The sequence below is a fragment of the Poromitra crassiceps genome (genome assembly GCF_964638095.1).
Source record: "Poromitra crassiceps genome assembly, chromosome: 8".
Taxonomy (NCBI): Eukaryota; Metazoa; Chordata; class Actinopteri; order Beryciformes; family Melamphaidae; genus Poromitra; species Poromitra crassiceps.
In genome coordinates this window covers 2,204,692-2,323,508 of record NC_139629.1, presented here as the reverse complement: position 1 = coordinate 2,323,508, position 118,817 = coordinate 2,204,692, and the positions used below count along the sequence as shown (strand labels likewise).

At 45.8% G+C, this 118,817-nt stretch overlaps 3 protein-coding genes across 3 annotated transcripts in view; 1 reads left to right on the top strand and 2 right to left on the bottom strand.

Moving 5' to 3' along the window:
• Window positions 1-11,032, bottom strand: part of LOC310781037 (E3 ubiquitin-protein ligase MARCHF4-like) — a gene marked incomplete at both ends in the record, with an annotated part of 19,045 nt that extends 8,013 nt beyond the window's left edge. The window contains one exon of the mRNA XM_083641572.1: window positions 10,616-11,032. Within this exon, the coding sequence (XP_083497698.1) occupies window positions 10,616-11,032 (417 nt within the window). The remainder of the gene's footprint in view (window positions 1-10,615) is intronic.
• Window positions 11,033-17,005: 5,973 nt separating this feature from the next.
• smarcal1 (SWI/SNF related, matrix associated, actin dependent regulator of chromatin, subfamily a-like 1) lies at window positions 17,006-52,258 on the top strand (the record flags this gene model as incomplete). The annotated part of the gene is made up of 18 exons (XM_083642235.1): window positions 17,006-17,092; window positions 17,577-17,969; window positions 18,055-18,382; window positions 18,571-18,621; window positions 19,061-19,321; window positions 19,478-19,528; window positions 19,972-20,155; window positions 21,197-21,347; window positions 23,022-23,171; window positions 23,382-23,447; window positions 23,955-24,095; window positions 29,528-29,746; window positions 36,250-36,320; window positions 37,261-37,363; window positions 39,340-39,522; window positions 50,670-50,770; window positions 51,546-51,642; window positions 52,040-52,258. The coding sequence occupies exons 2-18, from the start codon at window positions 17,649-17,651 to the stop codon at window positions 52,256-52,258; spliced, it is 2,697 nt and encodes an 898-aa protein (XP_083498361.1). The 5' UTR covers window positions 17,006-17,092; window positions 17,577-17,648.
• A 1,874-nt stretch (window positions 52,259-54,132) lies between these two features.
• nme9 (NME/NM23 family member 9) lies at window positions 54,133-65,391 on the bottom strand (the record flags this gene model as incomplete). The annotated part of the gene is made up of 14 exons (XM_083642233.1): window positions 65,352-65,391; window positions 64,530-64,633; window positions 64,202-64,273; window positions 63,432-63,548; window positions 63,182-63,260; window positions 62,879-62,961; window positions 62,676-62,768; window positions 59,177-59,331; window positions 58,602-58,801; window positions 56,868-57,009; window positions 56,669-56,776; window positions 55,353-55,504; window positions 54,713-54,857; window positions 54,133-54,517 (listed from the first exon to the last, which is right to left on the bottom strand). The coding sequence occupies exons 1-14, from the start codon at window positions 65,374-65,376 to the stop codon at window positions 54,133-54,135; spliced, it is 1,860 nt and encodes a 619-aa protein (XP_083498359.1). The 5' UTR covers window positions 65,377-65,391.
• Window positions 65,392-118,817: the final 53,426 nt, after the last annotated feature.

Sequence of the window (118,817 nt, the reverse complement as noted above, 5' to 3'; positions counted from 1 at the left end):
GCAGGCAGGCAGTGAGTAGGAAAGCCGGCACAATCTTGTTCAGTAGAATGCCAGTTCAGAAGTGACATGAAAGCCTTGTGTTGTCATAGCGATTACACCTAGTTGTGTTGTCATAGCGATTACACCTAGTTGACAGCCTTGTGTTGTCATAGCGATTACACCTAGTTGACAGCCTTGTGTTGTCATCGCGATTACACCTAGTTGACAGCCTTGTGTTGTCATAGCGATTACACCTAGTTGACAGCCTTGTGTTGTCATAGCGATTACACCTAGTTGACAGCCTTGTGTTGTCATAGCGATTACACCTAGTTGACAGCCTTGTGTTGTCATAGCGATTACACCTAGTTGACAGCCTTGTGTTGTCATAGCGGTTACACCTAGTTGACAGCCTTGTGTTGTCATCGCGATTACACCTAGTTGACAGCCTTGTGTTGTCATAGCGATTACACCTAGTTGACAGCCTACTTGACAGTCCACATGCTGGATTACTGGCACAGCTGAGAGATGAGGGATTAGCTACAGGCGCTTCTGTCAAAGAACAAAGCCCAAGAGAAGATGCCAAACCCTGAACAACGCAGCCCTTCAAGTCAATGCACTGTGATGGAACAGTCGTGTTTACAGCAATGTTTTTTCATCGTTACAAAACAAGCGGTGTGTTCAGATTCATCGTTAATGTTATAGGATGCACATAGCCTACATGTTGAGAGATGAAGAAATAGCCCCAAAATGAAGAAATTCTTCGTCTCCCCGTACGTCTCCCCTTCCTCTTTCCCCTGAATCATGTCCTCTCCTTGCGTTCCCTCTCTACTTGCAACAGAAATGATCAAACCAAACCTCTTCTGTCTGCTTCATACACCTTCATTTAGATGTTCTGTGTGAAATTTGAACAGGATCCAATGATCTTGTTGATGTTCTTGTCTGAGTGCTGCTGCACTCTTCAGTAAACGCTGCTCATCGAGGAATAGAAGCTCATTCCACTCCTGCACTCATCCTGGATGGGAGCACGAGCTAAAAGCCTAAAATTATAAAAATATAACTGTTCATATAAATAACGGTCTCCACTCTCTGCCTGACTGGGCGACTGTGATTGATTTGAGTGAATAACAAGCAGAATTAATTACAATTGTTGCTAGTGCTGTTTGAGCTGGAGCCCTAGGGGGGGCCGGCAGTCTTGATGTCAGAGAGGCAGATTTGTGACCAGATGGAGGGGCCGGCTCAAAATCGACACCTGCTGGGAAGATGTGGGCGGGGAGGGCGAAAGAGAGGCACGTTGTTGCAACATGTTGTTGCTGCCGTTCGAAAAACCTGAAAAATCTGAAAAATGTCAACTCTTTTTTATTAAAGATATATAGTATTTATAGCATTTATATATTTATATATAAATACATTTATAAATATACATTTATGTATTTATATATAGCATTTATATAGTATCCGCCTTAAACCACTCAACCACTATCCTGGTAACCAGCCATTAGGAATGATTCATTGGGGCTGGTTACCAGGATACTCCCACCAGCAGGACACCCCAAAATGTTTTTTGTTTGTTTTTTTTACTCGTCAGCTCATCTTATGGGGTTTGAAGGGGTTTCTCCAACGATGATAGAATTCAACCCATAAACGGCTGTGCCATCCTCCAATTTAAGTCAAAACGACAAAAATCACCACATTTTCTGGTGTGACGACCCTCCCACTCTCCTGGCTCCTCCCACTCTCCTGGCTCCTCCCACTCTCCTGGCTCTGTGTCAGTCTGTGTGACGACCCTCCCACTCTCCTGGCTCTGTGTCAGTCTGTGTGACTGATGACCCTCCCACTCTCCTGGCTCCTCCCACTCTCCTGGCTCTGTGTCAGTCTGTGTGACTGACAACCCTCCCACTCTCCTGGCTCCTCCCACTCTCCTGGCTGTGTGTCAGTCTGTGTGACTGACGACCCTCCCACTCTCCTGGCTGTGTGTCAGTCTGTGTGACTGACGACCCTCCCACTCTCCTGGCTCCTCCCACTCTCCTGGCTCTGTGTCAGTCTGTGTGACTGACGACCCTCCCACTCTCCTGGCTCCTCCCACTCTCCTGGCTGTGTGTCAGTCTGTGTGACTGACGACCCTCCCACTCTCCTGGCTGTGTGTCAGTCTGTGTGACTGACGACCCTCCCACTCTCCTGGCTCCTCCCACTCTCCTGGCTCTGTGTCAGTCTGTGTGACTGACGACCCTCCCACTCTCCTGGCTCCTCCCACTCTCCTGGCTGTGTGTCAGTCTGTGTGACTGACGACCCTCCCACTCTCCTGGCTGTGTGTCAGTCTGTGTGACTGACGACCCTCCCACTCTCCTGGCTGTGTGTCAGTCTGTGTGACTGACGACCCTCCCACTCTCCTGGCTGTGTGTCAGTCTGTGTGACTGACGACCCTCCCACTCTCCTGGCTGTGTGTCAGTCTGTGTGACTGACGACCCTCCCACTCTCCTGGCTGTGTGTCAGTCTGTGTGACTGACGACCCTCCCACTCTCCTGGCTGTGTGTCAGTCTGTGTGACTGACGACCCTCCCACTCTCCTGGCTGTGTGTCAGTCTGTGTGACTGACGACCCTCCCACTCTCCTGGCTCCTCCCACTCTCCTGGCTCTGTGTCAGTCTGGATAAATACAAGGTCAAAATTAAAACACTGAAGAAGAAAGAAAAGGGCTTGTAGCGCTAACGTGTTAGCCACCAGTGAGCCCTGCAGTGTGCCAGCCTTTCTGTCTTTTTCAGTTTCGTTCACTTTTAGCTCTGCACCTGCCCAATTCTGCTCTGGATGTGCGTGTTTTTACCCCTTTTCAAAAATTAAAAAACGATCATGGCATAGTACACAAAAGACTTTGCGATTAACATCATCACCATCCAGGATTCTGAAAGCATTTTCACCCTGAGATACAAATGAGAAATGTACAATTTTTCCTATTGTTAATTCCGTATTCACACTCCCTGTCCACGCAGCATAGCATTGCAGAGATTGTGGGGAGCAGCACAAAGCAGTGCTCCCAGTGACGGCTCCTCGTCATCATTGTCCTCCTCACATCTCTGACAGACGGAGCAACACCCTGGTCACGGAGCAGGGAGGCCCATCTACAGATGGCCGTGGTGGGAGTGTATTGGCAGGCGCACCAGAACAGTTGTGCCGGGTCCAGTGGGAATCGGACCGCTCACTGTGACGGGCCTGATCACAGCCAAGAGCTGAAGCCTACATCCACTTTCCTGCAACAGAGGCCCGCACAGCGAGCAAAACAGTCTGCTAACAAACGTGGCATCACAGCCCACACACACTACAGCTTCATGTCCTATTGCTGCTCAAACAGCAACGTTAGTACAGTATTTGAAGAATAACATTATTTAAAAAAGATACTCTATTAATAACTGGAGTTTGGTATTTTTGGCCATACTATTATTACATTTCTCTGTGCTACATTTATTTCTATCTCAAAAACAACTCGGCACACTTAATATTGTCCTAAGTTAGGCTGGCTAATGACATGAAACTGAATTACTGAAGTTCACAGTTTTGAAGGGTGTGAAATCAGGGCGAGTGAACCCCATTAAATCTAGGCAAGGAGACAGCGTGAGATCATCACTCACCCAGAAACAAAACACGATTTTTACATCGGCCCATAAAAGACGTTAGGGCCAAAAGCATTTATTTTTCCAGGAACCTGCAAGTCATTTAAAATATAGATTAATTGTGTATATTATAATAACCCAATTTTTTATATATATTTTTTATTTTTCTCCCATATTCTCCCCAATTATACTTGGCCAACTCCCTCTCCAGTCATTGCGCCAGCCCCTCTGCCGATCTGGGGAGAGCCATTATAGACTTAGCACAGGCTTCCTCCGATACCTGTGCGGTCGCCAGCCGCTTCTTTTCACCTGACAGTGAGGAGTTTCACCAGCAGGATGTAGCGTGTGGGAGGATCACGCTATTCCCGCCAGTTCCCCTTCCCTCCGAACAATACAATACTACAATACCCAGACGCCCCTCTAATAACCCTATTGAAGAAATGAAGGGCCCAAGTCAGAGCATCAAAGTTTAGATTGATTTATAATCAGCCTTCATAAAACGTATGCCAGCGGACTCTCCACTCATCAGCTATTCTGCAGGAACATTACGGTGGTAGTTATTAATGGCAGCGATTAACAGCAAATGAATAGAGGAGCAATAACGAGGGTTTGTGATTAAATGTTTATGACTTCATAGCTGCTGGCCTCCTGCCAATAGACCTTAACAAGGGCCCACATCTTTCATTTGCTTATGCAACTTGTTTATATCTCATTCCCAAGAAGCAGCTGAGGAGCCATCTTCGATGTGATGGAATGCAGAAAGCGATGTGCTCCAGCACAGAGACAATGATGCTAACTCCACCCCTCAAGGCCTCTCATAGCGCCTCCGACAAATCTGGTGCAAGTGCCTCTTTTCTAAACACTCCCATTCTTAACATGCAGCTGAAGTGAGGAGGACAGGATAGTGTAGGTCAGAGGTGGCCAAACGTTTTTGGTTGTGGGCCGCATACAGAAAAATATAAGGAGTCGCGGGCCAAACAGTATTAAGCGTGGCAAAAAAATTGGACCAGAAAACCCTTGTGCCATCAAAAATTTAATTTCTACCTAAATAAATATGACACATACTGTAGTTTATTGATGTGCTCACCTATTACAATGGGTATTTCTGTATGTTTTCAAATGTTCTTTTCCTGTGCCAACAGGTTAAGACAGAGATAATTTAACATAACATTAGTATTAAACATTCATTCAGTATTAAAATTTTTAAAAATAAATAGACCAGGTCAGGGTACTCAAGTATAACCCATTTTCAATGGTTTTAAATTGAAAAAACAAAAATGGGGGGAATAAGTTTTTTTTCTTTATTTTTTTGTTTTTCCGTTTTTTCCCCTGTTTTCGTTTTTTCGTTTTCGTTTTCCGAAAAACGTTTTTAGCAAAAAAATAAATAAAAAAAATAAATAAATTGATAAATTCATGGCGGGCCACTTAAAAACGGGCAGCGGGCCGCAGTTGGCCCGCGGGCCGTAGTTTGGCCACCCCTGGTGTAGGTGTATAGGAGCGTCTGCCCCCAAAGGCCACTTCATTAATAGTGCACGACACTTCAAGAGAGGATCCCTCAAACAGGGACATATTCCACAGCTTTCCTTTCATATGATTCCACTTCAAGGACAGTGATACAGAGTTACTTCCTGCTGATCTGTAGATCTGAAGAAGACTTCAAACAGACGCATTTTCAAATGCTTCCGCCTGCCCGTCTGTACGTCCTGCAGGGGAAAGGTGGTCAAAGCAGAAAGGGAAACTCAGGGAAAATGAGAGCGATGATAGAGGGGGATGTCCCGGATGTCCTGCCTAAAGGTGATTGGAGAAACACGAGCGCATGTCCTGCCTTCCGCTCGTATTTCTCCAATCACCTGTATCGGTTTGTTTACATGTGTCATGATTAGTTGAATACCATCGAACTTCCGCCGGTCTGAAGAGTTCCCCCCGCCCCCCCAACTTCCTTCGACCAGTCTCTGTGGGCGGGATCTATTTTTTCATACCTTCATCAGAGCTGCCTGACATTAAACCCTGGGATACGGTATATGACGGGATTAGTTGAAACAGCAGGGGGGGCTCTGCTGGCTCTTGTTCTCTTGGCTGTTGTATAAATTCATGTCCATCAATAAAAAAAAAGTTGCTTCTATTCTATTCTACTTCTATGTTTCAGAAAACTTTATTTACACGAACAAATGTCCTCAATGGACAATGACAATTAAACGGAATGGATACTGTTATGGGTAAGCCTGTAACATGTTCAGTTGAGTTTAAAGTGGTCTTCAACAATAGTGTTGCTTGTAACACGTATGATGTTGCCTATAATTAAGGTTAAAAAAGTAGCCTACAAATGGCGAATAAAAATAAATCAACAAAAATAATTTTGGATAAGCCCAACACAGGCAAGGACACTTGCGCCTATTTTGGCTGACCAAAAAAGATAGAAAACGGTTTTGACGGTATTGAAAATCATACCGTCGGTATTTCTAAATACCCCGGTATACCGTAATACCTTAATACCGCCCAAACATGGCGTAGGGTGAAGTACAGACTGTATGGTGCATTGGAAGAATGTAGAAGAGACAGTCTGGCTTGAGAGACAGTCTGGTTTGAGAGACAGTCTGGTTTGAGAGACAGTCTGGTTTGAGAGACAGTCTGGCTTGAGAGACAGTCTGGTTTGAGAGACAGTCTGGTTTGAGAGACAGTCTGGTTTGAGAGACAGTCTGGCTTGAGAGACAGTCTGGTTTGAGAGACAGTCTGGTTTGAGAGACAGTCTGGTTTGAGAGACAGTCTGGTTTGAGAGACAGTCTGGCTTGAGAGACAGTCTGGTTTGAGAGACAGTCTGGCTTGAGAGACAGTCTGGTTTGAGAGACAGTCTGGTTTGAGAGACAGTCTGGCTTGAGAGACAGTCTGGTTTGAGAGACAGTCTGGTTTGAGAGACAGTCTGGTTTGAGAGACAGTCTGGTTTGAGAGACAGTCTGGCTTGAGAGACAGTCTGGTTTGAGAGACAGTCTGGTTTGAGAGACAGTCTGGCTTGAGAGACAGTCTGGTTTGAGAGACAGTCTGGTTTGAGAGACAGTCTGGTTTGAGAGACAGTCTGGTTTGAGAGACAGTCTGGTTTGAGAGACAGTCTGGCTTGAGAGACAGTCTGGTTTGAGAGACAGGCTGGCTTGAGAGACAGTCTGGCTTGAGAGACAGTCTGGTTTGAGAGACAGTCTGGCTTGAGAGACAGTCTGGTTTGAGAGACAGTCTGGTTTGAGAGACAGTCTGGTTTGAGAGACAGTCTGGTTTGAGAGACAGTCTGGCTTGAGAGACAGTCTGGTTTGAGAGACAGTCTGGTTTGAGAGACAGTCTGGCTTGAGAGACTAGAGGTTCACAGTAGATCTGTGCGGATAAGTGATGTGGTCTGGGGGCGCACACATTTGAATAAAGCAAGCTCTTTGCTAAGCTTCTTGTTTTGCTTTTTCTAAGTAGAACTGATGGAAAATGAAAACGTCTCGAGGTAGCTGCTGTATGTGAATGAAAACTAGATGAATAACTCGAGGTATTTAAGTACGACACATTCATTTATTATCCAGGTCTTACTTCATCTGATATTCTTCACAATTCTAACAACATCAAGATCGATTTGACTCAACAAAAATTACATAGACTATTTAGGAGAGCTTAGTCCTGGTGGCGGATTATTTATTCAGAATACAATCATTTTTCAGTGGCTGCCTCTGTCAAACAGACAGCCAAAGGCCCTTTTCTAGCAGATGTACTTAAAAACTATACGTCCCTCACTGCCTTCCTCACACGGAGTATCACAGCTCGGGAGATGGAAGTGTTTTGGAGGTGGATTGTCAAATCAGATACTGGCTGCCTTGGTCTACAGGACATCCTGGAGGCTATGGGACAAGAGAGGATAACTAATATCTCCCCAGCCCCACTGCCTGTTATCACACAGTGACACACAGACACTCATCTCCCCTTTCCAATGGAGGCGCCTGCTCCTGTAGCACCTTCACACCTCAGCAGATCTATATCTGGACTTCACCCAAACCCACAGCAGAGAAGATAGGAGAGGGAAGGATGGTCATAGATAAGAACTCGCATAATGAAAAGATGGCAGAAAATCAAGTGCTATTGAGCAGCTGCAATGTCTCAAGGAAGCGTATAGGCGGAGCTGCTGGAGGAGGGCCTGCCCTGCAATACCTTTCCAAGGCTGTATTTTGTCTGCACCGCGCCGCCTATCTGTGGAGCTTTTGAAAGAACAAGGATCCCAGGCCTCATCTGCCAATCTCATAACGAGATCCCATCATGGCAGTCGTGATTTTGAAAGTGCAAAGCTCCGAGGCGGGATGATACGTGATTTTGTTGTTGGAGTAATTATAGTTGTTGAAACATAAAGCGATGAAGCTACACAAAGTGGATTGGTATGATCATAAAAAATATGCTTGTTACATCTTAGTTGGTCTTCTTTCATATTTTTCTGCATATTTTTCTGCAGACCCCCCCCCCCCCCCCCGCTCATTCTCCAGACAAACAGCCTGCTCTTCTTTTATCATTTAGTCTTATTTATTGTGGCACACCTGGACCATCTCCTCCAGGTTTTCCTCTTCTCTTATCACTTAGTCTTATTTATTGTGGCACACCTGGACCATCTCCTCCAGGCTTCCCTCTTCTCTTATCACTTAGTCTTATTTATTGTGGCACACCTGGACCATCTCCTCCAGGCTTCCCTCTTCTCTTATCACTTAGTCTTATTTATTGTGGCACACCTGGACCATCTCCTCCAGGTTTTCCTCTTCTTTTATCATTTAGTCTTATTTATTGTGACACACCTGGACCATCTCCTCCAGGCTTCCCTCTTCTCTTATCACTTAGTCTTATTTATTGTGGCACACCTGGACCATCTCCTCCAGGTTTTCCTCTTCTCTTATCATTTAGTCTTATTTATTGTGGCACACCTGGACCATCTCCTCCAGGTTTTCCTCTTCTCTTATCATTTAGTCTTATTTATTGTGGCACACCTGGACCATCTCCTCCAGGCTTTCCTCTTCTCTTATCATTTAGTCTTATTTATTGTGGCACACCTGGACCATCTCCTCCAGGCTTTCCTCTTCTCTTATCATTTAGTCTTATTTACTGTGGCACACCTGGACCATCTCCTCCAGGTTTTCCTCTTCTCTTATCATTTAGTCTTATTTATTGTGACACACCTGGACCATCTCCTCCAGGTTTTCCTCTTCTCTTATCACTTAGTCTTATTTATTGTGGCACACCTGGACCATCTCCTCCAGGTTTTCCTCTTCTCTTATCATTTAGTCTTATTTATTGTGGCACACCTGGACCATCTCCTCCAGGTTTTCCTCTTCTCTTATCACTTAGTCTTATTTATTGTGGCACACCTGGACCATCTCCTCCAGGTTTTCCCTCTGCTGATTGATGCAGTGTGACATATTCGTCAATATAGCCTCAAAGCCCGAGACGAGAGTGTGACTAATGCGCCTGACGTTCTCTCTTGTACCATGTCTCTAACTGTTTCAGGTGGGATGTGTGCAACAGAGTGAGACGCAGTATTTGATTTTTCACACACATAATGTTTCGGTATGAATTCACAGTATAAGCGTTTGCCTCTAATGAGTTGTTATGGCATCTCTGTGTCTCCTCCACACTTGTCAACCAGGGCGACAAGGTCTTTCATTATCCTCCCACTGCTAGCTGTCTTTTCACGCCTCACAAACTGATGAGGGCAGGCTGCAGACTGAGAGAGCTCTCCGGCAGGCAGCGCTGTGTCATTATCCTAACAAGACACCGGGAGTGAGTGAGCCTAACTCAGAGGAAAAGAAAACTTGACCAGTATCTTCTCGTAAAAGAATGTCTGATAGCAGCGCTCCAAAAAGCACTGACTGATATCTGGGCTTGCAATGTGCAACGTTCTGCCAACATGAATCAGTTCATCTCTAGTGGTCTCCAGTCAAGTTTCCTGGAGGGAAACGAGTGTGCAGGTTTTCATCATCCTAACCATACATTATACTACACCAACAGATTTCACTCATATGCATACCTTGAGAGAGAGAGAGAGAGAGAGAGAGAGAGAGAGAGAGAGAGAGAGAGAGAGAGAGAGAGAGAGAGAGAGAGAGAGAGAGAGAGATGAATACTGCTCTTAGCCCTATGGAATAAGATCTTTAGACTAATGACATAGACGATAACAGGCTGACATTAATCTCTCATCTTAGCAAAGACACATTTGAGGGTTAATTAATGTAATACTCCTGTCAGTGCCCCTGACCAAAGGCACTGGCAAAAAAACAACCGGACTTGAGTTGGTCCCCGGGCAATGTATTGCGGCTGCTCCTAGGTTATATAGGCTAGTACACTGGTTCCCAAACTGTGGTCCGCGGACCGCCTGGTGGTCCACCAGAGAATTGCAAAAAAAGAAAAAGAAAAAAAAAAGTTTTTACATACACATTAACCCTGAGGAGTAGCCGGATTGGGCTGATTGTCAGAAATATCGTGATATTTGGGAAATATCACAATTTTGAACATTTACTTTCAGAGGCTGCAGCAGGCTCAGTTTTAAAGCCAGAGTGAAGTTTCTGGTATCATATGAAACTAGAAGACCTAAGGAATCGATTTGTACCAACCATGTCATGCTAGTTTGTTAGGAAGGTAGCTAAATAACACTCCAAATTTAAGCTAAATTTTGGCGAGGGGAAAAAAAACATTTTCAAATGGGTCCTCCTTTTCTCAGCCTAATGTTGGCAGGTGTGTGTGTCCGTTTTGAACCAGCTAGTAGCCTTATATTGTCATTTAGCCTTTCTGCTGCTATTGCATGGTTCAATCAGCTAATTGTATTTTATTGGAAATGGTCCCTGGGGAATTTGGTTTGGTACATAGTGGTACTTGGACGGAAAGGTTTGGGAACCCCTGGGCTAGTATATGGGTCAAATGCAGAGGATACATTTCGCCTGGGGGATAATAAAGTAGACAAATGAGACAAATACAAAAAATACAAAATAGCAAATCAAAAGAACCCCCCCCCCTCTTACAGCTCAGCAGCAAACAGAGGACTTACATGCTCTGGTCCCTGGAAACAGATCCTGCACACAGGCGTCCTGAAGCCGCTCTCAGAGTAGCTGGTGAGGGAGAACCTCTCCTCCAGCTTGCCCTTTGAGCAGTCATCAGAGGAGCTGCTGCAGACGCGCAGGGCCGCCGACAGCTCTGCCGCATCAACCCAGCCCGCCACTTGTCGCTCTGTCCCCGGCGGCCCGGCGGCTCCTCCCGCAGGAGCGGCGGTCCAGTCCCCCCCCGCATGTTGCTGCTGGTGTTCCCGCACTAACGTGTTGTTGTTGTCGGGGGCAGGTGCGCCCGTCGTCTCATCATCATCACGGCTCTCCGCGTCTTGTCGTCCGCTCATGGGGGTCGCCGCCGGTGGCCCGAGCAGGAGCACTCTCAGGTCACCGAGCAGCACGCAGCAGCGGCTCTTCAGCATGCCCCTGGCCGCGCAGCACCAGCCTGTCTCCGGCGACTAATTCACAGCAGCACCACCATGCAATGATGCTGGAAGCGAAACAGCATGTGCGCCCGGCATGCAGGCACTTCTATGTCGTGGGAATGGGATGGGATGGGATGGGGTGGTGCGGGCGGGGGGCGTCTTCCAGTGGTCTTTGTAGGGATTTTGGTCTCGTTTTTAGTTGTCCTATGTAGACATAAGTAGCCTCTCTATTTCAGGCTTTCACTTCTTCCCCCACGAGAGAGTAAATCCAAGAAGAAAATAAATTCCATCGGTGCAAACAAGTGTCTGAAGCCATTAAGTTCACTAAATGGAATCGCTAAAAGGGGGGAAAGTATACGACGTTAGAGATTGATAGGAATGTGCAGTCAAATAATAATGCTATGCCCCGCTCACTCAAATAGCCTAAAATGTCCACGGTCATTTCGTGGTATCATTAGGTTATAGTCCGCATGGTCTCTAGCTACTACACAGTCACAGCAAGTAGACAGGATTTTCCCTCCAGATTGACATGACAATAATACGAAAGCACAATTTTAAGTGCTCGGGTTTAGGCTACTGTCGACATCCTGTCCATTTAAAAGCAAAACAAAAGCAATTGATGGCGTGCCATGTTTAGGAAGCAAGTCTCTTACCTGGCGACTGGCGAGCTACACCGACTTCCATAGACTCACAAGTCAGGCTTTTTGACAGATTCCAACAAGCCAGACTGCAGGTCGTGCACAAGCCTATTCACCAAAGCTTTGAAAGCCAAATATCGATTTCCATATTCGATGAACAAGTCGGTGCGTTTAAATCCATCCATTAAATTCCTGCACGATTTTCGGACCGTCCTGTTAAGTGAAATGCATCCATCCCCGGAATGATCAGTGATGATCATTGGCTGCTGAATTGGTGCTGCAGCTTCAGCACCATGATTCCTGGGACAGCTCCCAGGCGCCGCACGTCACCACCGTACAGAGAGGCAAGCAGCCAACCCATTACATGGGAAACTGTGGATTCAGGAGAGTTCAAGAGAATACGATGATCATCATAATCAGTTATAAGCAGTGTTGGGGGGTAACCCATTACAAAAGTAACATATTACATGTAATATATTACTTTGAGCAGTAACTCAGTAATATAACTTATTACTTATAGGATTTCAGTAATATTATACCAGTTACTTTGTCAAGTAACTCAAGTTACAAATTGAGTTACATTTGATTACATCAAAAGCACAAAGCACATATTTGAAAAAGACACAATAATTTCCTAATCGTGTGTTTGGGGCAATGTTTGGGGCAATTGGGGTGGCTCAGTGGTAGAGCTGTCGCCTCGCAGTCAGAAGGTCCTGAGTTCGATTCTCGCCCTTTTCTCGTCTTTTTCGCTCTAAATATGGCTAAAAAAGGGGGAAAAAAACCCTCAACCCCCTTGCTGGACCTCCCCTATTTTGGAACTTTGGTTACGGCCCTGCCATGGCCGTAACTAGCTATGAGCACGGGGAGGTCCGGACCTCCCCTAATATTTCAGAGGGAAAAAAATAAATAAAATAAATAAAATAAAACAATCTGCATGGAAAAGCATGAAAAACACGGGATCGCTGCCTGGCGAGATAATTGAAGGTGAGCGAGCTGCGAGACAGTGAGCGAGTGAACGACAGACAGTGAGTGACACTGACAGATTTTTTAGCAACAACCAAGAAAGTAAGTGTCTAGTCTGTCTCTTAAGTAATGTTACCTGTGTGACACGTTGGGATGCTACTGGCTAATCATGCATGATGCCAATTGCCAAGCTCCCGAAGTCAGGTATGCAGGTGGCTATATGCATGGTTTCAGTTTCATGACCCAATAAGTAACAAAAAGAGGTGGTGTAAAGTTAAAAACAACATAATATATTTTATTTTATTTTTCAATCGTTCCTATCAGGAATAAATAAATGTCCCTCTGTATGTTTTTTTTTATTATCGATGATGACTTTGTGTGTTGTGTACGGCTTGGGTTGTGTACCTGTGTTTGTAGGTGTCATTTTGATATGAATTTGGCTAAAACAGTTTGTGTTTGTTAGTTACAATTATGTTGACAGGAGAGCTGAGCAGGTGGTGACATGAAAGAGAATATACTGAATAATGACATCACAACAGTATAATCCTAATGTTGATTTAAAATGATATATTACTCTAAATATGGCTAAAAAAGGGGGAAAAAAACCCTCAACCCCCTTGCTGGACCTCCCCTATTTTGGAACCCTGGTTACGGCCCTGCATCCGACCAGTGACGACAACATCCGAAGTTGGTCCCCAGGCGCTGTACGAGAAAAGCGACCACTGCTCCTGGCCTGCCCCCCGGAGGAAAGGACAAGCCAGGATGGGTTAAATGCAGAGGACAAATTTCACCGGCCACCGTCAGCATGTGTGTGTTTGTGGCCGTCCGTGCATGTGTTGATGTGTAATCGTGTGACAATAAAGACGGGCTTGTCCGTCTGAAATCGTGTCATGTTTTTATGCAAATAACCACTATAGATGACAATAACAAAGGAAAAGAATAACATTTAGAATCTAGGATTGTTTAAGGCGGTTGACATTATTTTTCGGGATGGTTCCGGGGCAGCGATGTCATTCTGCTGCTGCTGTTGTTTTGGTAAAAGTAATGCAAAAGTAGTGTAATAAGTAACGAGTTACTCTACACAGAAAGTAATATTGGAAAGTAACTTATTACTTTCAAATTAAAGTAACTAGTAATATGTAGTATATTACATTTTGAAAGTAACTTGCCCAACACTGGTTATAAGGCACCCGGGATTGGGGCTGGAGCATCCGGATACATTCATAATACGAGCTACATGATAGACGGAGAGCAAGGTGTGTATTCAGCAGTCAGTCTCCCCTGTTTGAGTGGTGTTTTCTAAAAGTATACAAACAGAAAGCCCATTACATCAACAGCAAATTTAGTATTGGCTCCTTGATCAATAATTCACATAACACAAATAATTCATTTTAATCTCAATTTGTAATGATAAAATGATCAAATGATCAAATGATCTTGCAACAAAGAGTTTTGTGTCCTAGCAGGTAGTTAATTGTAGGATAATTGAAATCACCTGGTGTAAAATAGTCCCTGATTAGATTATTAGATTCAAAATCACGGAATTAAACAATGCTCAACACAGTATGTTTCAAATACAGTTAAGTTTCAAATAGTCGACAATTTGACGATTCAGGAGCCTGAGTCGACTGTCAATCTCACAGTCGATAGTCGCAAAATTTGGTTATGAAACAAGGATTATTCCATTCTGGCTATATGGGGTGCTGAATGTCTGATTTTACATAGAATTGCTTGGTTTCCATCATAGTCTTTTTTTGTATAGTATAGTACTATTTTGGTATGGATCAGCCTATTAATACCATAAAACCAAGTCTCAATTAAACAAACAAATCAAACAAGCTATAGTCTTATAAAAGTCTTATAAATAATAGTCTTATTCAAAAAAGAAGAAAAGAAAAGTAGTCGAAAATAGTCGAATATTTGTATTGAACAGCCAAATCCGATTGGACTGACAGAATTCTGAGTCGGGGACAGCCCTACATTTCAAGCAATGATTATAGAGTATAACGCTTTGACAAAAGTCTAACAGTTTACATCAACATTACAATTACAGAGTAACATGTCAAATAGCCTAGAAAATAAAAACAAATAGGCTACACTAATGTTATATTAATAACAAATAGAAATAATACATCACAATAGAGGATAGGGCTTTGATACAATTTATATTACATTGTAGCTATACTGAATGTTGTGCATTGTCTTGTGCATTGTGCATTGTCTTGTGTTTTGATGAGCTTTAATAAAAATTAAATAAAAAATAAAAAATTACAGGCCCCCAGGACAGAAATATTGATAAAAAGGTGGCATTCTAAATGGGAACGTTCTGCTGGGGCTGCTGCTAGACTATCTCCGTTTCGTGCTGTACCAGCGCAGGAGAGCTCCTTACTCTCACTCTGGAGTTCACCTTGTATAGAAGAGCTTGAGAGACTAACCTTCCATTTGCAGCATGTAGGTTGCCAGCTTGCTAGCTAGCATTGTTGTTGTTTCACACCGGTGGAGGCATTTGATTAGCTCTGACTGAAATGGTCGGAGCCAATGGGAGAGCTTAGCCTGCTTCCAGTGAGTCAGGGTGCTTTCTCACTGGAAACGATGAGAAAGCACCCTCAGAATAGCATCAACTGTGACATCACAAGAGAGAGTTCCATTTCAGGAACAGTGCCCCCTGCAGTTCACAAAAAATAGTCTAGATGCAGCTATGTGTCCCCCCCCCCCCCCCCCCCAAAAAAAACCCCCATTGCTATATACGCCTTCCACATATTAATGCAACAATGTGGTCTCCAACCTGCCCTGTGCTTTGCACCACAGTTGTGAAAGGGGCTATTTATTGTCACTAGAAATCTCGCGCACTACACGCGCTCGATTCCTATAGGCTCGGCTGCTGCGTGGCCTCGCTAGCTCCTCTGCTGCGCGGCCTCGCCCGCCCTGCAGCTCGCCTGCTGCACGGGCTCGCATACGTAGCTCCGCCGCTGTGCGGCCTCATCCGCAGCCCGGCTGCTGCGTGGCCTCGCCTGCTCTATTGCATGTGCAGCGCACAATTGCTTAACTTCGCATCACTGATGACATCACAATTGCTTGAGTGACCATCACTGATCACATCATGGAGTGCTTGAGTGACGTCACTCAGCGCACAATTGCTCAACTTTGGCTTCGCCCGCAGCTCGGCTGCTGCCCTCACAATGCCTATGACATCATCAGTGACGTCACTCGCAACATGATTCTGGTCAATAATGATGTCACTGATGATGTCACAATGCCTATGACATCATCAGTGATGTCACTCGCTGATGCCATCATCCAATGTGGGACAAAAAAGGTGACCTGTCCCCGGCTGGAGCTGTCCCCGAAAATGTCCCAGATTTTCTACTGGCGTCTGCGGCCAATATGACTCTAGCTCTATTAGGCTCATTCTTAAATCTAGAGTGAAGATACTTATAGGCTATGAAACTAAGACCTACAGCATCCATTGGAAACAACAATGCCATGATACCTTGTTGGGAAGGAAGGAAGGCTAAATAATGAATTTTGAAAAACCGGCATTGTCAATTTCAAAGATATCTGAATGAGAATGGATTCTATGAGTAGCCTACCCATGAGTCTCTCCTTTACAGACGTGCCCACTGGCAAACCGCAGGAAGGTTGCAGGAGGCTTACGGGCAGGTTAAAAGCATATCAAAGCATCTCATGTCTATGTCGCCGGCTGATCCAGACATCCAACAAGTGTTTACATGTTTTGCTGCTTCCTGCTCTTCCAGGAAGACATTGAAAAAGCACTTAGGACTCCACCGAAAATACATTTTTAGATCTGAGGCTATTAATAAAAAACGGACGGCCAGGCCTCATGCTGCTGGAGAACACATTGACATTTTGTAAAGGGCCACAGTGAATTAAGTGTGTGTGTGTGTGTGTGTGTGTGTGTGTGTGTGTGTGTGTGTGTGTGTGTGTGTGTGTGTGTGTGTGTGTGTGTGTGCGGGGGTGGGGGGGGGGGGGGGGGGGGGAGGGGGGGGGTCATCAGGGGCCTCTTCGGTACAACAGCCATGGGCAAAACAAATGAAACCGGAATCATCCCCCATTTTTATTTCATAGGTAATAACATTGGATATTTTAATGATATATTGGTTGCTGGACTGGAAATGTCCCCGATTTTCATTTGAGAAATCTGGTCACCTTAATCTAGGCAATGTAAACTTAGGTTGCAAAATAAAGTGTTCCTACCTTACGCTGGTCATTCTAAATTCAATGTAAATGTTTATCAACGTGTCAACATAGATCCTGGAGATTACTGTTTATGAAAAGTTGGCCGCTCCCACCAAACCACTGGGTGGCCTTACACGTGTCTTCTTGTTGTCCTACGTCACTTCCTGCGCCGCAGACGTAGCTCCTCTGACCAGCCAGCAAGTTTACGACAACTTCAGCCCGTTAGAAAATCCCTCCGTACTCCGCACACACAATACGGGTAATCTGTTGTTCCGCGAATGCCCATGCTTGGCTATAATTGAGATGCTGTTAGTCTGCCCAGTCAGTACAGTTTTGTTTGAGAAGATAAGCATAGCTAACGTTAGCAGCTGTCATCATTAGCAGAGGAGCCTGCAGTGCTAGGAGTGCATGCATGCCAACTTTGCTAACGACTAGCTAAGTAACGTTAATAATTATACTACTAGTTAACTGTCCAAATGTCCTCAGTTGGCTCACAAGCTTGATTCAGTTAATTTACGTTAAATGTAACATTATTGGTAAGCTCTGTCTGAGCTTGATTGCTAACTGAAGACGCGTTGCTAGCATTAGCTACTAAAGCTGCAGTGAGGCAGTTTTAAACAACACATCAATGTAATGTTAACCAACATACAGTATATCAGAGATAATGGCCCTTGTTTGTGTGCTGTGATGATTGACTATTATGTTCTAGCTAACCCTGATTGGTTGTTTTTTGTTTTTGTCAGATCTACAAGCAAATTGATAGTGAAATAATATAATGCCCACTGCAGCTTTAAACAGCAGCGAAGATAATCAACATGTCCAATCAGCTGACTGTGGAGCAGCAACGAAAGATTGAAGAAAACAGACAGAGGGCTTTAGAGAGAAGAGCCCAGAGACTCGGTCAGACTGTCGGCACCAATCAGAAAACCTCACCAGGCTACAACTCCACTTCAGTTAACTCCCAACAGAAAGTTGCTCAGGATCCTGCTACCCTCCCTCATCAAAGAGGAGCGCCTACTAGACCGGGCTGGTTTGCTCAACCCTTTCAAAAGCAAAACACAAAGCCTCAGCAGTTATCTGGCTCTGGGAAGCAGATTGGTCACAGTATTCCCCATAACTCTGCCCCTTCCAGACAGGTGAGTTCTGAGCTTGAACGTGTTTCAATTTCCCTCTTATAAAACATGAACAGTTTCTCGATGCTCTCTTTGTCTTTCCTCATAGATACAAGTTATAGACCCGCTTCCTCTGTCAAGGGGTCACCGGGGGAGCGGCCCTGCTGTGTCTGCTGGAGGGAGCTTGGCTGTGAAACCACCTGAGCCTAGTGTTGCCTCCACTAGCTCATCATTCTACAAACAAAGCAGTAAACATGCAAGTCCTGTGGCACAGGCTTCCACAAAACCACCATCTTTGAACAGTGTACCCCCAAAAAAGCCTGCCATCTCCGTGCGAGGGAAATGTGTGCAACACACAGAGGACCGCTTCAGAGTAGAAGCGGGCTACCACGCAGAGCTCGTTGCTGTTTTCAAAACCATTCCCTCCAAGAACTATGGTAAGCACCTGCTGTACAGCTCTACCTATTGAGTTTGGTCATTAAAATGAATTATTCAAACAGAATCCCTCTTGTAAAAAAAAACAAAAAATTGTAAAAAAAAAAAAAAAAAAAAATGCCGCAGACCAGTGGTTCAAGTTGAACTCTACAGTACATGCACTTATGCAACTCTTGTCCCTTTACCTTAGACCCTGCAACAAAGACATGGAACTTCAGTCTTGAGGACTATCGACAGCTAAGTATGTAGCTACAATATAAGATATTAACATCTCCTGTTGAGGACTGTCATGAAATTGTTGTCTATTCAAGATAGGTTTAAGCATGCATTCACTTTGCACAGAGGTAGACACATTTTGAAGCTATGAGATAATGAGGGAGTAGGGCAGGGTGATCACAATGATCGATATCGAAATATATCAAGATATGGCTCACATATGCAAAATCACGTTAAATAATCAATAATTTTGTCTGTTTTTTTTATATAAAAGTTGCTTGTTATCAACAGTTTAGACAGCAAAAGTGTGTTATCATGACATCTCAAAACCACCATATCATGACCATATATGATTCCACAGGAAGACGATGAATCATAATATTGAATAATCGCTCGACCCTATGAGGAAGTGTTTGTCATCCTGATGCTGTTGGCCCGTGTCTCTCGACCCCGCTGTGTTTCAGGGGAGGAGGTGGCAGCCATCTCCTCTGTGTCGTTGCAGCCTCTGGAGGGCATGGAGGTAATAGATGTGACTGCAGCCAGCGGTCGAGCTCATGACTCTGCAGGACTGGCCGCGATGCTGAAGCTGTGCAAGGGCTGGCAGAAACCTGCAGCCACTCTGCAGGGCCAGTGCATCCTGGTGTCTCGATCCAAGTTCGAGGTTGACGTCGGTTACCATGTGGATGTTATAGCTGCGTTCAAGCAAATGCCAACAAAGAATTACGGTAGGAGTTACTTAATTGAAAGCAATACAAATATGATCAATGCTCTTTTTCTTTCTTCCCATCTGTTACGCATCTTGTTGTACTTGCAGTTTATAACTTTGGCAATTGCCGCTGTTCTGATACTTACCTTTTTTCTTTTTTGGGGGTGGGGCATAGACACGAAAACAAGGAAGTGGAGTTTCTCGCTGGAGGATTATAAAAGACTTAGTGAGTAATGTTCTTTCTGTTGTGCAAATATATTATCTGTGTTGGTGTTCAAACGATTAATCAATTAGTCAATCGTCAGAAAATTAATAGATACTAAAAGTTAATCGTTTTAGTCTTAATATCAAGTAAAATACCAAACATTTGCTGGTTACAGATTTATAAACACTAAGATGTGCTGCCTATCTTGGTTTCATATCACTATAAAATGTATACTTTTATTTATTTATTTATTTATTTATTGCGGCTGGTCAGACTATTAAGCACTTTTAAGACATCATTCGTTATTATTTTTGACATTTTATAGACTACATGATTAATTGATATTAATCAAAAAACATAATGAACCGATGAGTTGATAATGAATATAATCGTTAGTTGCATGTTCCTGTTTGTGTCTGTTTACATTGACCATATTGTCTAACCACACTGTGTTCCACACCCAGTGGACGCCCTCAGCGGGATAGCAGCAGTAGAGGTGGAGCCTCTGCCCAGGGCAATAATCCAGGTTTTCTGTGCCAGGTTGGACGGGCCTGAGGCCAGGTCTTTAGACGTCCCTGAAGCAGACCTCTCCACCATCGACCCCTCGCTCACCCGCAGCCTTATGCCCTTCCAGAGGGTGGGAGTCAAGTAGGTGCCTTTGGACAGCCATTAGTGCCTGTGCTCTCTGTCTGTCTGCTCTCTGTCTGTGTGCTCTCTGTCTGTGTGCTGCAGCCAGCAACTCTGTCAATACTTGGCAGCAGCTGTTCTCTGGAATTTGCTCATTATCTTGAGCATAATAGAGAGCCGCAGGGATGACGTATTTTTGTAGTCAGAACGCGGAAGTCCCGGTTCTTCCTGGTTCTTCACTGTTTCTGTCTTTACAATGGGATTTTTGAATGGGTTTTTTGCCACGATGCTTCAAATAAGGTCTCTGGGCAACGCTGGCTTAATCAAACGCGAACCAGAGTTCAGTCGGATAATCTTCACACATGAGGACCACTTTCATGAGTTTTGGAGCGTAAATGCGAGCCCTAGAAGTAAAAAGCTCGAGCTAAGCTAATCCAGAACTACACACTGTCGCATAGGCTTCCACGTCACGTCACCACTCAACCTGGAGTGTTGTTGATGTGTGCGCTGCTGTGCACTGATTACCCCGGGCTGAACCAGGTGAGGGAAAGAGAATTTCCGTGTTCGTCCTTTGAAGTGATGACGTTATTGACGTATAATATCCCCGTCGACTCAACAGTGTAGTCTCATTTAGCCGTTTGCTAGCTAGCCGCCCTTTTAACGGCACGTAAAAGCTTCAAAACTCATAAAAGTGGTCCTCGTGTGTGAAGATGATATTACTAAACCCTGGTTCGCGTTTGATTAAGCTTGCTTTGCCCAGAGACCTTATTAGAAAAAACCCATTCAAAAATCCCATAGGCGAAAACAGTGAAGAACCAGGAGTGTTAGCATCGATGATTTCCGGACTCGTTCCTGCGGCTCTCTATGAGAGCCATGTAGCAGTTGCTCCTCCTCATATGTAGGCGGCGATCTTACGCTAATCAGACCTTTTGTGTGCCTACAGTACAGTTGGCATTCCTCTGTGACTTGAAGTTGATGCATTAAAAAGGTGGGGTTCAGTGTGACCTCCCACTGTGCTGCTGCTATAGTTTGCTGTATCAGTATCTGTGACTGTCTCCGTAGTTTTGCGGTGTCTAAAGAAGGCCGCCTCCTCCTGGCTGATGACATGGGTCTGGGGAAGACGGTGCAGGCCATCTGCATCGCAGCCTACTACAGAAACGAGTGGCCCCTGCTGGTGGTGGCTCCCTCCTCTGTACGCTTCACCTGGGCCGAGGTAAAAACACTCCGCAGACTACAGACGGTTTTAACTTGACAACAATAACAACCATCACAACCCACCTGAATATCCGGTTTACTTCCTGTATAGATAGCTGAGCGCAGGCTGATATTCGGCTCATATTAAATGTTAACGTTATTTATGCCAACCACCATAAAACACAGAAGAAGAAGCTGAGAAAAAGGAAGTGCTGTGGGGTTGCAGCTGGTGAAAACCGTCTATACGCCTGTTTCACATGCAGCCAAAGCAGCCATTTTGTGTCAAAAATGCAGGAAGTAACATGATATAAAGGTTAAAGGGCATGCTGCTGATATAAGTTGTATATCCAATTTATATCAGCAGCATGCCCTTTAACTTTCATATCTTGTTCCTGCATTTTTGACACAAAATGGCTGCTTTGCGTGTCATGTGCGTATTCATTAGACTCGATCACTTTCTTTCCATTTAGGAGAAAGTGTACTAAAGTCATTATTGGTCTGCATGAAGTCAGCCGACGCCTTCTTAACGATATCTTTACAATCTGGATCTCTAGTTTCGTTTGACAAAAACTCTTCCCTTACACATTATAATTCTGCTTTCTGCTTAAACCTCTTCTTCTGTGATGAATGCTAATCCTGTCCCCTAAGGGCTGCTGGCACTCTGCTCGCTCATTTATCTTCAAGAGAGAAGATGGCAGGATTGAATTTAATGCGTCTATTTCTTTGTCCCACGGGTGCAGTTGATAATCTGAACGATGCATCATTGTTTTGGCCTGAAAATGCTGCTGACGCTTTAGTTATTTATTGGGCTACTTTGTTGATCACTAAGATTGGCCTGACCCGACATGAAAGCTCGAAAGTCCTGAATTGATTGTAATGCGTCATGGAAATGTTGTGTGCCTCAATGTTGTGTGCCTCAATGTTGTGTGCCTCAATGTTGTGTGCCTCAATGTTAAGTCCATTTTTCTCCTCGTACATTTAGTTTCCATGCTGGCTCATTTGAGAGTTCATCTCAGATTTCTCATTTCTCGGATTGTATCCCTCGTCTTCCATTTACTCTCCACTGAACTAGCAGGCTACACTAGTCGTACATTTTCAAACAACCCTTCCTTGGCCTTCTGTCCATTGATGAGACAAGACAGTCTGTCCTCGAGATGGATATCCCGCATCAAATACAATTCCCCAGTCAGGAGTTAAAACCGCTGAGGAGAGTTTAGTCGGAGGACGTTGTCCCATTAAAGCACATTAACTTCTCTCTGGCTCAGCTCTTATGAACTGTTAGGAGTCTTCTCTGTATTTATCCAGATCTGCTCCAAAGCATGGGAGCTGTAGCTTAGTGACTTAAAGCCAGGTTGACAGGCGGATGGGAGAGTAGGTCGTGGAGTAAATTGTCAGAAACGTTTGGGCCACTGTTGATATGATCCCACACCACATTGTGGAAATGCTGTAGCGTTAGGTTGGCAAAATTATTAGCGATTACTAATGTTTGGATCAACTACAACTCAGATTTATTTTTTATTTAATGCATTTCTATCAAATTCTCACACATTCCACTGACTGATTGTCATACTTCCAGTATTTGGGACACCTTTGGAAAAGTAAGACCTGCAAGCCAATACTGGCCATTTTCTTTGATGAAATGTGGTGTTTTGACTCCATGTTTCTGCGTTGTAATTATGATCTCTGTCTGCAGGCCTTCAGGCGCTGGCTTCCCTCAGTCGCTCCTGACACCATCAATGTGGTGGTGAAGGGCAAAGACAGCCTGTGCTCCGGTTTGGTCAACATCATCAGCTACGACCTCCTGAGTCGGATGGACAAGCAGCACTTCAATGTTCTCATCATGGTTGGTTGAACTAACTGGTATTTTAGACATGGCTGCTTTCCAAATTGGATTTGTGTTTTAGGTTTTAGTGCCCAGATCCTTTGAATTATTTGTTACATGGTGTATTTAAGTAAATGAATGTAGTAATTGGTATTAGAAATGATTGTCCTTAAATGCAATAATGTTATCGAATAATCGAATGGTTTTGAATGTTTCTGCCACTGTGTGCAGGATGAGTGCCACTTTCTGAAGAACATGAAGACCGCACGTTGTAAAGCAGCTCTTCCTCTGCTGAAGGTACTTTTTTCTTTCCCTTTTCTCCACAATCTAACTTGACTTTGATTGATTAAAAGTTGTATTACCTGCGCCCAGGAGGGTTCAAACAGTCCATAAAAGAGCATCGTAAATCAATGGTTGCACTTCCCTGGATTTAATTGAAATCAGGGACAAGGAGACATTTCCTGAAATATCTAATGACCATTTTCCTACCTAGCAGGCCAATTAAAAAAAAAAAAAAAAAAATTGTGTGCACGTACCACAGTCGCTGAATTAATTTGTTTTATTTGTTTACGTGACATGTGTCATGGTGGAATAGATCAACACAGTACGTGACATGTGTCATGGTGGAATAGATCAACACAGTACGTGACATGTGTCATGGTGGAATAGATCAACACAGTACGTGACATGTGTCATGGTGGAATAGATCAACACAGCATTAGGCTCATGGATGGGATGAAGTCCTTGCTCCGTCACCTCGGCTCGCTCAACAGCGTTCTGATCAGGGTTGTTTTCTGTCCTCAGGCGGCGAAGAGAGTGATCCTCCTGTCTGGGACCCCCGCCATGTCCAGACCCTCTGAGCTCTACACACAGATCCTGGCTGTCAAACCAACCCTCTTCCCACAGTACCATGAGTTTGGGAGACGCTACTGCGACGCCAAACAGGTCTTTTTTTTTTAATCATGTTTTTTCAAAGTGTTTCTCCCATTTTCTCCCCAGTTGTACTCGGCCAATTCTCCCTGCTGTCCTGACCGTTGCTCCACGCCCTCTCTACCGATCTGGGGAGAGTTGTGGCACACGCTCCCTCCGACACGTGTGCAGTCGCCAGTCGCTTCTTCTCACCTGACAGCGAGGGGTTCCACCGGCGGGATCAGACGAGCTGACCAAGCTGGAAGTAGTTGAAGTCTTCAGAGAGTGATACTTAACACTCATTGAGTGCCAGCCACTTTTGGAGAACGGACGCTTCCCGTGCCAGAGTTTCAGAGCGTTTTCAGTGATTTCTCGAGGCCCACAGAATATTGTGTGATATTACAATATCACACCGAACACGCACAAAGAACGATGAGACTCTATTGTATCAGCAGCAAAAAAAAGTTTATTGATATCATTTTCCGTTCTTTAGTTATCAGCCGGAGAAGATAGGTCAAAAACAGCAAAAACAGGCGTTTCCATCTAGAAGCTGAGATATTGAGCCTTTTGTGAAATTAAGCATTTCAAGCAAATCACTGACTCTGAAACTAATATTTTCTGACCTGAAACATCTGAACAGTAATTTCCTTCAATATAACAGCACCCCCACCCCCCTCAACTCCAAACTCCTCCTCCATGGGTGTGTCTCTGGTGGCTTTGCTCGCTCTGCTGCTTGTCAGGCGAGTCTCTGCTGCTTGCGGATCCACGTTCGGATGGCCGCCGCTCGTCGGGGGAGTCTGGATCGGGCTCGCTCGTTTCTGGGGTTTCGGTTGTGAGCTGGGATGAAGCTGCGTCCGATTCTGGGCTTTCTGGGCTTTCTGCTGCGCGTTTCAAAGTGTGCTGCACCCAGAGTCTATTTTCGGAGCCCCCCACCGTTGTGCGCCGGCTCCCAGCGCGACAGCGAAAAGCCAAACCATTCAATGGTTTCATCACGGCTTTTTCTGCTGTTTTTACTCAACTTTCTCTAATCTGGAGAGCACTGTCGCCACCTAATGGGTCGGTAAAATAGGTTTTACACATTCAACATGCCCCAAAATTTTACAGGAGATGTATTAGGCATTGATCCACGTCCCACCGTCAAAAAACGCAATTGACGAACATACTCGTCCTTGGCACTCTACGTTACTAAACGAATTGACGAACATACTCGTCCTTGGCACTCTACGTTACTAAACGAATTGACGAACATACTCGTCCTTGGCACTCAATGAGTTAACAACACTTAACCTCCAGCAGCATCATGAGCGATAATTGTTTTATATTCCAGGAGGCCTGGAGAGTGCTGAAGACATTCACTGTCAGATTATCTCTGATTTCTTTATCAGTCTCACTTACAGTGTCTAGTCTGCAGTGTCTTGGAGAGGAATGTATAGTCTGCATTGTGTAGTCTGCAGTGTCTTGTATAGTGAGTCTGCAGTGTCTTGTATAGTCTGCAGTGTCTTGTATAGTGAGTCTGCAGTGTCTTGTATAGTCTGCAGTGTCTTGTGAGTCTGCAGTGTCTTGTATAGTCTGCAGTGTCTTGTATAGTCTGCAGTGTCTTGTATAGTCTGCAGTGTCTTGTATAGTCTGCAGTGTCTTGTATAGTCTGCAGTGTCTTAATAGTCTGCAGTGTCTTGTATAGTCTGCCGTGTCTTGTATAGTCTGCAGTGTCTTGTATAGTCTGCAGTGTCTTGTATAGTCTGCCGTGTCTTGTATAGTCTGCAGTGTCTTGTATAGTCTGCAGTGTCTTGTATAGTCTGCAGTGTCTTGTATAGTCTGCCGTGTCTTGTATAGTCTGCCGTGTCTTGTATAGTCTGCAGTGTCTTGTAAGTCTGCAGTGTCTTGTATAGTCTGCAGTGTCTTGTATAGTCTGCAGTGTCTTGTATAGTCTGCAGTGTCTTGTATAGTCTGCAGTGTCTTGTCTAGTCTGCAGTGTCTTGTATAGTCTGCAGTGTCTTGTATAGTCTGCAGTGTCTTGTCTAGTCTGCAGTGTCTTGTATAGTCTGCAGTGTCTTGTCTAGTCTGCAGTGTCTTGTATAGTCTGCAGTGTCTTGTATAGTCTGCAGTGTCTTGTATAGTCTGCAGTGTCTTGTCTAGTCTGCCGTGTCTTGTATAGTCTGCAGTGTCTTGTATTGTCTGCAGTGTCTTGTATAGTCTGCAGTGTCTTGTATAGTCTGCAGTGTCTTGTCTAGTCTGCAGTGTCTTGTATAGTCTGCAGTGTCTTGTATAGTCTGCAGTGTCTTGTCTAGTCTGCAGTGTCTTGTCTAGTCTGCAGTGTCTTGTCTAGTCTGCAGTGTCTTGTCTAGTCTGCAGTGTCTTGTATAGTCTGCAGTGTCTTGTATAGTCTGCAGTGTCTTGTATAGTCTGCAGTGTCTTGTATAGTCTGCAGTGTCTTGTATAGTCTGCAGCGTCTTGTATAGTCTGCAGTGTCTTGTATAGTCTGCATTGTATAGTCTGCAGTGTCTTGTATAGTCTGCCGTGTCTTGTATAGTCTGCAGCGTCTTGTATAGTCTGCAGTGTCTTGTATAGTCTGCAGTGTCTTGTATAGTCTGCATTGTATAGTCTGCAGTGTCTTGTATAGTCTGCCGTGTCTTGTATAGTCTGCATTGTATAGTCTGCAGTGTCTTGTATAGTCTGCCGTGTCTTGTATAGTCTGCAGCGTCTTGTATAGTCTGCAGTGTCTTGTATAGTCTGCAGTGTCTTGTATAGTCTGCAGTGTCTTTTCTAGTCTGCAGTGTCTTGTATAGTCTGTAGGGATGCACCGATATGAAAATTTTGGCCGATGCCGATAACCGATATTAACATTGCTGTTATGGCCGATAACCGATATTTACCGATGTCGATATGATCTGTATAAAACCACATTTTTATGATCATCACATTTTGTACATACTGAAAAACACATGTTAACACTGAATTTGAAAAAGTTATGCATTTCTTTATTTGCAAAGCCTTTGGAAAAGCCCATAAATCATAGATTGACTGCATTATTTCATATCAATGTGAAGAATTTGGGTGATAATGATAACCGATATTAACATTGCAACATCTGACCGATACCGATATGACCGATATGTTAAAAAATGACTAACATCGGCCGATACCGATATGATTGCCGATATATCGTGCATCCCTAATAGTCTGCAGTGTCTTGTATAGTCTGCAGTGTCTTGTATAGTCTGCAGCGTCTTGTATAGTCTGCAGTGTCTTGTATAGTCTGCATTGTATAGTCTGCAGTGTCTTGTATAGTCTGCCGTGTCTTGTATAGTCTGCAGCGTCTTGTATAGTCTGCAGTGTCTTGTATAGTCTGCAGTGTCTTGTCTAGTCTGCAGTGTCTTGTATAGTCTGCAGTGTCTTGTATAGTCTGCAGTGTCTTGTCTAGTCTGCAGTGTCTTGTCTAGTCTGCCGTGTCTTGTATAGTCTGCAGTGTCTTGTATAGTCTGCAGTGTCTTGTCTAGTCTGCCGTCTCTTGTATAGTCTGCAGTGTCTTGTCTAGTCTGCAGTGTCTTGTATAGTCTGCAGTGTCTTGTCTAGTCTGCAGTGTCTTGTCTAGTCTGCAGTGTCTTGTCTAGTCTGCAGTGTCTTGTCTAGTCTGCAGTGTCTTGTCTAGTCTGCAGTGTCTTGTCTAGTCTGCAGTGTCTTGTATAGTCTGCAGTGTCTTGTCTAGTCTGCCGTGTCTTGTATAGTCTGCAGTGTCTTGTATAGTCTGCAGTGTCTTGTCTAGTCTGCCGTGTCTTGTATAGTCTGCAGTGTCTTGTCTAGTCTGCAGTGTCTTGTATAGTCTGCAGTGTCTTGTCTAGTCTGCAGTGTCTTGTCTAGTCTGCAGTGTCTTGTCTAGTCTGCAGTGTCTTGTCTAGTCTGCAGTGTCTTGTCTAGTCTGCAGTGTCTTGTCTAGTCTGCAGTGTCTTGTCTAGTCTGCAGTGTCTTGTATAGTCTGCAGTGTCTTGTCTAGTCTGCCGTGTCTTGTATAGTCTGCAGTGTCTTGTATAGTCTGCAGTGTCTTGTCTAGTCTGCCGTGTCTTGTATAGTCTGCAGTGTCTTGTCTAGTCTGCAGTGTCTTGTATAGTCTGCAGTGTCTTGTCTAGTCTGCAGTGTCTTGTCTAGTCTGCAGTGTCTTGTCTAGTCTGCAGTGTCTTGTCTAGTCTGCAGTGTCTTGTCTAGTCTGCAGTGTCTTGTCTAGTCTGCAGTGTCTTGTATAGTCTGCAGTGTCTTGTCTAGTCTGCAGTGTGTTGGAGGGGAGTGTATAGGCACCAAAGGGAACATTAGGCAGGATTGCTCACGGGCACAACACAATGCAGGAATATCAAGGCTGTTATTGTTAGGATTAGTGCACTATCACACTATCAGGCTACTATCACACTGGTGTCCATGGAAACATGCATACATTGATTGTTTTTGTGTCCCTTTTTTGAGGTGTAGAATTATATTCTCAATACAGTACATAGATACATCTGATAGATGCACCTGGCAAGGGGGAGGCCAGACTTCACTGTGCAATATGCCCTAACCTGACATATTACACACTACATCTTCTAAATGCAACTGGGATACATCATCAGTGATGTAACCTGGCCTGGGGTCTTTGGGTGTTTGGGGTCTCACAACATCATACACACTCGCCCAGGTGACCCAGCTGAGGCTAATTACACCTCGGCTTGTATCCCAGCAGCAGCCACTCATGGATCTGACCACTTCCTCTGCAATGTTGCTAGCAGACGGGTCCAAGAAACCCAAATCCGCTGCTGTGGAACTACTCTGCAGGGACCAGAACATCAGTGCATGGAGAGTCGAGGCACTGTGGTTCTCCCCAGGTCTGCATCCTCCAGGCGGCAGGGGGCACGCCTAGAGACACAGGCCTGAATACAAAAGATGCCTCTACAGTCATTTTCTTTCAATTTATTTCACATACTTTGTTGCAACTGCTCTTGTCATTTTACATCTATTACTTTTAACCGCTTACTTCTACTTCGACGTGTTCATGTTTTGGTTCGAGGGAACTTCAAAGCAGCCATGAGGAACTTTTAATTTGGTTAAGTCTAAATGTAATTTAATACTAATCCCTCACATCTTACCTACATCAGCAAGGGAGACAGGCAGTGATGACTATATAGTTCTTCCTGTGCGCAGGCCGGGGACACAGCGTTCTGTCACGGGTCAAACTGGCTGTCATTTGTGTTCAGGAAATGCAGTTTTCGTTCCGGCCGAACAGTACCGCTTTTGTCCACAGGCGCCGCTACAATCAACACAAAATGAAAGTTTCTCATAGCGGGTTTAAAGTTTTTATTCAGCAGATCATTTCAAAATGAAGTGCTGCAGTGCAGCACCCTGTCTTTCTGTCTGCCTCTCGCTAACCTTTACCTCCCGTCTTCCCTTTTCCACTATCCTCCAATCCTTTCTCAATCTCTCTCTCCTGCCTCCATCCACTGCAGCTGCAGTGGGGCTGGGACTATTCTGGCTCGTCTAACCTCGGGGAGCTGAAGCTGCTGCTGGAGGAGTCTCTGATGCTGCGCCGCCTCAAGTGTGACGTCCTCTCCCAGCTGCCCGCCAAGCAGCGCAAAGTGGTGACGGTGACCGTGGACGGCAGCAGCACGCGCATCAAGGCCGCGCTCTCCGCCGCAGCCAAGGAGCTGGCCAAGGGACATCACAATGTAAGTTATACGTTAGAAAGGAGCTGGCCAAGGGACATCACAATGTAAGATATACGTTAGAAAGGAGCTGGCCAAGGGACATCACAATGTAAGATATACGTTAGAAAGGAGCTGGCCAAGGGACATCACAATGTAAGATATACGTTAGAAAGGAGCTGGCCAAGGGACATCACAATGTAAGTTATACGTTAGAAAGGAGCTGGCCAAGGGACATCACAATGTAAGATATACGTTAGAAAGGAGCTGGCCAAGGGACATCATAATGTAAGATATACGTTAGAAAGGAGCTGGCCAAGGGACATCACAATGTAAGTTATACGTTAGAAAGGAGCTGGCCAAGGGACATCACAATGTAAGTTATACGTTAGAAAGGAGCTGGCCAAGAGACATCACAATGTAAGTTATACGTTAGAAAGGAGCTGGCCAAGGGACATCACAATGTAAGTTATACGTTAGAAAGGAGCTGGCCAAGGGACATCACAATGTAAGTTATACGTTAGAAAGGAGCTGGCCAAGGGACATCACAATGTAAGATATACGTTAGAAAGGAGCTGGCCAAGAGACATCACAATGTAAGATATACGTTAGAAAGGAGCTGGCCAAGGGACATCACAATGTAAGATATACGTTAGAAAGGAGCTGGCCAAGGGACATCACAATGTAAGATATACGTTAGAAAGGAGCTGGCCAAGGGACATCACAATGTAAGATATACGTTAGAAAGGAGCTGGCCAAGAGACATCACAATGTAAGATATACGTTAGAAAGGAGCTGGCCAAGGGACATCACAATGTAAGTTATACGTTAGAAAGGAGCTGGCCAAGAGACATCACAATGTAAGATATACGTTAGAAAGGAGCTGGCCAAGGGACATCACAATGTAAGTTATACGTTAGAAAGGAGCTGGCCAAGGGACATCACAATGTAAGTTATACGTTAGAAAGGAGCTGGCCAAGAGACATCACAATGTAAGATATACGTTAGAAAGGAGCTGGCCAAGGGACATCACAATGTAAGATATACGTTAGAAAGGAGCTGGCCAAGGGACATCACAATGTAAGATATACGTTAGAAAGGAGCTGGCTAAGAGACATCACAATGTAAGTTATACGTTAGAAAGGAGCTGGCCAAGAGACATCACAATGTAAGTTATACGTTAGAAAAGAGCTGGCCAAGGGACATCACAATGTAAGATATACGTTAGAAAGGAGCTGGCCAAGGGACATCACAATGTAAGTTATACGTTAGAAAGGAGCTGGCCAAGAGACATCACAATGTAAGATATACGTTAGAAAGGAGCTGGCCAAGAGACATCACAATGTAAGTTATACGTTAGAAAGGAGCTGGCCAAGGGACATCACAATGTAAGATATACGTTAGAAAGGAGCTGGCCAAGGGACATCACAATGTAAGTTATACGTTAGAAAGGAGCTGGCCAAGGGACATCACAATGTAAGATATATGTTAGAAAGGAGCTGGCCAAGGGACATCACAATGTAAGTTATACGTTAGAAAGGAGCTGGCCAAGAGACATCACAATGTAAGATATACGTTAGAAAGGAGCTGGCCAAGGGACATCACAATGTAAGATATACGTTAGAAAGGAGCTGGCCGAGGGACATCACAATGTAAGATATACGTTAGAAAGGAGCTGGCCAAGGGACATCACAATGTAAGTTATACGTTAGAAAGGAGCTGGCCAAGGGACATCACAATGTAAGTTATACGTTAGAAAGGAGCTGGCCAAGAGACATCACAATGTAAGTTATACGTTAGAAAGGAGCTGGCCAAGGGACATCACAATGTAAGATATACGTTAGAAAGGAGCTGGCCAAGGGACATCACAATGTAAGTTATACGTTAGAAAGGAGCTGGCCAAGAGACATCACAATGTAAGTTATACGTTAGAAAGGAGCTGGCCAAGAGACATCACAATGTAAGTTATACGTTAGAAAGGAGCTGGCCAAGAGACATCACAATGTAAGATATACGTTAGAAAGGAGCTGGCCAAGGGACATCACAATGTAAGTTATACGTTAGAAAGGAGCTGGCCAAGAGACATCACAATGTAAGTTATATGTTAGAAAGGAGCTGGCCAAGAGACATCACAATGTAAGATATACGTTAGAAAGGAGCTGGCCAAGGGACATCACAATGTAAGTTATATGTTAGAAAGGAGCTGGCCAAGAGACATCACAATGTAAGTTATACGTTAGAAAGGAGCTGGCCAAGAGACATCACAATGTAAGATATACGTTAGAAAGGAGCTGGCCAAGGGACATCACAATGTAAGATATACGTTAGAAAGGAGCTGGCCAAGGGACATCACAATGTAAGTTATACGTTAGAAAGGAGCTGGCCAAGAGACATCACAATGTAAGTTATACGTTAGAAAGGAGCTGGCCAAGAGACATCACAATGTAAGATATACGTTAGAAAGGAGCTGGCCAAGGGACATCACAATGTAAGTTATACGTTAGAAAGGAGCTGGCCAAGGGACATCACAATGTAAGATATACGTTAGAAAGGAGCTGGCCAAGGGACATCACAATGTAAGATATACGTTAGAAAGGAGCTGGCCAAGGGACATCACAATGTAAGATATACGTTAGAAAGGAGCTGGCCAAGGGACATCACAATGTAAGATATACGTTAGAAAGGAGCTGGCCAAGGGACATCACAATGTAAGATATACGTTAGAAAGGAGCTGGCCAAGGGACATCACAATGTAAGTTATACGTTAGAAAGGAGCTGGCCAAGGGACATCACAATGTAAGTTATACGTTAGAAAGGAGCTGGCCAAGAGACATCACAATGTAAGTTATACGTTAGAAAGGAGCTGGCCAAGGGACATCACAATGTAAGTTATACGTTAGAAAGGAGCTGGCCAAGGGACATCACAATGTAAGTTATACGTTAGAAAAGAGCTGGCCAAGGGACATCACAATGTAAGATATACGTTAGAAAGGAGCTGGCCAAGAGACATCACAATGTAAGATATACGTTAGAAAGGAGCTGGCCAAGGGACATCACAATGTAAGATATACGTTAGAAAGGAGCTGGCCAAGGGACATCACAATGTAAGTTATATGTTAGAAAGGAGCTGGCCAAGGGACATCACAATGTAAGATATACGTTAGAAAGGAGCTGGCCAAGGGACATCACAATGTAAGTTATATGTTAGAAAGGAGCTGGCCAAGGGACATCACAATGTAAGTTATACGTTAGAAAGGAGCTGGCCAAGGGACATCACAATGTAAGATATACGTTAGAAAGGAGCTGGCCAAGGGACATCACAATGTAAGATATACGTTAGAAAGGAGCTGGCCAAGGGACATCACAATGTAAGATATACGTTAGAAAGGAGCTGGCCAAGAGACATCACAATGTAAGTTATACGTTAGAAAGGAGCTGGCCAAGGGACATCACAATGTAAGTTATACGTTAGAAAGGAGCTGGCCAAGAGACATCACAATGTAAGATATACGTTAGAAAGGAGCTGGCCAAGGGACATCACAATGTAAGTTATATGTTAGAAAGGAGCTGGCCAAGAGACATCACAATGTAAGATATATGTTAGAAAGGAGCTGGCCAAGGGACATCACAATGTAAGTTATACGTTAGAAAGGAGCTGGCCAAGGGACATCACAATGTAAGTTATATGTTAGAAAGGAGCTGGCCAAGAGACATCACAATGTAAGATATATGTTAGAAAGGAGCTGGCCAAGAGACATCACAATGTAAGATATACGTTAGAAAGGAGCTGGCCAAGGGACATCACAATGTAAGATATACGTTAGAAAGGAGCTGGCCAAGGGACATCACAATGTAAGTTATACGTTAGAAAGGAGCTGGCCAAGAGACATCACAATGTAAGTTATATGTTAGAAAGGAGCTGGCCAAGAGACATCACAATGTAAGATATACGTTAGAAAGGAGCTGGCCAAGGGACATCACAATGTAAGATATATGTTAGAAAGGAGCTGGCCAAGGGACATCATAATGTAAGATATACGTTAGAAAGGAGCTGGCCAAGGGACATCACAATGTAAGATATATGTTAGAAAGGAGCTGGCCAAGGGACATCACAATGTAAGATATACGTTAGAAAGGAGCTGGCCAAGAGACATCACAATGTAAGTTATACGTTAGAAAGGAGCTGGCCAAGGGACATCACAATGTAAGATATACGTTAGAAAGGAGCTGGCCAAGGGACATCACAATGTAAGATATACGTTAGAAAGGAGCTGGCCAAGGGACATCACAATGTAAGATATACGTTAGAAAGGAGCTGGCCAAGGGACATCACAATGTAAGATATACGTTAGAAAGGAGCTGGCCAAGGGACATCACAATGTAAGATATACGTTAGAAAGGAGCTGGCCAAGAGACATCACAATGTAAGATATACGTTAGAAAGGAGCTGGCTAAGAGACATCACAATGTAAGATATACGTTAGAAAGGAGCTGGCCAAGGGACATCACAATGTAAGATATACGTTAGAAAGGAGCTGGCTAAGAGACATCACAATGTAAGTTATACGTTAGAAACGTATACGTTAGATATCGTGTTTTCCACGCCTGGAGAAAGTTATAGTATCCAAAATCCTAGAAAGGTCATCGTGGAGTGGAAGGTTGTTTATAATTTGTTTCTCTAGCCAGGCAGTAATGTCAAGCTTGGCTGAAACTGGTATATTTATTCCTTTTGAATGAATAATTCCCCCAAAGAGCAAACATCCTCATGAAATATGTCAAAAGGATAATTGTAGCCAGCAGGGACATTCAAATCAGATGTAAAGCAGAAAAGAAGAGAAGAAAAAACAACGGCACATTTGAGCACATGCATTCAAACGAGTTCCCTAATGAAGCAGGTACCTTCTTAGGTAGCTAGATCAGTGATACTCAACTTGCGGCCCGCGGGCCGCATGTTGAGTACCGATATTGCGGGCCGCATGTTGAGTACCGATATTGCAAATATATATATATATATATATATATATATATATATATATATATATATATATATTTTTTTTACAGTGCACCTGAACGCAACATGCAAGATACCCGCTGAATAAGTGTCCAACTGTTCATGTCATTCTGACCAATACTCCACTTCTGTTATAGCATTTCAGTCTGGAATATGGAATATCTTTCAATAATCTATGATTTAGCTGCTAAATTGTCAAATACCGCCGTCTGCTCGCTACCCAGGCACTTATGTATGTACTTAACCTAACTAACTTAACCTAAGTAGCTATCCGGTGTGCACAACATTGTCAGACTAAACTCCGGCTGACACCCCAAAAACCTACAATCCACTACAGAAAAATGTATATTGATTGTTTATTAACTGGCCCCTGGCCTTCTATCATTTCACAAAAGTGGCCCCCGGGCAAAGCAAGTTGAGTATCCCTGAGCTAGATGATAGGCAGCTTCCTGACGTTTCAGACACAGCCAGTATGTTTGAGTTACCTTGTAAAAGGGTTGAGATCATTGCTTCCCAAACTGCGGTATGTGTACCCCTAGTGGAGGTACTACACAAGGGAGACCTTGGGACCTCTAGACGCATCATGTCAAACACAGCGACTGCTTTCAAAGCCACACAGTACTTTTCAGAGAGCATTACTTGATCATTGTTTATACACTCCAGGCGGGAGTGAGGAGTTGACCTTGGTTGTGCTCATTATCATACGGCTGCTCACTGTAACGGCAATCTGATGCTGCTCTGTATCTCTCTTTCATGTCCTGTCTGTTCTTATCTGATGCTGCTCTGTATCTCTCTTTCATGTCCTGTCTGTTCTTATCTGATGCTGCTCTGTATCTCTCTTTCATCTCCTGTCTGTTCTTATCTAGACTCAGCTCTCAGTCTTAATCCGTTTCACTACTGTAAGACTGAGAATATTACTATTTAAATCTTTTCATAACGTTAGGTGGTGCTGTTGGAAGCCTTGCATCGGAGAACCAATCAGTGCAGAACCGGTGTCTCGCAAAACATCGCCACGTTTGCGGAGAAACATATTAATCACTTAGAAACAAACATAACCTGTTAATAGGACGTGTTTCATCCGGCCCCGGCGGCTAGAGGTCTTTCCCCCAGCGATAAGCCCGACTCCCGAGGCTAACGTTACAGAGCCTGCTGATGACTCACAGTAGCAAGCGGACCACTTGCGGGTGGGACAAATTATTGTAAAATAATCAACAGGTATAAACTCTCTTTGCAGCACATCAGTGTCTTGCTCTATATTGGAACTATGAAACATCGCATTGCCGCTACCAAATAAAATTCTAATAATAAATGTAGGCGTGTCTGCTGCCGGCCGTTCTCGCCGGGCTCTGAACCAGATTTGGAACAGTAAATTCCCAGACGTTTGGTGGTTAGGTGGCGCTGTTGGCGCCGCTCACCAAACGTCTGGAAACCGAGAATAGTTCTTATCTAATGCTGCTCTGTATCTCTGTCATCTCTTGTCTGTTCTTATCTGATGCTGCTCTGTATCTCTCTTCAGAAGACGAAGGAGAAGGAAGCCCTCCTCATCTTCTACAACCACACGGCTGATGCCAAGATGCAAGCCATTACGTACGTGCTTTATGCGTAGCACATCTGATACACTGTACGTGCTTTATGTCTAGCACATTTTATACACTGGGGCAATTTCAACTTTACAGAGTCATCAAAACACAGTAAAGGTCAAAGGTTTACAATTTAAAAAAAAGTGCTAAAATACAGAGAAAAGATAAAAGACTTAAAAAGTAAACTAGTGAAGTTCAAATCAAGTGGAAAAAAAGATAAAAAACAACAACAAATACTCCCACGTTAGTCGCTTCCTGCCTTTTAGACACAAAAAGGCTCATGCACACTGAGTGTCAGAACCCATATGTTTTTACCTGAAACATACACACCCATACAAACGTACACACCCTCTAATCAGCACACATGGGCAAAATGCGGCCCCTGGACCGGACCTGGCCCCAGGGCCGGACCAGGCCCCTGGACCGGACCTGGCCCCTGGACCGGACCTGGCCCCTGGACCATCTCAATCTGGCCCCCAAGGTCCTCAAAGAAAAACAAAACAATGCGGAAAAACTCAATAAAAGGCAGAATTATGTTAATACATCTCATGTGCTACAGCCATTGGATTTGCATCAATATTATTCTGGAGATGAATGAGAAATTACCAATAACGGCGGGAGAGAGGGTTAAAAATAGGGAGACTACCACGAAAATCAGGAGTGTTGGCAGGTGTAATCTCCAATGTGTGGCCCTTCGCTTACTTGATGTAAGTCAGTATGGCCCTCAGGGGAAAAAAATGTTGCCCACCCCCTGCAAATGGGCGAGCACTAAGTCATATCCGCTTAGATTTGAGAAGTACTTCAAATAAGCCATGTAGTGATGCTTAGGCAGAGGCTTTGTCAGACCTCTTTGATTAAGACGGGCTTTGTAGATCATTGAAAGTCTTGGGAATCTAAGAATGACGACTGTATCTTAATGTGCTTCATGTTGTTTCTATCATCTCCAGGGAATATATCATGGACATGCTGGAAGGTGGAAGGGAGAAGTTTCTGGTTTTCGCTCATCATAAGGTGGTTCTGGATCACATTACCAATGAACTGGGGAAGAAGGTGACTAAGATTATTCATCCCGTAATTGTTGAGGCGCTGTTTCTCTCTGTTACAGTGTAGCTGTTAAGCTGTTACAGTGTAGCTGTTACACTGTTACAGTGTAGCTGTTACAGTGTAGCTGTTAAGCTGCGTTCACACCGACCTATTAAAGGTTTTCGCTGGCATCGAGTTTACATACAAAGTCAATGCAAACGAGCGATTGAGCGTATATTCGCCCGGGAGAAAAATCGCCGGGCGACAGAGACAGAGCGATAGGGAGAAAATTTGCTCGTCACCCGAGATGAAATATCCCAACTTGAGCGAAATTACGCTGGCATCAGTCGCTCGCTGTTCAACGCTGATTGGCTGCCGTGTGAGAGCGGGTCAAGGATCACACTGGCTTGGAACAAACCACTGGTTTATTGTGTGGCAACAAACCGCATTGACAGCTGATTGACAGGCTGACAGCTGAGCTGACATGAAGTGAAGTCTGTACTACCGGTATAGAGCTCACGTTAGGAGCACGATGATCGGCTTAGCTTGTAAACAACTATGGTGGCTCGTAGTGGACAAATATCATGACATTGCGTAACGTTATAGCCCCCAGATGTCCGTCAATTATTGTGCCTGTTGACGAGCGATTTAAACAGAGCGACAGAGCGATTCCAAAGAGTTGAATCGAGCGACAGAGAAAAAAATAAATATCTCTGTGTGAACACAGCTTTACAGTGTAGGTAGCTGTTACAGTGTAGCAGGTCTGTTCTAATGTCGGCTGCTGGTGCATAACTGGGATCTCTGAAGGACTTCTGCAAAGTGGTCGAATGTAATCGTCTAATTGTTGTTGTGATATGTAGCATTTGCAAACAATTATTTTTTATACAGTATAAAAGCTAGTTTTACATTGAAATACAGTTGTGTTGAGCTCAACAATAATAATATGGTAAGAGCAAAGCAATGTGATACTTTATTATTATCATTGTTCTTATTGTTTTTATGGCTGGTGGGGATTCCGTGTCTGGCTCAAGCACACTTCAGCAGGGCAGGTTTTGAACCCAGGTCCTCTAGTTGAAGGACGGTGCTCCTCTTCACTCGTGACCCTTCTGCCTCATTTTAAATCTTTTACCTGTATTTATACAGGGGGAGTCTCACTGAGAGCAATGGCCTCCTTTTTCAGGAGTGCCCTGTTCACATTCACACACATTCATACCTGGAAGCTGCCCAGTACAACCACAGTCTGACCCCCTCGGTCCCAGAGACTGAACCAGAGACTGAACCAGGGACTGAACCAGGGACTGAACCAGAGACTGAACCAGGGACTGAACCAGGGACTGAACCAGAGACTGAACCAGAGACTGAACCGACGACCTTCCGGTCACAAGCTTCCTTCTACCTAGGGATGGGGCCGATCCAATATCGGTATCGGGTGCCGATATTGGCACTAATTCACGGATCGGATCGGAATCGGGGGGTGGGGGGGTGGGGGGGGATGGAAATGTGTTGCAAGGGCGCTGGCCATAATTTGCCCATGTATAAAGTATCCTTCTTTGCCTTGTATATTTTCTTAATTTTGTCTGCTTTTTGCAAGGTATATTTAAAAAAAAATCATTAATTGGCCAAATCTTTGCCTATACTGTATATTCAAGAAAAATATTGGTATCGGCATAATATCGGTATCGGCAGATATCCAAATTCAGGTATCGGAATCGGATCGGAAGTGAAAAGATGTGGATCGGTGCATCCCTACTTCTACCCCTGCCCGTTTCCATTCACAAACAGCGGCTTTAGTTCACTCTGAATTTGAACAACACTGTGTTTCTCATCATGCCTGCTCTGCTTGGTGTTTGGCTGTTATGTTGGTTTGCTGGCTTGTCTGCTTTCTCTTTGAAGAGCCTCTCATTATTTTTGTACCCTTCATGTTTGCTGGTGATTCTTGTCAGTTCCCCTTGTTCTGTAGGAAACGGAATAGAAATGAAAATGCTCTCACATTTTCTCTACAGGATATCCGTTACATCCGTATCGACGGTGCCACTCCGTCAGCTGAGCGGCAGCAGCTGTGTGAGAAGTTCCAGCACACGAGCGACAGCTGCGTGGCTGTGCTGTCCATCACTGCAGCCAACATGGGCATCACCCTGCACTCCGCTAATCTGGTGATCTTCGCCGAGCTCTTCTGGAATCCTGGGGTAAGTCGTGGGATGGGACATGATCCCTGCCTAAATACATGAACTACTAATATACATTGGAACTACTTTATTAGGTACACCCACCCAGGTAGCAACCTGTTCTGCCTCCAAAAGAGCCTGAATTCTCGTAGGTGCTGGAAACGTTCCACAGGGATCTGGGTGCATGCTGGCTCGCTCTATAGACGTTTTCACCAGCTGCAACCCCACAGCACTTCCTTTTTCTCAGCTTCTTCTTCTGTGTTTTATGGCGGTTGGCATCCTTAAATGTTGCATTACCGCCACCTGAATTGTATCAGCTCCACAGTGCTAACTATTTACAGTGTCCACTTTCTCAGCTGTTCAGGGGAAAACACTGACATAGCCTACTTCTATTTCTATTTCTTATTTTTGCTATACGTTTAAATGTAAAGAGAGGCCTATGCGTGCAATAACGTACTGATAGTCAGCTTTACTCTGTAACATGTAGCTTTTATTAGCCTCTCAGGCTAGCTCCGGACCAGACAACAACACTTCCTACTACCCAGCGTGTGCACGTCTTTCAGACAGGGGTGGTTGTTATGACAACAACAACAACTACTACTACTACAAGACATAAAGACTGAAATAGGCTACGTTGTTACTGTGTCTGTCAGAGACACGGCCTAACGTTAACATTTAATATGAGCTGAATATCAGCCTGCGCTCAGCTATGTATACAGGAAGTAAACCGGATATTCAGGTGGGTTGTGACGGTTGTTATTGTTGTCAAATTAAAACCGTCTATAGTGTCACAGTTCCTGCAGTTTTATGGTGGCTAATTGATGCTACACAAACGTCCCATTCCACCTCATCCCAGATTCCTGGGAACTCCAGTCTAGTAGAACCGTCTTGAGACAACAGTGCATTATCCTGCTGGAAGTGTCCATTTGAAAAACGCGAGACTGTTGTCATGAATGGAAGCACCCGCTCAACTGCACCTGTGTGAAGCACAGGCCAGTTGAGCTGGTGAGGCCCTGCGTATGCAAGCCTGCGTCTGCGAGGCCGTGCTGCGTCTGCAAGCCTGCGTCTGCGAGGCCGTGCTGCGTCTGCGAGGCCGTGCTGCGTCTGCAAGCCTGCGTATGCAAGCCTGCGTCTGCAAGCCTGCGTCTGCAAGCCTGCGTATGCAAGCCTGCGTCTGCGACCCTCGAGGGAGAACCGACGAGGCGCGGTATAAATGAGCGACAGGGAAGGACGACGAGGACGAAGCACGGTAGACGCACTCTGTTTCTATGACTTGGCTCTCTTAGACACGCTCTACAATAATTAGGTCTGCTTTTGAGTTTGATCATTAGACCTACTTTGATCAATTTCAGGTGAATTATGGAAAATTCTGCAATATTCAATGTTTTACAGTTGAGTCTGTTTTCTCTGCACTGCAGAAATCATGTGGCCCTTGAAAAGCGCTGCAGCAGCACTGAATCAGAATCAGACATATTGAACCAATTGACGGAGACGCTGGCCGTTTCGTCCATAGCAACGACAATATGAAGCCAAGTCAAAGTGCTGCTGGTGGAGAAATAGGATGTTATGTAATTATTGAATTTATGTTAATGTGACAGCAGTATGGATACCGGAGATGTATTGGAAATATCTGGTGTCAGACAGCCAGTAATGATTTATACCAGCAACTATATTTTTAATATGAGCTAAAAGCAGCTGATTAGTGAGCAGGTGACGTTATCATTTATAAAAAAAAATAAAAAAAACGCTATGTGGACACATGCCCTTATGTAATAACATAGCAACAGCCTGGCTCATTTGAGCATTTATAGTTCAGAACAGTACTGAACCTCTTGACCCTGTCTGCATGCGTCATACAGTACACTGGACAGTACTGAACCTCTTGACCCTGTCTGCATGCGTCATACAGTACACTGGACAGTACTGAACCTCTTGACCCTGTCTGCATGTGTCATACACATCATACAGTACACTGGGCCACAACCACATGACTCACTGTCTGGAGGAGACTGCTGCTGTAAACAGGAAATGTGGTCATTAGCAGTGTTTCCTGTATGTTTTGTTTGTATTGTTTTTGTAGCTGTGGGAGATGGGGGGGGTAGTTTTCTTCTGAGACCCTCTGGACTATTCCAGTATCAGTACCAGGTCCAGTAGGAACATCCATTGTGTAGCTGTACGCTATACGTTAGGGATGTTCATTTTGAACAATTTCCATAATCGAAAATCGGGAAAATTAACGATCAATTATCGATTATCGATAGCGTAATAATAATTATATATATATATATATATATATATATATATATATATATATATATATATATATATATGTAAGGGATAATGTATTGGGTTCTCCCCGTGCCTCCCGGGGGTCTCCTTCATATAGGAACCCCCTTCACAAAAACATGCAACATCCTGGTTGCTTATATGGTTCCTCCTCTGATCGTTAAGGGCGCCTGTTCAGAGGGAGGGGAACTGGTTGGAATAGCGTGAACCTCCCACGTGCTATGTCCTACCGGTGAAGCTTCCTCGGGCAGGTGAAAAGAAGCGGCTGACTTGACTGCCCATGTCTCGGAGGATGCATGGAATCAGTCTCGGCTCTCCCCAGATCGGCAGAGGATGGAGTAGCAACCAGGATTGAGTAATTCAAATGAGCACTAAACGGGGGATAAAAAATGGGATAAAAAATCGGGAAAAAAACATAAAAAAAAAAAAAAAAAAGTATTGTGAGCCGGTGATTACTGGCGAAATAATGACCAACAGGTGAATGATTGAGCCCGACGCGCAGCGGAGGGCTTAATCATTCACCTGAAGGTCATTATTTCCAGTAATCACCGGCTCACTATACATTATCCCGCTTAGAACACGGCCTACAACTAAATCATTCAATAATCTGACAAAAATAATTATTCAAATAGATTTTTTAATAGCGTTTTCAACGACAAAGCGGTTTCATTCGTAATTGGCACACAAGACACCATAGCTGCAACTGGTTGGCCTAATTAGTAGTGTTTACTGACAAAAGGCTCTTATCAACTGATTAATCCAGGTGTGGCAGAGCAGCGGTCGGTTGTCGAGAAATAATGACCGGTGAATCTTGTTGATTGACCAATCAGAATCGAGTATTCAAGAGAGCCGTCTTCTAAATATATATATATATATTTTACTCTGGTCTGGTAATAATGTTGCGTGTTCTCGGCCAGCTATAATGGCGATGCCGCTGTGTAGTAAGAATATCAGTCACTAACGCTGTGGCCAGGTAAACAAACATGTTACATGTCAGGTTACATGATGTAGGGCAATCGGCGTCTTCCAGCACAAGAGTCAAATCAACAGGCCTGAGCCTCACTGAGGTCCGCAGACCGCTGGGTGCGTTTGTTTGTGTCCCCGGCGCATGCCGGTGTGAATTCCCCATGTTTAAAACAGTGCCCAGCCAGAAAACTAGAGACTATATGAAGCTCCACCTCACGTTAGTCGGCTGTGCAATGGAGTGGGGCGAGGAGGAACGAATTCCACCCAAACCTAGTCCGATTTTTTTTTAAATAATAACAATAATCGATCAAAATTCTACATGATCGATTCAATTCCTTAACGATCAATTATCGATTTTCGATAATTGATGAACATCCCTACTATACGTTATTGTTACCTTTTTGGCAGACTAAATAATAAGGCCAGATGATGATTTTTCATTAGGGGTTCAAGCCCTGAAGGAGCTAACGGTTAGCTAGCCCCTCTTGTTTTTCACCCCGTGTGTTATTAAAGTTCTTCTGCCGCGATGCAAACTCCCGTGAGCTGGTACGTCACAGAGACATGACATTTGGCGCAATGACTGATTGGTGCCTAGTTTCTCCCGTTTCTCCTCAAGAAATATGAACCCAATCGGCCTGAAGGTGGCGCTATATAATTACTTTAACCCTTTGAAAGGCCATAACTTCCACACTGTAAGTCAGATGTTCAACTTTGACATTTTGACCCCCAAGGTCCACCTCTTTTGAAAGTTTTGAAAAACACATTTTCAACCATCTCTTCCTAGACCGTTTAACTAGTTGTTTTTTAATCTACTGTCGTTTTGAAGAAATTCATTTTTAAAGTTGGGAGAGGGCGTGGCCTGTCGGCTAAATTGTCATAACTTAATTTTCCGATATCATCAATGACCATGTGTGCACAGCTGATTTAAGATTGAATAGTAGGGTGTGCCTCAAAAATGCCCCAAAACTGGCCTGTCACATTTTTATCATTTCATCCTAAACCGTTTGTCCAATAACCACCAAACCTTTCCTGTAGCATTGACAGACCCATCTCATTAAAAACTCAAGAAAGATTTTTCATCTACCGGTACTGTTGTTGTGAAGATGTGAGGTCTCCAGACCATAGTTCAAGCTGAAGGCCACTCATGCATAATCCGATCATCCCCTGACGACAGTCAAGTCCTAGCATAACGTGGTCAGTCAAAGTCCTAGTATGACGTCTGCTATGACGTCAAATATGACGTCAGTTAATCCTCATATATATAGCAAGGGTTCTACGTCACCTCTCTCTCTCTGGCCGATCATAGCAGCAGCAGCTTCACGGCAGTCCATCTCCCTCGAAGCCGTCCAAAGCGTTGTTTTGCACCAGATCTGCAGACCGAATCAGCACCCACAAGCCTTCTCTACCCGTGGATATTCCCATTCCTGGCATGTCGAGTTCCGAGCCAGAGCAGCCCACGGACCGTGACGGCAGCTTAGACATCGGTCCCCTGTCCCGGACGGGCACGGAGCGTACTTGCCTTCCGAGGTGTCTGACGAGGACGTTGGCGAAGCGACCGGACCACAGGCTGCCAGCATAGCCCCGACGAGAAGGCCCAGCGCGTGCTCCCGTGGCACGGGGCGCGCCACTGCGACGGCCCGTGTAACAGAAGACGAAGCGCCGCGTCGTGGACGCCCAAAAACGCGTGCGAGCGTGCCGGAGGGAGAGGCCGCTCGGCGCGGACGTGCGAGAGGCCGCGGGCGAAGAACAGTAGAGGCAGCTGCCCCGAGAGCCGGGAGCCGCCGGGGAAATGCAGGCCGCGGGGCCGCCGCGAGACGCCACGTACTTCCTGGTCGGGAACCGGCTTGGAGAAGCGCTGAAGCTGGAGTTGCCGTAGCATCTCGGGCACTCCGGGCAGACCGAAAGGTCCATGGGGCGCACGGTTCATTCTGGCGGCAACAGCTGAAATGTAGTGCAATTTGCTTTCCCTTCCAAATCCAGCGACGTAAAATAATCCATTCACGAAAAGAATAAGCACTCTCAGGAATACATGGACGATAAAGGTTTAACGTTACATGCAGTTAAGCAGAAAGTCGCACTCGGCAGTAAAACCCGCATCCATGTAACGTTAATCCATCGGGTGTCCTGTTCTTTCTGTCACGAAGACTATAATCCACCAGATCACATGACGTTTTGTCATCAAGTCTTTAATCCACCGTCACACTTCAGGACATCCTCTTAATCCAAAACAGAGTGTGAAAAGTAGCTGTCTCTCTCCTTGTTGTTGTGTTTGTGAAACGGAGGTTTACGGTAACCAGAGACCTTTTATTGTAAAGATGCGACAGCACACAGCCAATCCGCCATTTTGGAGACTAAGCTTCTGCCCCAGCAAGGAGCCGTATTCCAGGCCAAAATGGCCGCAGCGCTGTTTTCAAAAAGGCACTATATACTCTTGCCTTCTCATTCTCAATTATCTTTGCTGTTACACGCAGCTGAGTTTGTTTATTTTCTACCTCTGGGTCCCCAGTGACCCCATGTGACTGATGGTGACTGATAAATTAAATTAGGAAGCTTCTGTGATGATGACAATGATAATTTCTTAACTTTAGCCGATCTGAGGGGGTTCATTTGAACAACAATCTTAAAAACAACTGGGGGCTGGGACCTGGGCCGGTGTAAACTCTACCACGACGGCAAGAACCACGCGGGCAGAACCTACCCCGCCTTCCTGGAGCCCGACGACACCTTCATAATACCAGACTCAGCTGTAAGTCGCCAAAAGTCGAGAGTGCCTGCCGCAAAGAGCTGTAAGTCGCCAAAAGGTCGAGAGTGCCTGCCGCAAAGAGCTGTAAGTCGCCAAAAGTCGAGAGTGCCTGCCGCAAAGAGCTGTAAGTCGCCAAAAGTCGAGAGTGCCTGCCGCAAGGAGATGTAAGTCGCCAAAAGGTCGAGAGTGCCTGCCGCAAAGAGCTGTAAGTCGCCAAAAGTCGAGAGTGCCTGCCGCAAAGAGCTGTAAGCCGCCAAAAAAGTCGAAGGCCGGAAGGGGGACACTGCGAAATACGAATCCGGTACATAAACGGACTCGATCCGGATCCCCTCCCTCTGATGGACCCGTGCAGGCGCTCCGTGCGGGCGGCTCTAGGAAGGGACCGCCTGAGCGGAATCCACGGACTGCCCCTGCCCGCCTCTCTCAAGAGCTACCTGCTCTACCAAGGACGGGGTTGACGACCACAGCACACCGAGCATACCCCGGAGGACCAGTCACCCGTGGACGCGAAAGGACCCATGAGGAAAGTATCAGTACTTCAGCATTTAAACGGGCAATCTACCAGTCCAGTAAAATCAATAAAAAAAAAAAAAAAAACTTTATTAGTCCCGCAAAGGGCAATTTAAGGCATGAATACTGCAAACAAGCTGTACTCTGTACACATCCAAAAACAATACAAAAAAAAAAAAGAAAAAAAAAAAGACAATAAATACAATAAATGACACTGATAAAGCAAGATCCCTGATTACAGTGTATCCAACACCACAAAGGAATATAGGTGTCAGATCAATACAAATTAATTTCAGTCAATACAATCCAAGTGCATATTAGACTTGTTCAAGGGTTCAAATCAAAAGGTCAAGGTACAGACCTAGTCTAGATAAACTGACCACTTCTCGTACTGTGGCTGTTCACCAGTTCGAATGGCCTCTGGAACCAAACCAAACTTCCTTCTGCTTGTTTCGCAGGCAGGCTGTCTAAAGCGCTTTCCTGATGGCATTAAGTCAAAACAGACATGAAGGACATGCGTGGAGTCATTGATTACCTCGTGCGCTTTCTTGAGCACTCGTGCACTACTAAACTGTACTAGGGATCTTTGTGTTCTGCCTATAATGCCTATAATCAGACGTATTCTCATCTCTTTAATACTCCGTCTGCCCGCAACGGCCCGCCCCACCAAACAGAAATACTGTCTTACATTGCTCTGAAAACACCACATGTACCGTAGGTGTCCCTCGTGCTTTGACTAAATAAAGCGAAGCTGACTGACAAGTTATTTGGCCTGTGATCTGACTATTCTACCCAGCGGGCATCTCAGCCTGCCTATTTCCAACGCCTAAGCGGAAATCGCTTCCTGGCAAATGGCCAGCGGGAGTCACAATAATAATAATAATAATTATAATTATAATAATAATAATTACAACAATAATAATAATAACCACGCAAGGGGCCATTCTAACACCCCTGGCCCACGGAGCTTGTCTGAGCATCAGCTAGAATGAGTGTTACTGCATAACTTTCGGACCGAAGCCAGACGGCCCAGGGAATGCTGACGTCTTTCCGTGTTAAGCTACCCGGTCTTAATACACCACTTCCTGTTCTTAACGAATTTCAAAGTAAAATGCCTCCGGCATTTCTTCAGAAGCAGAATCAGAATGACTTTAATGATCCCCGAGGGGAAATCGGGACAGGTTACAGTAGCTCGCTCATAGTACACACATAGCTTAAAATAAAATAAACAGTAGTAAATGCAACGCAAATGCAATATTAAGCAATAAGCAGAAAAAGAGAAAAAAAAAAAACACAACATAGCATAGAATAACTAGTAAATGCGCTAGAAGCAAAAATAAGTGGAATGTCTAAGTAGCAAAATACAAAATACGTCAGGTAAGTATACATTCCGTGTCAATTATCATTATTGCACCCTGGACTATATTAAGTCGGCTTGCCCTATACGCCACACGTGGCTCAGCCAGGCACAGTTAACCTATCGGCTGGCTCAGTCTCAGGGAGACTGAGCGTCTCCGAGGTGCTCTTTAAGAGAGGCATTAAATAGACCAATGGCCACAGGCAGGAATGATTTCCTGTGCCTCTCCGTACTGCATCTAGGTGGAATCAGTCTCTCACTGAACGTACTCCTGTGTTCGACTAGCACGCCGTGGAATGGGTGCGAGTCATTGTTCATGATGGAGCGTAGCCTGGACAACGTTCTCTTCTCTGACACCGCAGTCAGAGAGCCCCGCTGCCCCAGCACACAATAGCATACAGGAAGGCACTAGCCCCCTTCTGCCCTTTCTCGTTCATGGCTCACTACGTCAAGCTCAGGCCTCGGACCGGCCCCCCGGCTCCCCTGCTCCTCATCGCACCCTGTCACCACATGACAAGATCCCGGTTCACCCTGCACCTCAAGCAGACGCTCCAGCAATGCAACCTCCCGACGAAGGACTACTCCAGCCACTCCTTCAGGATCGGAGCGGCCACCTCGGCTGCCGAGCAAGGAGTGCCCTCCGCCTCCCTCCAGCAAATGGGCCGCTGGCCCTCATCAGCATTTTCCAGCTACATCCGCCCGGAGCAGGCGGCCATACTGGCGGCCCAAAGAACCCTCCTCCCTTAATCGGTGAGCATGGCAACAAACAGTGTCCCGGACTTTAAAATGTCTCGTTGGTGGCGGCTCCCCGTAAGCATGGCGCCCAGTAAGGCGCAGTAAATTCCCCGGCTCATTTTTGGGGGGATAGAGTCGGAGAAAGTCAGGGTAGTTGCGCCAAGGCAGCCAAGTAGGCCAAGCCGGGAAGCGCCAAGCTAAACTTTAATGTACCAAGATCGAAGGCCCGACCGAGTTGGGAGCGCCAGCCGCAAATAGCTGTAAGTCGCTAAAAAGGTCGAAGGCAGGAAAAGCACGTACCAAGGCCCGACCGAGTTGGGAGCGCCAGCCGCAAATAGCTGTAAGTCGCTAAAAAGGTCGAAGGCCGGAAAAGTACAATCGCGAAGCGCCAAGGCGGCCAGGTAGGCCAAGCTGGGAAGCGCTGTCGCGAGGTGCCCGACCGAGTTGGGAGCGCCAGCCGCAAATAGCTGTAAGTCGCTAAAAAGGTCGAAGGCAGGAAAAGCATGTACCAAGAACGAAGGCCCGACCGAGTTGGGAGCGCCAGCCGCAAATAGCTGTAAGTCGCTAAAAAAAAAAGGTCGAAGGCCGGAAAAGTACAATCGCGAAGCGCCAAGGCGGCCAGGTAGGCCAAGCTGGGAAGCGCTATCGCGAGGTGCCCGACCGAGTTGGGAGCGCCAGCCGCAAATAGCCGTAAGTCGCTAAAAAGGTCGAAGGGAAAAGTACAATCAACTACCGGCGCCTGCAGATCTCAATTAACCTCCGGTAATCAGATCTTCCTTTTGGGGGATCTCCTAGCCCATGCAGGTGCCCTCCTCTTGCCTCAAGAGCAGCGCCACTGGCCAATGGAGTCAAGCGCCAAAGTAATTGCCATGCACGCCGATTGCTAAATAAAGTTTGTCTAATCCTACCAACTGGCCTCTCATGATTGAAGTGAGGTCTCCAGACCATAGTTCAAGCTGAAGGCCACTCATGCATAATCCGATCATCCCCTGACGACAGTCAAGTCCTAGCATAACGTGGTCAGTCAAAGTCCTAGTATGACGTCTGCTATGACGTCAAATATGACGTCAGTTAATCCTCATATATATAGCAAGGGTTCTACGTCACCTCTCTCTCTCTGGCCGATCATAGCAGCAGCAGCTTCACGGCAGTCCATCTCCCTCGAAGCCGTCCAAAGCGTTGTTTTGCCCCACCCACCTCCCCAGTCCTCCACCAACGAGTCTTGACTCCTGATCCCCCACGGGGGGGGGATCTCCTAGCCCATGCAGGTGCCCTCCTCTTGCCTCAAGAGCAGCGCCACTGGCCAATGGAGTCAAGCGCCTGGCCAATGGAGTCAAGCGCCAAAGTAATTGCCATGCACGCCGATTGCTAAATAAAGTTTGTCTAATCCTACCAACTGGCCTCTCATGATTGAAATACATTTTTGTAGTTGTGAGAGAGCGTGGCCTGTCAGATAAATTGTCTTAACTTAACAAAACTTAGTGAACGTGTTCAATTATCATCAATGACCATGTGTGCAAACTAAGCTGCTTCTTTTTTTAATGCTTCATTTAATGGTACATTTGTGACACACATTTCACCTTCATCAAATTGCAGCTGCTCCTCTGATTTGGATATTGCACTTGGCCATATTGTGATTTCCATATTTACTTAATTGTGCAGCCCTGGTGTGGTGCCACCACAACAAAGTAAAAGAAACACTGGTTCAGTAAGAAACCTCTAAATCAGCGTTTCTCAACTGGTGGGTCGCAGGGCCGTTTTGATTGGGTCGCGGACATTGGCCAATTTTTTTTTTCCATATTTCATTTGAGTTAAATTCAGATTATTGAAACTGGATTAGCCTGACCTGTTTTACTTGTTTAACAAGCTGAAGCATATGCTCTGCCTGTAATTCAAGAGAAGTCTGCCTTTTCATTTCATATTTAATTTTAGTTCAATTCAGATGATTGAAACTGGATTAGCATGGCCCCAGTTTAATTAAAAGTTATGACCAGTTTAACTAAAAAACATATAGCCTGCCTGTGATTCCTTTTTATTTCATATTAGTTAAATTCAGACTATTGAAACTGGATTAGCATGATCAGGTTAACTTGTTTTATTATTATTATTATTATTATTATTATTATTATTATTATTATTATTATTATTATTATTATTATTATTATTAACTTGTTTAAAAACATATAGGCATGTAATTCAAGATAAGTCTGCCTTTTATTTCATATTTCATACAGTTCAAATAAGACTTTCTGAGCATGACCAGTTTGACTTGTTTAAATTTAAAAAGGTACCTGTAATTCAAGTCTGCCTTATTTCAATTGGTTTTTAGCCCTAGTTGCACTTCTGTTGCACTTCTTTGTTCATTTGAGGTTTATAACAGTGCATGAAGGCATTGTGTATTAAATTAATGCGCTATTTTTTGTGCAATAAATTTGAGTGGTTTAAAAATAAATCTGAAATTTGGGTCGCGACTTCATGACAAGGAAAATAGTGGGTCCTGAGGCTACACCAGTTGAGAACCACTGCTCTAAATGCACTTTATCAACATTCCTTCATGCTTTTCTGTTGCAGATTCTCATTCAAGCAGAAGATAGAGTCCACCGCATCGGACAAACCAGCAACGTGGACGTTCACTACCTAGTTGCCAAAGGAACTGCCGATGATCACCTGTGGTACGTCTGTGTGTTGGGGAGCGGTACAACCCCACTGTGTGTGTGTGTGTGTGTGCGTGTGTGTGTGTGTGTGTTGGGGAGCGGTACAACCCCACTGTGTGTGTAGCCTGTGGCTGTTAAACCTGCCTCCTGGTAGTGTAGCGGTAGATTCCCTGCCTGCCAACACGAGCGCTGCAGGTTCGTGCCCCCGTGTCCATTCAGGCACGATTGGCCGTGTCTGCGGGTGGGAAGCAGGATTACGGGTATGTGTCCTCCTGGTCGCTGCACTAGCGCCTGTTCGGGGAAGGGAACTAGTGGGGATGGGCGTGATCCTCCCACACGCTACGTCCTGCTGGTGAAGCTCCCCGCTGTCAGGTGAAAAGAAGCGGCTGGCAACTGCTCATGTGTCGGAGGAAGCGTGGTGCTAGCCTACGGCTTTTCGCAGATTGGCAGAGAGGGTGGAGCAACGACCAGGGCAGCAGGTGGAAATTGGCCAAGTACAATTGGGGAGAAAATGGGGGGAAATCAGGAAAAAAATAATATTTAGTATTATTTAGAGTATTTTTTCTTTTCTTTTCTTTTCACTGTACTCATCCATTGAGTTTTTGCTGAGCATGTATGCTCTTTTTCAGCTATGTCCTGCTTAACAGTCATACATTTACACCTAGAGTACAGCCAGTACTGTTGGCTGCTGAAACAGCTTAGGGGTCAAGGGTCATGTTAGTTCTCATTATGTATGATGCCATAAGAATTGAATTGAATCTGCTCAATGATCCTAATGTTTTTGTTGATCCAGGCCCATGATCCAGGCAAAAATGAATGTTTTGGAGCAGGTGGGCCTGTCTGAGTCCAACCTCTCGGACAACGCAGTCAACGCCAGTTTCCACTCTAAGGTGAACTCTGCATGCATGTCTCATTTGTTTGTAACCCTTTGTAACAATTGACTCAAATGACGTCAATTAGGCAGAAGCTTCTAAAGCAATGATATCATTTTCTGGAATTTTCCCATTAAAGGCACAGTCAACTTAGTGGATGTAGATTTTGGACGCACTGGAATTTATATAGTGATAAGTGAAAAAATCTATCTGTAAACAATTGTTGGAAAAACTACTTGTGTACAAACCGACATGTCAAACTATAGTTTGTTACCATGAAATATTGTGGAGTGGTTCAAAAATGTTTTAATGACTTCAACCTAAGTGTAATGTAAATGTCCGACTTCAACTGTACATTATATTTCATTTAAAGAGTGTGACAATATGCGAGTTATTGTTGTTTGGATGTGTTCAGGACCCAGAGCAGAGGACCATTACAGAGATGTTCCAGAGGTCTTTCACTGAGGATGATGACATTGACGAGGCCATCTTACTGCAGGCAGCCGATGACTGGGACGAGCTGCCTGAGGATGACTGGGACGAGCTGCCTGAGGATCCTCCTGCCCAACACGACCACATGGTCGCACCGAGCGCCAGCAAAAGGATGTGCATGGACGACCGTTTCAGCAGATGACTCTGCAAATAACTTGTTACATTCAATAAAAGTCACTTTGTGCTAATTGAGTTTTTGTTGTGTGAAGCAGTCATGTTGCCCTTAGTTCTCATAATTGTATTGATCATGACACGCGTGGACAGTTTGTCTTGTGTATATGGGGAAAAAAGCCTTTTTATTTTTGTTATTCAATACATGTAAATACTGTAATAAACCTATACGATGAATCGGACTGTAAACAAACATTGTCTATACTTCCGAATGGATAACTCCCACTTGTCGTTCGTTTTAAGCAGCTTAACTACTCTTTCATACCAGTAGCCTACTTTAAGCTTGAAACTCTGTTAAAACCTCAACTACCAAATGTAGTACTTTACCACTTTGATTCAGCTTTTTGATATCGTACCTTTTGAGTCATCGCAGTTTAAGTTTTATACTTTTTTCTACCTTTATAATGGGATCCTGGAGCAAGCCTTCAGTGCATGATGTCATAATTCACTCTAGCTGACTTTACAGGCTTCACTTTTGACTAAATTCATTTAAAACTGACAGTTCACACAACTTTAACGCTACATACATAATATTATACACAGTGGCATATCCATGACTGGGGTGGCCGAGGTGGGGCACAGACTGAGTGCGGCGAAGGATGTAGAGGAAAATGTGGATCTAGCTGTCAAGGAAGTAAGTTGGAGTGTTCATCTTCCGTATATATGATCTATTGTGTGCAACACGTGACATAGGAGAAGGCCATGATTGGGGGGGGGGGAGTTTTTGTTTTTCCCCGATGTGGGCGTGGTTTCTGAATGATGACGTGCTCCGCAGTGTCTACGGAGGCCTATACAAATGTATTTAATGAAAGAAAGATGTATACAGTATTATGTTTTTCAGCATTAGAGACAATTGAATTTCATGTTTATTCCATGATTCACAGTGGTGTTCATTTACAGGATGGAAATGAACAAACAGTGATCATTTAGTCTGCAGGTTCTGGCGCTTCTTTCTCTCCTGTCTGTGGACTAGAGGGATTTGAATCGAGGGCCGGGTCACCTGTAAAATAAGAAATACTGTTGAACTCATGTGAATGTGGTCACATGACATCAATGACATAATGTGGTCACATGACATCAATGACATAATGTGGTCACTGACATCAATGACATAATGTGGTCACATGACATCAATGACATAATGTGGTCACTGACATCAATGACATAATGTGGTCACATGACATCAATGACATAATGTGGTCACTGACATCAATGACATAATGTGTCACTGACATCAATGACATAATGTGGTCACATGACATCAATGACATAATGTGGTCACTGACATCAATGACATAATGTGGTCACATGACATCAATGACATAATGTGGTCACATGACATCAATGACATAATGTGGTCACATGACATCAATGACATAATGTGGTCACTGACATCAATGACATAATGTGGTCACATGACATCAATGACATAATGTGGTCACATGACATCAATGACATAATGTGGTCACTGACATCAATGACATAATGTGGTCACATGACATCAATGACATAATGTGGTCACATGACATCAATGACTTGCATTATTCTAACACTCAAAAGTAATCTGACTCTACACCGACACAGAGACTATTATAGCAATTTACCGTCACCATTTTGACTGCTGCTCATGACATTATGGAGATGAGTGGCACCAGTGTTCTCTGAGTCAGGAGAGACCACCTCTTCTTGCCCATGGTTGGTATCTGAATTGTCAGTATTCAGAGAAAACCCATTATCTGCTGCTCACAATGCACAGCATAGTAAAGAAAGAGTCTTTCATACCTTCAGGACTTGAGTGAACATTATGAGAAATTTCTTCAACTGGAGATCTCGACATTCCTGAATTTATGGCATCTGCAGAGCGGTCTTGCTCTTTTGCTGAAAGAAATGGATCTTGATGTAACTGAAACCGGATGGTGGTGTGTATTTGAGTTGACCTCGGTACGAAAACATGACACGATTACCTAAAAGCGTGGCGTCGATGTCTCCCTCTGCGGTGAGCTCCGTGTCTGAGCAGACGTCGTCACCAAAGATCAAGTGGATCTTCTCGTCTGCGTGGCGCTGACTGGACGAGCCGTGGACAGCGTTGTGGAGAATGTCAGAGGCAAAGCGGGCCCTCAGCGAATCTGGGCAGGACAGCTTGGCCTGCTCAGGGTCTGTGGGGCCCATCATGGCCCTCCACTCCTCCACTGCATTTTCCTTGGTCAGGACCAGCATCATACAGGGACCCCTGAAAGAAGAATGATATGCATATTTATCCAAACTGATTGATTTGTTGAATTGTAACTATGGTATGATTTATTCTAAATCAAGGATGACAAAGCAGTGGACTAAAGAATGAAATTGAGATGGACTTTCCAGCCACTTGATTCTAGCTGCTAACTAGGAATGAGTTTAATTGCGCTGCTCCTGCGGACAGACTAACCCACTCATGAAGTCCACCAGCTGGCTGAAGAAAGGCGTGTCCCTGTGCTCTTTGTAGAACTCCTCCGCCATCTCCCTGGACAGAAGCATCTCCTTGAGCCGCGTCACAGAGAAACCACCGCTGTGTATCTCCTCCAAAATCTCCTCTGTCCCAATGAGAGAGAGAGAGAGGAGCTGGAGGTCAGTGCATCTGTCATGAGGTTGCCATCTGCTTTATCTATACAGAGAAAAGACAATGGAGTTTCTATAACGAGCCAAAGTCAACACCACTTCCTGCTTCAGCAATGCGCACCAAGAGATTTCATCCGCCATTTATTTTCCCATAGACATTTCGGAAAATGCTTATAAAAATAGTTTCACTTGTTCAAACCAAATGATTCAGCTATATTTAGAAAGAGGAGAGACCATCGAACATTTCACAAACATAGCGGAATTTTTTTTTTTTCTTTTTCTTTTTTTGGTCCAAGTGAAATGGTCTCTCCTGATTCTAAATATAGCTGAATCGTTTGTTTCCGACTAAGTAAAACTCTTTTTTATAAGCATTTTATGAAATGTCTATGGGGAAATAAATGGCGGATGAAATCTCTTGGTGCGCATGCTGAACCAGGAAGTGACATGGACTTTGGCTCTCTACACTGAACCTCGGTGCTCCTCCGTGGCATCAGGTTTGATCACAGCCAGCGTCTGCTGCTCAGGAAAGAAGAAGCTGATTTCTCTCTGTGCCTCTTCACTGCTGGCGCTGCCGTGCAGCTGGTTGATTGGCTGGTTCTCCACAGCAAACTGGGCCCTCAGACTGAGTGGTGATGGACACAGCAGACGGACACATCTATTGGCAGATATTCTCACCTTAAAGGAACACTCCGCCCATTTTCAACCAGCTTTGTATCATTAGAACATCAGTAGTATATCAGAAAACTGTAAACTGTTTTGAAGTCTGTCATTTAATTTGACAGTTATTGAGTGTTAAAGTGTGGACCAGTGACATCACTGGTCCACACTAACTCAAATTAATAACTCATTAACTCAAATCAACTCTCAATAACTGTCAAACTATTCATCATTCATCTAGTTTGACAGTTATTGAGAGTTGATTTGAGTTAATGAGTTATTAATTTGAGTTAGTGTGGACCAGTGATGTCACTGGTCCACACTTTAACACTCAATAACTGTCAAATTAAATGACAGACTTCAAAACCGTTTACAGTTTTCTGATATACTACTGATGTTCTAATGATACAAAGCTGGTTGAAAATGGGCGGAGTGTTCCTTTAAGATATCATCCATTTATGATGTCCAGCGCATTCCAGGAGTCATTTTTCGATGAAGTGTTGAAATTTCCTTTTTTGGTGTACCTGATTTCTCTCCAGTACACCTGCCTTGTCTACATCAGTTCATTGATTTCCTAATCTCCTACATTTCCCAGAATGCCTTTCGACAACCCCCAGTCGAACGGGCGTGCTTTTTGTTGCATTTAGCTGTGGTGTATGGGCACAACAACAACATTGATAATTGAGTGCAACTTTTTCCAGTTGAGAAAGTAAAGAGTCATGCTCCTCACTCAAAACACATGTCTTATGGCTGCATTGCTTTCTGGTCTGTTGAGGCTGCTGTCAGTGGACTAATTGGTATCTGTCCATGCTGAATGTGTCATTTCTAATTAATTGTTAGTTAATTAGTTAATTGGTATCTCTGTCCATGCTGAATGTGTCATGTCTAATTAATTGTTAGTTAATTAGTTAATTGGTATCTCTGTCCATGCTGAATGTGTCATGTCTAATTAATTGTTAGTTAATTAGTTAATTGGTATCTCTGTCCTGCTGAATGTGTCATGTGTTTTGAAGGTTGGTGCAAAATGGTTTCACAGCACAGCCTCCATCATTGTGCTATTGCTTGTTTCTTCTACACTGAGTTCTGTTGACAGTGAGTGAAAGTTGTCAGAACCGTGTGACCCACTCACCATTCAGGATGTTCTGCTTTGGCTTTGTTCATGTCAGGAGGACCCAGGATGTTCTTCCAGTGATGGACAGCTTCTGTCCTGGCTAGAACCAGAGCCAGAACCGGCCCGCTGTGAACACACACACACACATCCAATACACCTCTGCAATGTGGTACTGCTCTCTAGACGTGTTGTGTTTGGACATGTGTAAGTAAGTTACCTGGTCATGTTTCGGAGCAATGCGGGGAAGTAGTCCTCTTCAACATGTTGGTAAAACTGTCTCACCTGCTCCTCTGTCAACATCACGTCTCTTTGGAGAGCCACTGTGAAGCCTGACTCACGGATCTGAGACAAGATCTCCTCTGCAGAGCCACACATATATCAAATACATCATCACAAGATCTCCTCTGTAGAGCCACACATATCAAATACATCATCACAAGATCTCCTCTGCAGAGCCACACACATCAAATACATCATCACAAGATCTCCTCTGCAGAGCCACACATATCAAATACATCATCACAAGATCTCCTCTGCAGAGCCACACACATCAAATACATCATCACAAGATCTCCTCTGCAGAGCCACACATATCAAATACATCATCACAAGATCTCCTCTGCAGAGCCACACATATCAAATATATCATCACAAGATCTCCTCTGCAGAGCCACACACATATCAAATACATCATCACACGATCTCCTCTGTAGAGCCACACACATATCAAATACATCATCACACGATCTCCTCTGCAGAGCCACACACATATCAAATACATCATCACAAGATCTCCTCTGCAGAGCCACACATATCAAATACATCATCACAAGATCTCCTCTGCAGAGCCACACACATCAAATACATCATCACAAGATCTCCTCTGCAGAGCCACACACATATCAAATACATCATCACAAGATCTCCTCTGCAGAGCCACACACACATATCAAATAGATCATCAGGGGGCGTCTGGGTAGTGTAGGTAAAAGCACTCGCCTACCAGATCCGGGTTCAATTCCCAGCAGCGCTACTTCTGATTTGGTGAGACGTTCCTACATACAGAATTGGCCGTGTCTGCGGGTGGGAAGCCGGGGGGGGTATGAGTCTAGGTTGCTGCACTAGCGCCTCCTCTGGTCGGTCGGGACACCTGTTCAGGGGGGAGCAGGGGCGGACTGCATAATCGGGCACGTCGGGCAAAAAATTTTTTATTTTTTTTTTGCAGGCCAGGCCAGGCCACTCACTGAACAGCAGGCCAGGCGCCGCCTACTGGTTTACTAGTGGTTTTATTACTTTATTCAGGGTTAAAGTGGGTGCATCTCATTGTAAAATTGGACTTGGTCCAAATTGGGCTTCAAACGGCCCAAATTGGGCTTCAAACGGCCCAAATCGGGCTTTAAACGACCCAAATTGGGTTTCAAACGGCCCAAATCTGGCTTCAAACGGCCCAAATTGAGCTTCAAACGGCCCAAATCGGACGCCGGCACGCGTGTCGGCCCGTATCGGCCTGGCCTGCTTGGTATCCAATGCCCACCCTGAATTATGATCCCAGTCCGCCCCTGGGGGGAATAGCGTGATCCTCCCACGCGCTACGTCCTGCCGGTGAAAAACCCCTCGCTGTCAGGTGAAAGGAAGTGACTGGCAACTGCACATGTATCAGAGGGAGCATGTGCTAGTCTACAACTCTCCCCAGATCACCAGAGGGGGGGGATCAGGATTTTTATATTCTTTTTTGTCTTTAGGCCAGTTCACAAAGTCAACTGAACAAAACCTGTAAAGCGTGTGCCTCTGTCACTCCGCAAGCATGTTTGCTCAACGAATCGGAGCAGGTCTGCCATGTCAAAATGAAGCATCTTGCGTGTGTGTGTGTGTGTGCACGATCGACATAAATAAATACGTGTGCACGTGCGCGTGCGTGTACTCGTGCTGTGGTATTTGGCACGGGCCGTACCTCTGTTCTCTCTGGCAGTGTCGGGGCGGATGAGAGCCAGTGTTCTCTCCACACGCTCTTCCTCCTGGCCATCCTGCTCCGGTAGCGAGGCCGTTCTGAAGTTGGGGAAGAAGAAGGCGAGCTCCCTGCGGGCGTGTTCGGCGTCCTGGCTGCCGTGCACGGCGTCCAGCGGTGTCTGCGTGCCGTACTGCGCCCGCAAGCTGCAGGGGGGCAGAGGAGAGCAGAGCACAGCAGATGGCTGCACGGCTGGTGCTCAACCAAAGAGGAGCATCATGTTTGGGGTGTGTCTGACGGAGGAGTGGGTGAGGAGGAGGAGGACGCGCTTTATCATTTGCTTGTCCAGGCTTTCCCGGCGATGAGAATCCTCTATATAATGTTGTTATGTAATGTAAATGCCCCTGAAGCCCTAAACATCTGTGCTGAAATCAAATAGAATCAACAAATCATCATCATGATGAATCAGACATACTTGGGTGATCATTTAATCGTTGCTAATGATTGTAAACTGTTGATGTCAGATTGAGGAGCTCTCTGTGTGGGGGGCGGGGCATCATGTGTTCTTTTCACTGACTAACCTTTCTGGCTTGTCTCTCTTGGCTTCATCGATGTCTGCCGGGCCAATGAAGTCGCGCCATGCTGCCACAACATGGGCTGAGCCTTCTACCTGAGACAGCACCAGAATGTGGGAGGGGCCACTGGACATGAACTGCACCAACTCCTCAAAGCAAGCCTGCAAAACAATAATAGCAATAGCATACACATGAACACACACACGCACGCACGCATGCCCGCACACACGCACGCACACACACACACACGCACACGCGCACGCACACACACACACACACGCACATGCACACGCACAAACACACACACACACACACGCACGCACGCGCACGCGCACGCACACGCACACGCACACACACACACACACACACACACACACACACAGGCATGTGTAGCTAGCTAGCCACTTCATGCATGCACACATTCACAAACACAACATAACAAGGAAAGAAAGACAGAAACTGCCCATAAAACCCCCATTTCACCTTTACCCCATACTCAGTGTTGGGGGTAACTCATTACAAAGGTAACATATTACATGTAATATATTACTTTTAGCAGTAACTCAGTAATATAACTTATTACTACATAGGATTTCAGTAATATTATACCAGTGACTTTGTCAAGTAACTCAAGTTACAAATTGAGTTACATTTGATTAAATCAAAGCACATATTTTAAAAAGATACAATCATTTCCTAATCAAACTGTGTGTTTTTATGCAAATAACCACTATATAGATGACAATAACAAAGGAAAAGAATAATATTTAGAATTTTGGATTGTTGACACTTTCAAGGCGGTTGAAATTGTTTCTCAGGATGGTTCCTGGGTGGCAATGTCATTCTGCTGCTGCTGTTGTTTTGGTAAAAGTAATGCAAAAGTAGTGTAGTAGGTAACGAGTTACTCTACACAGAAAGTAATATTGTAAAGTAACTTATTACTTTCAAATGAAAGTAACTAGTAATATGTAGTATATTACATTTTGAAAGTAACTTGCCCAACACTGCCCATACTAGCCGGCTTGTGCATTTGACACATTTCACAGGTTTTCTATTGCAGGAAGTGGACCTGCTCGTCTTCTCTCTCACACAGGAAGTGGACCTGCTCGTCTTCTCTCTCACACAGGAAGTGGACCTGCTCGTCTTCTCTCTCTCAGGAAGTGGACCTGCTCGTCTTCTCTCTCACACAGGAAGTGGACCTGCTCGTCTTCTCTCTCAGGAAGTGGACCTGCTCGTCTTCTCTCTCACATGAAGTGGACCTGCTCGTCTTCTCTCTCAGGAAGTGGACCTGCTCGTCTTCTCTCTCAGGAAGTGGACCTGCTCGTCTTCTCTCTCACATGAAGTGGACCTGCTCGTCTTCTCTCTCAGGAAGTGGACCTGCTTGTCTTCTCTCTCAGGAAGTGGACCTGCTCGTCTTCTCTCTCACACAGGAAGTGGACCTGCTCGTCTTCTCTCTCAGGAAGTGGACCTGCTCGTCTTCTCTCTCAGGAAGTGGACCTGCTCGTCTTCTCTCTCAGGAAGTGGACCTGCTCATCTTCTCTCTCACACAGGAAGTGGACCTGCTCGTCTTCTCTCTCACACAGGAAGTGGACCTGCTCATCTTCTCTCTCACACAGGAAGTGGACCTGCTCGTCTTCTCTCTCACACAGGAAGTGGACCTGCTCGTCTTCTCTCTCACACAGGAAGTGGACCTGCTCGTCTTCTCTCTCAGGAAGTGGACCTGCTCGTCTTCTCTCTCACACAGGAAGTGGACCTGCTCGTCTTCTCTCTCAGGAAGTGGACCTGCTCATCTTCTCTCTCACACAGGAAGTGGACCTGCTCGTCTTCTCTCTCACACAGGAAGTGGACCTGCTCGTCTTCTCTCTCACACAGGAAGTGGACCTGCTCGTCTTCTCTCTCAGGAAGTGGACCTGCTCGTCTTCTCTCTCACACAGGAAGTGGACCTGCTCGTCTTCTCTCTCAGGAAGCGGACCTGCTCGTCTTCTCTCTCACACAGGAAGTGGACCTGCTCGTCTTCTCTCTCACACAGGAAGTGGACCTGCTCGTCTTCTCTCTCAGGAAGTGGACCTGCTCGTCTTCTCTCTCACACAGGAAGTGGACCTGCTCATCTTCTCTCTCACACAGGAAGTGGACCTGCTCGTCTTCTCTCTCACACAGGAAGTGGACCTGCTCGTCTTCTCTCTCACACAGGAAGTGGACCTGCTCGTCTTCTCTCTCACACAGGAAGTGGACCTGCTCGTCTTCTCTCTCACAGGAAGTGGACCTGCTCGTCTTCTCTCTCAGGAAGCGGACCTGCTCGTCTTCTCTCTCACACAGGAAGTGGACCTGCTCGTCTTCTCTCTCACATATTTTGTATTTCTGAATCTCTAATCATTTGCTCTCATCACAAACAGCATGAGAAGCAGAAAAGCTGCTTACACAGCAGCTCTATTTTGGGCCTCGTGCGGAAATGCATATGGATGTGTGATGTACAATATTGCCGACAAAATAGAAATGATTTGGCACTGGTGTTCCAGCACTGTGGAGCTCTCCCAGTAGGACGTTGACTCAGAATACCAATTACCCACAATAGCTTTCACAGATATTCATTCCAGCCCTGAGCCATTTTCCCTCAACAAATATTTTTAGCAGATTTTTTGGACTGGTGTGACAATAATCTACGGTACAAACATGATGGACTCATATATTATATTATTATTGAAAATACTAGATAAAAAACCCTTTTCTCATCACCACTGTCATGTCATACGTAAATATGACATGCTAAGTTTTGAGAACTTTAGAAATTTCACCTCTGCCTGTCTAATATACAAAGTTCTACATGGACTGGCGCCGCCTCCTCTTGCTGACTTCATCAAATATCGTTCGACCGCCAACTCGACCCGTGTCACTCGGGCCATCACGAACAAGGTCTGCGAGGTCCCCTTTAGAAAAACTTCCTTTAGCCAGAAGACCTTATCCTACATGGGAAGCACCCTCTGGAATAATCTACCTCCCTCTATTAGAGAATGCCCTAGTCTCGCCACCTTCAAAGGCCAGCTGAAACTATGGCTCAGATCAAACCAGCAATGTGATCACACCTAACATATCGCTGCATGCTCTGTGTGTTTTATTCATTTTAGGTTTTACTAACCTTTTGTACTATTAATTTTTTGGTATTATTAATTGTGTGTGTTTTAATCATTTTTGGTTTTACTAATCTTCTGTACTATTAATCTTTTTAGTACTATTAATTTTTATTTTTTCTCTCTTTCATGATTACATCAACCTGCCATGGGACTACAGGTGGAAACTAGCCCTTGGGCTATAACCTGGCATGTTTACTGTACAGCTGTACTGTTCATTAACGTGTAAAGTCCCATTCTTTAAATAAATGAATCTGAATCTGAATCTGAATATATAAACCCTTGCCTATATATATTTTTTTGTCTGTATACTGTCGGTGTATTGTATGTATCTGTCATTTCTTCGATTCTATTTCATCCTCTGCTCTGTCATGCCATACCTCTTCTGCTTTGTCCTGGTAAAAATCTCGTGCCTCAAACTCCGTCAGCACGCGTTCCTCGTGGGCCAGGATCTCAAAGCCAGCATCCTGAATCTGAGGAGGGAAGTGATCATAATAATGTGTCAATACTAATATAAGTGAAGCAGCAGCAGGAAGACCTGCGAGCGCTCGTCAGAACCCAAACAGTGTGCTCCTCACTCCACCTTCATCATCATCTCATCTGCCTTGCCGTGAGCCACAGCATCCGGTTTGATGATGGCTACTGTGTAGGATTTACTGGCAGGAACTACAGAGGGAGAAGAGAGAGCATCTTCAGTAACGACCAATAACACTGAGAGAACAAAACGTCCAATGTGCCACAAACTGAGGATAACGATGATGATAATGGGACCAAACATAATAAGAACAACAGTTACAATGACAATAACCCTAACCGGCAACGAAAATGACAACAACAAGAATTGCCAGCCGAGCCAAAGACATTGAGGACATCGTTTCTATAATACCAAGTACGCCTTCGTCGTTCTCTTGCTGCTGCTCCTCCTCTTCCTCCTCCTCCTCATCTACCAGACCTTCATCTTTAACCTGCCGTGCAAAACAAAACAATACAAACAACTCATGTGTGGATACTTGCATCTGTGTGTGTGTGTGTGTGTGTGTGTGTGTGTGCGCGCGTGCATGCACCTTTGTGTGTGTGTGTGTGTGTGTGTGTGTGTGTGTGTGTGTGTGTGTGTGTGTGTGAGTGAAACTGCTCACCGCTTTGCGCTCGCCTCCTCGTTCCAGGACCAGCTTCTCCTTGGTCAGCTCCTCTACCATCATCCTCTGGAGGAGCGGAGCGTTGGCCCCTCGCAGCACGCCCACCAGCTCCCCCCCCTGCTCAGCCACAACACAAAGGAGCAGCTGACTTAACGATATACTGAAACTTCATATATCACAATATGAAAATGTGACAATACGTATCGTCAGGCAGAAAAACCAACGGCGATATTAGCTCCATTGTATTCTGTTGTAGTAATCACAAATGAGAAGGCTTGTCCATCGCAGTTTCATAATCTCTCCATTGAAATGATATTATTTCCACTTTGTAATGAGATTTGAAACGAGCAAGACAATGCCAAAACGAGCAAGAATATCTCAGTAGTAAACATAAATCTGTTATTTGTTGTTATCAAACTTTGGTCGTATCGAGTTGCGAACCCCATATCGTATATTGAATGGTGGGATAAGCACTAACTGCAGTGGATATGATATATACTCATATATACCAGACATACAGCTTGGAGATGACTCAATATGATCATCATGATCGTCTTTCAGTGAAATCATACTCTGATTATATTGATTTTGGGACATTGTGCTCTGCTGTCTAAACTGATGACAACATGATGCAACTTTTATTACACTGAAAAAACTGACAAGCTGAGGAATATGACAAAATTAGGTATACAGTATATGAGCCTATTACTTTATATATCAAGTGGGAATATTATTTGAAAATGTTTTGTGTTCATAAACACACAACTCACCCCATAGAACAGGAAGGTGGGCTCACATTTGCCTCGATACCTCTCTAGAGCATCAATGCTGTCTGCCTCAGCCTGCATGGAACACACACACCCCACACACACACACACACGCATGCACGCACACACACACACCACACACACGAACACACACCACACGCGCACACACACACACACGCATACGCCCCACACACGCACACACACACACACACACCACACACACACACGCACACACACCACACACACACACCACACGCACGCACAGTTGACGATTGCTCGTTCACAGATGTTGATTCCAGGTTAAATTGCTCGTTGTCTTGGTGCTGCTTACTGTGGCAAAATGTAACAGCTCGTCACCCAGCTCATTCTTGATTTTCCGCAGGAGACTAACAACGGCTCTGCAGGGGCCACACCACTGCTGGTACACATCAACCACTAGGGGGGGGATGATTAGAGGAGCACAAGCATTCTGCAGTTATCACAGTGACCACAGAGGGGCAGCAGCATACAACACAATACAATGTCACAATGGAAGAAGTCATTCTGATTGTGTCATTGTTGTGATGATTCTTATCGCTCCAACATTGCTATTCATTTGAATAGGACATTAAAACATGTATTGTTTTTCTTTTCTTTTTTCTCTCAGATTTGTTTATTAGTTTTTCAACAACATACAGGTGCTCAAAAGGTCATTTGTCACGCTTTGATATTGTGTCAAATATAGTATGCAGAAGAAGGAAATCTTGCACAATCCAGTGACAGAAACATAAAAAACAACACCAACACAAACAAACAACACAAAACGTACATATTGGTCACCAAGAAGAAAAGAAAAAAAAATCTATACTAAATTTACATGATACAGAATGATACATTCCAAACCCACCATCTGTGCATGAAAGACTGTCACTCTGGAATGGCAGTAAACTCCAACTTTTTAACGTGTGTAAAAAAGGGGCCCCAGGTTTTATCAAATTTGGCAAGTGAACCATTTACAGAGCACCTGATTTTTTCAACTTTAACAAAATAAAGAATGTCCCTGATCCATGCGGAATGAGAGGGGGGTGCAGTTGACTTCCACCTAAGCAAAATCAGACGTCTAGCTAATAAAGTTTGTATTGTTTTTCTTACCTGTTTAGTTATCAGTTCTTACCTGTTAACCCTTTTGTTGCAAGCATCTCATCCCACTGTTCATGGTTTGTGACCGATGCCTGGACACAACAGTCCAGTTCATATCAAGTGAGAAGGAAACAATAGATGTATCTTTTAATTGTAAGCACACTTTTAAGCTAACTTCACCTACCCTTACGTATATTATTTGAGTGCAATGTTACACAGCTGTTTACACACTTCTTTATTCGTCTATATCTTTAACTGTACGTACGCACATTTTTGTTCTATTTTGACGATTGCATTGGCAATGTAAACGAATTCTCATGCAAATAAAATCAATTTGAATTGAACTGAATGTAAGTGAGAGGCAGAAAGAGTGTTGTCTGCTGTGTTTGGACGCTGCTGTGTTTGACGCACCTGCAGGCTGACTTCTTTCTTCTTGCCTGCCATGTCAGAGCAGCTTAGCCTGATGAAAGCTAACTCTCAGTCTGAAGCAGCCAGTAATGTTATATGCGCGTTAGTTGCTAATTACTTTGTTGCCTAATCAAACTCTTCACATTCTCTTGCACGAGCTTGTTTTGCCACATGGTTGCTAAGCAACGTCGCCCCCCCCCCTCGCTTCCGGGATATTTCTACATCCTCTTGGGTTGAAAGATCGTATATTAAGTTGAAAAATCACACGTTCGTCAAAAGGCTGCGACAGGCAGCTACCTCACGCATGCGCCCTCTTCCTGTAGTTCTATTCATTTCACACCGCACCGTCCTACACCTGACCTGCACAGACTGGTACTGTCACGGGGAGGCCCGCAAGACCTCTAGCCTACATGCTAAATATGACCTGATTTAACTGTTCATGTCTGTTATAGATTTAGTCATGATGGCATCAATGTTGATGATTGAGGGTGATTGACTGTTTGTTTCCCTGCTGCACCTGGCAGTCTCCTGTTGGGGCCAGGTGTGATGGAGAGGATTCAAACTTAGAAATATAAATCTATGGAGACTGGAGAGGATTAGGATGATCGGGAAATTGCAGTATGGGATTGGATCCAGTGATTCAGTGATGTACCAGTGATTGTTGAATGAAACCTTTGATCTGTTTGACCAGTTAATTGATGCTGATTGTCTGCTCTGTGTTGGGGGAGGGGCTAGAGTATTTAGCTAGCTCTCCACCTTGTGTGGGTGCTCACGCTGTTCACCCTCTTCTGGGTAGCTAGCATTAGCATAGCTAGCAGAACCAGTACCAAACGGGGCTACCATGGGATTAGCCTAGGTGTAGGATTTCAGTTTAGTTCTGTTATTTCTTTTGCTATTTTGTCTAGTTCTTTTGATTCATTAGCCTCATTTCATTTTGAGTATGTATTTTGGTATGTGTTTTTTTGCAGCTACACACCATGAAAATGCCTGGTTTCTACACACCATGAAAACGCCTGGTTTCCACAAAATCTGGAAACCTCTCAAAAAACATCTGTGGTGAACCTGAAGCCTGCCTCTGCCTCTTCTCCTGCTCGCCATCCTTACAGGTACAGTCAGACCTACTTGTTTTGCATTGCTCTCCATATTTAATATCTCCATAATATTCATCTACCAAACTTAGCTAAATGTACAGTTTTGGTAGAGATGCTGTGATGTGACGTCTGCTTTTTCATTAGCTCGCTGCTCGATGACTTTTAAGCCAGGTAAATAGGGGCAGAGTGAAAGCTCATAGGTTTTTGCGCTCTCTGTTTCCACTCACCCCTGAGGGTCGCTGTTGAACAAGCTACAGTGTAGGCCTATTCATGTACACGACTAAAGGTAGTTAAGTGCCTCTACTGTGTTCCAGTGTACACTCAGGTACACGTTTTCCAGTTTCGAAAGTTGATTGGAGGCTATTTTAGTTTTTAGTTTTCTTATTGAAACAGCTTGGTGCAGAAACACCAGTCTGATGTCTTTCCTTGTATTTCCCCATTTCCTCTTGATGTCCTTCATTGTGAATACGATGTGTGTCTGCTTTGTTCCCAAACGCATGACCTGTAAGCTGACAGTCTTTTGAATACCATGTTTACAGTCAGGTTTATGTATAGTTTTCACAGAATTGTCAGTCCTGTGTCCTGTCCTAGCAGTCCTGTCAGTCCTGACCTCTTTAATACAGCCATGGTCCTCCTGACGAGCAAACACTGCAACACAATGTGAGCTGGGGTTCCATTTAGAATGTTTATGTTGTCCCCTGATATGTGAAGCGCTTTGAGTGTCTAGAATGGTGCTATATTATAAATCTAATACATCAATATTATTATTTGTTATTATTATTGAGCATGTAGTAGACAGTGAGACAATGGCAGCGAGATATAAGTTATTTAGGCATTTCCTCCACCGCACTAGTAGCCCATTCTCCTTGCTTCCTGCTTTTTTACTCAGTATTATCCTCACACACCCCTACAGCAACTGTATACTTTTATTTTAAAAGCAAAATAGCCTCTTTATGCATCCTATCTCAGAGAGAGAGAGACCTATCTCAGAGAGAGAGAGAGAGAGAGAGAGAGAGAGAGAGAGAGAGAGAGAGAGAGAGAGAGAGAGAGAGAGAGAGAGAGAGAGAGAGAGAGAGAGAGAGAGAGAGAGAGAGAGAGAGAGAGAGAGAGAGAGAGAGAGATCCCCCTGGTGCCATTAGTTTAGCAGCCTGGCTGTGACCTGCTCCTGTGGGAGTCCCCCCTGCTCTGTGTGACCTGTAGCTCATTATGCGGACAGCTGGGGAAAAACGACAGTCACCTGCTCTCCATCATGGCCGCCCTGACAAGGCCTTGACACGACTGCGTACTGCGTCCACCTCTATTAATACACACTGACCTTATTATTGTGGTTGTATCAAAAGCCATTAAGACGCATTGATTTGATGCATTGGTCTGTGTTGAAACACCAGTAATGATTTGTCCCTCTACCTGCCTCTGGGTGACTGTATGCTAAACAGATAACATGCTCTTGCAAATGACAGAGCGTAAACATGCTGCCTTAGGGGACTCATACTTGGAGAAGATGGTTAGAATGTAAAATGTAGAGCTGGTGTCACGACGGCGTTCAGCCCTGTGCAGCTGAGTGGATCAATAAGTCAATTTGCAGCACATAATGTTGAGAGGAGAAATGTGCACCCACACTTTAAATCAATATGTTGTAATATACACACTGTGTCAAACGGCTGCTTGCTCTTTCCCTTGTGATGATACTCAGTTTGAGGGTTAGCCGTTTGCCCGGAGCGAAAACCACACTTAAGTTCTCCTCCCGCTGTCTCCACTAGGATGTCTGAGCTGTGTCAGACCAGGCAGGACTTTTCCCATTCAGAGAGCCTCCACCGCTCTTTTATTTACTGCATAAGGTTAACAATTTTATTGCTTCATTCGCCGGCCGGAAGAAAAATTACAAGCGCCCTCACCCTGCACCTCGCCGAGCTGGCCCTGCAGCTCGCCGAGCTGGCCCTGCACCTCGCCGAGCTGGCCCTGCACCTCCTCGCCGAGCTGGCCCTGCACCTCGCCGAGCTGGCCCTGCACCTCGCCGAGCTGGCCCTGCAGCTCGCATACGCAGCTCGGCCTCTGCGCGGCCTCGCTTGCAGCTTGGCTGCTGCGTGGACTCCCCTGCCCTATTGGCGCGGGTGCATTGTCTCCCTCTCTCTCTCCCTCAGTCCCCCCCCCTCTCTCTCTCCTCTCTCTCCCTCTCCCTCAGACTCTCTCCCTCTCCGCTCTCTCTCCCTCTCAATCAGTCTCTCTGGCGGAACCCATCGGAACCCTCCCCGATTCTACCTACTTATACTCCCATCACTTATATAGCCTCAGACTGATGACGTCACTGATGACATCATCACTGACATCATCACTGATGACATCATCATTGAACTATTCACCTTATTCCTGGACCTACGTTTCCCATGATTCTCAGCGGTTGCCGGTTGTCGACTTCCTGTTTAAATTGTTTTCACTAGCAATGAGGTGCACCGGAAATAATATGCCCTAATTTAAAAATCCGCTGTCAAAGAGTGGGAACGTTTGGCTTATTTTATCCGAAATGGCTAAAAATAGTAACATTGTGTGGTTGCATAGCGGCAATATTTTCCAAAAACGAGGTGAATGTCAATTCACTGGTACTGTACGCGCTTATTTTAGCCGAAATGGCTAGTATGTGGTTGCATAGCGGCCGCTTTTATTTTGAAGGCTAAACGTCCAAACCGGAACTCTTATTATTTGGTAATTGAAAGGAGCTTTAGCGGTCTCTCTCTTTCAAGATTCAAGATATTGTCACTCCGTTGTACAATTATGCACGTGTGAAATTATTGTGCTGGGGGGCTCCATTACAAGACGTAGGTAGGTACAAAGTCACAACAATTATTATGATTATTTTCAGTCTCTTTCACTATGAACGATCCTGGGCGGAAACAGGCAACCGGCAGCTGGAAACAGGGAGGGAGGGTGTCATGGAAACAGGGAGGGAGGGTATCATGGAAGCGCCCACGGTCTCACCAGGAAACTCGTGAATAGAAGTGGTTCTCAAACTTTTTCACGTCAAGGAGCCCTAAACTGGCACAAATATAGACCCCCTTTTAGATGTTTTATTACAATGATCAACCAAAGTCTCTTGCACACCTTGTGGCAAGTGCGTAGGTGGAGTAGAATCACTTAAAAAGAATGGACACCCGCACACTGTCTTCACTTGCTCAAAAATGGAAAATAAGATGTTTTATTACAGAAAGTGTATGAAACACATGACCAAAATAGTCATACATTCTGTCATTGTGTTACTTATGGATGGAATTATAGTGAAAATAAACAATTACCCTTTTTTCTGGGGACCCCGTGGAACCCCTCTTTGAGAACCACTGAACTATAGCCTCAGCCTTAGGGCAATCAGCCTTAGGGCAATTACGGCAAATAATCTGCCCTAATTAAAAAATCCGGCTCCATCAGGTCACCTGTACAGCACGGCTGCTCTTTACACTTCCTGAAAGTTTCAGCCCGATCGCAGGTAAAACGGCATAGCTGTGGCAGATGGAAGATAGATAGATAGATGATAGATAGATGGATAGAAGATAGATGGATAGATGGAAGATAGATATGATAGATAGAAGATAGATGATAGATAGATGATAGATAGATGGATAGAAGATGGATAGATGATAGATAGATAGAAGATAGATGTGAAAATCACCGTTACATTAGCAGAAGTCTTGTAGATCATACCGTAGCTCACCATTAGGCTACACCCTCTTCAAAATACAGAGAAGGTCTTTCTGCACGATGTCTGAGTCGTCATGGGCCATTAGTTTGAGGGACTTTGAAGGTCTTTGATTGAAGTCAGTTACCATATTAATGAGGGATGCACCGATCCACTTTTTTCACTTCCGATCCGATTCCGATACCTGAATTTGGATATCTGCCGATACCGATATTATGCCGATACCAATATTTTTCTTGAATATACAGTATAGGCAAAGATTTGGCCAATTAAAGATTTTTTTTAAATATACCTTGCAAAAAGCAGACAAAATTAAGAAAATATACAAGGCAAAGAAGGATACTGTTATACATGGGCAAATTGCGGCCCGCGCTGGATTTTTTTTTTTTTTTTTTTTTTCAATTCCGATCCATGAATTAGTGCCATATCGGCACCCGATACCGATATTGGATCGGATCGGCCCCATCCCTAATATTAATGCTAGAGGTTTCCATGGCAGCGTGCAGGTCGTCCACCAGTCTCCCAGCAGGCCTGTCACCACAGGGGCTTGGGGATCTCCTCATCATCTTCCCTGGTGCATTGCTGTAATCTCTCACAGGACAGTGTTGAGTCAGTCCTCAGACACACAGGACAGTGTTGAGTCAGTCCTCAGACACACAGGACAGTGATGAGTCAGTCCTCAGACACACAGGACAGTGATGAGTCAGTCCTCAGACACACAGGACAGTGATGAGTCAGTCCTCAGACAGACAGGACAGTGTTGAGTCAGTCCTCAGACACACAGGACAGTGATGAGTCAGTCCTCAGACAGACAGGACAGTGTTGAGTCAGTCCTCAGACAGACAGGACAGTGTTGAGTCAGTCCTCAGACAGACAGGACAGTGTTGAGTCAGTCCTCAGACAGGCAGGACAGTGTTGAGTCAGCCCTCAGACAGGCAGGACAGTGTTGAGTCAGTCCTCAGACAGACAGGACAGTGTTGAGTCAGTCCTCAGACAGGCAGGACAGTGTTGAGTCAGCCCTCAGACAGGCAGGACAGTGTTGAGTCAGTCCTCAGACAGGCAGGACAGTGTTGAGTCAGTCCTCAGACAGGACAGTGTTGAGTCAGTTCTCAGACAGGACAGTGTTGAGTCAGTCCTCAGACAGACAGGACAGTGTTGAGTCAGTCCTCAGACAGGACAGTGTTGAGTCAGTCCTCAGACAGACAGGACAGTGTTGAGTCAGTCCTCAGACAGGCAGGACAGTGTTGAGTCAGTCCTCAGACACACAGCACAGTGTTGAGTCAGTCCTCAGACACACAGGACAGTGTTGAGTCAGTCCTCAGACAGGCAGGACAGTGTTGAGTCAGTCCTCAGACAGGCAGGACAGTGTTGAGTCAGTCCTCAGACAGGACAGTGTTGAGTCAGTCCTCAGACAGGACAGTGTTGAGTCAGTCCTCAGACAGACAGGACAGTGTTGAGTCAGTCCTCAGACAGGCAGGACAGTGTTGAGTCAGTCCTCAGACACACAGGACAGTGATGAGTCAGTCCTCAGACAGGACAGTGTTGAGTCAGTCCTCAGACAGGACAGTGTTGAGTCAGTCCTCAGACACACAGGACAGTGTTGAGTCAGTCCTCAGACACACAGGACAGTGTTGAGTCAGTCCTCATACACACAGGACAGTGTTGAGTCAGTCCTCAGACACACAGGACAGTGTTGAGTCAGTCCTCAGACAGACAGGACAGTGTTGAGTGAGTCCTCAGACAGACGGGACAGTGTTGAGTCAGTCCTCAGACAGACAGGACAGTGTTGAGTCAGTCCTCATACAGACAGGACAGTGTTGAGTCAGTCCTCAGATAGACGGGACAGTGTTGAGTCAGTCCTCAGACAGACAGGACAGTGTTGAGTGAGTCCTCAGACACACAGGACAGTGTTGAGTCAGTCCTCAGACAGACAGGACAGTGTTGAGTCAGTCCTCAGACAGACAGGACAGCGTTGAGTCAGTCCTCAGACAGACGGGACAGTGTTGAGTCAGTCCTCAGACAAACAGGACAGTGTTGAGTCAGTCCTCATACAGACAGGACAGTGTTGAGTCAGTCCTCAGATAGACGGGACAGTGTTGAGTCAGTCCTCAGACAGACAGGACAGTGTTGAGTCAGTCCTCAGACACACAGGACAGTGTTGAGTCAGTCCTCAGACAGACGGGACAGTGTTGAGTCAGTCCTCAGACAGACAGGACAGTGTTGAGTCAGTCCTCAGACAGACGGGACAGTGTTGAGTCAGTCCTCAGACACACAGGACAGTGTTGAGTCAGTCCTCATACAGACGGGACAGTGTTGAGTCAGTCCTCAGACACACAGGACAGTGTTGAGTCAGTCCTCAGACAGACAGGACAGTGTTGAGTCAGTCCTCAGACAGACAGGACAGTGTTGAGTCAGTCCTCAGACAGGACAGTGTTGAGTCAGTCCTCAGACACACAGGACAGTGTTGAGTCAGTCCTCAGATACACAGGACAGTGTTGAGTCAGTCCTCAGACAGACAGGACAGTGTTGAGTCAGCCTCAGACACACAGGACAGTGTTGAGTCAGTCCTCAGACAGGACAGTGTTGAGTCAGTCCTCAGACAGACAGGACAGTGTTGAGTCAGTCCTCAGACACACAGGACAGTGTTGAGTCAGTCCTCAGACACACAGGACAGGGTTGAGTCCGTCCTCAGACACACAGGACAGTGTTGAGTCAGTCCTCAGACACACAGGACAGTGTTGAGTCAGTCCTCAGACAGACAGGACAGTGTTGAGTCAGTCCTCAGACACACAGGACAGTGTTGAGTCAGTCCTCAGACACACAGGACAGTGTTGAGTCAGTCCTCAGACAGACAGGACAGTGTTGAGTCAGTCCTCAGACACACATGACAGTGTTGAGTCAGTCCTCAGACACACAGGACAGTGTTGAGTCAGTCCTCAGACACACAGGACAGTGTTGAGTCAGTCCTCAGACAGACAGGACAGTGTTGAGTCAGTCCTCAGACAGACAGGACAGTGTTGAGTCAGCCTCAGACACACAGGACAGTGTTGAGTCAGTCCTCAGACAGGACAGTGTTGAGTCAGTCCTCAGACAGACAGGACAGTGTTGAGTCAGTCCTCAGACAGACAGGACAGTGTTGAGTCAGTCCTCAGACACACAGGACAGTGTTGAGTCAGTCCTCAGACACACAGGACAGTGTTGAGTCCGTCCTCAGACACACAGGACAGTGTTGAGTCAGTCCTCAGACAGACAGGACAGTGTTGAGTCAGTCCTCAGACACACAGGATTTGCAACGACGGTGCTGAAGATTACTTTCCATTAGCAAGTCTTAAGCCTCATTAAAGAATAATTCCATTTGTTGTGTGTTTATTTGTTCTCTAAGAGGCTTCAGCTTTAGTTTAATTGTTTAGAAGCACAAGCAGCCATTGGAGAAGTCCCATGATGCACCTCTGGGCTATAATAAATCTGTGTGTGCTTACTCCTTATTTAAAAAGGAGTAGTGTTTTAGGCTAGTCTTGTCTCTGAGTGAAACTGTGGCGCAGCTGGCTGATAGCTGGTTAATGGCTCTCAGCTGACAGCAGCCCAATCACCTGGGAACGACGGGCGCTGATTAGAAGAGGTGTGGCTTATAGCCCGGCATATAAGTTGGGCTGCAGTAAGTTTCTTGTCAGTTACACTTTGCTGTCTGTCATTGAACTGCTCTGCTGTGGATCCCCCTCTCTGTGATTTAACTTTAACTTCACTGGGTAAGTGATATAGGCTGTGTTATTTTAGTGTTATCTGTGTGTGCTTACTCCTTATTTAAAAAGGAGTAGTGTTTTAGGCTAGTCTTGTCTCTGAGTGAAACTGTGGCGCAGCTGGCTGATAGCTGGTTAATGGCTCTCAGCTGACAGCAGCCCAATCACCTGGGAACGACGGGCGCTGATTAGAAGAGGTGTGGCTTATAGCCCGGCATATAAGTTGGGCTGCAGTAAGTTTCTTGTCAGTTACACTTTGCTGTCTGTCATTGAACTGCTCTGCTGTGGATCCCCCTCTCTGTGATTTAACTTTAACTTCACTGGGTAAGTGATATAGGCTGTGTTATTTTAGTGTTATCTGTGTGTGCTTACTCCTTATTTAAAAAGGAGTAGTGTTTTAGGCTAGTCTTGTCTCTGAGTGAAACTGTGGCGCAGCTGGCTGATAGCTGGTTAATGGCTCTCAGCTGACAGCAGCCCAATCACCTGGGAACGACGGGCGCTGATTAGAAGAGGTGTGGCTTATAGCCCGGCATATAAGTTGGGCTGCAGTAAGTTTCTTGTCAGTTACACTTTGCTGTCTGTCATTGAACTGCTCTGCTGTGGATCCCCCTCTCTGTGATTTAACTTTAACTTCACTGGGTAAGTGATATAGGCTGTGTTATTTTAGTGTTATCTGTGTGTGCTTACTCCTTATTTAAAAAGGAGTAGTGTTTTAGGCTAGTCTTGTCTCTGAGTGAAACTGTGGCGCAGCTGGCTGATAGCTGGTTAATGGCTCTCAGCTGACAGCAGCCCAATCACCTGGGAACGACGGGCGCTGATTAGAAGAGGTGTGGCTTATAGCCCGGCATATAAGTTGGGCTGCAGTAAGTTTCTTGTCAGTTACACTTTGCTGTCTGTCATTGAACTGCTCTGCTGTGGATCCCCCTCTCTGTGATTTAACTTTAACTTCACTGGGTAAGTGATATAGGCTGTGTTATTTTAGTGTTATCTGTGTGTGCTTACTCCTTATTTAAAAAGGAGTAGTGTTTTAGGCTAGTCTTGTCTCTGAGTGAAACTGTGGCGCAGCTGGCTGATAGCTGGTTAATGGCTCTCAGCTGACAGCAGCCCAATCACCTGGGAACGACGGGCGCTGATTAGAAGAGGTGTGGCTTATAGCCCGGCATATAAGTTGGGCTGCAGTAAGTTTCTTGTCAGTTACACTTTGCTGTCTGTCATTGAACTGCTCTGCTGTGGATCCCCCTCTCTGTGATTTAACTTTAACTTCACTGGGTAAGTGATATAGGCTGTGTTATTTTAGTGTTATCTGTGTGTGCTTACTCCTTATTTAAAAAGGAGTAGTGTTTTAGGCTAGTCTTGTCTCTGAGTGAAACTGTGGCGCAGCTGGCTGATAGCTGGTTAATGGCTCTCAGCTGACAGCAGCCCAATCACCTGGGAACGACGGGCGCTGATTAGAAGAGGTGTGGCTTATAGCCCGGCATATAAGTTGGGCTGCAGTAAGTTTCTTGTCAGTTACACTTTGCTGTCTGTCATTGAACTGCTCTGCTGTGGATCCCCCTCTCTGTGATTTAACTTTAACTTCACTGGGTAAGTGATATAGGCTGTGTTATTTTAGTGTTATCTGTGTGTGCTTACTCCTTATTTAAAAAGGAGTAGTGTTTTAGGCTAGTCTTGTCTCTGAGTGAAACTGTGGCGCAGCTGGCTGATAGCTGGTTAATGGCTCTCAGCTGACAGCAGCCCAATCACCTGGGAACGACGGGCGCTGATTAGAAGAGGTGTGGCTTATAGCCCGGCATATAAGTTGGGCTGCAGTAAGTTTCTTGTCAGTTACACTTTGCTGTCTGTCATTGAACTGCTCTGCTGTGGATCCCCCTCTCTGTGATTTAACTTTAACTTCACTGGGTAAGTGATATAGGCTGTGTTATTTTAGTGTTATCTGTGTGTGCTTACTCCTTATTTAAAAAGGAGTAGTGTTTTAGGCTAGTCTTGTCTCTGAGTGAAACTGTGGCGCAGCTGGCTGATAGCTGGTTAATGGCTCTCAGCTGACAGCAGCCCAATCACCTGGGAACGACGGGCGCTGATTAGAAGAGGTGTGGCTTATAGCCCGGCATATAAGTTGGGCTGCAGTAAGTTTCTTGTCAGTTACACTTTGCTGTCTGTCATTGAACTGCTCTGCTGTGGATCCCCCTCTCTGTGATTTAACTTTAACTTCACTGGGTAAGTGATATAGGCTGTGTTATTTTAGTGTTATCTGTGTGTGCTTACTCCTTATTTAAAAAGGAGTAGTGTTTTAGGCTAGTCTTGTCTCCGAGTGAAACTGTGGCGCAGCTGGCTGATAGCTGGTTAATGGCTCTCAGCTGACAGCAGCCCAATCACCTGGGAACGACGGGCGCTGATTAGAAGAGGTGTGGCTTATAGCCCTGCTGAAGCAGTATTTCTGAACACTGTCAGTCTACAGCGGCAGCGGTAAGCGGCACGTAGCCTCGGGCACGAAGACAAGGGAGTCTTTCTGTGGGAGTCCTTCGAAGGGAGGCCATAGAATAGGGTTTTTTGCTACCTCTCTTATTCTACCTTACTATGTGTTTTCTTCCCATCCCTGTTGTAACCTCAGCCCACAGACGCCGTAGACACGGCTGCTTCAGGTGTAGTAACCCTGGTAATCTCTCCCACCCTAAGCGCGCTAACAGTCCTTTTACTATTGCCGGAGGTCTCTGGAACTGTCAGTCGGCTGTTAAGAAAACTGAGACCATCTCAGCTCATGCTCTATCTCTAACCCTCCACTTTCTAGCTCTCACAGAGACCTGGATCATTCCTGAAAACACAGCTACACCTGCTGCCCTCTCTGCTGCATATTCCTTCTCGCACACCCCTAGAGCCTCTGGCCGTGGAGGTGGCACTGGTATCCTCATCTCTCCCAAATGGACCTACACTGTCACCTCTCTCTCTCATCTGTCTATCTCATCTTTTGAGTCCCATGCAGTTGCCGTATCCCTACCCATCAAGCTCAACATTGTGGTAATCTACCGCCCGCCTGGTCCGCTTGGTCACTTTCTGGACGAGCTGGACACCCTCCTCTCCATCTTTCCTGAGGATGGTACTCCACTCATCCTTCTGGGAGACTTCAACATCCAGCCAGTAACCTTACAATCTCCGTCTTTCCTTAACTTCTTCTCATCCTTTGACCTTTACCTCTCTCAATCTCCTCCTACCCACAAAGCAGGGAATGTGCTTGACCTGGTCTTCACGAGATCCTGCTCCACCTCTAATCTCACTGTGACCCCTCTTCCTGTATCCGATCACCACTTTATCACCTTCTCCCTTCCCATCCCCCTCCCCTCCTCCCACCCATCTCCCCCCCACTCTACCACCACCCGACGCAACCTAAAAACTCTCTCTCCCAACTCCCTCTCTTCTACCGTCCTCTCCCTACTTCCCCCTGCCGAGCAATTTGCTCTCCTGTCCACTGACGAGGCTTCCACTACTCTTCTCTCCTCTCTCTCCTCTGCTCTTGATTCTCTTTGCCCACTCACCACTAAGCCTGCCCGATCTTCTCCCCCTTCTCCTTGGCTGACTGAATCTCTGCGAACTTATCGAACTGAGCTTCGGTCAGCTGAGAGAAAATGGAGAAAATCACATCTCCCTGAGGATCTCTCTTCCTACCACCTTATCCACTCAAACTTCACTGATGCTGTCTCTAAAGCAAAAACCTCCTTCTTCATCTCTGAAATCCAGTCCTCTGCATCCAATCCCAGTAAACTGTTCGCCACCTTCTCCACGCTCCTCAACCCTCCCTCCCCTCCCCCTCCCTCCTCCCTCTCTGCTGACGATTTTGTAACCTTCTTTACAAAAAAGGTGGACGACATCAGCTCCTCCTTCCTTCCTCCAGCCACCCTCACTAACACTCCCGACTCCAATCCTGCTCCTCAGCCCCCTGTCCCTGGATTTCCTTCCTTCTCTCCTCTCTCTCCTGAGGAAGTGCTTAAACTCATCAGCTCAAACCGAGCCACTTACTGCCCCCTCGATCCTATCCCTTCCTCTCTCCTCCAAACCATCTCACCTAACATATCTCCCTTCCTCACTACCTTCATTAACTCCTCTCTGTCCTCTGGTCTTGTCCCCCCTGCTCTAAAGACTGCAAGAGTCAAGCCTCTGCTTAAGAAACCCTCCCTTGACCCTACTGCTATTCACAACTACAGACCTGTCTCTCTTCTCTCATTCCTTTCCAAAACCCTCGAACGAGCAGCGTCCGAACAACTTTCTCTCTATCTCTCCCAAAATGACCTCCTGGACCCTCTGCAGTCCGGTTTCAAGGCTTCTCACTCCACTGAGACAGCTCTTCTTGCTGTCACAGAGGCCCTTCACACTGCTAAGGCCTCATCCCTCTCTTCTGTTCTTGTCCTCCTTGACCTGTCTGCTGCCTTCGATACAGTCAACCACCAAATCCTTCTTTCCACTCTGTCCGACCTCGGCATTTCAGGCTCTGCACTCTCCTGGTTTGCTTCTTACCTCTCTAACCGCTCATACCAGGTCTCATGGAGAGGGTCCCTCTCCAGATCCTGTCCTCTTACCACCGGTGTCCCCCAGGGCTCAGTCCTGGGCCCCTTACTCTTCCTTCTCTATATCAGATCTCTTGCCTATGTGATCTCTTCTCATGGCTTTTCTTATCACTGCTATGCTGATGACACCCAGCTTTTCCTTTCTTTCCCCCCCTCTGACACTCAAATCGAGGCTCGCATCTCTGCATGCCTCAAAGACATTGGCGACTGGATGTCTGCCCACCACCTCAAGCTCAACCTTGGTAAGACCGAGCTACTCTTCCTCCCAGGAAAAGACTGCCCTCTTGCAGATCTCTCCATCTCCATTGACAACACCACTGTACTCCCCTCCCAAACAGCCAAGAACCTCGGGGTGATCCTTGACAACCAGCTGTCTTGCTCTGCCAACATAGCTGCTACAGCGCGCTCCTGTAGGTTCTCTCTCTACAACATCCGCAAAATCCGTCCCTTTCTCACAAGAGAAGCGACTCAACTCCTGGTCCAGTCTCTTGTCTCCTCCCGCCTGGACTACTGCAACGTGCTTCTGGCCGGCCTACCTGCCACCGACATCCGACCGCTCCAGCTCATTCAGAACGCTGCAGCCCGTCTGATATTCAACCAACCCAAATTCTCTCACGTCACTCCCCTCTTCCAGGAGCTCCACTGGCTTCCCATCTCGGCCCGCATCAAATTCAAGACACTGGTACTGGCCTACAGGGCAGTTCACCAGACAGCTCCCCGGTACCTGCAATCCATGGTCAGGTTCCAAACCTCTCACCGCTCCCTTCGCTCCTCCACCAGTGCAGGTCGCCTCGCCCCTCCTTCACTACGGGGGCTCAAAAGTCGCTCATCCCGATCTCGACTCTTCTCGTCCCTGGCACCTCAATGGTGGAACGAGCTTCCACCTTCGGTCAGGACTGCTGAATCACTGCCGATCTTTCGGAAAAGACTAAAGACACACCTTTTCAGGCTCCATCTGGGCCCTTCTTGATCTAACCTCGTCTCTCTCTTTCCTTATATAAAAAAAAAAAAAAAAAAAAAAAAAAAAAAAAAAAAAAACCTAACCAACCTTGTACCACTAACCTAAACTTGTACCACTGTTCCTTCAGAAGCTGTAGTTGTCATAGACTGTGCTCCATAGTTGATTGTTCTATTGCAGACAGAAAAATGTGTTATTGTAAGTCGCTTTGGATAAAAGCGTCTGCCAAATGACGTAATGTAATGTAATGTAATGTATAATAGCTGCACGCCTCAGAGGAAAACACAAACATCAGTTGGTTTATAGGTGACGTTGTTGCTGCAGTGCTAAAGCAGAACTTGAAGAAGTTGTACTACACAGGGTGATGGTGATGGACAAACTCTCTCTGTATAATTACTATAAGCTAGGATCCTAAATAACTAAATAAATGGTTTTCTGTTAGGGCCCAATTGATACAAGATACATGGATTCAATCAATCAATCAATCAATAATTGAGGAAAAGCTCTAATACCCCGTTCAAGACAACTCGGACCGCCGGAAAAAATGGGTTCCGACCTGTAAAAAGTGAATTGAACGGTCGTTCAGGCCGGAATTACAGCTCGGAAACTCGGGTATCATCCAGAGCTCCGGTTTCTCCGAGTTGACGTCACAGCCACATCACAATGGTTACTTGCATCGTTAATGATGCTCACAGAATTATTATACGTTTCATATGTGTTTGTGTCAACTGTGTTTCGCTCTGTGTGAAATTCAGCATTCAGCATGTTTGGTTAGCATTGTTAGCTAGTAGGTAGCTACCATGCTAACACGGGTTGCTATAGCAACCGTTTGGTTTCTCCCCTGAGCGGGAGGTGCAGCGTGAACGCAAATCTGTCCGGGCCGGAGGTTCCGTGTTGAAACTTACGGCGGTCCGAGTTGTCTTGAATGCGGTATAATTATCCATGCAGTTGGGCAGTATAACCTTTTACATGAAGCCAAGAAAACCCACTTTCACCAAAACTATTCCCTTTCATTGGAGACTGTATTTTATTTATAAGAGAAAATATTATGTCAAATTTACACATTTGATATGGAATGCATTTACAATTTGCAAACACAAACAAATGCATGGATATGCTGCAAAAATCACATTTCTCTGCACAAACGATACTTTGTTGCATCAAACAGATGACAGTGATGCTGATATGGATGTTGTGTATCTGTCAGTCAGACATGAGCTTCTGTACTGAACAACAGCAGCGGCTGCTGCTGCTTTTCTTCCAAGAGGGCGCTGTTGCCTCAACAATGAAACACTCGCACCGCACACACACACACACACACACACACACACATGCACGCATGCACACACACACACGCACACACACACATGCACGCACGCACACAGACGCACGCATCACACACACGCACGCACGCACGCACACACACGCGCGCACCCACGCACACACGCACACACACACGCACGCACACACACACACACACAGCCCTGAGAGTTTTGGTAATAAGGGGAAAGCCCTGTGCTGTGAGTATGCTGTGCTTATCAGCTCCTGCAGACCTTAAAGGTCCCCTAAGCAGAACGTTTGAGTACAGAAGAGCTTAAATTGCTGGCAGATTGATTAAAAGTCACGGTGTAAAACACAGACTACAGTCTCTAACTGAAAGAATTAGAAACATTATTCTGTGCCAGTATTTCACTAGGCTTTATTTAGGAGTGGTAGTGCTGCTGTGTGCTTCTGAGTGATATGACGCTGACCGCAGGGAAAGAGACATGCTTTTGAGACCTGTAGCTATTTGGCTTCCTCTCTGCTGAAACTACTCTCTCTCTCTCCCTCTCCCTCTCCCTCTCCCTCCCTCTCTCTCTCTCTCTCTCCTGCTCCCTCTCTCTCTCTCTCTCTCTCTCTCTCTCTTGCTCTCAGCCATCACGACAAACATCTCCCTGTGCTTCTGTGGCTTCATGCAGCACGCAGCCTGGACATCAGCATGCAGACTAGACTGCCTGTCATTCACACAGGAGATACTTTGTTCACCTTTTGCAGCATTAATGGAAAAGGGAATTGTCACAGTAAATAGAGAGACGGGGGGAAATAGTGCGAGGAGACAAAGGAGGGGAGAGATGGAGCGAGATCGATGTAACGCCCTATAGACAGGCAGTCAGTCAGTCACACACGCACACACACACACACACACGCACAGACAGACACACACACACACGCACACACACACACAGACAGTGTCAGTGATAGTGATTGACTGAAACGCGAGGAAGATTTCTCGCCTGTTCCCCTGACAGGCAGGCAGGCGCAGCAGTGACAGAGCACGCTACTGTGGAGGAAGTCATCTGCATCGAAATAAAGACCGCCGCTGGCTTTGTCAGCGTCCATTAGGCAAATTGCCATATTTGATCAATGCATCTAGCATCTCTTTTCCTCCTTTCATTCGTACAAATAGGCCCCAAGCAGAAATGTCTTTTATTTGCTTTTCTAAAATGAGGAGAACATGCAGCGACACGCGACAAAAGATTCCAACCAGAGATCATTTTCATGCAGATTCTGATTGATTAGTACGTTTGTGTGGAGAAGTTAGATAATGATAACAGAACATCACTTCAGGGTGTTTGTAGGCCATGACCCTGTTTTGATTACAATGTGGAAATTCATGATTACTTTTGGCATGAATGCTACAGAAACAATGTGGATGTGTTAGCGGCTAACACAGTTAGCCTATATCGTCGGTTGGCACAGCCCAGACAGTAAATGGGCAGTTGATTGCTCCACATTGTAATTAGCGAGGTGGGTTTTATTTAAGCTGTTTTGTTACCATTGTTCCTGTGACTCTGCAGCATCATTAGAGTGAGCTATCTGTTAACACTGACACAGCTCCAGGTTCACAGTGAGTTATCTGTTATCTGTTAACACTGACACAGCTCCAGGTTCACAGTGAGCTATCTGTTATCTGTTAACACTGACACAGCTCCAGGTCCACAGTAGGCTGTGGTCACTCAGGGTTACATGCTGCCACTCCGACGTGCTGCCACTCCGACGTTCTGCCACTCCGAAATATCGGCACTCAGAAAGGGGGTCTATATTCCCCGTTTTTCACTAACCTCTCCCAGCCCCCACGCCAAACCTAACCTCCCCCCATGCCTAAACCTAACCTCCCCCAGACCCTAACCCAAAACCTAACCTCTCCCACCCCCACGCCTAAACCTAAGGTCGGCATTGCGGCTTCTAAGGTGAACGACCGCCAGTCCGAATAATGGAAGTTAACGTTCGGAGTGGCAGGGCTTCGGAAAGGCAGAGGAACCCCCGGTCACTCAGTACTTAGTCGGCTCTCCAGAAATTCTCATTTCCCAAGTGTGCAACTCTCCTCCTCTCTTTCTCCACAACAGCAGTCGGGCTCGACTGCTGACCTGACAGGCCTGTGCAGGGTTATCTCTGCAGGCTTTGCAGGGGCCTGCAGAAAGTGCATGCTATCACCAGCAAGCTCTTGTGTTACAAGATACTCTCAAGACACACAGGAAGATGTTATAGTGTTACAAGATACTCTCAAGGCACACAGGAAGATGCTATAGTGTTACAAGATACTCTCAAGGCACACAGGAAGATGCTATTGTGTTACAAGATACTCTCAAGGCACACAGGAAGATGCTATAGTGTTACAAGTTACTCTCAAGGCACACAGGAAGATGTTATAGTGTTACAAGATACTCTCAAGGCACACAGGAAGATGCTATAGTGTTACAAGATACTCTCAAGACACACAGGTACTGTAGATGCTATAGTGTTACAAGTTACTCTCAAGGCACACAGGAAGATGCTATAGTGTTACAAGATACTCTCAAGGCACACAGGAAGATGCTATAGTGTTACAAGATACTCTCAAGACACACAGGTACTGTAGATGCTATAGTGTTACAAGATACTCTCAAGGCACACAGGAAGATGCTATAGTGTTACAAGATACTCTCAAGGCACACAGGAAGATGCTATAGTGTTACAAGTTACTCTCAAGGCACACAGGTACTGTAGATGCTATAGTGTTACAAGATACTCTCAAGGCACACAGGAAGATGCTGTGGGTTCATAGTCAAAAGTTGAACCCAATTAACAGTATTCATTAAAAGAAACAGGAAGTGCAGAAGTGTAATAGGACACTGCCTACATCTATCTTCATCTACCTGTATCTATCTCTCTAAAAGGGAGCTAGGGCTCTGTCTGTTTGCTTGTCTGTCTGCATGTCCCACTGATGACATCATCAGTGATGTCATCAATTCACACACACACACACACACACACACACACACACACACACACACACACCTAAGGCTGAGGCTATAGTTCAGTGATGATGTCATCAGTCATCACTGATGTCATCACTCTGATGGCTGTTACCAAAGACGATGGGATTTCAAGCAAGACGAAGCAACTTCAACTCACTTCCTGTCATTTTGGCACGTGGGTTTTGCTCCTGGCTTTCCACGGACACGCCCACTAAAGAGATGTTCAGCAGGTCTGAGTCTATTGGAGTCAATTTGAAAAGTCAACGTGATCTCAGATTGTGACAGATTCTTTCGCCCCCATATTCATTAAAGTAAATATTCGGCCCATTCTCCAAAGCCACATCTCTTCAGAATATTCTGACACTAAAATGGCATTTTTCAGACGGACAGATCAGGAGAAAAATAAACTTGTTCAAGACCTGTCACCATAGTGGGATTGCGATGGGCGGCGCTTAGCGGCAGTGCCCTTGGAAAATAGTTTCCAACAATCCAGTTTGCCGTTTTCAGCGTGTAGCAACGAGCTAGCGTGTAGGTTTCTGCCGTTAGCTTGCTAGCTAGTTAGCGTTGTTGTATTCACTGAGGCGGCAGGACACTATTTACAGCGACACACAGGGAGGAGGGAGTGGAAGCCGCTCTGATTGACATGGTCGGAGCCAATGACAGAGTTTGTAATAAGCCGGGAGCAGACATCCGGCTGCCACCGAAACAGTCGCTCCAATGGGAGAGCAGAGTAGAGCAGGGGAGGGTTTATCCCAGTTATGGAGACCTGCGGCTCCAGACTCCTCGGACGGAAGGGAGAGGAGGCTGGCCGGCGAGACTAGGTCAGCACTAACGTCGCTTAAAGCCTGCTTGAAGAAGAAAATAAGTGGGGGGGGGAGGGGGGGAGTAACGAGACTTGGGGAGAGGTCAGGTGACCATGTGACCATTTGCATTTAAGAGACTTGCTGCTACCAGTTGTTAGAATTGGCGGAGCCTGCAGTGACCCATCTAGATAGTAATGGAAGATCTATGCTGTTACACCCCAAGAGCGATGTGAATATTCAGCACGAATTTACCATGTGAATTTTGACCCACCTGTCAATCACAGCCACAGTTGTGTACACGTCGGACGTGAATTTCCGAAAAATCGACCGTGGTCCGAAAAAATAAACCCCGCAATAACGCTCAGCGAAACTTCGCTGTTGGTTTGCACGGTTGCATTGACTGATACAGGTTTGAGAAATATTATTGATGTGCGAATTAATCGCACGAAAATAATACTCGCGTGTGTAAGAACCTTGAGGCTCACAGGGAGGGGGAGAGAGAGAGAGAGAGAGAGGTGGGGGGGGGGGGGAGAGACTGAGGGAGAGAGAGAGAGAGAGAGAGGGGGGGGGGGGAGACTGAGGGAGAGAGAGAGAGAGGGAGACATTGCATGTGCACCAATAGGGCAGGCAAGGCCACGCAGCAGCTGAGCTGTGTATGCGAGCTGCAGGGCCAGACCGGCGAGCCCACGCAGCGTGCGCGCGTAGCGAGCGAGATGCATAGTACAGTATAAAACAGTATCAGGACCTCCAGGAGATTGGACCCTCCTGCTATCTCCCGCGTGTCTCCTTCAATACTGACAATTCAAATGATACCTGCTCCCGCCAGAAACGCCTGGGGGGCGATTAGGCCGAAGGTAACGAGGAAAAGGGAACAAGTCAAATCAGACGACCTATTAAACGGCTTACGAGTTATCTGCAGCACAGCGTGTAATTGGTTTTTGTGTTATCGTAACGTTGTCAGATAGGCGCTAATTGAAAAGGCAGTTTATTAGCGGGTAGACACAGTCTTCAGAGGGTTGGCTTGTGGTTAAAGGTCTTGTTTTGGATAATGGACTCTGCTTCTACTGGAGCCCTGCAGGTTCTGTCCCATCTAATCCCACTGTCACGTTTCTGCTGACTTTGTTCTGCTTCTCCGCGTGGTTACGTGGTATCAGTGTTTCATGTTGGACTTGGGTTTCTCTGTGCAGTATCACACTCTTAAGCCAGGGGTGTCCACACCCTTTTTGAATGGGGGCCAGATTTGATCATGTGAAAATACTGGGGGGGCCACCTGCTTCTCGCATCTTATGGATTATTTAAAAATAAATCACACCTTAAAGATTTTGTTTACCATCTGAAAACATTAGTTTCCGCCTGCATAGTTCCTACTTGGTGCTTGTCTACAAACTGTCCTATCATCGTTAGGTGAACAGGAAAAAAACACAAAGTGAACTTGCTTGATTAACCAATACTGTGTGGAGGGGCCACATAGTATATTTTGAGAGATAAAGTTGAGGGCCGCTTGAAATGGCTCCGCGGGCCACATTTGGCCCCCGGCCGGGCCGGACTTTGGACACGCCTGTCAGCAGGACTCTTGCTATAACTGTGTTCTTGTGTACTTGATGAACGCTGTGTTTGTCTGGGGCTGAAAACAGCCTCCAGACCATACATGGGCAACATACGGCCCGGGGGCCGTATGCGGCCCGCGGGCCGCCCAGGGGGCGCCCGCGATGGAATTGCAAAAAAAAAAAAAAAAAAAGAATTACAGTGCACCTGAACGCAACATGCAAGATACCCGCTGAATAAGTGTCCAAATGTTCATGTCATTCTGGCCAATACTCTTCTGTTATAGCATTTCAGTCTGGAATATGGAATATCTTTCAATAATCTTTATGACTAAAAGGCTAAAAGTAATCTCATGTGTAAGAAATGACTGTTCTACATTGAAGTAGAAATTTAAATAATTAACTTGTTGGTTTTGGATTTATTTAGCTTCAAGAGTGCATTTTTGTTCGTGTGACCCTCAACACAGTCTTTGAGAATCCCGGCCACTTACTGATACTTATGCTTAAATTAACCCACTCATATTCTGGTTTATTTTAAGAAAAACATTTTGGCTAGTGGAAATTATAATTGGCTGGTAACTTTAAAATCTAGCAGCCATATTGGCAGGTGGTGAAAAAAGTTAATTTCAAGCCCTGCAGGGAGAGCAGGTGGTGACATAGGAGTGAGTGAGAAAAGGATCAAATGTTTGTAGTTAAGACTGAATAATGACATCACAACTGTTAATTTAAAATTAGTTATTCCTCTAAACCTGGCTTCAAATGCCCCAAATTTTTCGCGCTGGCGCCGTTCAGCTCTCAGCAAAATCTGGTAGCAAGGACATCATCAAAGTTACCCATCCATGGGTTACGGCATGACAATATTTGTTTGGCCCCCGGCAACAATCTGGGTTTCTCATGTGGCCCCCCATGAAAAATAGTTGCCCACCCCTGCTCCAGACCCTCACATTGATTTGGTAGGGCTAATTTGTATAAAAGCTGGACTGGTGAGAAAGTCTTGTCATAGAAGTGCTACGTTTATTCCTTTTCATTATAAATGATACTGTCTGTTTACAGTGTCTCAACACATGCTGTGCCACGCAGTTAATGAAGGAGCGCTTTTGGCATTTTTTGTCCAACACATCTGCAGTGTTTGAAACATCTCGATAACCATGAGGAGTGGTACTGTAGCCCTACAGAGAGGCAGAGCCAGTACTCCAGACACTGGATTGTCCGTCTCTGCCAAGTCCTATCATTTTTGGCATAGGAGTTTGCCATGGTAACAGTGGATGAGTTCATTTGCTGGCGCCAAACGCATTTGGCCATGACGAGAATAAAAGATTAAAAAAGAGGCGGGGGGGGGGGGAAAGGCTTCTGTGTAAAACTCAAAGCAAATAATCTTGTTAAATCGGAGCTGTAACAAGTGCTGTTGGCTTGGAGGTTGGAAGAGGTTCTTTTATATTTTGACGCCATATGGGACTGTGTGACTGGCATCTCATCTCCCGTGCTGTCAAACCCCAGCAGCCGTGATCGGCCTGAACCTTCTGATGAGACAGTTGGAGAAACGCGTGAAGGAAACACTGGAGGGATTTCTCAGAGGTCACATAACCCGCGGCAGAGCTGCCATCGCTTCTCACATGAAAGTCCAGGTCCTCAGAGGCTGGAACGTGCTGCTGATGGCACAAAATGAGCAGCCATGAAAATGCAAAATCGACATAAAAGCTGAGGTGAATCCAACTCTCAGCTCTGAGAAACCCTTTCAACTCTTCCATCTGCAGCACATCTGTCTGTTCACTGGTTCAGCCTGCAGAGTGCTTTGTACCAGAGATGGGGACTTGGGCTTGAGTCGCACTTAATTAAGTCTCACTCACAGTGACTTGAGACTTGACTTGAGACTCGTCCTCAAAGACTTGAGACATGACTTGGACTTGAGTTTTGGGACTTGTGAACAATCTTTATTTTATTTTTTATTTTTTTGGTGCATTAACATTAAGGAAATCTATACTGATGTCATCCAATCAATGCTGATACTGTATGCTAATAGATAAAGGAGTGAGGATAACACAGTACATGCTTTGAATTCCTTGGTTTTAGCTGTGCAGTGTTCTAAGCAGACCAGATGGCATGCAGCAGATGATAGAACGCTCATCCATAAGAGACTTAAAGTCCCTGGAAACCAGAAATATTTCTTTATTATTTAACATTTTGAGTTCATCACATCACATGACCCTATGTTAATAAGCCACCAGCCAAATTTGAACGATGATGAACGTCGCAAAGTATATACATTTAGGTTTGACAGTCATGGCAAAAGTCATGAGAATCAATTCGTTGTTAGAGTGTATTTTCTCCTGCGGACTGTGTGGGCGTGTCCCGTCTGCAGCAGGGAAATTTCTCTCTCTCTCTCGGAGAGAGAGGGAGAGAAGGAGAGAGAGAGAAGGAAAGAGAGATGGGGTGAGTGTGTGTGTGTGTGTGTGTGTGTGTGTGTGTGTGTGTGTGTTCGCGCGTTGCTCCGCGCATAGCGTACTGAGAGGAAGAGATCTCTGCTCTGCCGCTGCGAGTGCACAGTGCTACTGTGTGTGTGTGTGTGTGTGTGTGTGTGTGTGTGTGTGTGTGCGCGCGCGTGGGAAATGAGTGCTACAGATTCTGGACCCGGGTTGACGGACTCCACCCTGGCTCACGAAAAATGCGGTCCACTTTCTCTCCAAATCCTCCGCAGTTGGGAATCTAAATAAGGAGTCCACACCGGTTGAGGGACACCCAGGGACAGCACAATTTGACGGCATGATGCACAGACAGACAGACAGACAGACAGACAGACAGATAGATAGATAGATAGATAGATAGATAGATATATAGATAGATCTCTCTGAAGAGAGATGGAGGCAGAATGTGCGGGACTGCGTGTTGCGCGCGTGTACAAAGGTTATATAGAGCTTATGACATCATAAGATTTTGCATTTGGGCACCTCGCGCACTGCTCTCGTCAATGAGGAAGTGGAAATCCAGACCTTGTAGAAAAGTGTCGATTTTAAGGCTTTGGGATGAAAGTAATGTATCATAATTTCTGAGGCACACAATTACTAACATAAGACCCTAAATAACATAGTTAGAACGTTTTTGTGGATTTTGGTTTCCAGGGACTTTAAGACTTGACTTGGACTTGCCCCCTCAAAGACTTGAGCCTTGACTTGGACTTGAGCTCAAAGACTTGACTTGGACTTGTGACCAAACACTTGAGACTTGAGACTTGACTTGGACTTGTGACCAAAGACTTGAGACTTGACTTGGACTTGCAAAAAATGACTTGTGAGCATCTCTGCTTTGTAGTGGCCGAGGGAATCTTTGCTAGCCAGAAAAACCTTTGCACCGGCAAGAGACCCGAAGTCGAGTACCAGCAGTTTTGTGCTGCGCTCGGCCGAGGTATAGGTACATGGACTTGAGGTATAGGGACATGGACCTCGAGGTATAGGGACATGGACTTGAGGTATAGGGACATGGACCTGAGGTATAGGGACATGGACTTGAGGTATAGGGACATGGACTTGAGGTATAGGGACATGGACTTGCGACTTTGACTTGAGTCGCGTTTAAGTCGCACACACAGTGACTTGACTTGGGACTCGTCTTCAAAAGACTTGAGACTAGACTCGGACTCAAGATTTGGGACTTATTTGTATTTTTTTGAGGGGGGCGCATTAACATGAAGGAAATGTCTGACGAGCTGAATGTCTTTCTGTTGTAGCCTACTCAAACTGTTATTGGAAAATAGATTATTATTGCACCCCTAATAATGTTAGCAATATTTTCCTGTTAACCCTGAGTAATGTTAGTCTATATTGAAAAAAAAAAAGTCACCCTCTATATCACACATGGGCAAAATGCGGTGGTCAATCCCCAACCCCAACGTCCTCAAAGAAAAACAAAACAACCCGCAAAAACTCTATGTTAGTAAATCTCATCTGCTACAGCCATTGGATTTGTATCACTATTATATCAGGAGATTAACGAGAAGAGAGAGAGAGAGAGAGAGAGAGAGAGAGAGAGAGAGAGAGAGAGAGAAGAGAGAGAAGAGAGAGAGAGAGAGAGAGAGAGAGAGAGAGAGAGAGAGAGAGAGAGAGAGAGAGAGAGAGAGAGAGAGAGAGAGAGAGAGAGAGAGAGAGAGATGAAAATAGGGAGACTCCAGCAAAAATCAGGAGTGTTGGCAGCTATGATCTCCAATGTGTGGCCCTTCGCTTACTTGATGTAAGTCAAGTGGAAATTGCCCACCCCTGATCTATATATTATAGGGGTGTCACGATACACTCAGTTCACGATAACGATACGATATTTTAACAATTTTTTTTGCGATCGATTTGTAAGTTGAGGGGGTAATTTCACCATTTTCATCCTCCCTGTCTGTAACGTCCCTCGTCTGTTCAAACAAAGCAATGAAAAGGAGAGCGAGCATGCAATCAGATGCAGGTCAGTGCCACCATGTTCAGCTTCTTTTTCTCACGATATGAGATTTCATCTCAACGATACATATTGTCACGTTTTGATATCGTGATATATTGTGGGACGATATATTGTGACATCCCTAATATATTACAATATCACTTATTAAGTTGAAAGGAAAGCTTTAATTGTTTTTTTTCATATTGCATTGCAATAGCCCATTTAAAGTGATCATATACCAACTAATCAATGCTGATACTGTATACTAATAGATAAGGGAGTGATGATAATGTACTTAAATATAGCTATGCAGTGTTTGACAGCAGACTGGATGGCAGCAGATGATAGAACGCTCATTACAACCATAAGAGACTTGAGACTTGACTTGGACTTGCCCTTCAGAGACTTGAGACTTGGACTTGCAAAAAAATGACTTGTGACTGAGCATCACTGGCGCCCGGCATGATTGCGGGGCACTGTACGCTTTATCTCATATTTATCTTATATTTATTTATTTATTTAAGTGGGTTATTCCACTCCAGTGTCGTCTTTCTTCATCGTAGCTCTGCCTCTGGGTGCTGTGTGACTTGTGATGATGGTAGCTCTGCCTCTGGGTGCTGGTTGACTTGTGATGATGGTAGCTCTGCCTCTGGGTGCTGGTTGACTTGTGATGATGGTAGCTCTGCCTCTGGGTGCTGTTTGACTTGTGATGATGGTAGCTCTGCCTCTGGGTGCTGGTTGACTTGTGATGATGGTAGCTCTGCCTCTGGGTGCTGTTTGACTTGTGATGATGGTAGCTCTGCCTCTGGGTGCTGGTTGACTTGTGATGATGGTAGCTCTGCCTCTGGGTGCTGGTTGACTTGTGATGATGGTAGCTCTGCCTCTGGGTGCTGTTTGACTTGTGATGATGGTAGCTCTGCCTCTGGGTGCTGTTTGACTTGTGATGATGGTAGCTCTGCCTCTGGGTGCTGTTTGACTTGTGATGATGGTAGCTCTGCCTCTGGGTGCTGTTTGACTTGTGATGATGGTAGCTCTGCCTCTGGGTGCTGGTTGACTTGTGATGATGGTAGCTCTGCCTCTGGGTGCTGGTTGACTTGTGATGATGGTAGCTCTGCCTCTGGGTGCTGTTTGACTTGTGATGATGGTAGCTCTGCCTCTGGGTGCTGTTTGACTTGTGATGATGGTAGCTCTGCCTCTGGGTGCTGTTTGACTTGTGATGATGGTAGCTCTGCCTCTGGGTGCTGGTTGACTTGTGATGATGGTAGCTCTGCCTCTGGGTGCTGTTTGACTTGTGATGATGGTAGCTCTGCCTCTGGGTGCTGGTTGACTTGTGATGATGGTAGCTCTGCCTCTGGGTGCTGGTTGACTTGTGATGATGGTAGCTCTGCCTCTGGGTGCTGTTTGACTTGTGATGATGGTAGCTCTGCCTCTGGGTGCTGTTTGACTTGTGATGATGGTAGCTCTGCCTCTGGGTGCTGTTTGACTTGTGATGATGGTAGCTCTGCCTCTGGGTGCTGTTTGACTTGTGATGATGGTAGCTCTGCCTCTGGGTGCTGGTTGACTTGTGATGACGGGCGTGGATGGGGTGCCTGCAGTCTGGCTGTGAGGCGGTGAGATGCCATATCTGCTGCTGATGCATGCGGCTAGCTGCAGTAGCTAGCATGCATTATTCAAGGCCTGGATGCAGTGAAGAGAATGTGCTTGACTCAGACTGGAGGATACTGTAGTTCCCTTACATGTATTCCTTTATCAGTCAAATAAGTGCTTTCATTTATTATTTATGAATTTATTTTCATCTAATTAAACCTCCACTCTCACCAGCTGTAACATGTAGTCCCCTCAAAAGTGCGCAGGGAAATTGGCGGGTATTTAAAAGCTTATTTGTGTCATAATAATACTGATAAAACCACGAGCACAAATACAACTTAAGCACAAATACAACTTGAATCATTTCAGCTACAAAAAAACCTTTCAACCAAATAAATGTGCAGCAAACCGATCTTCTTGAAGCTGTTCTTTCTTCTCATAGATGTTGGAATGCCGTCACACTCACAGCTGTGTTGACGTCGGGACAGAGCAGATGATCTTCTCAGACTCACAGCAGTAGATGCCAGCTGTCATTCAGTGTTATATGTTTGGAATAAAGGAGGCTTAAGTGAATTAGCCTCGTCTGTAAAGGAACTGATTTGCCACACATTCGTTCATTTTCTCCCCTGCTTAAGCATGCTTTCATCTTTTTAAATGGTGTTAGCAGCCCATTGAGCATCAGTAGTCCATGGCTTCATCTTCTTTGCTTCAGTGCTGCCGACTGCTGAGAGGTGTCCTCAGTCTCATAGTATTACATTCATAATGCAGGCTCGTTTAAAAAGGTGACGTTCGAAAAATGGTGGAATTGGATTGTTGTAGAATATGGCTGAATCTCTTTGTTAAGCTGTCAGATGATGGTTACTTTGCCGTGTGATTCATCTTTAAAGTGCTTCTAGTGACTCCAAACAGCTTCGACGTGAACCTGTCTCCAACTGTGGATTTGACTCGTATTTGACTCATAGGCTATGCACTGCTCTGAGCCATTGATGTCTGTAGGTAAACATGCCAGCTTGCCTGACAGCAACCCCCACATTTCAAATACAGAAAAAATACCAAGTGCCTAGCAGGCTGTGCATTGTGTATTGTTTCACACTGTGCACCCTGTGTTTCACACTGTGTTGGGAGATGATGCACCGCAGCCAGCCACATGGGGAATAAACCTCGTGTTTGTCCCCAAACTTCAAATAACTGATGCCGTGGATTGCATTGATAAGTTGTCACTGACACCCCAAACCCAACTATTGTTTGCCACTATGAAATGAAAAATGACTTTTTCACCTTCTTAGCTAATTTTCACTGTCACAATATTCACAATAAAACAATGAAAAGTCCAATACTACATCACAGATCTTTCTTTGTATCAATCCCTCCCTCTCATCAAATACAATGTTTTTGCTCCCTCTCCCTATACTACTGATTGTCCCATTTAGACTTTTCAATGCCCTGCCTCAGCCTCATACCTGCCTCAGCATCATACCTGCTTCAGCATCATACCTGCTTCAGCACCATACCTGCTTCAGCATCATACCTGCTTCAGCATCATACCTGCCTCAGCATCATACCTGCTTCAGCATCATACCTGCCTCAGCATCATACCTGCCTCAGCATCATACCTGCTTCAGCATCATACCTGCCTCAGCACCATACCTGCTTCAGCATCATACCTGCCTCAGCATCATACCTGCCTCAGCATCATACCTGCCTCAGCATCATACCTGCTTCAGCATCATACCTGCTTCAGCACCATACCTGCTTCAGCATCATACCTGCTTCAGCATCATACCTGCTTCAGCATCATACCTGCTTCAGCATCATACCTGCTTCAGCATCATACCTGCTTCAGCATCATACCTGCTTCAGCATCATACCTGCTTCAGCATCATACCTGCTTCAGCATCATACCTGCTTCAGCATCATACCTGCTTCAGCACCATACCTGCTTCAGCATCATACCTGCTTCAGCATCATACCTGCCTCAGCATCATACCTGCCTCAGCATCATACCTGCCTCAGCATCATACCTGCCTCAGCATCATACCTGCCTCAGCATCATACCTGCTTCAGCACCATACCTGCCTCAGCACCATACCTGCCTCAGCATCATACCTGCTTCAGCATCATACCTGCTTCAGCATCATACCTGCTTCAGCATCATACCTGCCTCAGCATCATACCTGCCTCAGCATCATACCTGCTTCAGCATCATACCTGCTTCAGCATCATACCTGCCTCAGCATCATACCTGCTTCAGCATCATACCTGCTTCAGCATCATACCTGCCTCAGCATCATACCTGCTTCAGCATCATACCTGCTTCAGCATCATACCTGCCTCAGCATCATACCTGCCTCAGCATCATACCTGCTTCAGCATCATACCTGCTTCAGCATCATACCTGCTTCAGCATCATACCTGCTTCAGCACCATACCTGCTTCAGCACCATACCTGCTTCAGCATCATACCTGCTTCAGCATCATACCTGCCTCAGCATCATACCTGCTTCAGCATCATACCTGCCTCAGCATCATACCTGCTTCAGCATCATACCTGCTTCAGCATCATACCTGCCTCAGCACCATACCTGCTTCAGCATCATACCTGCTTCAGCATCATACCTGCTTCAGCACCATACCTGCCTCAGCATCATACCTGCTTCAGCACCATACCTGCTTCAGCATCATACCTGCTTCAGCATCATACCTGCTTCAGCACCATACCTGCTTCAGCATCATACCTGCCTCAGCATCATACTGTATAGTTATGGAAGGAAGATGCTCTCAATATGCTGCTCCATTGTGACTTTCATCTTATTGTAACTATAGAGACACTGCATGAAATAGGCCACGCCCATCACAGGGGAAAAGCTCTGTTCATTTCCACACACCAGCGTCATTTTCCTTGAATTAAACGTAGCTAAAAGCTGTTGTGTGGTGGGCAGTTAAAGTTTTTTTGTACTCCTGAGCAAAACAAGGAAGCCATTGAGAATTGGCGAGAAGAAAAATGTGGATCTAGCTGTCAAGGAAGTAAGTTGGAGTGTTCATCTTCCGTATATACAATCTTTTTGTGCAACACGCAACCATGCACGCGACATAGGAGAACGCCAGGATTGGAGGGGGGGTTTCTGTTTTCCCCCTGTCTTGGGCGTGGCTTCTGAATGATGACGCGTTACGCAGTGTCTCTATGCTCTTACTGCTCTTGTAAGCATTTTTGAAAATGGCTGGATGCCTGTTTGCTGACTAGTATTGTGGAAGCTCAAACTAGAACATTAAGCCAAGCCATCTGTGGCTGATTGTCGTTGTTGTCTTTGAATATGGACGGTCCGCATTGAGTCCACCATCCTTCCTGCCTGCGAAACCCCTCCCCCCTCCCCCTCAAAACTCCCCCCCCCCTCCCACCGCTCCCCGGCCCTGGAAGTTCAAGGGGAAATCATCTGCCACCCATCAACAATGCAGATGAGAAGAGCAGCAGCAGCAGCTTAGCTCAGCCTGTTGAACATCACACGGCACAATTAAAACCCTGAATGCAAATGGTCTTCATGAAGAGAGGCGCCCTTTCAAGAGCCAGCAGGGCTCAATAACGCCGGGCCCTTCAAAGGCTCTGGCCCATATGCACAGTGTAACGATGAAAGCCGGGGGAGGAGGCTGTGTGGGAGGGAGAGGGTGCCCTGCTCGGCAAGGTTGTTAGCGTGACATTAGCAACAATGTGGAGGCTGTATAGCAGGCAGGTGCCCCAGAGGATCACACCGTGTCATTCTGCTTTTGATATTCATATTTACCCCTCTGCTCTGCTCTGCATCCTCCACAACTCTTTCAAAGTGCGTCTAATTAGCAAACTTTGCTAATTAAGAGAAGTACCTGCAGGGACTATTGGATTGGATTGGATTTCTGTGTGTCTTTTCAGTCTGATCATTTGACCTCACAGCCTCACAGTTTTTGAGTTTGCCAAAGGTCTTCTCTTCTCATAGGACCCTGGCCATAAGTAATTAAAAGGTGCTCCACCAGGACCTAACCTTCTTACTACTGCTTACAGAAGTAACTTCAGATGTCCTTAAACACTCCTCAATGGGGGTAAGGTAAGAAATCTTATTTTTAGAGAGCGAGGGGGTCTGAATAAATTCCACTTTAATCTGGGCTATGGCGTAGCCTAGTGAAGGCTGAAAGTCCTTCTTATTAGCGGTATCTTTGCTTAGCATTCTGTCACGGCAGCTCTGTTCTCTATAGCTCCAGGGTTAAGCAGGGTTTCACACTTGTACTCGCTGAACTTCACATGATGGTGAAACACTTACTATGCCAAACATGTTGGCAGAGGCACAGGGACTGAATCCAGGTACTCCAGACACTTCTGGGTTGTGGGAGATAACGGAGGTCTCAGAGAATAACAACACCTGGGCGCATATTTCTCAAGGTTTAAGACCAGAGGGATATTAACCAAGGCCTGCTTTCCCAACGGTCGCTTAGCACGGACTGAATTATCTCTGTCTTAGCTTTTGTAACATCTTTGACTGAATCCATAATTGTTTCCCATGACGCACTGTTGCCGCGCCACTGGCATTGTTTTTGTTTATGATTGACAAATTGTTTGACACAAGACTGAGCGTGTGTGACGGCTCAACAACATCACATGCTTTTTGAAACGGGACGATTGGGATTGGGTTTTTTTTATGTTATTTGCCATATTCAAATCAATACGTTCAGGATCAGAAATCTATGCAAACACACCTAAAAAAGTGCATTTGATTTAAATGATCTATAGGTTTAATTTAATATGGTATGTAGAGCGCGACCGATATATCGTATGCGCCGATATTGCAGATTTTTTAGTTAAGTTATAGACAGCATGTTGTGTATATTTTATACTTTTTCTTAACTATTTGTTCTATTGTGTTTTTATATTTCTAGTTATTTATAATTATTAAATCAATTAAATAAATTCCCAGTATTGGTATCGGCATCGGCCTCAAAAATCCAGTATCGGTCAGGCTCTAATGGTATGGATGTTGTTGTTGTTGTTGTTGTTGTTGGTTAGTACGTATGCTGTTGAGAAACAGGCCCAGAACCTGATTTTTTTTTTTAAAGCTTTCAGGGTTGATTACTCATCTTTTGACAGTTTTATGTGTAATTCGGTTATGATCCAGAGGTAAAAAATTAATAAAAATAATGAGCACTACAGAACATCACCACCCTATGCACTCTGTCCTAATTATTCAGCAGAAATTGCAATATGAAAGTGAATGTAGGACCTAGTGCACTCTGTGAGAGGTCAAGTAATGAGGCTGCCCAGCTGATCAGAGATTTAATGAGTCTAAAGGAGGAACGCCTCCTACGCAGAGTAGGATGCCTGGAAAGACTGGCACCTGTGGGTTCGCTCACTCCAGTGGAGTGGACTGCCGTGACTCCTAGTGGGTGGTATTTATCCGTGGGGAACTATGCTATGACTAATTGGTGTGTGTGTGTGTGTGTGTGTGTGTGTGTGTGTGTGTGTGTGTGTGTGTGTGTGTGCGTGTGCGTGTGTGTGTATCTGTCATATGTATGAAACTAATTAAAGTTGTATCCAGGTTTCCGGGCAATTGGTATTCTGACAAGCCAAGGCAGCATTTCAAGATTCTCTTTGCCCCTTTGCTAGAAAAAATGAGCCTCAAGCAAAATAAAAAATAAAAACAAAGCAAAATAAACAAAACGACAACAAAAAACGTCCCCTATCATGAAGTACCTCGGCGCCGTTAGAGAAACGCTCGATGTGTGTGTGGAAATTCTGAATTCATAGCCCCCACATATGAATAGTCGACTCTTGGCAGAATCATTGTGTGCTGCCCCTTGTGCCATATGTCTCTGCCAGGCTGGTTAGAGTTCACTGCCACCTGTAATCAATAGGTTTTGCTGCCTGGGAGGCAGCTGCTGACGGCCCAGAGACACAGAGCCACAGATGAGAAGATAGCAGCCAGTCTGAAGGCAGTCGTCCAACTCACCATCTGCTCATGCAGAGGCGGGGGAGCTGGCTGCATGCTAAATCACCTTCACACATGTCCTTAGCCTCTTCCACTCTGGAGGTGAGGAGGTTCTACCCGGCGCCGTGCGTGACGGCCGGCCCGGCCCGGGGTCGGTGTCGTCGTGGGGGCGATTATCTCTGCCTTTCATCTGAAACACCAGTGTGCTGCTGCTGTGTGACGGCTTATGAAATTGGAAGTGGCGGGTAAAGACAGGTGGGATTGAATTCTTTCTTTTCTTTGAGTGCAGTGAATGTTGAGACTCGACGTCAGCTATAGTTAGTATGTGCCTATAGTTAGTATGGGCCTATGCAGGCATGCCAGCTGGAGGAAAGAGTTACTCACTATAGTTAGTATGGGCCTACGCAGGCATGCCAGCTGGAGGAAAGAGTTACTCACTATAGTTAGTATGGGCCTACGCAGGCATGCCAGCTGGAGGAAAGAGTTACTCACTATAGTTAGTATGGGCCTACGCAGGCATGCCAGCTGGAGGAAAGAGTTACTCACTATAGTTAGTATGGGCCTACGCAGGCATGCCAGCTGGAGGAAAGAGTTACTCACTATAGTTAGTATGGGCCTACGCAGGCATGCCAGCTGGAGGAAAGAGTTACTCACTATAGTTAGTATGGGCCTACGCAGGCATGCCAGCTGGAGGAAAGAGTTACTCACTATAGTTAGTATGGACCTACGCAGGCATGCCAGCTGGAGGAAAGAGTTACTCACTATAGTTAGTATGGGCCTACGCAGGCATGCCAGCTGGAGGAAAGAGTTACTCACTATAGTTAGTATGGGCCTACGCAGACATGCCAGCTGGAGGAAAGAGTTACTATAGTTAGTATGGGCCTACGCAGGCATGCCAGCTGGCGGAAAGAGTTACTCACTATAGTTAGTATGGGCCTACGCAGGCATGCCAGCTGGAGGAAAGAGTTACTCACCACAGAACTCACTCTCCTTGCCGGCACCCTGGCAGACCATGGCTGGCTTGCTGGGGGGAAGCTAAGCAGACCTGACTCTGACTGCCTTGGATGGGAGAGCATGGTGCTGGAGGTGGTGTGGGAGGACCAGTAGGAGGTGCTCTTCCCTCTGGTCTCATGAATAATATCCCCATCCCCAATGCCCCAGCGCAGAGACAGGGACTCTGTCCTGTGAGTGAGCACCTAATCATCCCTCAATGTCTAATTGGCACTTTCAGTGCTCACCTCTCCACCATGGTAGCTGATGTGTGCTGAGCGTTCTGCCACAAACTGGCTGCCAGAGGTGGCTGCTGCTACACATGAGTGCTGGATGAGTTGAGTCCAAACAGCCACTAAAGTCTCGACTTCCCCTCCGCCTCAGATCATCCCCTAGGCTTTAATTGGGTTTCATACAGCCAGTTACTCCCACCTGAGGGCAACAGCACTGAGCTTTGTGCTCAATGTAGGAACTATGTAGGAACTATTTTCTTCTGCAGTCTCATGTAGGAGCTAGCTAGCAGCTAGCGGCTGTAGTTTGGTTAAAAGAAAATAGTTCCTCCATGAAACTGCTCATAACAAGGTCTGTGGATTATCTTGAGTAACGGGGTCATGATTTCTGGAAAGAGACATTGCTGTTGAGTTTATCAAATGTATTTCTTTGGCACTTTGAGCACCACAAGCCGAGTGCCATCCAGTTCCATTGTAAGTAAGTAAGTCAGTTTTATTTGACAATTTTTTTAAAGTACACATAATACTGCTTCACAGAAGACCGACATTATGAGAACACACACAAACAAACTGCCCAGGATAAAAACACAACAAAGCCACAGGCTTATTTCCATTGTGCTCCTCTGTATTGGAGAGAAGGCAGGAACTCTGCGGCTGATATCTCCAAAACTCAGAATATGTATTTTGGATTTTAGGGTGAGCTGTTTCACTGAATTTAAAAACATTTAATCTCGCCACAGTTTTGATAAGAGTCTTGAATTACAGTAGCGCTATAACAATTTAAAATCCCTTGCGGAGGAAAGAACTTCCTGTCTAAGACAAGTGAACGAGATAAAAAAAAAAAACTCCCAACGTTTGAATAATACAATATTAATTGGAAGCACTTCACAGATAAATGAAACACTTTGGAATGTAATGTGTAAAAAGATGTGATAATAATTTCACTGGAGCAGCAACTATTCACATTCCCTCCAATAAGAGAGAGAGGGGGAGAGAGAGACTGAGGGAGAGGGGAGAGGGGGAGAGACTGAGGGGGAGAGAGAGAGAGAGAGGAAGAGAGAGGGGGAGAGAGACTGAGGGAGAGGGAGAGCAAAGAGAGGGAGAGAGACTGAGGGAGGGGGAGAGACTGAGGAAGAGAGAGAGCGAGAGGGGGAGAGACTGAGGGAGAGGGAGAGAGACTGAGGGAGGGGGAGAGAGAAACTGAGGGAGAGGGGGAGAGACTGAGGGAGAGGAGAGGGGGATAGACTGAGGGAGAGGGAGAGAGTCTGAGGGAGAGGGAGAGAGAGAGACTGACGGAGAGGAGAGGGAGAGAGACTGAGGGAGAGGAGAGGGAGAGAGTCTGAGGGAGAGGGAGAGAGAGAGACTGAGGGAGAGGAGAGGGAGAGAGACTGAGGGAGAGGAGACGCAGAGAGACTGAGGGAGAGGAGAGGGGGAGAGACTGAGGGAGAGGAGAGGGAGAGAGACTGAGGGAGAGGAGAGGGAGAGAGACTGAGGGAGAGGAGAGGGGGAGAGACTGAGGGAGAGGAGAGGGAGAGAGACTGAGGGAGAGGAGAGGGAGAGAGACTGAGGGAGAGGAGAGGGGGAGAGACTGAGGGAGAGGAGAGGGAGAGAGACTGAGGGAGAGGAGAGGGGGAGAGACTGAGGGAGAGGGAGAGAGAGAGAGACTGAGGGAGAGGAGAGGGGGAGAGACTGAGGGAGAGGGAGAGAGAGAGAGACTGGGGGAGAGGAGAGGAGAAGGGGAGAGACTGAGGGAGAGGAGAGAGAGAGAGACTGAGGGAGAGGAGAGGGGGAGAGACTTAGGGAGAGGAGAGGGGGAGAGACTGAGGGAGAGGAGAGGAGAGGGGGAGAGACTGAGGGAGCTGGAGAGGGGGAGAGACTGAGGGAGAGGAGAGGAGAGAGGGAGAGACTGAGGGAGAGGAGAGGGGGAGAGACTGAGGGAGAGGAGAGGGGGAGAGACTGAGGGAGAGGGAGAGGGGGAGAGACTGAGGGAGAGGAGAGGGGGAGAGACTGAGGGAGAGGGAGAGAGAGAGACTGAGGGAGAGGAGAGGAGAGGGGGAGAGACTGAGGGAGAGGAGAGGAGAGGGGGAGAGACTGAGGGAGAGGAGAGGGGGAGAGACTGAGGGAGAGAGAGGCCACGCAGCAGCTGAGCTGCGTATGCGAGCTGCAGGGCGAGCCTAGGAATACAAGTTTGCGTAGTGCGTGAGATGCCTAGTAATAATCCAATTTAACAGAATGTGCAAAGTGCACCAACTGAATATGAGTATCTGTGTTTGTGCTTGTGTGTCACCACCAGTCACAGTGGTGACAGTTATATGGCACTCACTCTGGAGTGCAGGCCTATGGGCCGCATAGCCTACAGGTCTTACACTATAGGTCTTACACTAACCTACAGGTCTTACACTAACATAGCCTACAGGTCTTACACTAACCTACAGGTCTTACACTAACATACAGGTCTTACACTACAGGTCTTACACTAACATAGCCTACAGGTCTTACACTACAGGTCTTACACTAACATAGCCTACAGGTCTTACACTACAGGTCTTACACTAACCTACAGGTCTTACACTAACATAGCCTACAGGTCTTACACTAACCTACAGGTCTTACACTAACATAGCCTACAGGTCTTACACTAACATAGCCTACAGGTCTTACACTAACATAGCCTACAGGTCATACACTAACATAGCCTACAGGTCTTACACTAACATAGCCTACAGGTCTTACACTAACCTACAGGTCTTACACTAACATAGCCTACAGGTCTTAGACTAACCTACAGGTCTTACAATAACATAGCCTACAGGTCTTACACTAACATAGCCTACAGGTCTTACACTAACATAGCCTACAGGTCTTACACTAACATTTGAACATAATAAAACTGAACAAAATGTGCAAATGTGCACCAGCTTCAACGCGTGCGCGTGCCAAGTATGTTAGACACCATCAGAGTGACAGTGGTGCCAGATTTCATACTGAACCCAACCTTCTTTTGGGTTAGGGTTATTGAAGGCACCCTCCTGTCACTCATTCTCTTCCAAGACCTATAGCCATATACTGAAAAAAAACAACAACATATATGGTAATTAAAATTAAAATTTTACTTGGGGTAGGTTGTAACATCTTTTCACATGTTGTTAAAAATGAACCCAGACTCTTGTAGCTAACAGCTAGAACATTAGCACTAAAAATGTATCGACACAGACACAATTAACGTGATTTAACATTGATGAGTTTAACTACAAAGCATGCAATCGTATCACAAAAATAAATCAAACAAACGTTCTGCCTTCTTAGGACTTCTGACCTCAAAATGCCACAGCCTGCTGTGGCATTTTAATGTGGACTAAGAACTAAACTGAGCATGTGCAGACTCAGAATCAGGAGTCTCAGTACAGAGTCCGGTGATTTGTGACTTGTTCCTAATTGGAGAAATGTAAATGTGTTACAACTGACCCGTGTTGCAACTGTACCTGGTCTCCCCTACTTATGTGTAATAATAAGTATACATTCTACTGTATTTGATATGCCAGTGGTGGTGTACCATACATGTGACATGGTACCAAAATTAAAAGAACTGGCATAATTGTGTAGGCATATTGTAATTGAGAAGGATACTGTCCCAACTCTATTTCTCTGCATGTCTGGATGCGTCTGTGTTTCTTGTGTACGTATTCATCCATGGCTGTCAGGTTTGTTTATGTCGGCTGCATTGAGACATCCTGTATGAGTGGGTTCAGTGAGACATCCTGTACGAGTGGGTTCAGTGAGACATCCTGTATGAGTGGGTTCAGTGGTGGTGAGGCCTCTGTGACTAATCTCCATTTGGACAGGCATCCAGTGGAAATAGGAGGCAGAGATCGTGTGCTGCCTCTAACAGCCGTTACTCTCTGAGAGGAAGAGATCGTGTGCTGCCTCTAACAGCCGTTACTCTCTGAGAGGAAGAGATTGTGTGCTGCCTCTAACAGCCGTTACTCTCTGAGAGGAAGAGATCGTGTGCTGCCTCTAACAGCCGTTACTCTCTGAGAGGAAGAGATTGTCTGCTGCCTCTAACAGCCGTTACTCTCTGAGAGGAAGAGATCGTGTGCTGCCTCTAACAGCCGTTACTCTCTGAGAGGAAGAGATCGTGTGCTGCCTCTAACAGCCGTTACTCTCTGAGAGGAAGAGATTGTGTGCTGCCTCTAACAGCCGTTACTCTCTGAGAGGAAGAGATCGTGTGCTGCCTCTAACAGCCGTTACTCTCTGAGAGGAAGAGATCGTGTGCTGCCTCTAACAGCCGTTACTCTCTGAGAGGAAGAGATTGTCTGCTGCCTCTAACAGCCGTTACTCTCTGAGAGGAAGAGATCGTGTGCTGCCTCTAACAGCCGTTACTCTCTGAGAGGAAGAGATCGTGTGCTGCCTCTAACAGCCGTTACTCTCTGAGAGGAAGAGATTGTCTGCTGCCTCTAACAGCCGTTACTCTCTGAGAGGAAGAGATTGTGTGCTGCCTCTAACAGCCGTTACTCTCTGAGAGGAAGAGATCGTGTGCTGCCTCTAACAGCCGTTACTCTCTGAGAGGAAGAGATCGTGTGCTGCCTCTAACAGCCGTTACTCTCTGAGAGGAAGAGATCGTGTGCTGCCTCTAACAGCCGTTACTCTCTGAGAGGAAGAGATCGTGTGCTGCCTCTAACAGCCGTTACTCTCTGAGAGGAAGACAATTAATGCTGGAAAATGACTATCCCTCCCACCAGACTCCTACCAGACTATCCCTCCCACCGGAGATCAGATATGGAGATTTTTTTCTGAGGGAAATAAACACTCTGGCTGCTCCCTCTCACCCCCACACAGACAAAGTGGCTATCACAGAGGACATGATGAACGTGTTAGGTCTGTGGACGCTGTGGGAATGTCCCTGCTCATGCTGCCTTCAGGTCTGTGGATGCTGTGGGAATGTCCCTGCTTGTGGTGCCTTTAGGTCTGTGGACGCTGTGGGAATGTCCCTGCTCATGGTGCCTTTAGGTCTGTGGACGCTGTGGGAATGTCCCTGCTCATGCTGCCTTCAGGTCTGTGGATGCTGTGGGAATGTCCCTGCTCATGCTGCCTTCAGGTCTGTGGATGCTGTGGGAATGTCCCTGCTCATGCTGCCTTTAGGTCTGTGGACGCTGTGGGAATGTCCCTGCTCGTGGTGCCTTTAGGTCTGTGGACGCTGTGGGAATGTCCCTGCTCATGCTGCCTTTAGGTCTGTGGACACTGTGGGAATGTCCCTGCTCATGGTGCCTTTAGGTCTGTGGACGCTGTGGGAATGTCCCTGCTCATGCTGCCTTCAGGTCTGTGGATGCTGTGGGAATGTCCCTGCTCATGCTGCCTTCAGGTCTGTGGATGCTGTGGGAATGTCCCTGCTCATGGTGCCTTTAGGTCTGTGGACGCTGTGGGAATGTCCCTGCTCATGCTGCCTTTAGGTCTGTGGACGCTGTGGGAATGTCCCTGCTCATGGTGCCTTTAGGTCTGTGGACGCTGTGGGAATGTCCCTGCTCATGCTGCCTTCAGGTCTGTGGATGCTGTGGGAATGTCCCTGCTCATGGTGCCTTTAGGTCTGTGGACACTGTGGGAATGTCCCTGCTCATGCTGCCTTTAGGTCTGTGGACGCTGTGGGAATGTCCCTGCTCATGGTGCCTTTAGGTCTGTGGACGCTGTGGGAATGTCCCTGCTCATGCTGTCTTCAGGTCTGTGGACGCTGTGGGAATGTCCCTGCTCATGCTGCCTTTAGGTCTGTGGACGCTGTGGGAATGTCCCTGCTCATGGTGCCTTTAGGTCTGTGGACGCTGTGGGAATGTCCCTGCTCATGGTGTCTTCAGGTCTGTGGACGCTGTGGGAATGTCCCTGCTCATGGTGCCTTCAGGTCTGTGGACGCTGTGGGAATGTCCCTGTTCATGGTGCCTTCAGGTCTGTGGACACTGTGGGAATGTCCTTGCTCATGGTGCCTTCAGGTCTGTGGATACTGTGGGAATGTCCCTGCTCATGGTGCCTTTAGGTCTGTGGATACTGTGGGAATGTCCCTGCTCATGGTGCCTTCAGGTCTGTGGATACTGTGGGAATGTCCCTGCTCATGGTGCCTTCAGGTCTATGGACACTGTGGGAATGTCCCTGCTCATGCTGCCTTTTTGGACAGGGACGGATTAAAAGAGTGCAGCGTGGCGTTTCCCCTCTCCTCAGAAATCATGGGATTTCACAGCAGTTAGTGAAGCAATGTTTACAGCCCTTCTGTCCCTGCTGGCTGATAGTGGAAAAGCAACAACATCTGGCCCTGTAGGGTGCCATGACAGTCCCACTACAGTCGCAGGGTTTGAAGTGAATGTTCTCTCAGTGTGTGAAGATGAAGTGCTCCTCGTGGGGTGTATACTAATGGCCCACAGAAGCCTTTCACAATGATCAAATGGCTGTGTTTAGGAGATGACAATTCAAAGTCTAAATCGGTTCCAGCGTATAGACACTAGGGGTGGGGGAAAAAATCGATTCACCTAAGTATCGCGATTTTTAATGTCACGATTTTTTGGATCGATCTTTTATTCCAGAATCGATAATCGCAAATAAAAAAATTAATTTTTTTTTTTTTTTTTTTTTTTTGGGTGCTTGGAGTCAGGCCACTCACTGAACAGCAGGCCAGGCGCCGCCTACTGGTTTACTAGTGGTTTTATTACTTTATTAGTTAGTCTGAAGTAATAATTACACTTCAGGGTTAAAGTGGGTGCATCATTGTAAAATTGGACTTCAAACGGCCTAAATCTGGCTTCAAACGGCCCAAATTTCACGCGCGTTGGCCCATATCGGCCTGGCCTGCTTGGTATCTAATGCCCGGCCTGAATTATGATCCCAGTCCGCCCCTGTTTTTAACTATATCGCCCAGCCCTACTCATGATATATAATATACAGTCTCTAGTGTATGATTCAACTTTTCCCATGTTCTAATCTAGTGTAAAAAAGCAAACAAACTGAAAAAAGAAAAGAAAAAAATAAACAAAAATCGCAATAAATCGTAATATCGAATCGCAATAATCGTAGAATCGCAATACTTAAGAATCGCAATATAAATCGAATCGGCACCCAAGAATCGTGATAGTATCGAATCGGGAGATAAGTGAATCGCCACAGCCCTAATAGACACCTCTCCTTCGTCACAGTGGTGATACTTGCAAAACCGTAAACAAAGCCAATTTGTTCTCATGACTCTGTTGGGGAATGACGCTGCAGAGCTCCAAGTGATGTCTACGTTTTTCTGTGGAGGCAATTGAGTGCCACATTGTTCTAAAAATAGCACTTGATACTTGATAATCATACTCACGATGAGAGGTTGAGATGGTTATAAATAATACGTGACAGTAGATGGGTGTCTGAGCTGTGCTGCTCTGAGTCAGGACCTGTTGTAAACATTGCAGTGCCGCCAACCACGGCACCACGTGCTCATTTCCTGTGTTTCTGTCAGGTCAGGTTGGTCGTGCGTACAGAGCAATCACAACTGCTTTTCACAACTGCTTTTCACACTTGAGCCATTTTCACACATGCGTACAGGAAAATTGCCTGTAAATCAATATCGGCCATTTCCCGGAATTTCCCTTCACACCCGAGCGCTCACATGTGTGAATATAGCAGCGAAATTGCCTGTATTTGAGGGGGGGGGGGGCACTGCAGAGCGGGTGGGGAGTGACGTGTGCACTTGGATGGGGAATCCTCCTTATTTTGGGGGTCAGCAAAACTCCGATGGGGAAATAAGTTCGCTTGTCACACAATAAATCACACTCGTTTGACTGAAGAGTATGTTGTATCCTTCACATTCGCTAACCAGTCTTTGAACTGAAATCTTTGAAGAAGTTGGGATCCCTGTCGGAGAGAAATAGCCTGGCTGGTTCGATGTTTATCCGTTCACCTGCGTCGCGTTGAAGCACTTTTTACAGACTGGCTTTGTTTGATGTGTCCAGGGGGCTTGCCTTCGCTGTCGGCAACGTAAGCAAAATACTTCCACATTTCGCTTCGTGCATTTGCTTTCTCAACAAGCGTTGGGCGGCTTGCAAGACTCAAGCCGCTGCCATTTTCGCTGTCTGTGTCCCTGTCGGGCTGGACTGAAGGACTCTGGCCAGAGTGCGAGCAGAGAGGGGAGGGGGGGGAGCACGCCCACACATGAAGCAGACATACCGCTCTTCTGACAACCTAGGAACTGGTGAAATGTCCGCGATGACGGGGTCGCGCTTATACCGGAAAACAACTTTCACACATGAAGGCATTAGAGCGCTTTCCGGTAATTTACCGGTAAAAAGCACATGTGTGAAAACGGCTTGTGTTTGCAGTGGAGTGACACTGGTTTCTGTTTCAAAATGATCGGTGTGAGGAGGAGGATGTGGTGTGCACTGTGCAGTGGCCTAATGTAGTCACTACGGGCCCCAGTGCAAACAATTTTGACGGGCAAGCAATAGTTTTGGTGCGTACGCACACACACACACACACACACACACACACACACACACAGGGACGTGCACAGAACATTAGAGGGGCAGGGGCTCAAATTCATAAAAGGGCACTACAGCCGCTGTCCGGAGGGCGGCAGCGAAAATTTGAGGCAATTTGAAGGCCAATTTAGGGGTATAACTCATTTTAAATATTCCAATTTTAACCAGATTTAGAGGAATATCTAATTTTAGGATGAGACTTGTCACGGAAAAATAACTCACAAACTGAATAATATTAGTATATAAAAGTTGCATGCTGTTGCAATACTGTTGTGAAATCATTTAAGCATCAATATTTATTTGCTCCTTTTCTCCCTTTAGGAGATAGCAACACAGGCAGAAACATTGAACGATACTGAGTGAGGCTTGTAATATACCATGCATTTTAACCATAATTCTAAAAAGCAAGACAGAAGATTTAGATAAGGTGTATTAGAAAATTGTTTATTTTTTGCTGATTCAACAACACAACATCCCTTTCCAATAGTGAAGGAGGAGATCAGAAAACCCGTCTGGAATAAGGTGCTTGAATTAAAAATAATATTAAAATAAATAAAAGAAAAGCTGGTTACTTTTTGTGGAAGGGGTCTGCAGTATTCTGTCACTGATGAAGCTCTAGAAGCAATTCAGCATTATTGTTACTCTACACAGCCTTGCCCTTATCAGGAGACACATTGACAAACAAATATTTTCAAGAGCAACAATTCTGCATTTGTTCCCTATATTTTGGTTATTTATTTTTTATTGGGTGGTTTATTTATTTATTAATTCATTCATTCATTCATTCATTCATTCAAGTCGAACAAGAGCCACAACTACCCAGGCCAGTAGCCATAAATGAGGCTCACTCAGTCGTCACTGGCTAGTGGCTACGGAATACATCTCGATATCAGACAAAGCCGAATTACAGTTGCAGTCATTTAACTCCGTTTTTGCTACATAGACCACCATAAGATGTGATTTGCATCCCCTCCAGACCAGAGGCCTGCCCTCAGTGCCCTGGCACCTAGACACACACTTTAAAAGCATAAAAAAGCATCGAGGTGACTTCCATGTTTTGGGGGCTCATTCCTAGCACATGAAGGCTGGTGCTCTCTGGCGGGGTGTAAAACGGCAGTACAGGCTGCTCGCCTCGCTGCTGCATGCCTGTCTGTACCGCCGAAATTTCAACATGAAACAAATGGGTGGCTCTCTGTGTAATTCTTTGTTTTGACAAACATACATACCTGATTCACGTTGACTGACTGACTGATATTATATATCTGTGTCAGACTGTGTGCGCCAGTGCTGCTGCATGTCGTGGTTGCTGCTCTGTCTGGCTGAGTTCAGTGCGTCTCGCGGAGTTCAGTGCGCACTGCTGCTGGAGTGGGTGGGGACGGGCCACATGTGTTTTTGGGCTGCTGCCTGCTGCCTTCAGGGGCGGTTTAAAAAAACACTGCTCCATGCAGAAGCCTATTATAAATGGTGCATTCAAGGCCAAGAGAGTTCGGAAAAGGCATTTCTCTTTGAATGCTGCCTTCAGTGACGGCATGGAAAGGGCATCTCCATACAAAGCACCATTAGAAATGCATTCATGGTCAGAAAAGGGCACTTTTTACAGACTGAAAAAAAGGCAGGGGCTCAAGCCCCCTTTGATGTCTATGTGTGCACGTGCCTGCACACACACACACACACACACACACACACACCATTAGGCATTCAACAGTTGAATGTTATTTAGGCCAGTGGTTCCCAAACTACACGTCCCCCTTGGGTAGATGGAGGTAGAGAGGGTACTTGAGAGAAAGGGGAACATGGAAAAATGCAAGAATAAATAATGAGGGGGAAATTAAACTTTAAACTAAATCTGCTCAGGAGGCACTAATTGCAAATCTTTCTCTCCATTTCTTATTTTGTTATGTTATATTCGTCAGAAGGTGGGCTATCGGGCATCGCCGGTGGCTCACGGAGTAGAGCACGTACCATGCGAGGCTCAGTCCTCCCTGCAGCGACCCGGGTTCCAATCCGCCCTGTGGCCATTTGCTGCATGTGCTCCCCTCTCTCCCTCCCATACACCCCTGTCTCTGTCAAACTGTATGTCTGTCAATAAAGCTTCAAAATGCCAAAAAATAAAATAAAATAAAAGTGGGCTATCATTCATTCATTGCATCATATGCTATCCACCTTATTTTTGAATGCCCCACTGTAAAAAATAATTGTGGGAACAAGGTCCGGTTTAACGTGTCTTATTGTTGCAGCTTGCAACAGAGTCATGCAGGCTTCTTCTGCAGCCTTTGTACTCGGCTGCAGACCCCAATTATAAACCGGAAACTGGAGTCCGTTATAAAAGTTATAAATATAGTCACGTTATAAACAACTAACCAACGCTGCGGGTCCGTATGGAAACAGTGTTACTCCAAATGGTTAAAAGTTAAATCAATTTGGTCATTCAGTGGCGTTTTACTGCCATGTAAAGTCTATTACGCTAGCCGTTAGCATTAGCCACAGTAGCCGACTACCCACAATGCATTACGTTATCCCAGCACCCGAACGACACGGCTGAATGGCGCTGTTGTAAAATCCTCATAGACGTTTTTTTTTGTCAAGTTAAAACAGTGTAAAAAATTACACCGGAAGCGGAAGAAGCACCCATCAGGCATCATGGCAGCTAGAAATAAGGTGGATAGACGCTTTTAATTTGACAACATAAACATTCTAAATTGCCCCTAGCTTACTTCCTGTTGCAATGTTTGCTAATACAATAGCTGACAGGAAATAAGATAGGGTTCAAACTGTTCCCATAGCAACCCAATTCCGTGAAAACCGTCTATAGTTTTCTCCTGCAGTTTGTGTTATATTCGGGTAAAGGGGGTACTTAGATTCAGAAATCGGGGAAAGGGACACTGAAGCCAAGAAAGTTTGAGAACCACTCACTCAGGCTATTTGATGGGACCAATAGAGCAACACAGTCTCACAGAAAATTGTATAATACCAACGATATGGACCAACGTTGCTATTTTACAATTTCGGCTCGTAAATTGTAAAATAGTAACGTTCTGAGATTTTAGGGTTAGGATTAGAGTAGGGGGAGGGGTTAGAAACAGAAAATCTCCGTAAAACACGCCCAAACCACGCCCACCGCTGTAGACGCATACGTTCCCATTTTACAATTTCTTAGCCGACATTGTAAAATACCAACGTTTGTCCACAAACGTTGCTATTTTACAATTTTTTTGGAGATCGGGTTGAATAGAGAGGTTCTAATCTAGAGCAAGCTGCAGCACCATGGAGAGCACATCAGGACCTGAGAGCAGCACACCTGTCTATTTCACTGTGGCTCTGAAATGACTGATTTTGTTATAGAAGCTACTGACGATTTTACCAAAAAAGGGGGAAGAAGAAAACCATGACAGAGCTGACTGCCTATATAGCAAATGGCTCCACTTTAGATTTAATGTGTGTTCTTATTTGAACACAGGTGTATTTCTGCTGTGGCAATTTGTGTGGAGGTCAGACAGTGTCTCTGTGTCTCTGTGTCTCTGTGTCTCAGTGTCTCTGTGTCTCTGTGTCTCAGTGTCTCAGTGTCTCTGTGTCTCAGTGTCTCAGTGTCTCAGTGTCTCTGTGTCTCTGTGTCTCTGTGTCTCTGTGTCTCTGTGTCTCAGTGTCTCAGTGTCTCTGTGTCTCAGTGTCTCAGTGTCTCAGTGTCTCTGTGTCTCTGTGTCTCTGTGTCTCTGTGTCTCTGTGTCTCTGTGTCTCTGTGTCTCAGTGTCTCACAGTGTCTCTCAGTGTCTCTGTGTCTCTGTGTCTCTGTGTCTCTGTGTCTCAGTGTCTCTGTGTCTCTGTGTCTCTGTCCCTTATGGAAAAGGGATGCAGACAACAGCACTTTGTGTTGTTCCATCTCTTCACACACTCGGCTAATTAGCGCTTCTTAATTAGAGCAAAACTTCCTACATTTGCAAATCTGACAAAGCGTCACATGTCTGCTGTCGGCTCTCACATGAATAATGGGAGCTATTTTTGAATCTGCTGATTCTCTGTTGACGGCATTGATCTTCTCCACCAGACCAATTTAACAACATATACTGTATATAGAGGAACACAGTAAGACAGAACAGTCTACAGTCATCCACATTCATTTCATGTTGCATTATGTAGATAGTCTGGTAAACCAGCCGCTCACGTGAACTCACATTTCATTTTGTTCTACAGACCGTCTGGCCTCAACCTTTCATGCAGTGTTTACAGTGGGTGGAAGTTGGGCGGGTGTACTTGTCTTGACAGACAACTCCTTCAGCCAATCAGCGTTGGATCCAGTCAAACCCAAATCCACTCGGGAGAACGGTAAAAACATATTTTCCGCCGAGAAACTCCGCTGTTGCGGTGATACTCCTGTAATTGTTTAGTTGTTGTTATTGAGTCTATTTCTGCAATAACTGCACTTTATGGCTGTTTAAACTCGATGAACGTTGACGTTACTCCTCGAGGTGGACGAGCACGGAGGCAGCCATTATTGTTTTCCCAGCGGCGTTCCTGATTGGCCGGTTACAATGTCAACTACGATGCAAGAATCGTGATTCTTATCTTCCACGATTCTGAATTGATTCACAACTCCCAAGAATCGATTCCTTTTTCCATTTGAATGTTTTGTATTTCTTTACCTTGTTTTTCTTGAGGTCACTGAGAACTGAGAAATACTAAGATGTTTTTTATTTGTGCAAGTTTAGCATGAATAAATGTTACCTTTAGGTTTGCCTTTGTGTGTACTGTGTTTACATTATTGCAATCAGTTGATAAAACCCTTTCAAATAAAAAAAACTACATAATCCATACACCGCCTCTTAGTACACAGCGGACTGGAGTAGATCCTGAAATGTCGTTTTGAATTTCGTTTTGAATGGAAAATCCATTTTGGATGGAATCGTGACCCCAGGAATCGGAATGGAATTGAATGGTGAGATACCCCAAAGATTCACACCCCAAAACGTCCTGATAATCGCACACAATATCCGTGACCTCCATCCTCCACATTGTGGGAGGCTGTGGTGGTTGGTCTTGAGGAGTGGGTGGTGCCCAGCGGCTAGGCTGGTGTCAGGTTGAAGACGCTGATCTTGTAATGTCCTCATTAGCTGGTCCTGGCGCAAGCAGAGACTGCAGCTGGGAGCAGGAGGTCTGCTCTGCTGGTGACAGCCACTGCCTCCAGGGCATCTTGGGCCAGATGAGCCTCCCCGCGGATGACAGCGAGCGCACAGTCACACACCTCCAGCTCCATCAGTCCGCTGGTGGTGAGGCTGACATCGATTTTTCTTTCTTCTAATCGATGTGGTATAGATCAAGTCATGTCTTGGGAAATGCAACTCTGCTGCATGTTATGCAGTAGAATAATAGAATCGTACTGTAAGGGCTTTGTCTAGATAGTGTCTTGTGTGGTGGTATGTGATGTTGGTAACACTTTACAATAAGGGTACATTAATTAATAGTTAGTTAATTGTTACTAAGCATTAACTAACCTGCTTAATGGTTAGTTCATGCTTAATGTGCATTAAGCATGCTTAATAAGCATGAACTAACCCTTAGTTAAAAGCTCATCCTAACCTTAACCTCAGTGACTTAATGCCTCAACCCAACCACCTTAATTAACATGAACACAATTATTACTAGACACATTACTGTAGTTAACTGTTAATTAAGTGCTTATTAAGCATGAACTAACTATTAATTAATGTACCCTTATTGTAAAGTGTTCCAATTTTCTCATGTATCACATCCTGTTGTGTTACATGGATATTGCAACCACCTCTCTCTCTCTGTCTCTGTCTGTCTCCCCCCCTCTCTCTCTCTGTCTCCCCTCTCTCTCTCTGGCTCAGTCTCTCCCTCTCTCTCTCTCTCTCTGTCTCCCCCCTCTCTCTCTCTCTCTGGCTCAGTCTCCCCCTCTCTCTCTGTCTCCCCTCTCTCTCTCTCTGGCTCTGTCTTCCCGCCCTCTCTCTGTCTCTGTCTCCCCCCCTCTCTCTCTGTCTCCCCTCTCTCTCTCTCTCTCTGGCTCAGTCTCTGTCTCCCCTCTCTCTCTCTCTCTCTCTCTCTCTCTGGCTCAGTCTCCCCCCCTCTCTCAGTCTCCCCTCTCTCTCTCTCTCTCTCTGGCTCAGTCTCCCCCCCCCTCTTTCTCTCTCTGCCCCCCCCCCTCTGTCTCTGTCTTCTCTCTCTCTCCCCCCCTCTCTCTCTGCAGAGCCTTATAGAGCATCACATGTTGTCAGAGCCCAGGAGGAAATCATACCAGCACATCTGGTGCTTCAGCTGCAGGCAGAGACAGTGTGATATCCAAACAGAAAGCGCCACCATGGTAATAACTCTCCTCCTGTACTGGATGCTGCAGCTGGAGGCCCTATATAGTGTCTGTGTTCCCCCTCTGTGACAGAGAGCATCTTTGGCTCAGTGTGAAGTGTTGGAGGAGGAGAAAACTCCTGCCTCTCTGACTGATGGCCACAGCTCTGAATGTGGACGCTTTCTTTCTGTTATCGGCAAAGTCAGCATGAGAGGATGCTCCCTGGGCATGTATACAGCCATCACCTCTGCTCCACGATGCCCCCTGGGCATGTATACAGCCATCACCTCTGCTCCACGATGCCCCCTGGGCATGTATACAGCCATCACCTCTGCTCCACGATGCCCCCTGGGCATGTATACAGCCATCACCTCTGCTCCACGATGCCCCCTGGGCATGTATACAGCCATCACCTCAGTGTGAGAGGATGCCCCCTGGGCATGTATACAGCCATCACCTCAGTGTAAGAGGATGACCCCTGGGCATGTATACAGCCATCACCTCTGCTCCACGATGCCCCCTGGGCATGTATACAGCCATCACCTCAGTGTGAGAGGATGCCCCCTGGGCATGTATACAGCCATCACCTCAGTGTAAGAGGATGACCCCTGGGCATGTATACAGCCATCACCTCAGTGTAAGAGGATGACCCCTGGGCATGTATACAGCCATCACCTCAGTGTGAGAGGATGCCTCCTGGGCATGTATACAGCCATCACCTCAGTGTAAGAGGATGCCCCCTGGGCATGTATACAGCCATCACCTCAGTGTGAGAGGATGCCCCCTGGGCATGTATACAGCCATCACCTCAGTGTAAGAGGATGCCCCCTGGGCATGTATACAGCCATCACCTCAGTGTGAGAGGATGCCCCCTGGGCATGTATACAGCCATCACCTCAGTGTGAGAGGATGCTCCCTGGGCATGTATACAGCCATCACCTCAGTGTGAGAGGATGCCTCCTGGGCATGTATACAGCCATCACCTCAGTGTAAGAGGATGCCCCCTGGGCATGTATACAGCCATCACCTCAGTGTGAGAGGATGCCCCTGGGCATGTATACAGCCATCACCTCAGTGTAAGAGGATGCCCCCTGGGCATGTATACAGCCATCACCTCAGTGTGAGAGGATGCCCCTGGGCATGTATACAGCCATCACCTCAGTGTGAGAGGATGCCCCCTGGGCATGTATACAGCCATCACCTCAGTGTAAGAGGATGCTCCCTGGGCATGTATACAGCCATCACCTCAGTGTGAGAGGATGCCCCCTGGGCATGTATACAGCCATCACCTCAGTGTGAGAGGATGCCCCCTGGGCATGTATACAGCCATCACCTCAGCGTGAGAGGATGCCACCTGGGCATGTATACAGCCATCACCTCAGTGTGAGAGGATGCCCCCTGGGCATGTATACAGCCATCACCTCAGTGTGAGAGGATGCCCCCTGGGCATGTATACAGCCATCACCTCAGTGTGAGAGGATGCCACCTGGGCATGTATACAGCCATCACCTCAGTGTGAGAGGATGCCCCCTGGGCATGTATACAGCCATCACCTCAGTGTGAGAGGATGCCCCCTGGGCATGTATACAGCCATCACCTCAGTGTGAGAGGATGCTCCCTGGGCATGTATACAGCCATCACCTCAGTGTGAGAGGATGCCTCCTGGGCATGTATACAGCCATCACCTCAGTGTGAGAGGATGCCCCCTGGGCATGTATACAGCCATCACCTCAGTGTAAGAGGATGCTCCCTGGGCATGTATACAGCCATCACCTCTACTCCACGATGCCCCCTGGGCATGTATACAGCCATCACCTCTACTCCACGATGCCCCCTGGGCATGTATACAGCCATCACCTCAGTGTAAGAGGATGCTCCCTGGGCATGTATACAGCCATCACCTCTACTCCACGATGCCACTGCATTTAATCTTCAGATGAATTCAAAGAGCAAATCATGATAGGAGCAGTAACTTATCAATCTTATCAAGGTCCTTATTCCAGCCGGTAGAGAGGAGCTTGTGTATGGGAACTTTCTCTTTCAAATAACGTTCTTCTTTGTACCGTCATTTTTATTGTTGTAATTTTTTGATTGATGAACTTGATGTGATTATCTCTTTAGTATTCATCAGTCAAATTTGATTAGTTTTCATTGTGAATTAGAAAATGGTCGGAGGGCCACTCTGCACCCTATCGCGGGCCGCATCTGGCCCCCGGGCCGCAAGTTGAGTATTGCTGCAGTAAACTAACCAGCAATACTTAATTAAGGCAGTAAACTAACCAGCAATTGGGGGATAAAATGCCCAGCGTGATTTACTAACAGATATTCAATAGAAGAAGACCTTTGCTTAATTCCACTGGGTGTGTAATGGAGTTAACGCTGTTACTGAGCTAAAGAACTACATTTGCAGGCTTGTATTCCTCACTCTTGCAACAAAGTAGGTTGAAACAGAAGATTTAAAAAGCGGCTAACTTCAGCACGTTGAACTTCATTTGAACTTTATCCTTTCATTGCTTCCGCAAGTTCCGCCTATATCCTGAGGTTTTCTCAGTCATACTTCCTGTGTTAGCCACATCTGTTAGCCACATCTGTGTTAGGCACATCTGTGTTAGCCACATCTGTGTCAGCCACGTCTGTGTTAGCCACATCTGTGTCAGCCACATCTGTGTCAGCCACGTCTGTGTCAGCCACATCTGTGTCAACCACATCTATGTCAGCCACGTCTGTGTTAGCCACATCTGTGTTAGCCACATCTATGTCAGCCACGTCTGTGTTAGCCACATCTGTGTTAGCCACGTCTGTGTTAGCCACGTCTGTGTTAGCCACATCTGTGTCAGCCACATCTGTGTTAGCCACATCTGTGTTAGCCACATCTGTGTTAGCCACGTCTGTGTCAGCCACATCTGTGTTAGCCACATCTGTGTCAGCCACATCTGTGTCAGCCACATCTGTGTTAGCCACGTCTGTGTTAGCCACATCTGTGTTAGCCACGTCTGTGTTAGCCACATCTATGTCAGCCACGTCTGTGTCAGCCACATCTGTGTTAGCCACATCTGTGTTAGCCACGTCTGTGTTAGCCACGTCTGTGTTAGCCACATCTGTGTTAGCCACATCTGTGTTAGCCACGTCTGTGTCAGCCACGTCTGTGTCAGCCACGTCTGTGTCAGCCACGTCTGTGTTAGCCACGTCTGTGTTAGCCACATCTGTGTCAGCCACATCTGTGTTAGCCACATCTGTGTTAGCCACGTCTGTGTTAGCCACATCTGTGTTAGCCACATCTGTGTTAGCCACGTCTGTGTTAGCCACATCTATGTCAGCCACGTCTGTGTCAGCCACATCTGTGTTAGCCACATCTGTGTTAGCCACATCTGTGTTAGCCACGTCTGTGTTAGCCACATCTGTGTTAGCCACGTCTGTGTTAGCCACGTCTGTGTTAGCCACATCTGTGTTAGCCACGTCTGTGTTAGCCACGTCTGTGTTAGCCACGTCTGTGTCAGCCACATCTGTGTTAGCCACATCTGTGTTAGCCACATCTGTGTTAGCCACATCTGTGTGTCGCCCTCTTGGACGGGATTAGCAACATGTGAGCCTATTCACCTTGTTCTTTGCCCATACAAGGACGCTTCTGCATGACGTCATTTCCTAATCGTCTTTCCGGTTTTAAACACGGAAGTAGAGTACGCCTACCGCAGTCATTTAGACTTGCCAAAAAGCTGTTTTCAAGCTAAAAAAACCCCAAACTGTTTTAAAGTTTTAATATTTGTCGGGTGAGAACGTAACATATATGTGACCAGTTTATCAGAATAACGCCTATTGGAAATCTTTAACGAGCAGCGAGGACCGGGAGCGCTGACTGTGCTGACACCGGTCGGACTAGCTATCTGTCAAACCCTACTGTATGTAGGCTACTGGCAGTGAGAAAACACTGTCGACGTGCTTTTGTAACTAACGTTAAATGCCGACCGGGTACAGCCATCGGCTCGTCACAGCAGTAACGTTATGAACATGTACGTAACTGAAGTTGGCCGCAGTGTAGCTTAATTCTGAATGTTGCCAAACTTCATTCATACTGACGTTTTATTTTGAAAATGGCCGCCAACTAGCGATGAACCGGAAGAACAAATACGTTGCGTCGAACGCGGAAGAGAGAAAAAGTGGGCGTGGTGAATAAGGTGAATAGGTCTGCTGATCAGCTGCTCCTGATCATTTTTCAATCTTCTGCCCCTAAAGCTTTTTAACAGTTATTTAACACCCCATAACAGTCCAACATAGTCTTTCTTGATCGGCCATCTGTCACTTCCGGCTATCATCCGGCCTTCGAAGTGACCATAGCTATTCCGCATGAATTTCAATACCGTGGATGATGACTGTGGAAATGCTTTCAGATACATCCTAGATACACCCTAGATACACCCTAGCCTGGGAGAAGTCAAACCTTCTCTCCGGTGTTGTTGCGGTGAAGACAGTAGCGAGGCTGAGAGGAAAACCATGTAGTAAG